This window comes from Lytechinus pictus, chromosome 11, assembly GCF_037042905.1.
Source record: "Lytechinus pictus isolate F3 Inbred chromosome 11, Lp3.0, whole genome shotgun sequence".
Classification (NCBI taxonomy): domain Eukaryota; kingdom Metazoa; phylum Echinodermata; class Echinoidea; order Temnopleuroida; family Toxopneustidae; genus Lytechinus; species Lytechinus pictus.
In genome coordinates this window covers 1,643,750-1,787,928 of record NC_087255.1, presented here as the reverse complement: position 1 = coordinate 1,787,928, position 144,179 = coordinate 1,643,750, and the positions used below count along the sequence as shown (strand labels likewise).

Below are 144,179 nucleotides of genomic sequence, written 5' to 3'. Positions count from 1 at the left end.
GGAGTCTTGGGGATGGTGACATCCCCCCTTCCTGTACACCAGTATTAAATATTAAATAACAAGTGGGTCATTTGAATGAATAAAAGAAAACAAACATAACACAAAGATATCTTTAATAAATTATATCAGATAAATAGGCAAACAAGAGAACAGATGTTACATTCTTTGTACATTTATTTCCTTTTTATTTTTGTAGGAAATATCAAGTATTTCATCTCAAGTTTTTTTTTTCCATAAAGCTCTTGATTGATTCATAGTAAGGAATTTCAACTGTTCTAAAGTCGAGTCTAATGCATTATTCCATTTCATTACTAAATATGCTTAATCCCCAAAACAGTTGTGATGTGATGGATATTTCAATGTGCTTTATTTGGTTAAATTTCTTTTTTTATAATTTATTGATTTTACATCAGAATTTAATTTAATCGGGTGCCCAATCAAAATAGAATATCTGAATATTTTTATCTTGTTTAAATAAAATGCCTTCTTAATCATGGAATGGGCTGAAAAAGTCTGGATATAATTCTTGTCAGCAGCTTTCTAATATCCATTCGCAAAATAAGCAAAGCTAATCTTAAACGGCTATTTGAATAAAAATAATCACATTATGGAGAGAGGTTGCAAGATTATTTTCAATTAAGATCTTAACACCCCGAAAAATGCCATACATAATTTCTAATGGGTAAAAAATACATTTTAATGACTACTATGCATTTGGAATATTGCATTGTTCCATGATTCTTGAGGTAAGCTCACATTACAGACCTTTTAGCTTTAGACAGGCTTTTATATCTTTAATAGGAATTATACCATGTAAGTTATATCAGGAGTGTAAGAATAATTAGTACCAGCAATTAGTACCAGCAAATGCCACTGTGTATTTGAATTTGAAATGGAAAATGATGATATAAATAATAATATAATCAGTTTGTCAATTAAAACTTTTTTCTCTTGATTTTCAATTTCAATTTCAATCATGGTTTATTTCGTATAAAAACAATACATGTTACACAGCCAGAAGGCAGAAGTTAGCATGTTTACAATAAAATGTTCACAAGTCATGGATAAAAGCAACAATTACAATTTAAACATGTAATGTACATAGATAATAAATAATTTTTAAAGAGCAAGTGTACATAAAAATTCATGAAATATAATAAAAGAGAATGGAAAAGAAACTGTAAATACAATACTAAAAGTGATGAATATTAGACAATTAAAAATTCAAATATCAATTGGATTGAAATGGAGACTAAAACAATGGCAAAAATTTGAGTTGACTTCAAGGGTATGAAAGTAGAAATTTATTTAGAATTTAGTAAATCAATGAAATAAGGTATTGCACTTTTTCTAAAACGATCTGTTTTGCATTTTATCTGAGCAAAGTTTGGAACATTATGAATAAATGTTACATACATTAAAAAAAATCTTTGAGACATAAAAGTTCATGTTGAAAGGTTGAATTGTTAATAAAGGTCAATTCATCCCCAGAAAAATGTTGATTTGAATCAATAGAGAAAAATCAAACAAGCGTAATGCTGAAAAATTCATCAAAATCGGATGTTAAATTAGAAAGTTATGACATTTTAAAGATTTGCTTATTTTTCACAAAACTCAGTGACATGGAAATGAGAGAGTTGATGTCTCTCATTCGTCGTCTGTTATATTTTTTATTGTTTGAATTATTTGATACTAGGACCAACTTGACTGAAGTTACTGAACCATAAAATGTTAAAACAATGATAATAATGCATGTTCAGAGAGGATTAAAACTTTGTTTCATATGACAAGGAGAACATTAAAATATTTCAGATTTCATATAATGAAATACACATGAAATAGTGAGTGGGTGATGTCATCAGTCCCCTTATTTGCAATTGGACCAGGATGTTTTCCTTTTAACTGTTTTGTGAAATGAAACTTTAAAATGTCATTACTTTCTTATTGTACACCCAATTTTGATGAAATTTTCATTGTTATGCTTGTTGGATTTTTTTCCTTCTTATTCAAAATAACTTTTTGTGAGAATGGACCTGTCCTTTAACAAGGAGATTAGATATTTTAAAAAATTATAAGACAAAATATATGTATATTGATTTTTTTTTTTTTTTAGTATGAAATAATGTGTTAATATATTCATTTTAATTTTTTATTGAATTTTTAATTCAGGAAATTAAACATTCTAGAGAATATACTCATGCCTGAAGCATTAGAGCAAATATTATAGTCAATGGTCAAGCTGTTTCAAGATCAATAGGCCTATGTTTTATTGTCCAGCCTTGTTTGGTAAATTACTTCATGTACATGTCAAAGAACATGTAAATTTTAAGTCTATATATTGTCTTCTAAAGATAGTGAAACCTTCGTGTCTGTTTAACTTTGAGTTTGAAGTCTAGATGTTTTTTGTTACTTGTGTGTAAAGTGCCATGTAATGGATAAAATAGATAATATAATGGGTGTTTCACAGATTTGACTAAGAGTCGCACTTAAATGCCGACGCGTATATGATATGCAACGTGCAATCTTATTGAATAATACCCAGTAGTTTGCGTCCTCTTGGCATGGTCTGACCAATGCGGTTGTGCCATTTATAATGCACGCAACTACGGTAAGCAAGTGCGACTTTAAGTCATATACATGTATGTAAGTCTTTTTGAAACACCACCCTGGAATAGTATTCTTTATCATTATTTTATGTTTCATTGCCATGCAATTTGTGAATGCTTAATCTTGCATAAATTTATCTCACTTATCAAAACCTTGTATCAGTTAGTGTATTTTGAAAGTTGTCTTGTGATTAAAAAAACTGTTGTAAAAGTTTACAATAGTTCATAATATACATGTATATTACCATGCACAATTTCCTGTGATCTCTCTGTCCATTGTAAATTGCATAAAGTTATTTATGCCTTAGTTCATACTTCAAACCAGAATAGGAGATGCCATTGTTCTCAAATAGCGTCTCCAGTATTACAAATTGTTACAAAGTTCAAAACATACCGTAATAATTTCTCCATCAAAATATTGATTGTAAGTTTATCTGTAATCGTCTAATATGTTAATCATGTGCCACTTTTAAATCCATGATTTAGACTTTAGATCAGAAATTAATTTTTAAAAAGCAACATATTTTTTACATGTATGTAGGTATGAGTGTTGGCATTGTGTAATTATTATCCCATATTTGATGGGATTATCAGTCTTCCTAATTTGATTGATGGAATTTCTTCAATGAAAAAAAAGAAGGTAGAAGGAATGAAAGTACAGAAAGAGTTGAAGTGATATGAGAAGAGGATGAATAGAAGGATAAAACGGAGAATGAAAAATGGAGGATATCAACCGCTGACTGAGTGATAAAATGACCTCACATATCCCCCTGGAAAATATGAATTTATCTTATATGTATAAATGATGATAATTATTATGATAATCACAATAATCCTAATAATAATAATTGTAATTTATTATTATTATTATGAATCATTTATATATTGCTTAATACAATGTTTCTGAGCACTGCATACTATTTCCCCAGCTAGCTTTAAGCACAGCTACCCCGATCAGTCGCTCGAGCATTCAAGAAATTTCTTCCTCCCGGGTATACCCATTTACTACACATGGGTGGAGAGTGACAAATTCAGAGTAATGCCCTGTGTTGAGATTCGAACCCCAGACCTTTTTTAAAAGATGAACTTTTTAAAAATATTGTATTTTTCTTTGAGAGAGAAAGAGGGAAAGAAAGAGTGACGAGGATAAGAGAGGAGGGTGTTGAAGACAAATAGGGGGTATAGAAAGAAAGAATGATAGGAGAATAGCAGGAAGGTAAGAAAAGCGGATGATGAAAGATTTCGATGAAACCTTATTCATTTCAACGTGGTTAACTTTCTTTCAGCCTTTTGATTACAGCTGTTCTTCACTCTGGCCAGTAATTCTGTGTGGGTAGAAAATATTAGTTTGTGAATTAAAAAAAATGAAAGGAAATTGTATTTTGATTATTGTACTCAACATAGGAGACAAATTAATTATTGTAAGTATTATGAGACAGCTAAAACTGTATATAACTATTTTATTTTTGAAAAAAGTGGTTAGAATAATACAGGAGATTGTAGCAGTTTAAGGCAATGAAGCAATCGGACATTGTGATGCTTACCATATTCTATATTAATTATTATGTAGATCAATCATCAACTGGTATACTCTTGTTAAAGCATATAGTAGATAAAGATGATGAACAAATGATACATATTTCACAAATAAAGGTCTTAGTGGCGTAATTACCCCCCCTCAAAAAAAAAATATAAAAATGAGATAGCACCGGGGGGGGGGGGGCACTTCCATTGACAAGTGAATACCGTGACCATGTGTCAGGATAGAAATTTAATTACAGATTTTAAACATGTGTTTAAAATAGTTATTTGGTCCAAGCATGTTGATATGTTTTGGATACTTTGAAAGCAAGCATTGGAAACGCTTGATACCCCCCCCCCCCTTTAGAGTACAAGTGTACCAGGTTTATGTCATATTTTATACAGGTGTTCGAAATATTTCTTATTAGAAGTATTTTCATACAGGTGGCGTAAATAACCTAAAGTGATCTAGCATTGATGAGTGTAGATGTATAGATACACAGGAAGTGTCTTTTATTAATAAGAATGTGTTTTATGCACTCATCTGTTATCGAAATTCTTTGGATTACTTTTTAGAAATCTTACAGTTAGTCCTAGTAACGGTAGGGTATATTAGGAGGTTAATTTCGGTAATTCAGGGAGAACCACCTAAGCTAGAATAGACTACAGATGTTCGTATAGGCAGTCTAAGTTATAACTGAGGGACTACGCCGGTGACGAGATAACGACCCCAGCTGCCGCCGGTTCTCCACCGACATGATTGGTAAAAATTCATGTCATCTTTGGGGGCTCGATCTCGTCCAATAATTCGTTGAAGCCACATCTCTGATCTGAGGGCTACTCATCAGGGGGTAACTGTCTGCGGAGGCCGAGGCCGAGTGGAAGAGACATCGCAAGCTGCGGAGGCCAGGAACTGGACCGACTACCAGGGCCGAGTGGGGCATGTCAAGCCAGAACAGATGACCGGGGCTCTATTCAACTATTGTTTAAGTTAAGTTATATTTTGTTATAACCATGTATATTTCCATGTAAATCATTGTAAAAGATATCAAAGGAAACCACATAATGATTTAAGAGCTTTGATTAAATCTTTTACTAACTGTATTTATCAGTTTTACGTATTCTTTATTTGGCGTCAAGCAGCAGTAGATAAATAATAAAAAAAAGTCACTTCCCACGTGACAATTTGGAGGTCCCACCGAGACACTGCTGCTTGAAATAATTCAAAATTATTTAGGAAAGAAATAAATCTGTGGTCATCTTTCCGAATGGATACTTTAATGATGGTCTATTGGTAATAGCTCTTAAAGTATTTCTCCCCAAGGTGTGCATTGAAGCCTTGGTTGTTGTGATATATCCAAGATCTATATTGTTACTACGCGCAAGATGTGATGCGGCGCGAACGAATAACATAAGAGCAATAAACATCATGGCTACTAGTTCCTAAGACTGATTGTACTCTGACTATTTATTATGTCTTCGAGCTCTTAATGAGTCTGGATCATCCCTACAATATGAGGACATATTACTTCATGGTGGCAGCGGTGGTGCTATCGATGTTTTGATCTATCCTTGGAACGGGAAAGTGAGCAATGTGTAAGTTTTATGGACGCTAAGGAGCATACATTGCCACGGTCGTTTGCTCTCGACGCTAATTTTGGTTGAACGATCGACGCTCGGAACCTGCGATGCAGACGATAGGAGTACGGTACCGGTACCGCAATATGTGTGAGTTATATGAACGCTCGAGCGGCACACATTAATTGCTGGGTCGTTTTTATTTTGCTACTGAATGGGTGAATATGTGTGAGTTTTATGGACGCTTACGGGCACACATTAGATCACCACTGTCATTGATAATGTTGTCGAGTGTCGACTGGACCAGGACCGGGACCAGGAGTTCAGAACTGTTACTTAGCTGGGACAAAACAGAACTGTTGCGTTGCTGGCCGGAAGGATCAGAACGGGTGACAGCGCCGATCAACGATCGATCATCGTCATCGCGATAGTGCAAGGTTGTCAACGTGATCGTGATGAATGATTTATAGTTATACACTGAACTCGAACTTGATGTTGAAATGAATGCAGAACCTATCGTCAGAGAGAGAAAGAGATGAGAACTTAGATCAATCAAACGACATTGACGAACAGATCAGATGGAAAATCATTTGAATTTTAAATACTGAACTCAGTTCTACATTGGACTCAATCACATTTTCATGTCATTTTATGTATCAATATCGTTGACTTTGTATTGTTCAATCGATACCAATTCTTGATACTATTACTAGCTGTTAGTGTTGACATTTTTGTTGTGATTGATGTGTGTCAATATCCAATTTGTGATATGTTTATTCAATTATTGTCAATCAGTCTGATCTAACCAGATTTCTAGATAGGCCTATATCTAAATGACCTAGATTAGAATCTAGTCTAACGTTACTAATACTAGAACTTAATTAGAACCCTTGATAAAAGGATGATAAGGTCCAAAATTGAACAGGACCAGGACCAGTTCTAGACTAGAACGTTAAGTATGTTATAGCTGTTCAGCGCTTTATCTAAGCGTGACCACTAGGTTAGAATTTTAAGAGTGAGACTGCAGAACCAGTCAAAGTTGATTCTAAGCCTAGAATGTATAGATCTAGTCTAGATAATGGGTCTATAAACCAGGACCGATTTAATGTTTCAATGTTTTGAAGCATGTTTCTTGGCAAGAACTAGGCCAAGTGTTGTCAGCTAGGAAGAAACTAGACCTAGCCTAGATTAAATCTAGACTAGTCCAAGCCAGAATAGGGCTAAGTAATAGGACCAATCTGCAGGTCCAAGAGGCAGTTAGTCTAGATCTACGGTAGTGTTTATAGGATTCCAGGACCAAACAGGCCCAAAGCAAGGTAAAGCTACTGATCCAGGACCAAGTCTAAATAGGTCCAAAGAGTAATTCGGATTTATTAGGTCTAAATAGTCTAGACCAGTCCAGGACCAAATGTAAACAGGTCCAGATATTGATTCAGTTTAATCTGATACTGAATCTAGTTGATAGTCCAGGACCACTGGCAAATAGGTCTAAGGTATATGTTGATAAGACCAGGTCCAGCAAGGCGAATCTAAAGCCAAATCCTAGTTGATGTGTAGTCCAGGACCGGATGAGGTCTAAAGTGTGAATCCATATATCCAGGTCAATATTCATGCAAACTAGTTGATGATTTTGATTCATCTTACAAGTGTACGTTGTCTAAAAGCACATGTTGTATTTGTTCCCTGAGTATATTTCGGTTCCAGGACCAGAGAGTTGGGTCCAAGTCAAGTCATATTGTATATGATGTGTTATTGTGATATTTTTGCAACTACATGATCGTTTTAATTGTACATTCAATTGATTATGTGCAAATGTGAATTTTGAGTGAGTTTATATTGATGTAAAGCATTCTTACAGATCACATTACATTGCATTTTGCCAGTGTTAACAGTCAAACTACACAACACATCTTCATATTTTGTTGGCCTTGATACAAAGCAATCATGGCCAGATTTCCAGAAATGAACTGGAGTGTCAGCAATGTAGCTGAAGAGTTTAAACTGTTTAAACAGAGAACCGAGCTGTGTTTGTTAGATAATAACATAGAAGATCCTAGGAAACAAGCAACTAAAATTAAGATAGCTCTAGGTAACGAAGGCCTCAGAAAGATAAATGCCTCAGGTCTATCTCCAGAGGAGCAAGATAAGCCTGATAAGTTGTGGAGCTTATTTGAGGATCAGCTGAAGGTCAAGGTGAACTTCAGAATACATCGCTTGGAACTTATGAGATACAAGCAGAGGTCAGATGAAAGCATAGATGATTTTGTGAACAGGTGTCGCACCAAGGCCAGGGAATGTGAATTCGGCTCGGAAGAGTTATGCGAACGCCTCGTAGAACTTGTCATAGCCTCTACACCTATTGAAGCATTTCAGAAGGACTTGTTAGACAGACCAAAAGGCTTCAAGGTCGAGGATCTAGTCGATACAGGACGCAAGTACGAAGCGATCTTGGCAGGCAAGCAGTGCTTACAGACATTACAGAGCACCCAGGTTGATGCCATCCGGAAGGATTATGGGCATTGCAGAAATTGTGGACTCAGCCACCCCCCAAGACAATGTCCAGCCTACAGAGATACATGTCATGCTTGTGGGAAACTAGGACACTGGTCAAAGATGTGTTCAAAGACAAAGGCGAGGAGTACAAAGCCTCAACAGAGGAAGCCTGAACAGGGACGACCACCACCAGACAGACAGGATAATTTCCGGGGTCGTCAAGAAAGGCAGTCCAGATATCCACAGTCAAAGCCGAAGGGTCATTTTCAAGACTGGCAAGGAAAGTCCAAGTTTCAGCACTCAAGGCACACTCCGCCGAACAAGACAAGCAGACAGCGAGTTGATGAACTGGACTTAGAGATCGCACAAGAAAACACTGAGGAAAAAGAGTTGCACACGATAGAGATTCTGATCAACTCGATAGACTCCAAGCAGACAGAAGCATTTGCTAGCCTAAAGGTTGAATGTCCACGTCGCAGAGGACAAGCACGTCTTCGAGCAAAGATTGACACAGGATCCGGCGGGAACATACTCCCACTGAGGACATTGAAGGAGCTTTATGGAAGCCGATGGAAAGAAATGCTCTCTCCCACTCATGCGCAGTTGACAGCGTACGGCGAAACTCAACTTCCTTGTCTGGGTACCATAGTCATCTCAAGTCAATTCAAAGACTCACGTTGGGAAAAGCAGACTTGGTATGTCGTAGACGCGAATGGACCAATCATTGTTGGACTCCCAACATGCACAAAGCTTGGTATTGTCACCATCAATGAGATACGAGAATCTGTGAAGGAGAAGACTGAACGACACCGTATACAGTCAGTGCGGGACTTACAGGAAGCGTTCCCTGAGCAGTTTGACAAGATTGGAAATTTCAAGGGGACAGCAACGCTTCACCTTAAGGATGATGCTACTCCATCAATCGACCCGCCGAGAAAGTGCAGTGTGCACATGCAAGAGAAACTCAAACAAGAGTTGGATCAGATGGAAAGCAACGGCATTATCAGAAGAGTGGATCACCACACAGATTGGTGTAGCTCACTCACCACCGCCTTAAAGAAAGATGGTTCACTTAGAATTTGCTTGGATCCCCGAAAGCTGAACCAAAGTCTGAAGCGGTGCCCTCACAAAGTGCCGACACTTGAGGAACTCAATCCTGCGTTTTCTGAAGCCAAGTATTTCTCAAAGCTCGACGCCAAGGCAGGATATTGGTCCGTGCATCTGGATGAAGCATCTCAAGAGCTTACAACATTCAGATCACCTTTCGGGAGACACTGTTTTCGCAGACTGCCATTCGGACTTTCAGTGAGTCAAGACATCTTTCAGCAGAGGATGGACTCAATCATCGCACAGGTGCCAGGCTGTGTTGGAATTGCAGACGATGTTGCAGTCTTTGGCAAAACAGAACAAGAGCACGATGCCAATCTATGGAAACTACTAGAGGTTGCACAGAAAGAAGGCCTTGTGTTCAACAGTGCAAAGTGTGTAATAAAGACACAGAGCATCAACTTCTTCGGATCGTTGTACACAAACCAAGGTATTCTACCTGATCCGAGTAAGCTGGAAGACGTCAAGGACATGCCTTCTCCACGAAGCAAGGATGAGCTGCAGAGGGTCCTTGGCATGATGACGTATCTTTCACCGTACATACCCAACTACTCGGAGAAAGCAGCAATCCTCCGAGAACTTCTCAAGAAAGATGTGCCATTCCTGTGGCAAGATGACCACGAAGAGGTGTTCCAGTCCCTCAAGGCTGAGATATCAAAGGGAGCTTGTCTCCAGTACTACAAACCTAATGCCCCGACAGTATTGGAGGTGGATGCATCAGGCAAGGGACTTGGAGCATGCCTACTTCAAGATGGGAAGCCTGTAGCTTTTGCATCTAAGAGCCTCTCTGAAGCACAATCAAACTACTCAAACATTGAACGGGAGACGCTCGCTCTGGTATTTGGCATCACACGTTTCCACACTTACTTGTTCGGCAGCAGTTTCACTGTCCACACAGATCATAAACCGTTGGAAATCATTTGCCGCAAGCCCCTGAGGAGTGCCCCACCGAGGCTCCAGAGACTATTAGTCAAGATCCAAGGATATGACTGTAACGTGTTGTATCGTCCAGGTAGTCAGTTAGTCCTCCCAGATACGCTTAGCAGACTTCCCAACCCAAAGAAGACAGGAGACGTACAAATCAATCTACATGTCGATGAAATGCTAACAATCCCTGATAGCGAAGATGATTTGTCTGTGTTCTCCCAGGACAAGCGAACACAGTTACTAATAGAAACTGCAGTTGATCCAGTCATGATCATGTTGGCCCGGATCATCAGGGACGGATGGCCAGATGAATTTGGACAGGTACCAAACTGCTTGAGAACATTTTGGTCATACAGAGACGAACTAGGCACCGTCAACGGTATAGTCTTCAAGGGTAGACAAGTAGTCGTACCCAAGGCACTCCGAGAAGACATCTTGAGACAACTACATACCAGCCACATGGGCATTGAGAAGACCAGGCGGCTCGCTAGGGACTGTGTGTATTGGCCAGGAATAAACAAGGACATAGAAAACATTGTCAAAACCTGCCAAGCATGTCAAGAGAATCAGGATCAACAGCAGAAAGAGCCACTCGAACCGCATGAGGTTCCTCCAACTCCATGGACAAAGCTTGCTGCAGATCTGTTTCACCTAGATGGTACAGACTTTCTCCTCATCACTGACTACCACTCCAAATTCCCAGTCATCAGGAGGATGCACAGTACGACTAGCACTGCAGTCACTACAGTGATGAAAGAAGCGTTCAGCATGTTTGGAGTACCTGCAGAGGTTGTCTCGGACAATGGCCCTCAGTTCAGTGGCAAACCATTCCAAGAGATGTGTGCAAAATGGAACATTAAGCATACAACTTCATCGCCACGATATCCTCGCTCGAATGGTCTTGCGGAGAGAATGGTACGCACGGTGAAATCAATGATCAAGAAATGCAGACAAACAGGACAGGATCTCTTGGAAGCACTCTTGCATCTTCGTGCAACACCACAAGCAGACTTGCCATCTCCTGCTGAACTAATGTACGGACGAAAAGTAAAAACAACGCTCCCAGGTCGCAGCTACGGATATCCACACAACGATATGCACGACCAAATCCAACTAAGAAGGGAGAAAATGAAGCATGACCATGACAAACATGCTGGTAAAGAACTACCCAAGTTAACCGTTGGTCAGAGAGTAAGGATGCTGGATACAGATGATAACACATGGATTCCAGCCAAAGTGTCTCGAGTGTGTGAAGCACCAAGATCATACGAAGTCACCACTCCTAATGGAAGGACACTAAGACGAAACCGGTCACACCTCAGAGAGATGTTCACAAGCCAGCCAAAAAGTGACACCTCGTCAGCTAGTCTTGATCCACGGAGACTAGACCTTGAGGATGAAGAGGCAAAAGAGACCGATAACCAACCACCACACATGCACACTTCAGACAGAACTCCAAACTCTCAATCTGATAGACATACATACACCACACGGTATGGTCGCCAAATCCATCGACCAGTTCGCTACAGAAATCACACACATTAAAATAAATAAATGATTAAAAGCAAGGATCAAAATCAAATAAAACAAAACACACATATGCATAGTTAAAAAATAATTAGATATAGAGTAGAATCACATTTTGATATGTATATATGTTGAATTCCACCTTTTAAGGAAACATACTCTTATTGGTTTTGAGAAAAGTGTTAACTCCCAATAAGGAGAGATGTATCATACAATTTGTTAAGTATGTGTTTAAACCAACCTTAATTCAAAGCAGAGGAAGTTTACCTAGAAAAGTCAGTAAATTTTATGAAAGTCTTTGATGGAAGTTAATTTAGATCAAATCATTTCTCTAAGAATTGATTAAGTTTGTGATGAGAAAGCTGAAGGTTGAAAAGCTAAGTGCATAGTTTTAATGTTTTTTTTTAAAAAATACATGCAGTTGAAGTTAATATTCGATACTTGATTAGCATTTGAGAGAAATGGACAAATGTACAAGGAAAACAAAAGTCATTTTTGATAATTTATTTTAATTTCAACATAGCAAAGACATTTGCAATAGCATGGAACTCAAAATTATTACTGCACACTACAATCATCATAGTATGTTTACATAGATGCATTTTAATAATGTGTAAAGTGTTATTCAAAACTTTCAATTTTATATTGGATAAATAGTTCAATCTTAGAAATTAATATGTAATATATAAATGATACTATATGTTCAAACTTTACATAGATGCATTTTAATAATGTACAAAGTGTTATTCAAAACTTTCAATTTTATATTGGATAGATCAATCTTAGAAATTAATATGTAATATATAGATGATACTATATGTTCAAACTTGTTACAAACCAACAGCAAAAGTTGTCAGGAAATACTTTGCATTGTTAATGTTTATCAAAACTGTTCAATGGTTTTAGGCATCATTATTGATACAGGAGTTTCATTTTGAGGATGCACCTTGTTAGTGTTATAGAAATAACTTTGGTCATACTTGTGTTAAAAGGAGGGGGATGTTGTGATATATCCAAGATCTATATTGTTACTACGCGCAAGATGTGATGCGGCGCGAACGAATAACATAAGAGCAATAAACATCATGGCTACTAGTTCCTAAGACTGATTGTACTCTGACTATTTATTATGTCTTCGAGCTCTTAATGAGTCTGGATCATCCCTACAATATGAGGACATATTACTTCATTGGTACTATAATCATACTTGCTATGCTTGAATTTACATTTGGATAGTACAGTGAATTATTGTGGGAAATTTTCGCTAGGAAAATATATTTCATACCTTTTTCGGCCGGGTAAACAGCATTTAGGGAAAGCAGACCCTGTTTTAATTCTATGGTATATAGTGGGCTGTTGGTCGTTAGGATAAAGGATATGTCGGGAAGAACCGTTTGTTCTTAATTCACATAATTACTGTCTATTCTTACGGGTAACTCGTTGGCATGGTAGCAAGCATTGAATGTTCAAGTTTACGTGCTTGAATAGATTCCAGTGTTGAATTTGACTAGGCTTTGAATCCTCTTGTGTGAAGTGGATTGGTGTGGTTCCGCATGGTTAAATTGTATGCTCATTGGGAGATACATTCTAGTGTGCTTGATAAAAGGCACTAGGGGTTTGGCATTTGTTGCCAGGTGTTAAAGCTTTTGCTTTGTTTATGCGGATGGTTAAAGCCTGTTAGGATATTTGAATTTGTTGGAATCTATTGTTAATAGTCGCTATGGCTAGCATTGAACAAATGAAAGAATTTTCCACGTTAGGTAGGGAAATGGGCCTTAGTGGTGGCGAGTTGAGTAGATTTGTGTCTGAGCGTTGCCAGGCGATAGAACGTGAGAAAGAAATTAAGGCTGAGCGTGAAGCTCGGGAAAAGGAGCTCAAAGCTCAAGAAAAGGAAGCTTACGAACGTGCCCAGGTAACAATACAGCGTTGGACCAACGTTGGATCAACATTGGGAAATTTTTTCCCAACGTTGCCTCAACGTTGGCAGGCCAACGTTGCATCATCGATAGAAGTGCACGCGCATACATCGTCAGACCAACAACATTTCCAACGTTAGTTCAACGTTGTCCAGCAACAATGTTTCAACGTTGTCTGGCAACGTTGATCCAATGTTGGCTAAATAGTCAAATACAACATTGCTACAACGTTGGTAAGCAACGTTGTATCATCGATAGAAGTGCACGTCCATACATCGTCAGACCAACAACATTTCCAACGTCAGTTCAACGTTGTCCACCATCAATGCTCCAACGTTGGTATAATGTCGGCTGAGTCATCAATAACAGCGTTGCTGCAACGTTGATGGGCAACGTTGAAGCAGCGATGGACGTGCACTTGCATACATCGTCAGTCCAACTATGTTTACAACGTTGGTTCAACGCTGTCCAGCAACAATGCTCCAACGTTGTCTGGCAACATTGCTCCAACATTGTTACAACGTTGCTCCAACATTGCTCCAACGTTATTCCAACGTATGGCAGTAATTAACAAAACATTAATTGGTTTCAAGGTGAAGTCCACCATTACAACTCTACACTCAAATCTTTATCATCATATGTCTTATCCTATCCTAAAATCCTACATCCTAATCCTATATCCTATTCCTATCATCCTACACCTATCCACTGTATCCTGTCATTGACTCCTATATATAGAGCAACTTTGCTATACTTGGCAGAATACAGTTAATATCATTTTCCACACTTAACCTTGAATATTTCACTTAGAATAATATGTTTTGATTATATATGATATGGTAATGGAGCCACATACTTTTCTGAAACTTTTCATGGTGGAAATATTGAATAAACATAAATACTCTAATTATTATAGCAATATTACCTAAAATTTTGGTCATTTACTGATGTAATGAATATTCATGAGTGCATAATCATTGTCCAGATGAGGCAGGTATGGCAGCGTTGGTCCAATGTTGGTCCAACGTTGGGTGACGTTGATCCAACGTTGGTATAATGTTGGTCCAATGTTGATGGAAAGTTGATTCAACTTTAGTCCAATGTTAGTCCAACGTTGGCGTAAACGTTGATTCAATGTTTGTCTAATATCGGTTAAATGTTGTTGTAACGTTGATTCTTTGTTGGTCTAATTCTAAACAAATCCAACGATGCGCCATCTCCATCAAACAGTTTTCAACACTGTGCCATCATCATCTGTAATCTGTTCATGATTCTATCAAAAAACATTACAACTATTATTACAGCTATTCATTTCTTTTCATTCTTTCTGTTACAAGTCTCTTCACATAATTAAGAGAAATCAAGATAATTACGTGTGATATTTATTGAGGCCTTTGTAGCATTCAAACTTTTTTGACATCCTCTTTTTCTCAAACAAGACTAATACCAAAAAAACATATGCATATGTAATAAAAATTAAGATGTATTACATTTTCTTGCGAGTTGCAATCTCTGTTTCTGTCTACAATTGTTTAATGACTCGGTATGCAATGCCAATTGCAACGTCAGTAATCATCACAAAAACTCACATGTGTAATTGCAGTCTCTCAGTATTTACAAAATCAAAAAAGGAGGTCGCGTAACTTGGCCTCACTCAGAGTAACGTAGCTACTGCCTAGTGTAACTAAAGAGTGCCTCTTTTTGATTAAGATAGAAGTCAACTGATATCTCAATATGCATGGCCATGGCCTAGTCTCGCTCGTGCCATAACTATTAAATGATATTTCAGCGTCAAGTGTAGCATGCCTCACATAGCAACTACAGGTTTGACTGCAGTTGGAAAACACTCGGTCCAGGCTAGGCCAGGCAGGACCGACCAAGTCAATTCAAGGCAGCGTATAATAAATAAGGCAGGAATGCCAGGTAGCAAGTCATTTGGGTGATTTCAAGTACGGTGTACGGTGTTGAGAGCGTGAAAGGGCTGCTGAACTGAGCTCCAACACCAAGCGTAATATTATTTTTCATTGAAATGTATTAAAACTCTAATGATTTGCTCTCATCTTAAATGTAAGAGATAATTTTACGGAGATGGTTCGTCGTGTTCGCCCCCTGTTCGTAATTAAGCTACAGTTCATCAACACCAACACTGAACTTTAAATCACGATTCTCCCAATCCCTGGGGTACGTCGGTGTTGCTGAATGGGGAAATTGCTTGTAGATCATCAACACCATGCAGCCACAGTGCAGTGTTGGGTTCAGCAGATGAAAATCAACACCAGCCTTCAACACAAACTGCCGGAAATACACCATATTTTCCGAGGTCAATCTTAACACCAGCCTGATTCAAGTACGGTGTTGTCACAACACCAACACTAACCCAGGGAGCTCCGGCCCGCTGAGGAGCCCAGGGGCTTACCGTGTAATTCACCATACCCACGGTAGTAGCGTGAAGTATGGTCTAAATAATTATCCGAATAAATAGTTAAAACAGAAATTAAGCACTTACCACGATTATACCCTTACGAAAATGTCGTGTGGTATATCTGTGTGGTACCCGGCTTTACCACACGAATTACCACATGAATGTAGGTTACCACATGAACATCTGTGGTAATTTTCCATATCCTTGTGTGGTAACGTCAGCTGGTGGCTGTGGTAATTTGTTGTCTATGTGGTACTTCTGTGGTAAATCAAAATTACCACATGAATGCATGTTACCTCATATGCCATTGTGTGGTAATGTAAATTCAAATATGTGGTATTTGTGTGGTATTGTTATATTTCTGTGGTAAATCAAAATTACCACATGAATGCATGTTACCTCATGATGCCATTGTGTGGTAATGTAAATTCAAATATGTGGTATTTGTGTGGTATTGTTATATTTCTGTGGTAAATCAAAATTACCACATGAATGCATGTTACCTCATGATGCCATTGTGTGGTAATGTAAATTCAAATATGTGGTATGTGTGGTATTGTTATATTTCTGTGGTAAATCAAAATTACCACAGGAATGCATGTTACCTCATGATGCCATTGTGTGGTAATGTAAATTCAAATATGTGGTATTTGTGTATTGTATACTTCTGTGGTAAAACAAAATTACCACATGAATGCTTTACCTCATGATGCCATTGTGTGCATGGTAACGTGTGGTATTTGTGTGGTATTTTTATACTGCTGTGGTAAATCAAAATTACCACATATGAAAGCATGTTTCCACATTAGCCCATTGTGTGGTAATGTAAATTCAAATATGTGGTATTTTTGTGGTGTTATGCTCTGCGGTAAATCAAACTTACCGCATGAATGCAATACCACATGATGCCATTGTGTGTCAATTCAAATATGTGGTATTTGTGTGGAATTATACTGCTGTGGTAAATCAAAATTACCACATGAAAGCATGTTACGTCATAGCCCATTGTGTAGTACTGTCAATTCAAATATGTGGTATTTGTGTGTTATTGCCCTTCTGTTGAAAATCAGAAATACCACACAAAAAAAGTTTTCACACCCATAACTTAGACCCCCCTCAGCTCACCCCCTATCAAAATTAAAAATTGATTCGCCGGAGGGGGGGGGGGGCAGGGTGACCAGACGTCCCGTATTTCCCGGGATTGTCCCGTATTTTGCTTCTTTGTCCCGGCGTCCCGACAAACCCTTCCCGGGACGCCTATTTGTCCCGTATTTCAGAATATTGAACAAAATATATTTAAAAGTGACGAATTTTCATTAAAATAACCAACAGATGACGAAGCAGAGACAACAATAAAATCGATAAATAAACTTTTGCAAGGTGATTTTCTTGCTAACCCAATCGAACTGGCCTCCTGCCTTTGTGTGACAGGCTAGTACTAGCAAGGCATGTAGGATCGGAGCAGATTCTCTACACCAAACACAATGAAACATGCCAAAATAATCACAAAATCGGCGGGAAATTTGTATAATTATATTATGGGTTCTCAGATTACTGATTTGGGGATGTAATCGGAGGAACAAGTTATTGAGTTTTCATAACTAGATCTAGTTGTTTCAACTTTCGTTTTGAGTCTTGTTCTATATAATGCCGCGATGTTTCATCTAATTTTTAAGTAAAAAAAGAATCACTTTGAAATTTTATTCATTTCTAAAACATTTTTTTAAAATATATTTTAAAAACACCAAATATCATTATGATTTTTGTTAGATGATTGGAATTTTTTGCTTGAAGTTTGAACTTTTCTATCCTTCTTTCGTCATCCTTCTATCCTTCCTGCTTGCCCGTTTTTGTTCCATCTATCTCGATCTATTTCCTATTTGCCTTTCCTGATCCTTTCTCTCTCTCTGTGTTCATTTTTTTTCCTCCCTTTTTCTTACCCGTCTTCTTTATCAAATTTCCTTTTTTTATTTCCTCCATTCTTTCTTTCAACTTTTTTCTTCCCCTCCCTTCCTCTCCTTTTTATTTTATTTCCTCCATTCTTTCTTTCAACTTTTTTCTTCCCCTCCCTTCCTCTCCTTTTTATTTTAATTCTTTCTCTTCTTCCATTATGTTTTCACTCCTTCCTCACTTCATTCTTCCTCCCTCTCTTTCTTTCATTCTTTATTTTATTTTTCCTTATAATTCTTCCCCTTATTATTTCTCTCCCTCCCTTAATTCCTTCCTTCCCTCCTCCCTTACTGTTTCCTTCTTTCTTTGTTTCTTTCTTTCAAAGAATGAAGAAAACATTTTTCTTTCCTTCATTCTTTCTTTCCTCCTCCTTTTTCTTACTTTTTTTCTTTCTCTCCTTTATTTTGTCTTTCACACATGTATTCTTCTTCCATTTCTTTCTTTTTCTCTCTTTCTGTATTCAATTCAAAGAATGGCGGAAACTTTTTTTCTCTTTTTTATTCTAACTTTCTTTTATTCTTTTTTTATTTTTTCCTTCATTTTCCCCTTAATTTTTTTTCTTCTCTAAATTTTCATCTCTTTTCTTTCGCCTTTTCTTTCTTTCCTTCATTCTTTCGTTCACCCTCCCTTCCAATTTTTTTAAGTTTTTTACAGGTGTAACACTGTGTAGCCTTCTTTGTTGATCTTTTTTTGATTGTCCCTTATTTCATTTTGTGAAATCTGGTCACCCTGGGGGGGGGGGGCGGCGACAGGCTTGCGCATGCGCACTTACCGCCAACATTTGAAAAGAATACCGTTTGCGTTGCGTTGCAGTTTGTTGAGCTCGATCGAGAAGTGGGACGAAGAAGGCCGTTAATAATTCAACTACTTAAAGAATGCGGGTTAGATGTGGACGACTTCGAAGACATTTGCAGTAGGCTAAACAGTAAGTTAGATAACCATTTTCTATGATTTTCTTTTCGTAGTTTGTTAAATGCCCCGGCTTGCAACTAGCTAAAGATTTCGTCAATGAAAATGACATGACACTGGCAATCCCATCCTGTCTAACCGGGCGCTCGCCCGGCCCCGAGCGCCTGCTCGCTGCTGTGATGTGGACCACTGGCTGGTGGTCTCAAGTCTGCACACAGTCACAGCACACCTAAACGATTTGAGTTTAGATTTAACGTGAATTTCCTGTTATTTTACAAAATCTTTCAATTGATGATGTTCCTTGTATTCTTATGAGTAAGTGTGCAAAAAGTCTCATTGAAAATTAAGAGAAATAATTGATTTTCTTGGGAAAATATCTCGGCCAGTCATGGTCATTTACTTGCATTTTGATTGAACAAAATTATTAAGTTAGTGGTACTGGTACGGTAGCCCGACAGCAGATCAGAATGACATGAGAAATTGAGAATGAACGTTAAGAATATTACTTAGAAATTAGCGGGACAATTATGTGGAACAATTCATTTTATGATAAAAATTTCTTGATAACTATCGGGAAACGGTATCATGTAAAAATGAAAGGCTACGTCGGACCCGGGTCGCACCGCGGACAATTCAGTTTAACATGCATTGTAGCGTATAGCATGCATGTCCAGCTCAGCTAGGCGCGCTGGCAACGCGGGCTAGTGTGGCTGCTCAGCTCAGGCTTGGCTGGCTGGCTAGCCGGCTGGAAGTGGAAATGCGCCAGTTTCTATGCATGGATATTTTTCCGGTCATCAATAAGAAGATCGTAGTTTGTTTGTTGCCGAAATGATTCTGAAACATCCTTTACTTTTGAGGATTGATGATGAATGATGCAACAATTATTTCCGATGACTTTTCCCCACTTTTTATGATTTTTTTTTGCCCGTGACGCATATAGACTTTCTAAAATTGATCGTCCAGACACACAACCTGTCTGGACACACAACAACTGGGTAATACTAATAGTGGCCGATGTCTGCGCACTTATTCACATGATGCGAAGATTTCGATAAGAAAGCACAGTCACAGAGGCTGCATTTTGAGGACGTCACATGGAAAGAATTCCATATGCAATTCAAATGTACCCCCCACCAACATGATAAAAAATAAGATTGTTGAGACTTAATTCCATTCCAGTTCGTTCACTTCAGATTTTTCTATAATTTTTTTACCCTTGTTTTGGCACCTTAGTTGGGACTTGAGATCACCTCGTTTTATTTGCAGTCAAGACCTGTTCCTGCTATGCTAGCAAGAAGTGCTGATGCCGGAAGGGGTATTTTAACGATTATCAGCCAATAGTTCGCCTAGACTTGACTCACAGACCCTTGAGTAAATAAACCGATGTCTATGGACAATTACACACACTAGATACATCCATAGTACATGCTCGAAATTTGACGGAATAAAGCCATATTTTAGTATGTATTTCCACTCCTAGTACTATCCACTACCCCATCATATATGTTCTATATTGTGCTAGATATATTATTCTGAACCTTCTTCATGTTTTTATTTTCAATTTTAGTGGGGTTGCATATGGAACTCTTGCCAATGCCCTAAATTCATTATTTTCCAACCATTTTAAGTCAGATTTTTTATGAATAGATCTGTTTATGACATTCCAGGAGAAAGAGAGGGAGACCCAAAACTACTTGTCCTGGCATCACATTTGAGGAGGAGATGGAGTCGGTGAATATGACCTAGCCCGGGGGAGTTTCCAGAAGACGGCCCAGAACCACTGGCCGCCAGGAGTGGAGGTCCTTTGTTGTTGCTCTACATGTCAGGAGGCATCGGGCAGTAGGTAAGACTAAGTACAGTAGGCTCTTTCAGGTGTAAAGTTTATTTTTTGTTTGGAGTCGTTGCGTATCTTCCATTATCAGAATCGCGCAGATTCGGATGTGCGCAATCTTAGGGCACCTTATCTGTCAATGGTCCTAACTGTACTTAGAGGACTCTGTGATGATATTTTTATCATTTTTACATTGTACAAGGGGTATTTTCATTCACGGAGCTAGACAAGTCTCTGTTGCCTGTAGAACTTGGTACACAAAGATGGATTTCCCTTAAAAAATCCACCTTTCCCACAATAATTTTGGGCAAACATTTGATTTTTCCAATTTGTAAGCCTTTTGTTATCTAAATATACAAAATTAAGGCTTAAGAAATGTTACTTTTAAGCAGGTAAACATTTCGAAGGATCACTTGCTTGCAATTCCCAAGCTATATAACACAATGACATGACCTTTAAGTCGAGAGACGTCCATATGCAAGAAAATACAGAGGGAATTGGTGCAAATGCATAGCTGATTGTGCTAGTACTAGATTCCTGGCTGACGTGTATCGGTTTGGACGTTCTAATGACAAGTTTAGAGTGTAATTTGGCGCTAATAGAGTTTCACAACGGTTGGCATGATTTCTTGGCATGATTGAGGTTAACATTTTTTTTTTTTTCTCTCTTTTGCAGCCCTGGTAGAAGCACCATCTTGATACCATCATTCAAACTCTCATCAGCTGTATCATTATAGGTGGACTAAAAGAACAATATTCATGCAGATATAATGGTGTGTACAAATTTATCCTTTGTGGAAGGTATTTTTTATAATTATTGTGTTATTTTGATTATTTACATGTGCATGAACATGAGATGCAGTTAAATAATTTTGATTTTGTAACCACTCTGATACAAAGCTTGTCTAATAATTAATGCCCTTACAAGGTTCATGCTGTTGTCAATTCAAACGTATTAGATAGGCATAAGTGAAACATCAACATCTGACATGCATTTATTATCACATCAGAATTGATCTTCGTTATGTGAAATTGGCAACTTGTAATTTCTTATTCAAACTGATGGAATTATCCCATAACCATTTAAAACACATTTAAAAAAAGCATGAATTAAAATCATGTTTAATTAAAATAAATATTTTTTTTTTTACTTTAAAATGTCCTTCCCTATACAGAGATGGTTTGGAGGTGCAGCAGATCTTGAGGGCATCAAGCCCCCCTCCCCCGACCTGACTTTACATGTTAATATTTGAAGTATAAATATGGAACAAACCCCACATTGTTTTTTAATCATTTTTTAAAAAGTTTGGAAATTGATATTGAAACCATGTAGTTTTTAATGAATATTAAATAGTTAATGCAGGAAAGGCTTTTATGTTTATCTTCTTCTGTTATTTATTGCAGATGCCTTAAGTTGAAATGGAAGGTGTCCTGAATCTGCACCCATTCATCTGGTTTCGTAACTCCTTTCATAGTGCTATTGGAACCTGCTCCCTACCAGTATAACATCAAACAGATTGGAAGAATAAAGGCCAATGGGAAGTGCCTTTTATATTTCTACTTGCCACAAAGCAGTCCATGGTTTAGCGCAATCTAAACTGGACTATTGTAATGCTCTTCGTGCTTGAATTAGGGCGATCTGGACTGACTGCAGATAGTACAGAATGCTGCATCTATTGTGCCATTTGCCATACGCCAACTTCGCTGGCTGCAAGTCAAGGAAAGGATATACATGAACATCAGTGTCCGTCTCCTGATTTTCAAAGTCAATGACAGAGATCCAGATTACATGTATTATAAGGAATCCCTTGTGCGTCATTTTCATTCTAGGCGCACTTGCCTTTTTATTTTTGTGATCATTACGCACCTACAAATTAGCTACTGGTGATGCAACTTTCTCCACTACTGCTCCAAGGCCATGGAATTAGCTCCTTCCTCTCCTCCAGTTGTCAACAACCTTGGATCAATCCAAATACAATTTGAGAAGACCTACTATATTCCTGATCTTTGCTCTGTACCTACAACAATACTGTCACTGCCTGGTAATTTGAATTTTTTTAAATCTCATGTGCTGACTACAGTAGGATGGCGTCTCAATTCATCCAAATTAGACAAGGGATAATAAAGTAATGTATGACATTCTAACCTCTGCATTATTTTGGTGAAAGAGCTCTAAGCATATATGCAAGTAGCAAGCTGATGATGTCATACTGACGTACATTGTACATGTACACGTATCCCCAACTTATTATTTTGTATATAAAATTGTGCATTTAATTTTGTTTACCAAGAATGAAACAAATCGGATTGTAAACTGTATTGATGTGACTTACCTGTATTGATTATTGCTGGAAGTTCTTTTGCTACATGGGATTGGAAGACATACTTATTACACACATGAAGTAAATTATTATTTTATCTGGTAACATGAGAACAATAAAAATGTGGGCATGATATCATAAACTTACATGTATCTACTTGCATGTGTTGATGACCAATATTTTTGTAATTATTTTTTTTAAAATTTTATCTGATTTTGATAAAATTTTCACTATTTTGCATGGTAAAAATTACTTTATTTTAGATTATGTTGAGCCCGTATCATATACAAGTACAACTTTAAAGATAAATTACCAGTTGTAGTAACAATCTTAAAATGAGTTCGAACAGAATCCAATAGAATTACCAGCAAAATATAAAAGACATGTGCCATAATTAATTATAGCTCGGGAAGAAAATGTGTAATTGCTGAGAAATGAGCAAAATAAGCATGTAATTCTATCCAATGTCAGGTATTTTTCAAATCAATCATAATACACTGTCCTGTCCCACATGTTCTTTTCTGTGTTAGTGATCATCAAAATAATTAATTTTAGGTTCAAAATTAGTGATTTTACAAAAATACAAGCTTACATTAATGTACCAGATCTAGAGATTATGTACAATATTTTGACAATTTCTCATGAAATAATTGTTTGCTGCAACTGCTGTCTTTTTAATACGTTTAAGTGATAGTGTAATACAACCACAAACTTTTCTTAAAGGGGATTCCAGCCTTGGCCAAAAAATGTTGTGTTGGGAAGGAGAAAAATAAATTAAACAGAATGGTGAAAGTTTGAAAGAAATCGGATAAGCAATAAGAAAGTTATAGCTGCTTTAAAATTAAGATCACTAATAGTATGTAGATTTCAAATTGGCAACTGGGTAAGTAAATTATGACAAGGGGCAAGGACAACTTTCCCATAGGCCATGTACTTTATTATCAGGGATTTGTGGTTTTCTCCTAAGTACCCATTCCCCTGGGGCAGTAATCTAAATATAACCCAGGTAGTATATTGTTTAATGTCCTCATGAATGAAAAATATAATTTGAAATAAATTTTTTTGGAAAAATGATATTTTAGCCATAATATGTATTGGAGTACATGGAAGAGTAGTCCTTGCCTTACATCACTATGACATCCCATATGCGGCCAATTTGAAGTCTCCATGGGTATAGTGATTACCAATGTTTACAACTTTTAAAAATTCCGAACTTTCTTGTTGTTTGTCCAATATTGTTCAAACTTTCACCTATCAACTTTTCTGATTTTTCTTTTCCTTATAAACATAAGTTTTTATTTGGGTTGGATTCCCCTTTAAGAATTAATGTACATGTATGATTCTTTCACCCAAATTTACATGCATTGATACTGTTGACTACTTGCCAAAAGTTCCTGCCAAAAGCCTTTTTTAACGATGTACATGCTTTTATAGACGACCTGCCAAAACATTGTATTGTATTATATTCAAGGTCCAACCAAAAAGAGATGAATAAAATGTTTGAAGGAAATTGAAATTAACTTTTAAAATGATAGAGCTCTGTCAATGCAGTATTATTACAGGGTTCCCACAGTCATGGAAAATCCTGGAAAAAAATTGGTAATGGAAAGTCAGGGATATGTGAAAAGTCATGGAATTGCATTTACCTCTTGGCTATGACAGCTTTCTAGTTTTTTATGTCTCACAACTCTCATACTCTGTGATTGTACTCTACTTTTATAATTGGTGTTCATGATCATAACATGTCTGATTTTGTAAACTGTGCCAGAAAGGAATTAAGTCATGGAAAGCAGCAATTTAGTCATGGAGAGGTCATGGAATTCTGTTTTCAAATTTCTGTGGGAACCATGAATAGATTTGTGCACTTGACACAGTGTGCACTACAGATGAACTTTGTAATGCCATGATATAAACCAGTACAATATCTTAAAGGAAAATAAAACCCAAAATATAATACCACATGATACCATTGATAAATACAGGACAATGAAAATGAATCCACTCATATACCCCCAATCCGATGTCCCAGTATGGAGTACCACCTTTTCAAAGTTGGCATCTTCTGGTACAAAGTCTATGGATGGGGATTATTCCGTCAGCGATGAACTACATCTCTAAACGTTTGGGCATTATATATTCTATTTCATCGATAATAAATCAAATGTACAGATAAAACTCATAAAATATTAATTAAAATTTGTTTAATATTATATGATAGGTTCAAATTACGACTTGATGAGTTTTAATGATAAAAATTACACCCTAATCTACGATTTACAAATTGGCAGCGGAAATTGGGGTGTAAATCTTATCATTAAAACTCATCAAATTGTATTTTGAACCTACCATATATTGAACAAATTTTAACTAATATTTTTATGAGTTTTATCTGTACATTTGATTTGTTATTGATAAAATAGAATATATAATGCCTGAACGTTTAGAGATGTAGTTCGTCGCTGATGTAATAATTTCCTAACTAACCCCGCGAAAATGGCGACCTCCATCCAGAAACTTCGAACCATACTGTAAGAGGCCAACTTTGAAAAGGTGGTACTCCGTAATTGGATTAGGGTATGAGTGGATTCATGTTGATTGTCCTGTATTTATCAATAATATCATGTGGTATTATGTTTTGGGTGTTATTTTCCTTTAATTCAGATATTACATGCCAGGGTATTGTCCTAGTTTTCATTTTCTCCAAATACATATTATCATCTCTCGTCTATTTCTACTTGCCCTTCAGCCTTGAAGTAAACTTGGGATAATTATGCATTTTGTTATACGCAATTTTGAGTACAGTGCACTTTGCCGCAGCTACTTATATGATATTACCTATTGTAGACACATCCTTATGTTTTGTTCATTTTCTTAAAAACGATTAAGAGTTTAATCATTTTTGTCTTTAAGCATAAAACAAAGAGTAAATCAGTCCATTCTGTATGTGTGACCTGCAAAAAAACTACAATGGTCGTTAATTTGGTTTGCTGAAAAGCCAGATAACCTTTGAGGTAACTTTTTAAAGTATTTAGAAGAAATGTATCTTTTTTTAAAGTATTTATATGCACTGTAACTAATTTCTTTGATAGTTACTATTATGTTACACTGTTTGTACAGTAAAGCAGCTGTTACACAATTTTTGTCAATAGCAAATCTAAACCAGTATTGTAAATTGATGACTCTATGAGCTAAATATCAGTACTTTCTATATCACTTGTAAAATCATTTGTTGTCTGTTCATTGAAGGTGTTGTATTTTCTTAATCTTATAAAAGTACATAGGGTCATGAACACATTCTACTGCTACCAAAATCATACCCATGATCTGTGATGTATCTAACCAGTTACCACACACATTGCAACACACCAGTTGCAACATACATTATCATGCATCAGTTATCACACATCTAGTTACCACACACATTTTGGGTAATGACTCTGATGCATGGTATTATGTGTATTATGTACAATATGTGTGGTAACTGGTTAGTGTTTACCACACACCATTTACCACACGAATTACCTCATATTTTACCACACACCAGTTACCACATGCATTACCACACACCAGTTACGTAACTGGTGTGTGGTAGTGTATGTGGTAACGTGTGTGGTAAATCGTGTGTAGTAATGCATGTGGTAACCGGTGTGTGGTAAAATGTGACGTAATTTGTGTGGTAAGGCATGTGGTAAAATATGAGGTAATTTGTGTGGTAAATTATGTGTGGTAACCGGTGTGTGGTAAAATGTGAGGTAATTTGTGTGGTAAGGCGTGTGGTAAAATATGAGGTAATTCGTGTAGTAAATGATGTGTGGTAACGCGTGTGGTAACTGGTGTGTGGTAAAATGTGAGGTAATTTGTGTGGTAAATGGTGTGTGGTAATGCATGTCGTAACTGGTGTGTGGTAAATGGTGTGGTAAATGTCGTGTGGTAAATGGTATGTGGTAAAAATTGTTACCATAAATTAATCCCTTGTGTGGTAAATGTTACCATATATTAATCCATTCATGTGGTATTCCTGTGGTAATGTTGTGTGGTAAATGTTCCAATTTACCACAGGACAATACCACACGACATTACCACACATTACCACACAATACCACAGGACATAAAGACATAGCATTACCACACAACAATATATGTGGTAATCGTGTGGTACAGTCCTATGGTAATTATATGGTATTACCACAGGACATTTTTGTAAGGGTATGGATGAAGGTCTAACGATTGGCAGCTTCCTGACATCGAGGCACAGACTGGAACCTCAAAAAACGAAAAAGTTATGTCGCGGTAGCTCTCCTTCTTTCAGAATTCATAGCAAAATGGCCGTTCGAGACCGGTACCGAGGGTGTAGGGCGCATGCGCGAATTTGACAAAGTCTATATCATAGAGATGTATACTAATGCACTAGTGCTATTAGTCTCGGTCTCAATCGGCCATTTTGTTTTGAATTCTGAAAGAGGAGAGCTATCGCGACAGAACTTTTCGTTTTTTAGGTTCCAGTCTGTGCCTCGATGTCAGGAAGCTGCCACTCGTTAGACCTTCATCCATATAATCGTGGTAAGTGCTTAATTTCTGTTTTAACTATTTATTCGGATAATTATTTAGACCATACTTCACGCTACTACCGTGGGTATGGTGAATTACACTCACACGTATTGCCAGGTTAGTATTAGTATACTAACCTCGCACCACGAACCGCGTTTGGCAGTGGATTTCTTACTAGTGGGTCGCACGTGCTGGGATCTCACTTCTTGGGTCCACAACACACGACTTCTATGGCTTGATTTTTCTGTGCGCGGCGGCATGTAATGAACCCTTGCCTTGGTGCCTGGTTACACCAACACCAGATTTCAACACTGTACTTGAATTTTGAAAATCATCCAATGACTGTTGCCTTGCCATTGGTATCGCATACTCGTTCCCACTCACACGTATTGCGAGGTTAGTATTAGTCACTCACACAAGCTAATTACGAGGTTAGTTAGTATGTTATACTGTGCAGTGACTGGTGTTAAGTACTACTTTACTACTACTTACGGTACACGAATATACTAGCGTCGGACTGTACGCACACAGAAGCTGACTCCGTGATCTTTCGGAGGGGATCAATGGTTGCAGTTACCGATTATCTGCAAGTGCAAAGAAAATTCAACTGTAGATTGTAGGTCCTAAATATACAGCTTATAAGTACTGTTCCAGATCACTAGATATTCTGGAATTTACTTATCTATATCCACTATCCAGTCCAAATTCTGCCAGATTCTTCAAGTTCAAAATTGAAGGAAGCAGACTACACAGACATGACAGAAGGAGTCCGACGTCGCGACTAATTCTGCGCATCAGAATAGTATGGTATTTTTAAATAGGCACATTTGATGCTTGTATTTCCTTCTTCAATTTCTTCTAGTTATGTGACGGTAGGCCTATGACATATCTCGTACTTACTGTGAAAGGCCTTGCCAGCTGCAAAGGATCGACGAGGGCGTTTCTGGAAATTCTGGTCTTGAACTACATTTTTTTTCTTGTTTTTCTTCTTTATTTTCTATATTAATCGACACATTTGCATCCCCAGGTGCATGCAGCCTCTCTATTCTACCCCATCTTTATTTTTGTTTTCCCCTTAGACTTAGTTTTAGTTCCTCTTTCCCTTCCCATTATTTTCCTTCTCTCTCGATTTCTTTTCCCCTTATTGCTGGGGGATACCAAGGGTGACATGGATAGACAAGCAAACTTACTTGATCGACCCCCCCCCCCCCCTTGGCCCCATTGGAAATTATGCCAGTAGTCTTGTCTTGTCTTGGGTTAAGTCGGCATATGCAGACTTGCTGTACTCCGCCAACTTTATCAATTATCAATTCTCCAATGAACCAGTTTCTAACGTTCTCAACACTGTGTATATTATGCCGGGATATTATGTTGACTGTCAAACAAATATCCAACAAACTATAGTTTCCAACATTGTGTCAATGTTAACTGTCCAATAAACTATTCCAATTACGCTGTCCACGTTGTGCCATTGTCCGTTGTTCAACAACTCTCCATCAAACTAGTTTCCAACTTTGTCAACGTTGTGCCATTGTCGACTGTCCAACAAATCTCCAAGAAAATAGTTTCCAACGTTGTTCCTTTGTCGGTTGTTCAGCAACTCTCCATCGAACTAGTTTCCGACGTAGTCAACGCTGTGCCTTTGTTGGCTGTTCAACACCTATCCAATCAAACACGCGTTTCCAACGTTGTGACGTTGTTGGCTGTCCAACAAATCTCCAACACACTAGTTTCCAATGTTGTGCCATTGTCTGTTGTTCAACAACTTTCCAACGTTGCCAACGTTGTGTCATCGTCGACTATCCTACTGATCTCCAATCTACCAGTTTCCAACGTTGTGCCAGTGTCAGTTGTTCAACAACTTTCCATCTAACTAGTTTCCAGCTTTATCAACGTTGTGTCATTGTATACTATCTAACTAATCTCCAATCTACCAGTTTCCAACGTTGTGCCATCGTCGACTATCCAACAAATCTCCATCGAACTAGTTTCTAGCTTTGACAACGTTGTGCCATAGCTGGTTGTTCAACAACTTTCCATCGAACTAGTTTCCAACGTTGCCAACCTTGTGTCATCGTTGACTATCCAACTAATCTCCAACCTACTAATTTCCATCGTTGTGCCATTGTCGACTGTCCAACAACTCTCCAACTAACAAGTTTCCAACGTTGCCAACGTCGTGTCATTGTTGATTGTTCAACAACTTTCCAGCGAACTAGTTTCCAACGTTGCCAACGTTGTGTCTTTGCTGGCTGTCAACAACTATCCAATCAAACGTGTCTCCAACGTTGTGACATTGTCGACTGTCCAACAACTCTCCAACTTACTAGTCTCCAACGTTGTGCCATTGTCGACCGTCCAACAAATCTCCAACAAACTAGTTTCCAACTTTGTCAACGTTGTGCCATTGTCGGTTGTTCAACAACTTTCCAGCGAACTAGTTTCCAACGTTGCCAACGTTGTGCCTTTGCTGGCTGTTCAACAACTATCCAATCAAACGTGTTTCCAACGTTGTGACATTGTCGACTGTCCAACAACTCTCCGACTAACAAGTTTCCAACGTTGCCAACGTCGTGTCATTGTTGATTGTCCATCATCTTTCCATCAAACTAGTTTCCAACGTCGATTCAACGTTAATCCATCAAGTTTTCCCAACGTCCAACGACTTTCAAGTTTCCAACGTGGAGCCAACGTTGGCTTGTTACCTGGGTGAGCGTGAACGAGAAAAGGAACGTGAGCATGAACTGAAGTTAGCGCATATGCGTAAGGAAGAGGTGAATAATGTACCTCAGTTAGGTGGGATAAAGCTTGAAGTAGGTCGTTTTGACGATGCCCACGATAAGTTCGATGCTTACATAACCAAATTTGAGATGTTAATGAAAAGCCAAAAAGTTTCTGATGACTTATGGGTAATATATCTAATCTCTAATCTAACAGGGAAAGCTTTAGATGTAGTGAATAGGATGAATGTAGATGATCGCCAGAAATATACCGCGGTAAAAGATGAGCTGATGCAATACTATCATCTCACTGAGGAAGGGTATAGGCGAAATTTCAGATTAAGTAGGCCGTTAAACTCTGAACGTCCCAAACAGTTTGCTACTAGAATGAAGGCTCATTTTGATAAGTGGGTAGAGGCGGCTAAGATAGATAGTAGTAGAGGGGCTCTTGAGGATCTGATATTGCGAGAGCAATTTTTGACTGATTGTCCGAAAGAGGTTGCTAGGTTCATTAGGGAACGAAAATGCATGAATTTTGATGAAGCCGTTAATTGTGCGGAAGTTTATGTTAGTGCGCATGGGCCTCACGTGTTCTCTAGTGTGCAGAAATCCGAAAGGTTCCGATCAGATCCGAAGTCGGGTAGTAAGAATCCTATGTCAAAACCATTTGGAAAGACTAATCAGAAATCAAATGAAATTCAGTCTAGAATAAGGAAGAATGAAGGTAATAAGCCTTTTCAAACGAGAGGGTGCTACATGTGTGGGAATCCTAATCACATAAGGAGGGAGTGTCCCATGTTTTCCCGGCCTGCGGCCCCTTACAAAAAATTCCTGCAGTACTTTAGTGGTACTCTGTTGTACCTGTGTGATACTTCTGTCATACACGACGGTACCTCAGAATTACCACAGGACTTCTGTGGTATCACTCTGTGATAGTTCTGTCATACTTCTGTGGTACAGGAAAATATGAAAATTTCCTGCAATACCTTAATGGTACTCTGTCGTACCTGTGTGATACTTCTGTTGTACAAAACTGTATATAGAATTACAACAGGACTTCTGTGGTATCACTCTGTGATAGTTCTGTCATACTTCTGTGGTACAGGAAAATATGAAAATTTCATGCAATACCTTAATGGTACTCTGTCGTACCTGTGTGATACTGCTGTTGTACAAAACTGTATATAGAATTACAACAGGACTTCTGTGGTATCACTCTGTGATAGTTCTGTCATACTTCTGTGGTACATAAAAATATGAAAATTTCATGCAATACCTTAATGGTACTCTGTCGTACCTGTGTGATACTTCTGTTGTACAAAACTGTATAAGGAATTACTACAGGACTCCTGTGGTATCACTCTGTGATAGTTCTACTTCTGTGGTACATAAAAATATGAAAATTTCATGCAATACCTTAATGGTACTCTGTCGTACCTGTGTAATACTTCTGTTGTACATAACTGTATACAATATCACTCTGTGATAGTTATGTCGTACTTCTGTTGTACATGAAAATTCTAAAATATCCTGCAGTACTCCTATGACAACCCTGCGATACTTCTGTTGTATATGAACATTTTTTAAATTTCCTGCAGTACTCCTATTACTAAGCACTTCTATGGAAACCCTGTGATACTTCTGTGGTACATGAACATTTTGAAATTTCCTGCAGTACTCGATCCTATTAAAGACACTTCTATGAAAACCCTGTGATACTTCTGTGGTAAATGAAAATTTTGAAATTTCCTGCAGGACTCAATATAGGCACTTCTAAAATTCTATGGCAACCCCAGTGCTATACTTTCAAAATTTCCTGCGGTACTTCTCATGCAGCCACCCCAGAAATATGACTGAAACTGTATCACAGACGCTACTGGTGTATTTTCTGTGGTACAGTACATGAAAAAATTAGTTTCCTTCAGTACTTGTATGGAAGCCCTGTTTGTACCACAGACTAATTTTTTTATTTCCAGTGAGGGATTTATCTTTTTTTTCAGTTTCGGGAGAGGTCAGTAGCGTATTGAGTCTTATATTTTTAGAAGGCCATATGGCTTAAAAGGGCACCATTCATTTTAAAAAGTACAATTTTTTATATGAAAATTTAATTTTGTGATAGCTAGATTGTGACATATAGGCCCTATTTCAAAATTATATTCACCCTGTCCCATTGTGTAGGTCTATATCAGCGAGGGGGGGGGGGGTTATGCCTACTGAGACTCAGAGGTTTTAAGTTTGATAGCTTCTATTTCTACGAGAAAGGGTATACGTACTAGATCAAAACTAGGAGCAAAGCGCGAACTGAAAAATGCGAAAAATTATTGACCCCAAAATGGGCAACTTATATTTTGAGGACTATTGTTCGTTTTCAGGGTTATTTCTTTTTCATGCGCTCTTTTAAATTTCAATTATCATTTTTGTTTTGTTTGTTCGCCACTTATTTTTCATAAAAAACAGGATGAATAATAAAAAAATGACTATATTTAAAAGGGTACGTGTTGAAATATACAGGACACACCTAACACTCTTAGAGCTTAATGGTTGTGAGGAAGCCGGGTTGAATTTCAAAGAGATATTGTAATGAATAAAAATATAAGCATGAACGTATTATTCTACTTCATCCATCTCTTTCTAACAATACAAGAAAATAATTGAAGGGGAGGTCAACGCTAGAGATAATCAATAAATAGAGTAAAATTCACAAAACAAAATGCTTAAAATTTATTCAAAATCGGATGACAAATAACGAAGTTAAGTTGAATTTTAAGGATTTGCAATATTCCCATGAAACAGTTTTATTTAGGCATGTCTCATGAATATTCATTAGGTGGGCTGATGATGTCATATCCCATGTTCTTTTGTACAATATATGAAATTAGATTTATTCAACATATTTCTACCAAGAACTTAAATAATTGGAATGACGACTAATTAACCGCATTAGTTATTTAATGCAGCAACTTTACAATGGGGACACATTATTTACACATGTATTGAAAAAATAGATAATCATAATTTCATATCTAACATTAAAAAAGAAAAATGGGAATGTCACATCATCAGCCCACCAAATGAATATTCATGACGATGTGCACACTATCTGTTTTCACAAAATATTGATAAACAATTAACATAAGAAAGTTCAGCGTTGAATGTTGATTAAAAAATAAATCTCAGTTAAAATGCTATCTAAGATTTTGTTTTACACGTTTCATAACCAAGTTTTAATGCGATTCTGGCCCCTTAAAGTTTTTATTGCGAGAAAATACATTTTTCCAAGTTTCCCATCTATTTTTTTATTTATTTTTTTTTAGTAAAAAGGACCTATTTTCTTACAAATATATTATTATAAATAAAATTACTTCAATATTTGTTCTCCTATTCACAATATTTTTTACAGGTGGAATAGGATAAACTAAAAATAGGATATTTAATTTCCATTTTAAGGCCTATTTTTTGCTTTATATCCCCGGTTTATATCTTTGCCACCTCGCAATATGTTAGCCAGGCTGGTTTATATCTATTTCTTTTTAAATCAAATAAAATTGGATATTTTCAATCTATTTTTATGATGCGAAGCTATATATAGTTTGTAAATATGTTTTTTAATTGCAAGAACAATCTTGTATCTCTGTTCACATATGATGGCAGTTTATTTTGCTTCTTTTTTTCTAATTTGTATGAAGTTTGTATCTATATATTTTCAAACTATTTTCCATCCTTAAAGTGTCACAACCGATATCATATTATTTTTTACCTCGTTGGCAAAGTTATTATCTTTTCTTATGTTTCGCTTCAAAATGGTATCTTTATATTTGCTTGTCTTGCTCCTCCACCCCTTATCAAAATACCCTGCCGGCACTTGATCTAAGATTATTTTCTTTTACTACTTGAACCTTATAAAGGGATCTTTCCTTCGATCGCAAGAAAGGATAAAATGTGTGTTTTTGAAAAGAAATAAAATTAAAAATACATAGGATTGGAGCTGTGATTTTCCTCATTGCTTTCTTTGTCATCCTACTTGCATACTAGTAGGCCTATATAACATATTTTCAGTAAAATTGTGAGACATGTTTTTAAATCCTATCCTTATATTAAAAAAAAGAATAAAGAGAAAGAAAAAAATTAAAAGACATAGAAAAGAAAAAGAAAGGAAGAAGAAATAAATATTTGAATTTTACTTTATTCAATTCCTTTACGTTAATAATATGATATATAAATGATGGCGAAAATAGTCAAATTGTCTGGTTGCCAAGTAAAAAGTAAGACCCCCCCCCCCCCCCCTCCGAGCTCCCCGTACAATTACAAACGCACGGACTGTACCCGTATACGTGTTTCCGGTTCCGCCATTTGAAAAAAAACCTTCGTAACTGCTCAGCTGAACCCGAAGCTTGATGAAGAAGGCCGTCAATATTTCAACAAAAACTAACAGAATATGGATCAGATTCGGACAACGACTTCTTAAGACATTCACACAACAGGCTAAACAGTAAGTTAGATCCATTTTTCGTAGTTTGGCGCGGCATGCACTTAAATTTCTTCGACTTTTTAATCATTACCGTACGGCCACTGCACTGCCGTTGTTCCCGATCGCTTATCGGGTGGGGGCTGATCTGCGGTGTGCGCGGCCGGGGACGGCCAACGGCTGGCTAAGTTAGTAGTATATTGATGGCGGCGGTGAGGATGTTTGTATTGTCATGATTGTAGCCAGGTCAGGGGTGGGCGCTAATGCAGTTTCGCACCGGCCGATTAATACCAGCATACCTCATCACCAATATTTGTTCCCAAATGTCATGACAAGTCTCTCAGACTCAGTCACATTTGAAGTCAATATATCCACCACTTTTCAAAATATCGTGATCGGGAATGGCTGTAGGCCTAGCCAGGCGGCTTCTAGAGAGTGAAAATCATTTACTAACGTAACTTCGTAAGGTCACTCTCATATGAAGCCAGGGATCCTTTCTCATATACCCACACAGAGGAAGCCAAAACTTGAAACTTTCACCCCCGGCCCCGAGATTTCTACTTTCCTTCTAAAAGATCTAGCCTAACGTTAGACCTAAATCATGTACATGGGATAAAACTTAATTTCCAACATTTCTACGCTCTCGTCGTTATTTTTGAAGAAGAAATTCATTCCAAAAAATGCGAAAAATATCATGATTAGACGGAAGAGACTTGCCCGATGTTTACGCCGCCATCTTGTTTTCTATTGTTCTTCGCCAACGTTACAGACGCGAACTTCGAGACCATGAACTCGATCTGATATTCTGAGTGACAGAGGTGGGATTTTATGGGGGTGGGGAATATAAAATTCATGCAACATCTTGATTTTTAAAAAGAATTAAAACTAATATTCTTACTTTACACAAAGTTTCATTTAGTTCCATGCTTTTATCAGTCTCAAAATTGGTGATTTAGAGCCAACATGAAGTTCCTCACACATATTTATAATTCGCTGCCGATTTCAAAACATTGCATGCGGATGCAATATTCGCGAGATACCGGGCCTGGTCTGACCCGACCGACCTCACACGCATGCGATGTATTGAATATTGATACGTGTGAGAAACTTCATGTTGGCTCTAAATCATCAATTTTGAGACGGATAGAGGCATGGAGAAGAACTGAAACTTTGTGTGCAGGAAGAATATTAGTTTTAATTTTTTTAAAGAGCGTGATGTTGCATGAATTTGATATCCCCCCCCATAAGATCCCACTTTTTGTCACTCGGAATAAGACAGATCCAGTTCACGGTCTCAAAGTTTGGGTAGGTGGAGCGTAGTGTAGCAATAGTGAAGTGGAGTGGAGCCTGCACAAACTTCACTCGAGGTAGGCAATCCCACAAATTTAAAAGAGGTTTCTATAAAATCAAGTCCGGCCTTCTATGAACATGACAAACTTACGAAAAGATGTGAAGTCAATTCACCCTAAATATCATCAATATCCCTCAAATAGCTTCATTTAAGCACTAATTTCTCTTCCGGTTGATAAAATATGGATCCGTCTTTAATTTCCAAAATTGTTCGTCTAACTAGCTAAAGGACGCATGTTTTATCTACATATTAAAGACACTACATAGAAAAGACTAGGCACAAAGACTATTATACATGTAAATCGATGCAAAGCATTACGCGATGTCGGCAAAGTGCCCAATCTTCTTATTGTAAAGACTTTAGCGACAATAACAGACTGTGAGTAAGGTTAAAATGCTCCTCTACTTTTAATGTTTTCATTAGCGCTGTTGTCGGGAACAAAAATCCATGTCGACATGTCGCTTAAAAATTAATCCCGACATCGACAATGTCGACATGAAAAAGGGACCGTAATTTAGCCTGGGCTCCCTAACATAAAAAAAAAGCATTCGATCGTGGAACAACACTCTCAATCAAATATATTCACCTTGACACGAGTGATATCCCCACACTAGATCTATATAATACAGGCTCAGTTCAAGAATTGAGCTTCCAAAATCACCGATTTAATCCACATTTTTTTTCTGGAGAATCAAGTTTTTGTACCAGGATCCGGTTTCGAAAGCATTGCTCAATAACACTCGTAGCCAATTTGAGAATCACCAATTACAACAGTGATCATTGCTGCAAACGCAAGCTCCTCAATTTGACAATGAAAAGTAATGAAAATCGACCGATAATTTCAGTATCACTTCCGCGGCGATCCGTGCAACGATCTCCAAACGAATGAAGGGAAGTTTTCTGTGACTTCGTGATATGAAGTAAGCGCTCAATTGCGGCAGTCACAACTTTGACAAAAACACGTGTTCGCTGCTGCTCACGTTTATGTGAAAAGTAATGCATTGAGGAGCAACGTATTATCAAGCACGGTGAATAGCGCGCGATGGGTACATATTTCCGTGGATGGGTACGGTGAATGCTACTCTCGCTATAACGGGATATCGAGGGCGGCTCGATCGGGCAGGCCGGCCCTGCACTGACGTATTTCTACTGCCGCACAGCTCGCAGATATTCTTTAAGCTGAATAAACCTTTTAATCGCGCCAATTACTGTGGATAAATGCTTCTAACTTTTCAGCTAATCTTTACACTCGTGATTGTAGGCTAGACCCCTTTTTATTTTATGTTTACATGTCGATGTGGGTGCGTGCATGTCGACATGTCGGAATTTTGAAAATCCTTCGTATGTCGACATCAATGTCGATATGAGGCCTATCGACAACAGCACTAGTTTTCATTGATTTTATGTTGAATATTATTAAAGAATATGACTCTTTGCACCTGAATTGTAACACTGAAATATGGAAATGAAGAAGTTTTATCATGTATTTTTATTACATCATGTATTTGTATTAACCTGCAAATAAAATTTTACTATGTCACTCAAATTCATTTCATTTCATTAAAGATTCAAAGAGGGATCTCTGGATGATCGAGCAGCAAGTCCAGCATTATGTGGGAAAGATACTACAGGTGTACACAGAAAAGGCCATGTTCTTGTACAAGACACGGTTGGAGTTCATAAAAGGTGATTATATAGGCATTCACTTCAGTAGATATTATAATTACAAAATTAAGCAGATTGTATTCATGCAGTGGCATACAGTGTAATCCTTGTTAGAAGATGTAGATTTATTCTTCATTGTTTTATTAAAGAGTTTCAATATGTGCTTATGACAATTTGTTTGCATTATAAATTGTTTGTCACTCTTCGGCTTAGTTTGCTTTTATAAGCAAGAATATGCTAAGAGAGATAGCCGCAAGGACCTCATTATCCGATAGATGTGTACTTGTGAAAAGAGATCTAGATGGGGGCAAAACACTTTATTTCTTGTATTTTTATGTTGTTCATGTTATCGTAATGGTATGTGTTTTTTTTTCTACAGATTAAGCTGCCTCGTGCTATACAGACTTGGATAAAAACAAGCTGTCCAATGAATGGTGACTACTCAAGAGGAGCCAGAAAGTCAACTAAAGCCAGGGTATTTTGGGAGTTGATATGGCCGGGGAAGGGGGGAGGGGGGGTTTCCAGGGCCCCCCCCTTCCTTGAGATCTTGACCGCACAATCGCGTCTAACATTGGCACATGGGTTGTCTAGGGCATAATTTACAAAATTAAATTGTAAATTATTTCACGCAAATTGTTAGTAAGTGATAATACTAATTTATGCGTAATTAGAATACAATATCATACTTTTTCCTCTATTGCATTGACTTTGTACACAAAATCACGTTTTTGAGCAATTTTTGGTATGACATGTACTTACATAATGTCACGTTATTACAGAACCACGTACCGGGTGACACAAGATTGGTCTCAAAAGATGCACAAGACTAGAAAGAGGCATGTTTTAAAAAAATTGTGCGACAGCATGGTCGCAAAATTTTTGGAAGGGGGGGGGGGTCAAATTGGTCCAATTTAACTAAGGGTTAATAACTGGGAGGCTGTTAGCTGCCTTTTTACTTTCAAGTCTTGCACATCTTTTGAGACCAAATTTGTGATGCCTGGGTACGCTGTTCCGAAATTTCGCAACATTTTTATGTATTAATCCAACACAAATACTGTTTCTTGCTAAAAATTCACAATTAGTATACCAGTAATATACATTTATCAAGTCAAATTATTTAATTACATTTATAATCATAAAAGCTTTGATAAAGTATAAAAAAAAACAAAGAGTTGTATGTAGGCCTGGGACTTTCGGGTTTTTTCTCTTCGGGTACCCGTGGTAATTTTCGGGTGGGTACCTGAAAATCATGTCACTTGAAATATGACTGGTGGAAAAACCCCATAGGTGACGTCATCAAGCCAATGCGATGCAAGCCAATTTATGAATGAAAATATAGTAAGCATGCGCATTGCAAGCCTCCCGTGCCCCACGCAGTATTCCATCGAAACAAGTTTCAATACTCTGTCACCTCGTACCAAAATCGACCTAGAATTCCACTTTCCTATATATCATATGAATTATAAAAGGTTTTCTCACCGATACTGCACAGGTAAGCAAATTTTTATTCTTGCTTTTCCGTCAAAATCTTACGAAGTAGCATCGATATTACATCGTGTTCGTGAGTTTGTATCGCTACGTGAACAAAGTCAATTGATTTCCGGGTTTCGGAGCGTCAAATGCGCCAGCCAATCACGATCGTGTTCCCATTTTCGGTTTATGATGAACTAAAAATGGTAACAAGAACGTGATTGGCTGGTGCTTCGTAGGTCGATTTTGGTATGAGGTGACAGAGTATTGCAGACTTGTTTTGACGTAATACTGCGTGGGGCTGAGGCTTGCAATGCGCATGCTTACTATATTTTCATTCATAAATTGGTTTGCGTCGCAGTGGCTGGATGACGTCACTGCGCTGCAAAAGAAACATGGCGATGATTGAACGATCTCGGTCACATCATCATCACTTGAAAACTTGTATATTTATGGATATTTAGAGGGTAATTGGTGAAATTCAAAATGAGGCTTGTGTACTTTTGTAATGAGTTACAATCATGTCTTACACTACGCAATACAAATCAAATACATGTACATTATACTGGTGAGCAATTTTCGGGTATCGGGTATTGATTTTTCTACTCGGGTACCCGGGTTTTAGTCCCAGCCCTAGTTGTATGAAAATTTTCAAAAATAATGAAAGGTAAAAGAAAACAAGATTACAATGTCCATTGCAAGGGGGCTAGTCTAGCTATTCAGGATAATTGGGATTTTATTCAGTTTTTAATTGACATAACATTATGACAAGATCCCTCCATTTAGTGTATAAACAGCACATGGCCATGATTGAAATTCATATAACATTAAAGTATGCAAACCAGGCAGCTACATGTACATGTAGGACTCACTGCTTGTCAATTCTATTGTCTGCCAGGGTCAAGTGATATACAGTGCACATGTATAAGATGTGTGAAAGTACATAAGAAAATCAGCTTTTTATTTTTGTACTGTAACATTGGGTGAACTGGTGATCACTTTGGATATGATGCTCTTCATATTGGTTTATTTTATGTATATGAATTTTTGGATAATCATTAAGAATTAAAGCCATTTACTTAATATATGGAAGCATAAGCCCATCAAAGAACAGAATTATGTCATGTACAGCTAATTCATTTTGCGTGATATTACAATTGTAATTGTTTACTTGAGCAAGTAATTTGAATTGCTGCATGACCTAAACAATGACATGTTCCAATTCGAATAGTAACATGACCTAAAGAAGAGTTACTCCACCTCGATTGAGAGTGCTTATGTTAAATAATTGATGTTGCTACTTCAAATAATTGAGGTCAATCAAATTGGTCATAATTATTCAAGTCAATTTTGAGCTATATGTCATAATTAATTAGGTCATATACTAATTGAAATTACTAAATGACTCGAGTAGGTATGAATTCACATTGCCACATGACCTTAATTATTTTATGTAGCAACATCAAGTATTGAACGTCATTTAGTTATCAATTATGACATGTAGCAAATCAAATTACATGCCGCAATTTCGTGTTTATGATGGGCTCATGCTTACATTCATATATAACCCTTCAATACGTAGTTGGAGCAATTCTTAGACAAGAAGACTGTGTAAAATGATATGCCTATTCAATGTCAAAAAGGTTAATGTCTCAATAGATTTGATCTACGTTTTGGCAAAGTAATCTTATGTTCATATTTTTTCTAACCTATGGTGAACGTTCTAAATCATGTGAAATTCATTCAAAAATATCTTTCAGTATTTATGGACTTAAGTGAATTCTGAGCAAAATGAAGTGATTATGATTACGTTCATGTACTTTAAGTTTATACTGGTGATCAACACATCATAATTTCATCCCTTACTGTATGTGCACCATGCATTATCTGTACATGCAGAAGTGGTTATCCATTGTTTCATAACATGGTTGAGTAAAGGATGTTCTGCTTTTAGTATTAAGCCAATCGGGTGTTGACAAGAAGGGGAAAATGCAATTGCTCAGCTATTACAGTTTTTTTTGCAACCATAATACTGGTTAAGCCTTGGTTACATTCGCCGGCTCGTGGCCTTACGTCGAGTCAAAATTAACAGTCTTAATCATCCTTGTACCAGCTACTACCAGCTACACGTGGGTGGTTTGTACAGGAATACCTAAAACTGCTGATTTTGTCTCGCCGTAAGGCAACCGGTCAAGGAATGTGACCAAGGTATTAATAATAATCGCTTATTGTTGTGTTAGAGGGAAGGATTCTGGGTCGAATCTAGCTTTCTTTATGTGATCTCAAAATGGCAGCACTGTATGAATAGTGAAAGTAGTTCATGTGGCATCTCAATGTTCATGGATATAAATCTTTGTACATGTCTTATCCTAAAGATGAAATGTTACTGCATTATTCTAGCAGTCATTTATGATATCAAAGATGTTCTATACCAGCCATTCTCAATTACTTTTTTTGAAGCGCCACATTTCATGTTGAGAATCTGTAATGCTCCACTGTCCATTGCGCAAACCAGCAATGTATCAGCGGAGGGGGTTCAGAGGCCCCTGGTGGGGGTCGAGGGGGCAGAGCCCCCAGACGTTTTGGAATATGAGGCCTTTTAAATTGCCCAGAGGGGCTCTAATTAATATCAACAGAAGAAATACAAATGCCAACAAACTACACAATATCAATATTAAAAGAAAAATGACCAGTGACTTTTTCACAACATACCAATGATACCACTAGTTCAGACTGTTCTGCCCCAGATATATTGGCTGAAGCAAGTGGCGTAATGAGTAAAAAAAAAATGAGGGGGCTAGATATGGCAGCTGAAGCAAAAATATTGAACTTTGCAATACAAATATCTATATTTTGACATAATATTAAGAAAATAATACAATATTCCACTCTTTCCCTTTCCTTTTCTTTCCCTTTCTCCTTTTTTTTCTTGGCCATGAAACACTTGGGCCCCCAATCGCCACCCCCATCTGTACGCCAGTGGTTGAAACTACGTTCTCCGATTTCGCAAGGGCTGAAAATTAGGCGTTGCACTGCACTAACGCCCCAACTGCCCCTCTCTCTCTATAACTCACGTGCAGTATCATTCATTCAGTTCATGTTAAGCAAGAGTGCATGCAGGCAATCACGGCAGACAATGCATCTGAGCATACATTTATTTCACTTTTACAACATCGGATTTTAATCGGCTTCAGAAACAAAGTTTCTGCTTGTTATGTCCCAAATTCATAATCTTTTATGATCAGGATGTTCTTTGAATATCATATCATTTGATGTTTAACTCTTAACCAAAACGTATACTCTGGAAATGCAAAATTTCTCGCCGTTGAAATAGAAATCCTACAAACGGGGTTTTCAAATCACTTGTGCGGCACAAAAACTTTGTACAGCGTAGAATAAATAAAAAGGAGAACACCATCGATCCTCCATAATAGGAGTTATCGAGTGCTAAATTGGACAAAATTTGAGGAAATCAATTAGCAATTAAGTGTCAAGTAAAGAGTTTTTGTTTTCTCTTTGTATTAAAATGATCACCAAAACCTTATTGCCAGGTTACTGGTAGATACATTTTTTCTCCCTTATTTTTCCTTTATTTTTATACCGGCTCCCAAGCGCCACTCCGCAAGGCTCGGTGCGCCACAAGTGGCGCGCGCGCCACCTATTGAGAACCCCTGTTCTATACTGTGCATAATACAGCTCATACATAATAAAGGTATGTGAATATGCTTTTAACGTCTTTGCAAATTTGTGGGTTTTTTCACGCCTCTTTTCATTAGTCAAGATGTCAAAGTTGTTGTGCTGGATCACAGGAAATTCTTACAAACTACTACGCCTAACAAACCAGTGCAGGACGGTGTCGTGAGAAAATCGCACAGACTACTACAGGACAATACCATAGGATTGTCACAGGAAATCAACAAGAATACCCCTGCAGGATTACCACAGTAAAGTATCACAAGAAGGCTGCAGGATGAGACCAATAATGCCACAGAAGATATCAAAGATCAGTATCACAGGAATACCACAGGACAGTACTGCAGGAATTGTCCTGCGGTAAGGTCTCTTGGTATTCCTGCAGTACTGTCCTGTAGTACTGTTCTGTAGTACTTTCCTGTGATACTGGTCTGCGGAATTCCTAAAGTACTGTCCTGTCATACTGTCCTGTGATACTATTTATCACCACAGGATAGTATCACAGGACAGTACTACAGGAATACCAGACCAGTATCACAGGACAGTACTACAGGAATACCAGACCAGTATCACAGGACAGTACTACAGGAATACCAGACCAGTATCACAGGACAGTACTACAGGAATACCAGACCAGTATCACAGGACAGTACTACAGGAATACCAGTCCAGTATCACAGGACAGTACTACAGGACACAGTACCAGAAGCCTGCGGTACTCCTGTAGTACTGTCCTGCGATACTGTTCTGTAGTACTTCCCTGTGATACTGGTCTGCGGTATTCCTGTAGTACTGTCCTGTCATACTGTCCTGTCATACTATCCTGTCATACTGTCCTGTCATACTATCATGTGATACTATCCTGTGATACTATCCTGTGATACTGTCCTGTAGTACTAATAGTAGTGTGGTAGTGGTTGTAGCGGTTGTAGCGGTTGTGGTGATCGTGTCCTGTCATACTTCCTGCCATACTTATGCGGTTATTACCACAGGAAGTATCACAGGACACGGACCTGTTGTACTCCTGTTGTACATTTCTGTAGTACCGTCCCAAATTACGTGCACGTAATTCCTGCAGTACTTTCCTGCGATACTTCCTGCAGTACATATCACAGAGTACTACAGGAATTTTTTGTAAGGGGCGGCTCAGGGTATGATGTTTGTAGGGGGAGCAGGCCCTAAGTCAGACATTGGTGAGGGGAGTCCTCAGGTAAATGAAATAGATTCTGAAGTTGTAGACATGACGGCTTGTTGTGTGTCTGTCGAGTCTGTGGTCGATGATTTCAGTGGTGAAGACGAAGTCGTTGAAAAGGTTGGAATGGCTTATGATGATATCGATTCAATGGTCGATGATTTGCCTGTCGTGTCTGGGAGGTTGATGCCTGGGAATGTTCCCGTATCAGTGTTGCGTGATACAGGTTGCACTACCTGTGTAGTGAAACAGGCATTAGTTAGGGAAGATCAGTTTTTAGGTCGATGTCGAGCAGTCAGATTAATAGATACTACAATCAGGCGTTTTCCATTGGCTAAGATAGTTGTAGATTCGCCGTATTTCGAAGGAGAGATTGTGGCTGTGTGTCTGCCCGATTGTTTGTATGATCTAGTTATTGGTAATGTAAAAGGGGCTCGTAAAGCGAGTGACCCCAATTTACATTGGGTCCCGAAGAATGATGTTGAGGTCGTTGGTGTGGTAGAACAGAAGGAAGGAATAGATAGGGAGTGTTCAAGTGACTTGAAGTCTGACGCTGAAGGCGTGATTTCGGAGGAAGTTGATGTTGAATTGCAGGCGGTTCAGACTCGTTTGCAAAAATTGAGAGACTCTAAGCCCATTAAAGGCTTGACTTTGGTTGACCCTTTAGTTAAGTATCCAATGAGTTTTTGACAGAACAAAAAGATGAGGTAACGCTAGGCCCTCTATGGCAGAGAATCGATATGCTTAACAATTCACAGTACAAGTATTTGTGTGAACGTGAGCTTCTGTTCCGACAGAAAAAGGATGGAAATGATCGAGGTATAGGTCCTAAATTCCTTGTAGCTCCCCAGTCTCGAAGAGAAGAGATAATGCAAGTTGCGCATGAGTCATTACTAAATGGACATTTAGGTATCAATGATACACTGTCTAAGACCAAGGCGCAGTTCTTCTGGCCTGGGATGTCAGAATATGTTGCAAATTTCTGTAGGTCATGTGTAATATCTCGGAAAAATGTGGTGGAGGCTCATGTTTGTAACAGAGTCGATATTCCCTCAGTCAATATGTGTAACTTAGGTACTCGAGTCGTTTCGGATCTGATGTTTGAAGCATCTAATTTGTTGCCAGTCAAGCGACTGACCAGTTCTCGGTACTATCCTGCGAAATTATGTAACTGGTTGCTCAAGCGTTGCAACGTTGTGAAGTCTGTTTTGAAACGATTGTGCACCAAAGAAACGTCAGAGTCGGATAAATATCCGCCTTGAAAATAAACGAGCGAATTGTAAGACAGATTTTGTGCCTACAATGTTTTAAGTTTCGCATGATCTCAATAAAAGGGTCAGAAAACAAAGCTGCTGATTTAATGAGCAGATTACTGTAAATATTGTAATTAAGTCATTTAACTCTTAAAGTTTCATTTGCAAAGGTATTTAATGTAAAATGAATCGTTTCATATTATATTTATATGATTATTACATGACAGATACTTCATGAAGGTTTTCTCATTTCTTTCAGGAACCCTGGAACCAGCACACAACGTTCACGCTTCAACAGGCTCTTCAGTATTCTGTAATTTTTAGGTTTAGGAAACTGTGTGTGGTAGGGCTTAGTTATACATAGTATAGGTTAGTTTAGGGCCGATAGATTTTAGTTAAGTTGATTTAAGATTGTAATTGTAGTTTTAAGAAAAAAGAATCTTGTTTATTTTGTAAAATTGAAATAATGAGCCATTTGTTAATTGCTCTAAAAGGAAAAACTCAGTCATTTTAATGACACTATTCAATTGTGAAATGTTTCGACTATATATAAATCACTTAAAAAAAAGGAAATACGTCTCATTCATTCATTCATCGAAATAATGTTGAATATAAAGTTAAAATTTGAATTGACAGTTTGCGAAATTATACGCTGCTTTCTTGCAGATTCAGAAGTGTTCTAAATTATACACTGCATTTTAACATTACATTAAAAAAAAAAAAAATTGTACTTTAACTAGTCAGGATTTGAATGAAAAGTAAAACTCATATCTTGCATGTCATATATATACATACCTGTGTCAAAGATATTGTCTCTCAGATATGAGACATCTTGTTTTTATATATGAAATGTCATTTTTGAATTTTCAAATCTAAAAAAAAAAAAAGTGATTTACTTATTTTGGAAAAAGACTGATTTTGATTTAGCAAAGCAATGTTTAAAAGTTGTAAAAGATGTAAAATTTCTGTGATGTAGAATTTTAAACCACAATATAAAAATCATTTCACTTTGTTAAGAAAATACAATTTTAAGACAGTTTAATGATTTTGGTTTAAAAGCATGCAGTTTTTAAGCACTGTACTTAAAAAAAAAAAATCAAGAAGTTTACTGAATTTGATAATTCTCTTTATTTTATCTTAAACAAGTTTTTAATTGATTGTAGAAATTAATTCAAAACAGCTTTTGCAAAACACATTGACATTTGGACTGTTATCTTTAAAAGACGATATGTTTTAAAACTTTAATACAGATGGCTTATTTGGAATAAGCTCTTGACATGTATATTTGGATGTTTATATATCTTTATATGTATCACTGAATGTAGATAATGAACTATTCGTAATAATATGGATAGTTAACTTTTTCATTATGATAGAGATTTGAGTAATACCTTGTTAAAGGAGACTCTGTTATAAATTTCTTTAATGGATATAATTCAGGTTCCCTTAATTTTATCTTAAGGTGGGGGATATTGTCAGGATAGAAATTTAATTACAGATTTTAAACATGTGTTTAAAATAGTTATTTGGTCCAAGCATGTTGATATGTTTTGGATACTTTGAAAGCAAGCATTGGAAACGCTTGATACCCCCCCCCCCTTTAGAGTACAAGTGTACCAGGTTTATGTCATATTTTATACAGGTGTTCGAAATATTTCTTATTAGAAGTATTTTCATACAGGTGGCGTAAATAACCTAAAGTGATCTAGCATTGATGAGTGTAGATGTATAGATACACAGGAAGTGTCTTTTATTAATAAGAATGTGTTTTATGCACTCATCTGTTATCGAAATTCTTTGGATTACTTTTTAGAAATCTTACAGTTAGTCCTAGTAACGGTAGGGTATATTAGGAGGTTAATTTCGGTAATTCAGGGAGAACCACCTAAGCTAGAATAGACTACAGATGTTCGTATAGGCAGTCTAAGTTATAACTGAGGGACTACGCCGGTGACGAGATAACGACCCCAGCTGCCGCCGGTTCTCCACCGACATGATTGGTAAAAATTCATGTCATCTTTGGGGGCTCGATCTCGTCCAATAATTCGTTGAAGCCACATCTCTGATCTGAGGGCTACTCATCAGGGGGTAACTGTCTGCGGAGGCCGAGGCCGAGTGGAAGAGACATCGCAAGCTGCGGAGGCCAGGAACTGGACCGACTACCAGGGCCGAGTGGGGCATGTCAAGCCAGAACAGATGACCGGGGCTCTATTCAACTATTGTTTAAGTTAAGTTATATTTTGTTATAACCATGTATATTTCCATGTAAATCATTGTAAAAGATATCAAAGGAAACCACATAATGATTTAAGAGCTTTGATTAAATCTTTTACTAACTGTATTTATCAGTTTTACGTATTCTTTATTTGGCGTCAAGCAGCAGTAGATAAATAATAAAAAAAAGTCACTTCCCACGTGACACCATGCGACCATGGGGTCTCGAAAAGTACCCTTAACAAGTATTTTCCATATTCTGAAAATGCAAGTATATACCCTTAACAAGTATTGGCATGAAACCCTATACCCTTAAATGATTAATTGGAAATTAACAAAACGATACCCTTGTCAAGTATTCCCTGAATTAACCCCTAAACAAGTACAGCGATTTTACCTACGGTACATCATTGGGTAGTATACGGGCCCATGCACCTCCAACACCTCGCTCAAATAGATAGATAGATAGATAGATAGATATATAGATAGATTAGATAGATAGATAAATAGAAAGAAAGATATATAGGTATGGATAGATAGATAGATAAATGGTATTTATTGTGATAAAAATTCAATTAGCAGCCAATTAATTTGTACAGAGTAAAATTTCAGTAAACAAACAAACAAAACAGTAAAAAAAAAAGTATACCAATTAATGTATAATATAAGGGGGATACAGACACAAATGTATACTGAGGAAAAAGTAATGTCAAAAGGAGGAATGGGGATAGATTAGGAGTAAACTACAGTATAACATAATGGACATTTTAACATAAATATATATTTATAATATTTAACCATGCAGCTCTGTGTTATAGCTCCATGATTTTACCAATGTTGAATGAATAACAATAGATTAAAGAGTGGATTGTATGAAATAATACTTTTTTTTTCTTTTAGAAAACAAACAAACGAAAGCTATTAATTAGGGTCAAATTGAAGGAGGAAAACATGTATTCCACAAAAGATTAGTTTCTAAATGAAACAGTAATCTGGGTTGGGATCGTTCTCGATAATATGATTCTAAAGAAACACTGTGTTGATGATATACATTAATAGTTGTAGGAAACGGAGTCATGGATGATAATCATAAAGAATTATCTCAAAAGGAATTAAAAACAAAAAATAACAGGACGTTGAAGTATCTGTACAAAAAATATAAATGTAACGTACGGGGGTTATAACATTATGAGCCAGTGACTTTTCGGAGAAGAAAGTTAGAAATTGGCAAAAATACTTCAAAAGTCAGTTACAGTTCAAGAGAGGCGACAAATAAATCAACAAACTAAGGTATATAAAAAATGAATAGTTCTTACACGGACTCTAAACACGTTGTGTTGACTGTTGAGGCAATAAGTACCACATTTTAGTTTTTATATCGCAAATTTGACCCTAAACACGTAGCTTTTCTAGCAAAATATCCTTTTTTTATTATTGTTTTTGACATCCTTATTACGTTACGCGCCCTATCTTTAAAAAATCACCTTTTACGTGTTTTTTTTTGGTCGCGCATGGAGCACACTCGTCAATGTAAGCGCCCCGGCCCCCCCCCCCCCCGGCCCCGGATGGCACAACATGGCGTCGGTGACAATTAATAGCCTCAAGCGAGAGAGTGCATGACGTCGAATTGTTGAAAGTTATGAAATAGTTATTACTGAGTTTGTGATGAATAATAAAATGATTTCAGAAATAACTTCAGTTTTAAACATTGTTCCTGTTCTTTAATTTCTTTCCTTATCACTTTTGTTTTCCCTTGGTTGGCGATCCTTTCCCTCTCTCTCTCTTTTTTTTTTTTTTTTTTTTTTTTGGGGGGGGGGGCATAGCTATACCTTGGCTTGGCTCCATGCATATGCTCACCCCCCCTCCCCATCTGTACACCAGTCGGGGTCTAAATAAATATATTGCTGATAGTTTTCTATAAAAAAATACGCCCAGTTGAAGGCAAATGCAGAACATTCATTAATTGTTTCAGACATACTTGTTCATGTGAATTCGTTTTAAAAATGTACAGGATTATTATTTTATCTCAGTTGCAAATTAGAAGTAGGCCTACCCCCGGTCGTCAAATTAAAAGCATAATTTGGTTTGTCTATTAGAGACACTAAAAAAATAACAGTGTAGGCTGCAAAAACTTAACTGAGTGTATTCTAATTCTCCTAGAGCTAAAAGGAAGTGAAATACAATATTGTTACATTTTCAATAATATAATTGCAGAAAAAGAAGTCGAAGAAAGTTTAGAAGGAAATAAAGAAATAGCATTGTATATAGAACACCCATTGTCACTATATCTGAAAAATAGCCCAATTTGATTTTAAATTGGCAGGGTCCACATCGTCCCCTTTTCTCTCTCCTCTAAAAAAGATAATGATATGAAATGTTGCAAAAATAATAAAGGGGGGAAATAGAGGAAAAGAGTTTCTGTTCGTGTTTGCTCTGTCATTGGTAATCTTCAGAATATCACTTTTAACAAAAAAAATCTATATATCAATTGGAATCATTAAAAGAACTTTCAATAAATTGATATATAACAAGCTGTATAGGCAAAGTTTTTTGTAATTCCTGATCAGGGGTATGCTGTGGGCCCGTGGTTGGGAGGGAATTTGTGGAGGAGACTTGGCCAGGTGAGTGAGGCGGAAGGGTTGGGGAGCAGTCAAAGGTTTCAATTCTGTGTTGGCCGGGATGTTCGGGTGTGTCTGTTTTTTTTTTCATTATTATTTATGGTTTCAATGACTCTTAATTTTTCTTTCAATTTTCTTTTTTATTTATCGTTCCTTTTCCTTCATTAAGTTCTTTTAGAAAGCCATTTCTCTTTCATGTATCATGGTTATTCTTTGAATTTGCTGGTACCTTGAATTTTTGATGAAGTTATTTGTCAGTTTATAATCGTTGATTGCCATAGGATATTGTTTGTATTAAAATTTTGACAATGTCGGCCCCGTCGGCTGGCTGATTTTTTTTCTCAACAAATTTGTTTATTTGGAGCCGCAGTAGTTAGACGTCTACCAACGAAACCGCGGAATTCAACTGTAATATTTGTTTGTTTTTGCGTGTCAACTCCGTACAACTCTACCTATTTTACCTTTTTCGGGGATCCTGCGATGCCAAATGGAGAGTTAAGTTGTTCGCCATCGAATTCGATGTAATTTTTAGTCTGTCTGCAGGGTAAGTGTAGTGTTGGACATATTTTGTTAGTTTTTGAATGAAAAAGTTCTAAATTCAGTTTGCCGTCGCGTTGCTTGCTCTGCCTCTGGGCCACTTGCACTGCACTACGAATGCTTTGCGCCGCCCAGGCTCGGCCCAGATGGATCGATGACGATGGCCGGTGACCCGGCGGGCGGGCGGCCGGCGGCGCGGCATTGTCTGATTGTGGTTGTCGCGGCCCGCCGTGTAGGTCATGGAAATGCCAAAAAACATGACCTTAATATGCCTAGCCTGAACCAGATTTCACAAAATGAAATACGGGACAATCTACAAAGGTCAAAGCACACTACACGCGCATATCGACCAAGCCAATTAAAAAAAAAATCAATAAACATGATAAAGTCAAACTCATCATATTCATAATAATAGAGTTACCAAAAGGTCGGCCGATCCACTGAGCAAAATTGCTATGGGCAAATGAAAAGCCAATTGCAAGTGCGTAAACAGTGTGCATTGCCACCATCGTCTGTTCTCGACGGCAAAAATGAGCATTGAAATGCTTTTCCTCAGCAAATTAGTTCATCTTACTCTTAGTGAAAAAAATTAGGCCCTGTGTTTTCTTTATGTAAATTGACTAATGTGGGATGAAGTGTCTTACCTTCATGTGGTATCGAAAGTGACGTTTGGAGGTTAAATCCACGAGAAATCCACAGAGTTTCGTCGCGTGTATTCGCTATGGAGAAAAATGCGTGCGATCGCATGCGTTATTGCAAGCTCGAGACGGCGCTGTTGAACTTGGTCTGGAAATTCATAAAAAATAAACAAAAATCCTTGAGTAGGCTCACAATAAAATCATAAAAAATATGCTTTATGGCTAAAACGGTAGTTCTCTTGCCCACACATATCATACTTGTTGTTGCGTAAGAAATCCTTTTTTCATGATAAAAATATAGCAATAAATGTTTAAAAAATTATGTTTTCCACATGGAATATGTTTGAAACATCTATATTAGAAGAAAAATGTGTTTTTTTAATGAATTCAAACTAAAATGAAGTTTATACATGCCTGTACTTTTTCATACTACTCAAAAAACTAAATGGGCCGTCAATCAACGTTGGTTACCTCGGCAAGTAGGCGTGGTCTATCGTGAAGTTCGCTGGTGACGTACCTTTCTCGCTAGACTTTACTCAGCCGCCGAATTTAATTCATTCTCCGCGCACGTGCAACTGCAACTTATTATCGTCACTGCACTGCTGGTGTTTGCCGCATTGAGGACAGATGAAACAATTCAGATAGAGTTGCGCGTGTACAATGAGTGAAACAGCGCGATCGTTTCATGATCGAATGAAACAGTGTGCCTGTCGAGATAAAATTCATCTGTCATGTTATTTTCTATCGTGTTTTATGCAACTGCAATTGATTTGTTATATAATTTTTTCTTTGATATTTCCTGTATATGTATGTATGAATTTTATTTGAAGTGAATGAATCATGCTGATGTCCTTGCCATTGAGGACAGATGAAGATGAAACAACACTGATAGAGTTGTGCGTGTACAAGGAGTGAAACAGCGCGATTGTTTTATGATCGAATGAACAGTGTGCCTGTCGAGATAAAATTTATCTGTCATGTTATTTTCTATGATGTTTTATACAACTGCAATTAATTTTTTTAAATTATTTTCTGTGATATTTTCCTGTAAATGTATGAATTTTATTTGAAGTGAATTATTATAAAGATTAATCCAAAACAAACCTAAATAATTGTCGGCTTCATTGTAATTCGTGATGAACAAGTTAAGGTATCAAAAAATTATGCTTATTTTTTTATTTGAATGACTTTAAGTAAATTGGAATTGAAAAGGACGTTTAGTGTTTCCTGTTCAGTGCAATTTTTGTTTTCTTTTTTTCATTTCACATTCTCGGGATGCGAACCTCCACTATAATTATAATTAATGAATACCATTATAAACAAAAATATTTGAAAAAAAAAGACTCGCAAAAATTTTAATACTAGTGCAACGGTGATTTTTTTTATTTTGTTGTTTCATTTACTGGAAGGTACGACAGACAAATACCCGGGGTAGATCAAAATTTTGCTAATGGGGGGGGGACTACAATTTTTCTCCCCGATCTGCGCCGTAAAAATAAAAAAAAATAAAAAAATCGCACCGCCAGTAGGAGGGGTTGCCGCCGCCCATAATTGGGTCCGGCACCTGGATCTGCCTATGGAATGGATGAGGAATAAGGAAAGGGGAGACAAATAAAGGTGCCCCCTCCCGTAATATATCAAATATTTGTTAGTGGATTTTGTCGTTCATTCTCAAGTGAGGACTTATTTTTCAACTTTTCCCAGGAATTTTGTGTATGGAATGATTTTTTCCTAGCATACTAGGTCTTGAATGCCCCCACTTTGGAAAATCCTGGATCAGCCCCTGTCAAGGTGTATATAGATGAAACTAAACTTGAATAGGGCTCCACATTAATGATTTTCAAAATTTAGCCATTTCCTATTTTCCCCGTTTAACACTGTGAGGTGAATAATTCAAATGCTTTCACCATCGCTACCATAGAAGGATCCAGGGGGCGGTCACCCCCCCCCCCCCCCCCTGTTGGCGGATGAAAGACCAAAAATGGAGAAAGGAAGAAGAAACAGAAGGAAAAGAGAGTGGAAAAGGAAGAGGGGAAAAGGGAGGGAGAAAAGGGAATAAAATTAGGGAGGGGAGACTTTGATGATTTAAAAGAACATGCAAAATTGAAATTTTCGCTCGCGCTTCGCACTCGCATTGCTCATTTTCGATGAGTACATAATTATTGCTCAATAGGCTGATATATATGAGCTTGACATTCAAGCTTTGCAGTCAAAATACAAAACATATACTGTACGGTCAGCTAGGACATTGAACTTTCATTATTCTTTTTTATTTTTACCTCGGTCACATTTGCTCTGCGGCGGCCGTACGGAGAGTCGAAACAGCCGTTTTATTCATTTTTATTCAAACCACCTATATTTAGCTGGCACAAAAAAATGTTTAAACGACTGTTTTCTACTCGCCGTATAGAAAAAGTGTGACCGAGGTATAACGAATCAATAAAAAAGTGCTTTGTAAAATATTCGTTTTATGATCTGAGTATCAACATTTTTAGCTCACGCTGTGCCCTAGCATTATTTCATTTGTGGAGTACCTATTCTCTTCATGTAGGCCCTATTCCATAAATTTATCAAAATATAACTTTTTAAGGTCTGATTGTCAAATCTTATCAGCTAGCATTGCACGCACGTGCTTAAATTGGTGAGTTATGTATACCTCAAATATATATAAATCAAAGTACTTAAAATCGCCTTTTCATGACAGTTTTTTTAGTTAATAATAAGTTTATTAAATTAAAAATTTGCTCGCAATTGCCGTTCGCATTAATTTCTAAAAGTACGTTACCGGTAATTAATGCATCATATTCATAATTACAAAAGTGCTTATAATGTCCAGGGTTAACACTTTAATATCAACAAATTTAGAGCTCTCATTAGGCTTATTAGATTAGTAAATAAGATATTAATAACATTTCATTAATTCCTAATACCGTAATTAAGTTGTCACTTTTTCAAAATGGAAGATCGACATGTTTCTTTTTGCGCTTGGGAAGAGGAATCGGAAGACATTCATAATTATGATGAAAAAATGTCCTTAGAATGTCCCGGTCCTAGGCCAGAATAACTTCAGCTCATGCTTTGCATTCGCCTCATTTTTTAAGAGCAATCCATGTCCACTTTACGATTATTTTCCTGCACAGTGCAGTGCTTAATTTGACCTTTTTACATCGGAATATCCAATATTATCAGTTCGCGCTTCGCGCTCGCATTATTGATTTTCCGTGATAAAAAGTGTATTAAGAATGCACAAATTCTAGAACACGCATGTTTATTGAGACGGGCTGCTTATCCTTTATTGAAAACAGCATGCTTAAATTATCTCGCTTCGGATTAGAATATAAAAAAATTTCTTCTCGCTCTTGCATTATAAAATAATGTAAGACGGTAACCAATTACCCACCCTTTTCACGATTTAGAAAACATAAATATAAAATAGTGTTCCTTTTTAGGTCTATATATCTCAATTGTTATCCGCTCACGCTTCGTGCTCCCACTGTGTTCTGTTCATACACAAAGTGCTTGGAAAATCTATTTTTATGGTCAGAATTTCAAACATTTTAGCTCGAGCTTTGCGCTCGCATTATTTTGATTGAAATATGCATCGTCTTCTTGGCTAACTGTAAACCGCCATTAGCAAGTCCCTTTTCGATCAGGCCAGAACGTATATTTCTCTCTTTTCTTACTTACTTTTTTTTTTGCTCCTTCGCGCTCGCAGCAATTTTAGTAAAATACGCATCTTGTTCAATTTAACAAACATTGCCCAGAATGTTCAATTTTGAGGATAAAAAACATGAAATTTCAAAAATATTTTAGCTCGCGCTTCGCACTTGCACTATAGGGGCTATGAGATTATTGTATATTGTGTTTTGTGTATGCTGTTTAATGAGAATAAAGAAGTGACTGTTTGGACTACCCCTATTAACTTTGAGCGGCTGATTGTGGAAAATACGGGTGCAAATATTTTTCGGCCCCTTCCCCGGTTTATTTCCAATTTGTCTAATTGCCAACTCGTCTACTATCGTTTGGTCCATCAGTTCGTCAACTCACCACTTTTTTTTTCATTTAGTCTAATGCCATTCCGTCTAATGACCAGTGGACCCAAAAGCCATTTGGTCCATATACCATTTCATCTAATTGGACTATAAGTGTATTATTGTGCAAAATGAATGAAAATAAAATGGGTATTAGACCAACCGGTTATGAGACTAAATGGTCATAGACGAGATGGTTATTAGACGAAGTGATGATTGGACCAAATGGTTAATGGACCAATGGCTGTTAGACGAAATGTTGATGGACAGATTGGCATTAGACTAAATGAAAGTAGACCATGTAATGAGTGGACAAGTTGGCCGCAGACGAATTGGCACCCCCCCCCCCCCTATTGGCGATAGATCCGCCCATGCACTACTACTTCTTTCTTATCTCATTATGATCTCTCAGTTCCATATCCCCCCTCTCTCTCACTTTTTCTACGAGGACTCTTTTATCGTATGCATATCTTCCTTCGATTTCCTCCCCCCTCTCTCTTTCCCTCTCCTGACTGCTGTTCCTTTATAGTTAATTCCCCTCTTTTCTCTCAAACCCCCTTTCTGTCTCAACATCTTTGCCCCCCCCCCCCTCGGCATCTCTCCCATTCGTGAATTTCATTCAATTATTCTACCCCTTTCAATATCTCCAACATGCTTCTATACTCCTCAATGTGCCATACACACCTTGAGAGAGAAAAAAAAAACCCTCAAGAGATTTATGGGCAGAAATAGCATGGGTCAAAGAAAGAAGCATTAATGGTTCAAGATTATGGGATTCACAGAATTTAATGCATATGTAGAGTAAATACATGGTTATAATGTAGTAACATATTGATAATGGCAGTTAAAAGGAGGGTAATCCTTGTGACTTGGCCTTATAAAAATTTTGGCTCGCGACTTGCGCTCGCATAAACGGTTAAAAATATTACCTGATACATCATATTCATAATTACAAAAGTGCTTGAAATTTCCAGTTTTCATACCATGTTATCATCAGATTTCGCGCCTCATTAGGCATTTATAGATCAGATATTAATTTTAATGGTTAAATTGTCCTTTCTGTTTCATCTCGCTCTTAGCAAGAGGAATAGGAAGATATTCATCACTCTCATGTCCCGGTCCTTTGTCAAATCTATCAGCTCTTTATTAAGTGCGATCCAAATCCACCTCACAAAGTACTTGAGCTGAAATTGACCCCTTTTTCAGATCAGAATGTCAAATATTTTAAGGTCGCGCTTCGCGCTCGCTTTGATTTTCAATTTCATGTTAAAATATATATTCAGAATGCCTAGATTGTAGGCCTAAATCGGAAACACGCGAGCGCATGTCTATCTAGATACTCAACTTGTTAGTATTTCAACCATTATCCAGTTTCTGAAAAACAAAATTCTGCTAGCGCTTTGTGCTCGCATTTTTTATGTAGGAAGAACCCCTATTACTCATCCTTATTATACAAAACAGGAGTAGAGTGTCCCATTTTTTAGGTCTAAATGTCGATTTTTTTCCGCTCGCGCTTCGCGCTCGCATTAATTGTTTTATAACGACGATCCTGTTCATGGTCACAATAATTGATTAAAATTTTCCATTCTTTATGTAGAAGTGTAAAAAAAAAATCGGCTCGCGCTTGCATTATTTTATTGTTGAAATATGTAACGTCTCCATGGCTAAGTGAAATAAGCAGTCCTCAACAGGTACCTTTTTGATCGGTTCAAAACGTATACAAAAATCTTATGCTCGCGCTAATTTGCGCGAGCATTATTAAAGTAACAAAGATCGGCAATTTGACATCCTTTCCATGATGATTTAAAAGACATGACTAGACATGTCTTGTTTTTAGGTCTAAATCTTCCAATTTTGTGCTCGCGCTTCGCATCAATTGCTAAGTTATATACCTATCCTGTTTAAGTTACAAAAAGTGCCTATGATTTCAATTCTGTTCGCACTTCGCGTTCTTAGTAATTATTTAGTTGCATACACATCTTTTTCATGATAAACATTGCCCAGAAATTTCAAACTTTGGGGAAAAACATTTTTTTTTAAATAAATTAGCTCGCACTATATAAAAAGGGTTATGATATTATATATTTATGTTGATTTATAAGACAAAAGCTAAGAAGTGACATTTCTTCAAAGAAACAAATATAAATCATATTCGCGCGGCCGATTGGGGAAAAATAATGGTGAAAAAAAATTTGCCCCCCCCCCCTTTGGCGAAAGCTGGATCCACCCCTTCATCCTATTTATTTCTCTCCTTCCGTCCATCTCTCCATTCTTCCAGGAGCCGCGGAATAGTTTTGAAAAATGTTTTTTCAAAACTTTTTTTTTTGTATTTCTACCAATAAATTAATGAAAATAATGCGGTACAAAAATCAATGTCATTCTTCTTCCTGTTTTAAACTATATACGTGTACAAAAAACGCACCACCAGCTAAAAAAAAAAAAAAAAAAAACTTGGGGGTCACAACCCGAGCACCCCACTTCCCAGGGCCATATACAAGGATTCTAATTTATTAATTTTAACGAAAGCATGAGACATCATTTGTTGAAAAAAAATTAAAGAGAGCTATTAATGACTGCATGTGGTCCTACCGGTACGCTAGATCTGCGCACAAAACTGCTTTCATATGACACGCAAAAGGGATAAATCTTAGTGGAAAAGTGGGATAAAGCAAACAGGATTTAGAAACTGCCTTCGTTGGCGTTCAATAATATGGGTGGTATGATACAAATTCTGCTAGCTTATTCGTACTATTATTTCTGGCCATTGTACTTAGATCTATATTTTAATGTGGAAACATTTTTAATTTTTTTTTATGATACAAATCGAGCGAGGCAAGTACAATGGCTTATTATATTCACTCGCGTTCGTAATCACTCGCGTCGGGTTGGTAATCACACGCGTTTTTTATTTTTGGCGTTTTTTTTTTTTTCGGTGCGATTTTTTTTCTAACGGTGTCTTCAATGGGACAAACGTACTGGAAAAATAAAATGAAATTGAAATTCGAGTTTCGTTTTATTTTAAGCTGGTAAGTGCCTTAAATAAAACGTTCTCGACCACTGTTTTAAGATAACAAGCAAATTTTGACTACTGTTTTAACATAATCACATTCCACATCTTAAATCTTAGAGCCATAGGCGGCGGAAGCGGGGGGGGGCTCCCCCTAAAAAAAGAGAGAGGGGGGAGAAAGGAAGGGAAAGAGGGAGAAAAGAGAAAGAAAAAAAAAGACAGACAGAAAGAAAGAAGCAAGGAAAAAAGGAGAAAGAAAGGAGAAAAGGAATAAAGAAGAAAAAGGAGGAAAGGCTACTCTCGATTTAGCTTTGCCTTTGGAGGATTTTCCTGAAGTCTGTGGTATTCTTTATAAAGCATAGCGAGGTGCTACAATTTCATAATATCACTTTTTATTTGCTTCTCCCTTTCTTTGTGAATTATTTTACACTAACGTAAAAATCAGGGAGGAAAAAAGTGCTGAAGAAGAAAAGCAAGAAGGAAGGAGGAGGAGAAGTAGAAGAAGAAAAAAGAAGATGGAGGACATAAGGGGGTAAAAATGAAACTAAAAAGAGAAAATTGAGGGGAGGATGTAGAAGAAGAGAAAGAGAAGATAAAATAAGGGGAAGACTGAGAAGAGAAAAGGAAGAAGTGAGAAGGGAGATGAACACTAAGGAGAAAGGGAAGAAATTGAGAAGTAGAAGAACAGGGAGAAGAATAAGATGACATAATAATGGGAATAAAAAGAAGACTGAGAAGAAATAGAAGTAGGAGGGGGAGTAAAGTGCACTCTGGTTATAAAGAAGTCCGAGGGACCAACAAAATTGTTCCTTTATACAAATAATTGTGTGTGTGTGTGATATAAGTTTTTTTTATATAATGATGGTGCACTGAACAAAATTTAAAAATGGTAAAATGGATTTTCATTAATCTTGCAGGACGTTGCAGGGTGAAAAATATGAAAAAATTTGGGGGTTATCAAGGACAAGAAATCTACACTGTATTGTAATTTGTATTGTAAGTGTATATTTGTTGATCACAATGTTTTATTTATGTTTATGTATCCAGCCTACTGTGACTCCCTGAAGCCATGTCTTCTGTTTTCCAATCCATTATTTCTGACTCAATCTGAGTTACCTCGTGCTTGGAGTTGTTTAAGGGGCCTGGATAAATGACGTAGCCGACAACTTCTGTTTTCAGGAAGGCACCGGGACGGTACGGTACCTTGGCTTTGATCGTCGCGCGAATTTTTACCGTGAGAGCGCGCACAGCTACAGGGGCGGATCTTGACCAAAAGCTTCGGTCTTTGTGTCTATTAATTATTATGTTGGTTGTTCCGCTGAACTCCGTTGGCTCCACTCACCAAATACAGAGAAATTAAAAAAAAATTTAAAAATGTTTGAAAAAAAAATCCTCGAAACAGACTGCTGCCAGCTGTCTGGGGCGGATCAAGCTTGTTTTCTATTCTTTAATTGCCGGCTTAAAACGAAACTCAAATTTCCCTGCATGTCTGTCCCATTGAAGACACCGTTAAAAAAAAATCGCACCGAAATAAAAAAAATCGCCAAAAATTCAAAACGCGAGTGATTACGAACCAGAACGCGACGCGAGTGATTATAAACTGCCAGTACAATGATATGGGGCAGAGTTCCAAGTCTTCATGCCCCAGACTGAATATATTTTGACATCAACTTACTCCAAAAACAAGTGTTATGTTTTATTTTGTATTATTCATTTTTTAAGTATAAGGTAAAATTATAAGTCTCGGAGTGTCAGTTAATGCTGCAAAAGATGTATAAGGCCTACTCTTTTGCAGCACTATCCAGCTACCGCGGCGAGGACGCCCTCCGAGAAGGTAGCCATATCAAAACTCAAAACAAAAAATTCCACTTAGATTACTGGTGGATCCAAGGGGCATAATTATCGAGAGCCAAATTTGTAATTTGTAACATAAACATGCCCTTTTTACCCAAGCATGCCCCTTGAAAGTGAGGATATATATATATATGTATATTTATATATATATTATATAGGCCCTATTTTTTTTGCTTGTCAATTTTTAGGGACGAAATGACTTTGAATTTTTGGTAAAAACATTTTGTAATGCTTATCAAATTTGCATCGGGAAAATGTGCCCTCCATAGGCCCTGTCCCCCCTAAATCTGAGGTTGGGACCATTGGCAACGGAAAGCAAAAATTTAGGGGAGGGGGACCACCAAAATTTTGTGACAAGCCCCCCCCCCAAAAAAAAAGGTTTATCAACCAAATTTTAGGGGAGACCCCATGAAATTTTTAGGGGGGTCCACTGAAATTTAGGGGGCACGCAGGAAAAAAAATTGACAAGCAAAAAAAAAAGGTTATCGACAAAAAAATTAGGAGGGGGGGGGGGCGATTGTCCCCCACCTCAAATTTAGGGGAGACACGACCCCCCCCCGCTGCCTATGGGGGGACGTTGTTACCTTTTTTGGGGGGCTAAATTTTTTTTTTTCGGTCCCCCCTTTGATAACCTTTTTTTGTCAAAAATTTTGGTGCCCCCCCCCCTAAATTTTTTTGATTGCCGCCGCTAATAGTGCCCTCCCCCCTTTGGAAAATCCTGGACCCTCCCTTGCCTAGATATAGATGTTTAAAGAATTTATTATTTTGAAAGTCAGTGCCCCCGCCCCCCATGCTTTAGTTATCATGGCATAAAACTTATGTCATATCTAATCCTTATATCAGCAAGAGGTCAGAGCATACTATCCGTCACCAAACGACTGCATTTGAGCCATTTTTTTTTCTCTTTTCTCTTCTTTCTATTTTTTGTTGTTATTTAATCATTGTTTATTTGGATAAGCTCGGATCCGAGACTAACTGGGACGGTGAACGCACTTTCGTTCGAGTTGTGTATTTGGGTAACAATAGGCCGAGGCGAGAAAGGACACGCCCACAATCCCTCGTTCAGTGCCGAGCTCTGTGCGTACGTGTCGACGAAATTTCAAAATGAAATTTGTACACAAATCTGTCACAATTCGGACCCACTTTAGCCTCAGATTAACAGATATTTAGATCTCTTTGGAACACTAAAAGTCATTCACTTGGGGTTTTTTAATATGCTGATTCAGGTGAGGTACTTTTCAATGCTTTTAAACATAGATTTAAAAAATTAGATTTTCGTTTTGGGATCCCTAATAATAACATACTCGACATAGTAGCCTACTACTTTTTTAGTAGTAGACTTGTAAAAAAAAATTAAAGAAAAGAAAGGGAGGGTGAATGAAAGAATTAAGGATCAAGAGAAAGAAAAGAGATGAATTGAGAGCTGAGTCTGAGAGGACAGAAAGAAAAAATGAAGGATGAAAGAAAGATTACAAGAAAGATTAAAGGTTTCCGTCATTCTTTGAAATGAATAAAGAAAGAAAGAAAAAGAATGGAAGGGAAAATGAATAAATGTGTGAAAGAAATATGAAGGAGAGATAGCAAAAAAGTAAAATAAGTTAAAAGCATGAGGAAGAAAGAAAGAATGAAGGAAAGAAAATGTTTCCTTCATTCTTTGAAACAAAGAAGAAAAACAGGAAGGAAGGGGAAGAAAGAATAAGGGAAAAGAATTAGAAGGAAAAAAAAAGAATGAAAGGAAGGATGATAGAGAGGGAGGAAAAAATGTCCCATATGTAACATGTCATTAATTTGCTTAATTAGAGCATGGATCCTACTAGAAGGATCCATGATTAGAGTCTGTAATAAGAGGGTTTTGGCTTATGAAACTTGCCTTAGATATACTAGAGTGCAGGGGCCGCGGAAGTGGCCATATGATGATTGTGATTTTTTGCATGGTCCCCCGACTCCCCCCCCCACTTTGAAAACCGTTCCGCGGCCCCTGGAGTGTTCTATTCCACTAAGTTATAGGTTGTCAAATGAAATACTCAGAGAATTCTCAAAATGAACAAAATGTTTAAAAATTGTATTTTTTTGCGTCCTACAGTATACGTAACAGCACACTATTCTCTCTTCAAGGTCATATGTCACCTTTTTTTTGCATGATTATTCTTCTCCGAGATGTCTACCATCATGAGGGTATTCAATCTAATCAGAGTCATTTAACACTATTTTTCAGGTCATTAAAGCCTGTAATTTCAAACTAACAAACGATATTGTTTTCAATTTATTACTGAAATAATGTCATCCATCAATGATTCAAACCTGTGCCATTGCAAATTTGTGACATGGCGGCGTAGAGCTTCGATCTGTTGCTTTAAGCACTAGACCATGTGCATTTGAAGACAAAATGATACACTCATTCAACTAAAAAACATTACAAAAACCAATCAAACATATGTTTTTAATCAAGTAAGGAGTAAGTATGAATGGACTGCTATCTGAATTTATTTTCTTTCTCAAACTTTCTTTATTTTCCAAGATAAAATGAATGATGATGGAGAGTGTCCAGGGTCCTCATCCGCGCTCTTCATATTTTCCGCCTCCTCCGTCTAAACATCCAAGCAGCAACAAGCAGAAACCTGCAATTAAACAAAATGTCTTCAAATTTCCTTTGACCAAGAATATTCTCTGGTGAGTCAAATCTTCTAAATATGTGTGAAACAGTTGGGCAATTCCATAAAATATGTACATCCAACCCCCTAATGTGGGACCTTCATGAAATTTTGTGTCTCTGATTTTTTATTTTTTTGACAGTCTAATGTTCTCAAAGGACCATGTCCTGGTCAGTTTATGAAGTGAAGTAAAACTTGAGAAAAATGGGGTCAGTTGTACAAAAAGGTTGATTATTTTATGGCATTTCCCAGTTTTCTTTTGGGGAGAGAAAAGATGTTTGTTGCTACAAAATCTAAAGAACAGACGAAGCAAGTCAAAAAATGATTTAGAAAATTTTAGCATGTACTTCTAAAAAATGAACAAATGAACAGAAGACAAAACTAAACAAAGAGAAACAAGTGTTGTAAAAATTCTTAAGATTTGGCAGTTAACACAAACTCTTTCTTCTGACCTGAAGGCACATATTACATGTAACTGATTTGAAAACATCTATAGTTTATGATAGCAAATTATTGATAGCTCTTTTAATGATACCAATTGTTATGTACAATTTAAAACGCCACTATCAGATTTGTTTGTAGTGATTCATTGGTATTTCTATCATTCATGCAGGGACCAAACCCCAATAGGTTCTTCAATCAATCTACATCCAATGCACAGGAGGTATGTGTTTGCTGTATCATCTATCTATCTATCTATCTATCTATCTATCTATCTATCTATCTATCTATCTATCTATCTATCTATCTATCTATCTATCTATCTATCTATCTATCTATCTATCTATCTATCTATCTATCTATCTATCTATCTATCTATCTATCTATCTATCTATCTATCTATCTATCTATCTATCTATCTATCTATCTATCTATCTATCTATCTATCTATCTATCTATCTATCTATCTATCTATCTATCTATCTATCTATCTATCTATCTATCTATCTATCTATCTATCTATCTATCTATCTATCTATCTATCTATCTATCTATCTATCTATCTATCTATCTATCTATCTATCTATCTATCTATCTATCTATCTATCTATCTATCTATCTATCTATCTATCTATCTATCTATCTATCTATCTATCTATCTATCTATCTATCTATCTATCTATCTATCTATCTATCTATCTATCTATCTATCTATCTATCTATCTATCTATCTATCTATCTATCTATCTATCTATCTATCTATCTATCTATCTATCTATCTATCTATCTATCTATCTATCTATCTATCTATCTATCTATCTATCCTCCATGTCATTTTCCTCCCTTCTCCTCTCCATTCCCCCTCTCCCTTTCCTTCTTTTACTTTTTTCACTGGTAAGAAACCCTTTTTCTCTAATAATCCACTTTTTTTTTTTTGGGGGGGGGGATATTGAATAAATGATGCTTAAAAATTTGAAAAATTATCTGTTTCTAATGTTTAATGTCTTTGATCTCTGGCATTGTACTATATGTCTCCTGGTACCAAATCTATGAAATTAAAGTGAATCGTTGACTTGCCAATCATCCTGAAGTTAAAGGAAAGAATCTCAATTTCGACCATCTACAGTGCGACTGTTCTGATACGATTCCAACGGGGCACTCTCTTCATACTTTCTAGTTGCTACTATAAGCGAGATATGTCAATTTTTCAAAAGATACAGAGGTCCGACCCTTATATGGCATCTCACTTTAATATGTTTATCATTATTATTTCAGGAATATATCTCTATGCGTATCTGAAGCAGCAGTACGGCTAGCTCACAGGCATGCCCTTCAAGCTACTAGTCAACCATATCATGGATTCTTGGTTGGAACAATCACGGTAGATCCAGGTAAAAAAGGGAGAGCATTTCATGAAGAGATTTGTCAGTGATTTTCTCTGATAACTGCTACAAGCTATTAACACCCTTGCATCTGATTGACTGATAACAAGTTACAGAGAAAAAAATCACTGACAAGACTTTTCATGAAACCGCTCCCCTGATATATTACAGTGATAAATGATTCGAGGGAGAGTGCAAGTTTGACTACCATAATGGGCAAAACAAGTCCTTCATCTACCGATGTGAATGCAGTTGAAGTCTGTTTCATGATTTTAAACAATTTATAGGGTTTTGGGGGTGTTTCACAAAGAGTAAAGTGTGACTTAGACCCCGTTCTCATTACGCTTTCTAAAACTAGTTTATTGGAAACCGGTTCAGGAAACCAGCTTGGAAGATCGCTTTGCTAGCATTCCCATTTAATCACATGATAGTGTTTTTCAAAATCACTTCAAGCAAAGTGATCTTGTTGCTGTGGGAATGCTCTCAGTGGGCTGACACATTTCGCACAAAATTTGAAACCGCTGTGTAGGCATTCTACACCTGTTGTGCGGAGTAGCGTGCTCAAAATGTGCGAAGATCGCTTCTTGAAGAACGATTGTGTTTTCACGCTAAAACACGTTTAACAAGGCAAAGCGATCTTCAAAACTACATCGCGAGGCGGTTTCATGAACCGGTTTGGAAGATCGCTTCTAAGATCGTTTCGACTGTTCTCATTACACGTTAAACTAGTGTCCACTAAACTAGTTTTAGGAAGGTAGTGAGAACGGTGTCTTAGAGTTAAGCTGAAATGTTAACATTCATGTATTTGGTTTTGGCCGGTGGAGAAGCTCTCTCTACTTTAAAGTTAAAGTCCACCCCAGCAAAAGTTGATTTGAATGAACAGAAAAAAATCAAGAAAGTATAATGCTGAAAACTTAATCAACATCAAATGTGACATAGAAATTGCGACATTCTATATTTCTAATAATGAAATATTAAGAGAAATATTGAGTTGGTGATGCCATCGGTTCTTTCATTTTCATACTGACTAGGGCCCAGTAACACAAAAGTTAGTGTTTAATCGCTAATTTGAAAGATCAATTTTGATTGGTTCCTAGTCGGGGGCATTTCATTTACCGATTAATCGCTAACCTGTGTATTACGGGGCCTAGGATGTGCTATAAACATTTTATAAATCTAAGTGAAACTTCAAACTTTGCTATTTACATCTGAATTTGATGACATTTTCAGTGCCCTTCAGTTAGGCTTGTTTGAATTTTCTATATCTAATAAAATCCATTTTTTTTGCTGGGGTGACCTTGAAAGCGAACAGTGCTGACAAGCTTCATGAACGGATGCACAGGTCATAGCCTGACTTGGTTATTGAGAGAAAACTGCCCTCTAAAATATACATGCATAACCCAGGAAGGCATTTAGTTCTCTCACCATTGTCCTTGTTTCATAGATGAAGAAGGCTTGACCATGTCTTTAGATCGTTTTGATCCTGGACGTGATGTTCCTGGTCGTAACACCCGTCTCCCAACCGCTAAGCTACCAGCTGATTTTGTTGTTCCTCTGACAACCTTCCTAGGAGATGCTGACATATCAGCTACGCACACATCAGATGATTTCATTGCTGCATTCAAGGTAGTTAGTAATCAGAGTAGGGGGGGGGGGTGAGGAGGGGGGGGGGTGAGGAGGGGGAGGCTAAGGGGGGTGGAGGGGGTGATTTCATCGTTCCTTTTTCTAGGAGATGCTGATATATCAGCTATGCATCTATCAGATGATTTCATTGCTGCATTCAAGATAATTAGTGATGGGGGGGGGGGGGTGGAAAGGAAGGATAGATGGAGGGGAGGGGGAGTGGTAATCTCATTGTTCCTCATAAATCATCCCCGGAGATGCTGATGTATTAGCTACACACACTTTAGATGATTTCATTGTTGCATTCAAGACAATTAGTAATCAGAGTGGGGGGGGGGGGGGTAGTGGGGAGGTGTGTGGGTCTGGATTAATATAAAGTTTATAAACAGCTAAAGTATGGAAAGTCAATGCTGGTCTTTCTTATATACGTGAGAATATAAAACTGTTAATCTATTTGTAATAATTTGATGAACCAATTACATGTACTTCTTATCAACACCATCGTCATCAGAAGTAAAAAGAATGTTGTTTTTCAAGCTAAACCCATGTATACATTTCTTCATTCTTTCAGCTTCTTGAAAGCAGTCTAACCATTCATGGATCGGTTGACCCTGCCAAATATTTGACCCTTCGTGCCCTATGTCGTTGCCATAGCAATACAGATGACATCACACTCGGTCTTCATTTTGGAGCTGTGTCAGTGTCGACTTCCTTTACCGGCTGTCCAGTGAAGTCCATTCCTATCATTCCAACTGCTTTAGCCAGAAATCTTATGGGTCCCTTGTCTTTGAGTGATGTCCAAGGCTCGTACAAAACAGGGTAAAACAGCTCATTCATGTATATTTCTTATTTATGTTTGTGTCATTGATTTAATGGAGTTGTCTTTGAGCACTGTTCAAGGCTCACATAATACTGGCTGAAATAGTGTGATTTGACAGTGCTTTATATTTGAAGTATTTTTCTCTTTCTATTTGTCTCATTAATTGGAATATTACTATTTATACTGTACCTGAATAGCAGTTAACTAATGTAAGCTCATATTTTAAACTTATATATTTCCTTTGACTTTTAATACTTAAATGTATATTGAGCAAGATTGTTTTCATGTTTGGATATATACATCTTTAACAAGACCATGGTCCACCTTTATGATTTTTGTTAAAAAAAAAAGAAAAAAAAGCTTTTTACAACTATGTCCGAAATGATTTTTTAAATTTTGACTGTACTTCCTAAAGTGACCAATCCATGGAACTTTGAGAGCATTAGAAATTTTAATTGATTTTGTTCCTCTGATTGTAGATTTCTAAGCATGGATGAGACAAGGAAACTGCTGCTTCTTCTTGAAAGTGATCCTAAGGCCAGTACGATACCTCTTGTTGGCATGTAAGTTTTAGCTTTCAATTCGTAATTTATTTTAGAAATTATCTCTTAGTCTGTAGCTTTGCAATCTTGCTTGGTTTTTTGACATTTTGTTTGGACAATAACTTGGATGGATGAGCTATGCACTGTGTCTGTGCTTGAACATCCATCTACAACACAATTGATAGTGATCTGTTTTTATATTCTTGACTTGGACTTGCTGACCTGTGATTTTAAATGTAATGTGCATTGTGTCTGTTGTGTGTTCAGTCTTGCGTAAATGAGGGGATCCAGTTTGAAAGATGGTTGAGTTATGATTTTCATGAAATTTAATGTTTTATATTGACCTATGAGTAGTTATAGATGAGGTATTTAGCTGGATTAATTTCTCAAATTTCTTAGCCATATGTAAGCATTATATTAATCTTGCATATTATTATTAATATTATTGGATTCATTTTCAAATAGAAAAGAAAAACTTGCATTTTCCCATTGATTTTAAGTTGTCAAAAAGACACCCTAAATTTTTTTGTTAAAATGGAGACAAGAGATAGAATTATTTGAAAATTTATTGAATATTTATCATTTAGTTATAGGTAGACCAGTTTTGATTTTTCAAATATTTGTGTCTTGATTGTGCCTCTTAAAACTAAACCAATTGTTCCTATTTTAATGTTATATTATTATTTTTTTTTTCAGATGGTTGAGTGGTATAACTCAGATGTCTAATCCAGTTGTGTGGTCAGCCTGTTTACGTTATCTCCATAGTAATGGCATACACGAAAGGTAAGTTGCAGATATCCAGATAAAGAGATGTGGAAGCATCGTAGTTTGGACTCTTGCCTTGTAATCAGAGGGTCGTGTGTTCGAATCCCACCTTTGATAAGGTGTCAATCCACACTTTGCCACTCCCCACCCAGGTGTTAAATAGGTACCCGGTAGAATATGAAAGCCTATGTAATATGCCTAGCAATTGAGACTCAGAACTCTTGTTGGAATGCTCCCCAGGGAGTAGAGAGGGTGTATACATTGTGTGCAGAAATGACAGGATCTGATGACCAAGGTAATAATAATTGCAATGTTAAGTGCTTAGAAACAGAATATATAAGTGCTATACAGTGCGTCCCACAAAAAACGAAACCGAGATTTATCGATGATTTATCATAACTTAATCACAAATACAATAGACAAATGACCTACCATTGTAAAGCTTAGAATCTCCTCTTTGATCTGAAATTACTTAGATTATTTCTCATTCACGCATGAGTGAGCAAAAACAATTTGAAGAGGGGATACCAAAAAGTCATTTGGCGGGCTGTATCTGGGTTTCAAAAAGAAAACCACATTTCTAAAAAGTTCAATATCTGCTCTTTAATTTGATACCTCAATTAAAGAAAATGGTCAAGAAATAAGAAAGTTCTGGTTATTTGAAATAAGGCTTGAATTTCAATAATTTCATAAAATGAAGAGGTTTTACAGGCTAGCGTTCAAACTCATGACACTCCGTTTTGTTGACGATCAGCCATGCATAAAGTCTTTTGTTAACCATGCGATAGCTTCTGTGGGAAACCGGTGAAAACACGTTTATTTAATGAAATTATGGAAATACAAGCATTGTTTCGAGGGAACGTTACTTTTTTACTTCTTGACCATTTTTAGTGATTAAGGTATCAATTTAAAGAGCAGATATTGAACTTTTTAGGCATGTGATTTTCTTTTTAAAATTCAGATACCCCCCGCCAAATGAGTTTTTGGTATCCTTTCTTCAAATTGTTTTTGCTCACTCATGCATGAATGAGGAATAATCTAAGTAATATCAGATGAAAGAGGAGATTCTAAGCTTTACATTGGTAGGTCATTTGTCTATTGTATTTGTGATTCAGTTATGATAAATCATCGCTAAATCTCGGTTTCGTTTTTTCTGGGACGCACTGTATAAATTGTTAGTTCTATACAGGTGATATATAAACTGTAAGAATTATTATTATCTTAAATGGATCATAGAAATCACTTTAAACTAATTATCATAAGTTCAGAATACATGTGGAGCATTGGGAATGTTAATTATTCAGTTGTGACAGCTACCCAAACGCCATCTTTATTCTTGATAAGAATTTTTAAACATTATCAAATAGTACAGAATCTGGTTGGGGGGGGGGGGAGATTTCATGATGACAAATGTATTTGTTATACATCATAAAATTGTAAACTCAATTGAACTTTAATAAGCTAATGATTTGCTACCCTTAGTAATTTTCCTGTATCCGTATGAATAGAAACATGAGTGTGCAAACTATAGAACCTTTTCAAACTTATTTCTCAACGACCCAAAACTCTAATTTTTTTTTTGCAGAGTTTCTTCTCCGAATGGTGGATTTCTTGTGGTTATGTTTACTTGTACATCCCGTCATCCTCTCTTCTATGAATGCATGGTGAAGTCAGATCAGGAACCAAGGTTTATGCTTGTGGGCTGTCGGGAAAACCTTCATGTGTTCAAGGTATAGCCTCCTGTAACCCTAGACTGAAATCTTCAGTCTCTGTTTCATTTTGTTGATGATTGTTCTGCTTTATACTACGTCTTGGTTCATTACATCTCCATTGACTGAAGGCATTCTTCCACTCAGTATAGGAAACTTGTACCCAGCCCCCCCCCCTTACGATCTCAGCCGCCGACTGTGCAATAGTGACGAAATTTGGTACGCGTGTTATCCATGGCGTAATGTACAGAACTGTGCAAACTAATCATTCGAAAAATCTCATTACTAATTAACTTTGCTAATTTATGCATATAATCAAAAGTTTGATCTACTAAGTAAACAAGGCCCCCCAGAGTTCTATTTCTTATTCACATATTGTTTGTAGAATTCTGATCAAATATGCTTATAAAAATTCCATATCACAATTTTTTTCTTTTATTTTAGTTTTTTTAATAATTTCTGATGCATTTCTTTGTTTTTCAATGTTTTGTTTTTTCACTAGAAATCATCTGTGGCTTTATTCTGACTATAAACGAGTTGAAATTGTGTTTAATCAGTAAAAGGAAAAATAATGATACATCTATGAATTTTGATACATTACAATTTGCATTGGATTTGTACACAAATTCACATTTTTAAAAAGCAATTTTGGGTCGAAATGCACTTGCATGATTTTGGAACCACACAAATTTGGTCTAAATTTTTTTTCTCCAAGATTTGAAAGAAAAAATTGCAGCATGGTGGGGCGCCAGCTTTTTTGAATTGCAGATTCACCACTAAAAAATGTAGGGGTGCTGAATTGCGCCACCCATCTTATTAGGGTTAAGTGTATATTTTTTTTCTTATGTTTTGGTATTTATATATGTGTTATGTTACATCATATTCCACTTCTCACCTGACATGTTGATTTCCCAACTCTCCACACAGCATGCTCGTGCTAAGGGGAAACCCCCAGTAGAGATGGAGCTTACACCAGCCCGTAGTGGACCCAGTAAGTCCCTCTTCATGCAGTCTCTATCACGGCTGACTCACAAACATCGTAGGTCAAGTAATAGTAGAAGAAGGAGCACTGCTGCTGATAGCATGTCAACAGAAGAATCTCATCTGATGCCCAGACCAAGTCCAAAGCCTATATTAGATAAGGTACTGTATTTGGGTTTTCAGTCAGTGCCGTTTGCTCGTAGTACAAATTCATGAACTAGTACAATATAATCCATATTTTTAGCTTTTCCTTTTTGTCATTGGAAGTGTGATGCTAATATAGTCATTCTGACACTTGTCTTGTAATCAAAGAGTTGTGTGTTTGGATATCACTGCAGTCTAGTTTCCTTTAGCAAGGTGTCAGTTCAAATTTTGCTACTCTTTACCCAGGTGTCAAAATGGGTACCTAACATGATAAGAGAGCCAATGTAGTATGCAAAGCAATTTGAGTTGAAATTCTTGTTGGATTGCTTCCCAGGGAGTGGGGAAAGTGCATTAATAATAATAATAATTGGCATTTATAGAGCGCTTTATCAATCTACGACTGTTCAAAGCGCTTCACAATTATTATTACCCGGTCACTGGATTCATAGCATTTCAAGCAGCCTGTTAGGCGCAAACTTGCTAAACCAACCACAATGACGGTTGTTTCCTACCGGTACCCAATTAGCACGTGGGTGAGAGTGGCAAAGTGTGGATTGACGCCTTGCCAAAGGACGCTAGACCATGGTGGGATTCGAACACACGACCCTCTGATTACAAGGTGAGAGTCAGAACCGCTACACCGCATTCATTGTGTTAGGGCCAGCCTGGATCCAGTGAGCTGGGGAAATTAGTATACTGTATGTAAAGTGCTTAGAGACATACTGATGTATTGAACGTGATAGAAAGTGGAGTATTATTCATAAGTAGTATTAATTATTTGATTGGAGTGAGGGGGCTGGTCTACCTCCAAAGTCACTTTAATTGCCAAAACTGAGGAAGAGGCTAAACATGAAAAGGAAAGAGTAAGAAAGATAAGGAAGGAATCATGCACTTTCAGAAGAAGATTAAATTTTAAATTTTGTTTATTTAAGATATGTGTATTAAAGCTTTATCTCTCTTATTGTAGTTGTATCCATGTTGGTCAAAATTCAAGTGTGGATAATTCATTTGATGACGAACTTGATATTTTTGCAGGTTGGTGTTTGTTTATTCCTCGATCTCAAATCAATCTTATGTTCATTTACAATTTCAGAGCCCTTCGGTAATGCCATCAGTTCCCGAGCTCTCTTTCATATCTGACAGTTTCTGTGACCCGACCGACCATACGACCACTAACCAAGTCTCTGCTAATGTCCATCCTAAACAACAACCTGACCACCATCCTGTTCAGAGGCAACGTCTTGGTGGTCAGAGTGAGGATTCTCGCATGACAAGACTTCATGGTACCTCAAAGACTCCTCTCTCAGGACAACATCCTCCAGGAATGAAAGGAACTGATCAGACCAAAAGGCAGAATCGACCTGGTCCACTTCGACCTCTGAATGGCCAAGAATTGGAAAATGCCCGAAACAAAGCGGGTCATAGCGCTGAAACACAAAATGCAGTTAAAAGAACAAATCAAATGAAGAGCAAAGTTCAGTCTTCAGGCTATGGCCTTCATCAAAGACATACTAATAGACCTAACAAAGGAAGACCTTCTGTATCTCATGGTGGTCAAGACAGATCATCAGTACGTAGCCTGCAGCAACAGTCAAGTAAGAAGCCAGTACAGCAGCCAAAATCTTCTGAAGATGAAGTCGAAAGGAATGTCCAACCATCTTCCAATCAGCCTCTGCAACAATCAGGTGATGTTCACTTGGTTGGTACCGACATTGTCCTCCAAACCCATCAGCCCGACACTCATAACAGGTATCACCACTCGCCAGTCAATGTCCAGCATGCAGAAGCACATGGATATTCTAACATACCCTCTGAAGGCTATAATACTCTGCCAGAATATATTCCATCTGAAGGAGAGTTCTATGCTGATGCTTCTAATCACCAACAAGGTGGTGTAACAACTGGTTTTCCTTCTGAATGTTCACCAAAGACCACCTCCATCCAAGGCCACCCACACCCAATGGCCACAGCCGATGAAGGACTTGTACAATCTCCATCGCATGATCAGACTCGGCACATTGAAGGTGTGACTGCTGGGAATGTGAAGGACAATAAAGCCAGAAGTGATGCTGGTACAATGGGAGGTACGTCAAAAGAACTGTCTGGTATGGACATCCGGACAATGGAACAACTAAAGAGACAAGAGGAGATGATTCAACAGCTTCAGGAACAGGTATTCATATTCAGTGATTTAAGGTTGAATGAATTGGATGTAAGGACATACCGTTATTTTCAGTAACTGATATTCACATGAAAAGAATAATCTTCAAGAAACTTTTGATTGTTTAGATGAAGTCATTCTAGAGAGATGTACATGGATACCCAATAAGGTTGTAAGTAAAGGACTATCTTTGATAAATTTGATAATCTGAAAGATGCAGTAGTCAAATTCGTTGATACTAAATATAATTATGACCAACCAACCTCTTATTTCGTTTGCAGATTAAATTGCTTCTTCAAGCACACATACCCCAGCCTCCCACACCTTCACCACTGGGACTGTTGGCACCTCCTGCTACTTCTCAAGGGGCTCATAACCTTTATATGCAGGAATCACCTGGTCACAACGTTCCTCCTGGTACAGGTCCACTCCATTCCAATCCTGGAATCAACCCACAATCTCCATCTTTGGGTTTGTCCTCTCCCAAAGGACTTCATGTGAGAGGTACTGCGTGTGCAGCTCCTGCCAGTCCTGTATCTACCAGAACTGCTACAACATCCACAGGGTTCCCCTTGCCAAGCCCTGTAATGTGTAGCATGGCTGTGAACACTGGTCAGAGCTTGTTCTGCTCTGCACCTTTGGTCTCTGAATTCCCTGGTTCACCTCCTGTGGAATCTGACCCTAAGGATACCAGACATCCATCCATACCTACTCCTGGATCTGCAGCTATGCCTGCTCCCGAGTCTACCTCCACCCCTGTAGGTACCCAATCTGATGATGTCAAGGGGCTTCACTCTAATACCCTTCACCAGACTGAGAGAGTGGTGGAGATGGTCGATAGTATCAGCATTAGCAGTTGCCCAGAACCTTCTCAGACGTCATCACGTTCACCTCGATCAAGGTTAGTCATTTATTTCAAGCATTGGAAATAATGTGACAGTGACTTAAAAGGACTAATGTTTTACTCTGTGTGTTTTTCGTAGAGCGAGCCTTGAAAATGATTTGTGTGTCGACATGCTGATATTATTCTGTCATATATTTCTTTTGCTTGCATTTTACAAAGCTGGATGAAATGCTTAGGAAGTGGAAAACAATGTATCTTTTCAGATGATTTTAGAAGAAAAGGATGATTGAAATTATTATCTCGGTGACTTCTCACTTTTATACTCGTGCCATTTTAGGCTATTTGTTATGCAATCAAAGTTCCTTTACTGAAGGAGTCAGTATTAGTGATTTTGTCACTCATTACCAAGTTTCTGATTCCCAAGGGCATAATTCATGTTGGTTTTCTTTCACAATGATATTTGAACCTAGTGTATGTTCATGTTTTACTGCAGTGAGCCACACACCCCAAGACAGAGCCCAGATAGGAGCCAGGATGAATCAGCCCACATCTACGGAGCCAACCTTAGCAGCCCCACCCTAGGGGAGAGCGCTAGTACCTATGCTCCACCCCGCCCTCAAGTGTCAGATGAAGAGAGCAGCGATTCTGATGAAGAAGAAGATGAAAAGAGAGATACAGAGGAAGAAAAGGGAGTCAACATGGCAAGTCCAAGCTTACTGTATCGGGATGAGAAAAGATTCTATGATAATCTACTGGTAAGTGAGACAGTTTGTTGCTCTATGTTCTAGCCTGTTAAGGAGATTAATTTTTTTTTTCTATTTTTGCAGCCTGTGAATAAGTTTAGAAACAAGATGTTTCCATCTGAAAGTTCATTAATTCTGTTTTGGACTTCTTGGTTATAATTATATGATATTGGATGGCTCAATGGAATACCAGAAATTTTCCAAGAATATTCCATGAATCACAGAGGAGTGGAATATTGGCCACAACGAATGGAATATTTCTGGTATTCTATGAAATATAAAGCCATCCAAAGTTAACTATCACCTTGCAAATCCCATTTAATTTACCCATGCTTTCTATTTGATCAGGGTCAGGTTCAAGAATTGTTGCATTCTGATAGCACTGACCAACCTCCCACACCAGACCCTGTGCCTTCAGATGAACCTGATCTGCCTAGGGCCTTGCCTGACATATCAATGGCTACCTTAGATGAACTGCAGAAGCTTGGTATCAACCTTCATAGCACTGATATCACCATTACGGACAGGTCACTATATAGGTAAGAATATCCACTGTCAGAATAGGGAATTAGTTGATTACAAAATAATAAAAACCTGTTGTCCCGTATTCTGAAGTCTAGTTTAAAGATAAATTCCAGTTTTGGTAACGATCTCAAAATGACTTTTTACAGAATCTCATATAATGACTACCCAAGTGTCTGTTTGTATGAATAAAAAATATGTGCCAAAGGATTCTGGAAGAAATTGTGTAATTGCTGAGAAATAAGCAAAATAAGCGCGGATTCGGTCACTTCCGTCGGGTCTTTATTCCAGCAATAATAATACACTGTCCCACGTGTGCCTATCTGTGTTGGTGATCTTCAGTGTGAACATTTTTCAGCGTAGATTTCAGGATTTCACAAAGTTCAGTTTATGTAACTGTACCAGATCTAGATCCTCGATGATATACTGCCAATTAAGCCTTGTTTTACAGACTTTCTCATGAAATCAGTGTTTACTGCAACTACTGGAATTTCTCTTTAACTTAGACCATGGTCGAAGTCATTGCTGAACTGATGGGAAGCTGGAAATGTCAAAAGTTTTTTTACATTATATTTTTTTAATGTGAATTTGCTCTTTCCTCATGCTTTAAGGGTGAAGAATACAATTTAAGTCATTATTTATTGACAATTATGAATGATTTGAGTGTCAAATGAGCAGATAAATTGATTTTGAACTGTGGGAGATTTTTGTTACAATTGACTATCCATAGTTAAACTGCAACTTCAGACCAGAGTTTAAATCAAACCCAAGTTCAGAATGCAGGCCGTTTTCTTTAGATAAGAATGGTAAGAAAGCCTCTCAATGTTTGGAACCGAACATTCGGTTCAAGTTCATATTGTTTCCTTTTAAAACATTTTGACATTTAAGAGTTTGTTTGTTTATACATATGAATTACATGCCATTTTTTGGATGTAATTTAATGAGTTATTTTTACAGTCCGACCTCTCTTATTTGGACACTTTGGGACCAGCACCAATCCGGAAAAGGGATTTATCCGGAAGACCTGGGACTGGGAAGATCCGGATAAGGGGAGGCCGGATAAGAGAGGTCGGACTGTATTCAGATCCATATGCTATTGTTTATTTCTCTTGTAGAAAGTGTTTCACCCACTATTGTTCTTGTGTCATTTCAGATCGCTGTACAATGTGAGTCCTGATCTTCATCCTCAAATCAACTATGTCTCGCTGGCAGATTTCACCTTTGACCCCTCAGATCTGAGCATGGAGGCCAATGCCATCGCCATGAAGTATCTCAGTGATGGTGAACTAGCCAAGATGTCTGCTGGTTTCCAAGGTGACAGGACACCGGGAAAGCGAGGTGGAGTGAATCCACTTCTAAGATCGGTTCTTACTGGTATCAGAGAAGATGGTGGTGCTAGCGGCAGAGGGGGCGATGTGGATTCGAGCATCGGCGTCAATATGTCATTAGCGAGTCGTAAATACATGGAGAAGTATGGGTTGATGAGTGGATGTGAGGCTGCAGTGTCCTGTGCTGATTCTTCATCGCCAAGAGGGGTTGGACACTTAGCGAAGCCATCGCCAGTACGCTTTATGAAGTCGCCTGCTGTTGCCAGAACTTACTCACCTAAAGAAGGAACAATTGAAATCAAGCGTGGCTTGCAATCTAAACCAACCAAACTATCGTACAATCCGACACCTCCGAAAGACATCATTACCGATCAGTCAGAAGGGATTAATACCCCAAGAACTGGAAAGGTCACTTCAGACAGTAAGCCTACAAATGTTCTAGGACAACTGAGGAAGGGAGATAAGGAGCCTTGTATGCCTTTAACAGGGGATGAAAAAGACAAGGGAAACATTCTGGATATCAGCAAACTGAAACAGCTTCCAAAGCTCTTATAGCTTGCAATGTTGTAACTGGGTGTATGAATAGAGAACGACCTAAGTCCATCTCTAGGCCAAAATGAGTTAAATGTGGGGACTTTTTCCATATACATAACCCCATCTTGTGAGTAATTCACATCCTGGAATTCCAGCCCTGAATGACTGAAACACTGATGACCACAAAAATCATTTTGTTGTTCTTTATTCTCTTGAAATGACCTTTGAATGGACTTGTGTCGTTCTTTTATTTGTAATCTTGTCAACTACTTTTTTCTTAAAATTGGGTGTAATCTGTGTTTATCTACAAGCACAAATTTCTAAGTCAATAATGTTATTATTGAATGTATGCTTTACATGTTCATGATTACGTACTTGCACAGAAATTATTATATGCCATATCTATTTATGTACATTCTGTCAGTTGTGGTTTATACATGTATGTGACTATTGTGTTGTTAGTGTTTAGAAATGATCTATACTGTATAGAGAAATAGAGAGAGATTAAAGTGATAGTAAAGTGATACTATCAAATCTAAACTACTACTACTAGTAGTACTTCCCAAGACTAGGATGTAGTTGTGGTTGAGGGTTTGACAGTACACCAGTGACAAAAGACTGAACATGTGACGAGGTGAATATGTAACTCAAATGAAATTGTAATAAAAAACGTGTAACTTTTGAATAAAATGGTTTTGAGGAAAATAACTTGTCATAATTTAATGTCTAATTGACTAAAATAAAAAAAATGAAATGATAGATGTAATTTATCCCTCGAGTCATCTTTGAGTGAGCACACATTAAACACATCGAGTGTAAGATTGTTTTCAAAATTCACAGAAGACTGTTTTCATCTTCTTACGAGTAAAATTTGGCATTTATTGCTGTTAATTTCAACGTGTGCACACTCAATCATGATATTGAATATATCTGTTATTTTTTTTTACAATTGACATCACTTGTTAGTGTGCTTTTTTCAATAATCTGGATGAATGTAGCAATTTCAAATTTAGGAGTTCTAAACATAGGAAATACCTCCTAAAACAATTATCTTCATCCCAAGGTCATTGTAAAAAAAAACTATATGTGATTCTAATGTGTAGTAAAAGTTTTGCTTATCAAAAGTGTTAATAAAATATATTGATATCTACTTTATAAATACTATCATAATTCTTTTAGGTCGTTTAGAAAGTTTATACAACCCCACTATTGGCATTGACAAGCCTAAGGGTAATTGGCAAGAAGGTAAGGGGAAAAGAAGAGAAGGGGATTGAAAGAGAGAGGGACAAGAATGAAGAGAGAGAGGGTGCACAAGCTCTGGAAGCGGGGGTGGTGAAGCACTACCAAGGTTTTTTGCTTGTCAAATACTTCTTGACCAAAATCACCTTCAGTTTGGAGTGAAAACCCTTCTTTTGCCTGTCCAAAAAAAAAACAATGTCACAGATAGCACCCCCTCTTAGATAATCGTCCCATACCCCTGCTGGAGATTGAGGGAGAGAGAGGTATTGAGACAGAAATTCCCATGCAGTAACCATGTCAGATTCAAGCCATGATGTTAATAGAAGTGTTTCAGAGAAGTAAATTGTTGAGTTACATATTTCCACTATTTTGGAAGGTTTAAAAGAAAAAAAAAAGTATATTCAAAATTGGACATGTGAGGACGGTGCTTTGTTACATTGGGGTGGGGAAAATGATTCTCATCACCTAATTGTATCTTCCTGTAGGGCCTATACATTCCACTGATGTAGCATGGGCTTCTCACTGATTACCTGAACCGTAACACCGCTCACTGACTTTTTACTTTGAAGTCTTGCGCATCTTTTATAACAAAATTTATGATGCCCGGGTATGCGGTTTGAAAATACGCAACATTACGTGAGTGCATGTCAGATTCAAAATTGCTCCAAAACGTGATTTTGTGTACAAAGTCAATGTAAATTGAGTAATTTTCTCATCTAATTCATAAAGATATGATTATTTTTACTTGCATCAGCTGAAAACAAAAGTTTGAATAACAAAGAAATACATAGGAAATTCATAACACACTAAACTACAAAAATTCATTTTCAAACCAGGATTTTTTTCATTTATAATTGTTAGCATGGTATAAAGAATTTTTACACCACAAATTAGCATTCTAAGAGCTTTTTACAGTGAATTAGAGCAAAAGTATTTAAGATTTACACATAAATTAGCATAATTCACATTAAAAAAAATCTGATGACTGATCTCGGAAATATTGACCATATAGCCTTGTAGATTACATCCAACACTATGATCATGCCAATTTTCATGGCGTTCGCGCGATCAGCGGCTGAGCCGCTGAGATGGTTAATTTCCAATTCGTTTAATACCATTTCGTCCAATTGCCAACTCGTCTACTATCATTTGGTCTACCATCAGTTCGTCCACTTACCACATGGTCTACTTTCATTTAGTCTCATATGCCATTCCGTCTCATAACCAGTTGGTCCAATAGCCATTTAGTCCATATACCATGTGGTCTATAATTAAACTAAAGTGTTAATTGTGCAAAATGAAAAGAAGATGGGTATTAGACCAACTGGTAATTAGATGAAATGGTAATAGATGAATGGGGATTAGACGAAGCAATATTGGACCAAATGGCTGGTAGACAAAATGTTGGATGGACTGGCATTAGACTAAACTGAAGCCAGAAGGTAGACCATGTGGAGAGTGGACAGTGGACGAATTGGCAATTTACCGACGCTGAGATCTCAATTAAGGCGGGGGGGGGGGGGGTGATTCAACCCACACTCCCCTGGTCATATAACATCCAAAAAAGGTAAAAACTCGGTCTGGTTCAGGTTAATTTTGTACAGCGTACCGTACACTTTTTGCTTAATTGTAAAAAAAATTCTCGTTACGAAAAACGACCTTTTTTTGCTTGTCCAATTTCTCGATCAAAACCCCCAGAGACCGTCATTTTAAGCTCAGACCTAAGTAGCCCCCTATTTTTGTTTTGGTGCGGCACATAGGGGCCATCTCCTTGGAAAAAAGCTATTACCCCCTCCCCCGGCCCCCCCCGGCCCCCCCCCCCCCCGAAAAATAAAAGTATATCATAAATAATAAATCAGTTTGTAACGATACCAATTTCAACATCATTTGTTCAGCAAATATCGACGAAAACAATTATTCCAAGAAAATCAGCTCCCCTTTTTCAAGTATTTGCCTCAAGTACACCCCCGGGGGGGGCACTCAGTATATAATGCATAGTGGGTATGTGCCGCGGAGGGGACCCCCATTTTTACACTCAAATTTCCGTTCCAAGGCATAGCATTTTTGTCTTTTTGAGAAAAAGAACAAAGAAAGCCGCTCCAAGGCATAGCATTTCCTTCTTATCGAGAAAAAAAGAAGAAAGAAATCCGTTCCAAAGCTTTGCATATTTTTCGTTACGCCGTTCCGGTCGCATTGATTTGTTACAAGGAGCTGCAATTTGGTGAAAAGCGGCCGCCGTAGAGCGCTTTTCGACCATCGCCTAAGCGAGAGCGCACCCGGCGGAGGCCGCGCTAGCTGCGTCATGCACGATTGCCCGTTCCATAGGGATGCATACGCACTCACAGAGATACGGAGATCCGTTCCGAGGACCCCCGTTTTCACAAACATTTGTAGTTCCGAAGCCCGTTCCGAGGACCCTCCTTTTTACAATAAGCCCGCTCCAAGGCCCCCGTTTTTTGCCTCACCCGCGGCACACCCCTACCACTTTTTTGGTCGAGTGCCCCCCCCGGGAGTACACCCAACAAAATTACAAAAATGATTCTCAATCAGATCAAGCTCGATGCCCACAATCCGGATATCCGGATCAACGTACGGCCGGTATATTATACGTGCAAAATACCAGCCAGCAGCCGATGACTCGACTGTCGATGTCAGGTCGATTTAGACTCTTAGTTTTAGAGATCTATTTACAGTTGAGCACGGTGAATTGGTAAGTCCACTGAGTTTCCTTTTGTTTTGGATCACTCTTCCGTACTTTCTCCCTCCAAAAAAATATGTTTAAATCTATCTGGTGATATGAATTTAGATTATCTGGATCTGGTTGCTAGGACAAACCAACGCCAACGGCAAGCCACGGTTTAGGAGCAGCTTCTGGCTGTCGCGGCCGGGCTGCGTCGGGCTGCCGCTGGGTCGAGCCGCTTGGTCCGTTCTAGACAGCTGGCAGCCGTCTGTTTTGAGGAGTTTTTTAACATTTTTTTTTTAAAGTTCTCCTCATACACAGACGGCTCGCTAGCGTGCAGCCACCATTAGGGGACTTGCAATGCAAAATCCCCCCGTCGGGGCTCTTCAATTTTTGTCTTTAGGCTAGGCCCCTAATCAATAAAAATTTTGAAAATTAATGCGACCAAAATGCAAATTGATATTCCCTCTTCAGGCTCTTGGCATTAATTGCCAAGAAACGGAGAAAAATCGAGTTAAAAGGAACAAAAACAGTGACTTACCTCGGCTATCGCGCAAATTCACTTCCCCGTTTTATCCGATCTTAAGTACATAAACATATGGCCATTGAGTCCCCTGTACAGATCGCGCTAGAACTTCGGTCTCTGTATTTGGTGAGTGAAGCCAACGGAGTTCAGCTGAACAACCAACATAACAGAAACCGAAGCTTTTGGTCTAGGTCCGTTCCGAAGTGTTTCGCTAGTAGTAGGATGGCTCGCTTCATCAAAAGCACCAATGCCAACTTCTAGCACGAGTATCTAAGCAAATATTTCATCAACCTTGTGACAAACACACTGAGAGTATACCGAGGAGATCATTTGGGTGTGGAAACGACCCACAACGAACAACAACAACAACGTAGGATGGGGGGTCGGTTGTCCGCCGTCCGGACAGTTTTATCTTTTTGAAGCCTTCTTTTTTGTCTTTGGATTACACTACAAATATGAAATTCAATACTTGTAATCATCTTCTATTTTGTTCTTTATAATATCGAATAATGTAGGATGGGGGGTGGGGTGTCCGGACACTTAATATTTTTGAAGCCTTCTTTTTTGTCTTTGCCTTTGGATTACACTAAAAATACGAATTCAATAGTTGTAATCATCTTCTGTTTTGTTCTCTATAATATTACCTAACATTTCGTACTAAACATTTTATGAAACTTTGCTTGTAAATTTTTCCAAATGACTTTCTAAAACTGATCGTCCGGACACACAACCTGTCCGGACACACAACAACTGGGTATACACTTGCACGCTGCACTTCACCAGTACGACAATACACCAGACGGTGGACTGTACTGTTTCCAGAAGAAGAAGAAGAAGATTTCCTAACATTTTGTACTAAAAATTGATGAAACTTCGCTTGTAATTTTTTCAAAATGACTTTCTAAAATTGATCGTCCGGACACACAACCTGTCCGGACACACAACAACTGGGTATACTAGTAATACTAATATCGCTCCTGTACGATCGACGCGACGCAACAAATAAGTTAAGATCTCCATAACGTTAGTTATTCTTTAGACTTAGTCTTTTTACGCTTGCCCTTTGCACGAAAACGTCATAACTTAGAATCTATATTATTATTATCAGATTAGCTTAGGATAGGATTTTTAACTAAGGATATGAAAATTGTCACATCTCTTCTCACAATATCAATATGTGATTTCAAGTTATTTAATTTAGTGTTGCGAGCGTAAAAAGGTCGCTGAACCGAGCTGGGTTCAGAGGAACGATATCGATTGCGTTATCAATAATAGCACATGTTGTTGTTGTTGTTCGTTGTGGGTCGTTTCCACACCCAAATGATCTCCTCGGTACAATAGCACATGACGTCACACACCTCTGCGCTGCAGTGCTAGATCATCTCAACTTCAGTGAGAAGGCTCGACAACAAAAATGAAATCAGAGTGCAGAGAGAAATGCATATGCTCATCGTACAGAATACAAATGCTTTATTTCAAAAATTTGAAAGAATAAACATCTATATAGAGCGTTTAAGCCATACATTAGAAACACATATTTTGATCTGAATCAATTGCCTGTGCAGTATCAGAGCATATCTCTAAAAAGGACCGAAATCTGACGAATATCCCAAAGGCTCCTGTACAAAATTTGCCGTTGAGTATGAGAGCACATTCAACAGTATAGTGCGCATGCGCGAATGCGTGAAATGTACAACGCGTACAACAATGAAAGCAATGCTGTGTGCAGAATAAGATCACAACACTCAATGATGTCATAATGAACTATGTGCAAGTCGCATGTCAACGACCAAATTTGATCTTATGAAGCTGTGATGATGCCATTGTGACTTTGTGATATGACTTGTTTAATCAAAATTTCTCCCTCTTTTTTATTGCTAGGGGTGGGATAGATGATAATAATTATATTGGATGGCTTTCTTTCATGGTATACCAGAAATATTCCTCTCGTTAGGGCCAATATTCCACTCATCTGCGATTTGTGGAATATTTGCCCAAACTCTTAATATTTCTGGTATTCCATTCTGAGCCATCCAATATAATATAATTATTCTATAAATAACATGAAAAAAGGGATATTGAAGGAAAGGAGGAAGAATAAGAGAGCAAGAAAGAAAAAAAGAAAAAACAGAAAAAAGAAAGAATGAATGAAAGAAAGAAAGAAAGAAAGAAAGAAAGAAAGAAAGAAAGAAAGAAAGAAAGAAAGAAAGAAAGAAAGAAAGAAAGAAAGAAAGAAAGAAAGAAAGAAAGAAAGAAAGAAAGAAAGAAAGAAAGAAAGAAAGAAAGAAAGAAAGAAAGAAAGAAAGGAAGAAAGAGGAAAGGAAATCTAAAGGAAAGAAAGAAAAGAATAAAGGAAGGAAGATAGAAAGAGGGAGGATAAGATGAAAAGAAAGGAAAGAGAAAGAAAGGAAAAAAGAAACTGAGGAAAAGAAAGAAAGAAAGATGAAAAGAAAAAAAATCAAAGAAGAAGGAGAGAAAGAATTAAAGAAGAAAAAGAGGAAAAGAAAGAAAGGAAGGAAGAAGACAAACAAAGTTTATTTCATGTTAATACTTATAAAAGACTTAATTACGTGTACTGGTGGGGGGGGGGGTGATCAGGATAGCTTCTTTCCATTCATATTGGTATGAGTTCCACACACTTTCTTTTCTGCTATACAGTGTGTCCCACAAAAAATGTTAATGGCACTTCAGATGGATATAATATTAAAAATACAGCATATATTATTGATACCTTTACACCTGTAAACTACAATTCATTTTACCTTTGTTATATAGGCTACATATTTTTTTAGGATGAGCTGGGGTGTCCCTTCATTATTTTCATTAAATTTTGCATGATTTCAACTTGATATGCAATGATCAAACATCTCAGGACTAAAAAAATGAAATATTCTTTTAGTCAAGTTTCATTCATTTTTTGTCTCACCTGCATAGCAGGTGAGACTATAGGCGCCGCTTTTCCGACGGCGGCGGCGGCGTCAACACCAAATCTTTACCTAAGGTTAAGTTTTTGAAATGACAGCATAACTTAGAAAGTATATGGACCTAGTTCATGAAACTTGGCCATAAGGTTAATCAAGTATTACTGAACATCCTGCCTGAGTTTCAGGTCACATGACTAAGGTCAAAGGTCATGTAGGGTCAATGAACTTAGACCATGCTGGGGAATCAACATCAAAATCTTAACCTAAGGTCAAGTTTTTGAAATGTCATCATAACTTAGAAAATATATGGACCTAGTTCATGAAACTTGGACATAAGAGTAATCAAGTATCTTTGAACATTTCGTTAGAGTTTCAGGTCACATGACCAAAGTCAAAGGTCATTTAAGGTCATTGAACTTTGGCCATTTTAGAGGTAATTATTAGATTGCTGTCATAACTTTCTAAGTTTATAGATATGGGTAATCAAGTATCACTGACAAGGTTTCAGGTCACATGATCAAGGTCAAATGTCAATGAACGTAGTATTGTATCATTATATGAATGGTGTTTTTTGTGAATAAATATTTGATGGTAGTTTTCAAAGTCAGCCCTGCTGCTAAATTGAATCGCGGGATGCAGGTGAGACCGCTAGAGGCATTCCACTTGTTTTATGATAGTCTTTCAAGTAACCTTCCCACCCACTTTGTCTCTGTCACCCTCTCTCTTTGATTTCTTTCACCTCTCTCTTTGATTTTCCTGTCTCTATACCACTTTCTCCTTTATATATCTTTGTAAATCTTTGGCAAAAAAAATCTAACTGCACAAGGAACAAATGCAAGAGAGACTTGTTTCTAAACTTGTAAAAAATAGCATCTTACAAAACTATGAGTTGAAAATAAGAGAGAGAATTAGACTTAAAGTTTGTGCTGGGAGTTTGCAAAGTAAATCTACAGTCCATCCGCTTCATAACCCCTTTTCTCCTTTCTTTGTATTTACATGTAGGGTTTGAATAATAATTTCTCTGTTTAAGGGATCTGAAGATGGGATCAACCAGTCTGGTGGTGGCAGATTCCATCAAAGTCTTAACCCAGAATGGAGAATGTCAGATTGATATGTGTCTAGGAGATATTACCAAACTCAAGAGGAAGGATAAAGTTGATGTCATTTGTGTTTCTGCCTTCGCTAGTAAGTATCATTAAAAGAGGATTTCATGCATATGTATTGCTATTTGAACCAACTGGGATTACCACACCTATGAGGCAAGCTATTTTACCATTTAATCCTAATTCTTGATACAAACAAAAAATGATTTTTTTCAAGAAATCAAGAAATTAATTTGTGGAATTCTTGATATCAAGTTGTTGGCATAAAATGAACACTTGTATGTAGGTGTATTGCCTACTAACCCTTGCACTGTATGATGATGATTTTTTTTCCTTCTATTTTTACATTGTTGAAACTTTGTCAGGTACTACCATACTCTATGTATATTCATTGCAGGTAGTGTTTTTTAAATACAGTGCCAGTGTGTGTTTTGCAAGCCTGATAATAAATTGATATCAAAAGAATCAATCCTAATTGTAATATTCCCATTTACTTTCAATCTTAGATGACTATGCCGCTACACCTACTTCGGTGATTGGAGCCTTGAAGCGGACATTAGATATCAGCGTTAGAAACCTAGCCAGGGATAAAGAGGAAGATCTTCGTAAACTCTACTCCTGCTGGTGGTCTAAATCCCTCCCCGATAAGCTTCCCTATAAGAGACTTCTCTGCTTTGAAACTAGGAGGTACCCTTAGACCTTTATACCAGGGGACTGTTTCATGAAGCACCTTGCCTGTGATTTCCAATGATGAGCTTTTTAGCTACTGAAATTCTGATTGGTTGACAGAAAGTCTGACCGTGAATATCGTGTCACTGAAAAGGTGGTTCGTGAAACAATCCCTCATAATACTGAAATCCATGCATCTGATTTGATGACAACTAATCTGACAGTGATCACTGACATGGTGGTTCATGAAACCTTCCCTTATACAATAATCTGTTCATCCGATTGATTGAGAGCAATTTGATAATGAAGATTACTGACAAGATGGTTTATGAAACCAACCCTTTGTACTTAATCATTGCGTCTGACTGGTTGAGAGCATTTTTGACAAAGAAATTCACTGGCAAGCTACATGTAGTTCATCAAATTATTAAATTCTTGATGGTGATGGGAGAAAACTCAAGTGTAGTCAAATAATTGATGCTAAATAATGGTTCTAAAATTCTAAATGTAAATGTACTTTAGATATTGACAGTGTCAAAATTTTTGTTAAAATTTGCTTGAACTTTGATAAAGTCAACTAGTATGTTTTTTTAAGGGTATAAGGGTTAAAGGGTGACCTTAATATTGAATTTGCAGCTAGCTACTGAAATTTGAGTGAAACAATTCATAAAGATAAAGGTTGCAATGATGCATAAAATAACAGGGAGTATTGTTGCTTTAATTCCAAACTTTATCGTCAGTTTTGGTCACAAGAGATAAACTCTCAACTATGTTCTATACATTCTCATGTAAATATATAATTTACAAAATTTTTTGTGTAAGCAGTGCTTCCTTATAAAATGTTCCAAATTGCGATACAATACCAGAAACAAAATTCCTGCTTAAGGATGAAACTACACTGTAAATAGTATGAAAATAAGCTCTTAAAATATATGTATAGGAATAGCTTTGATGTGATGAAATCGTTGGTTACCATGTATCTATATTGAAAGCTATGGGCGGTCAGAAAAGCACTTTACCCTTTCATATCTGGATAGGAAATGATCTAGGAAGTAGACATCAACAGGAAGCCAGTAATATCAGCTAGCCTACATTCTATGCAACTAGTCTATAGGCCTATTTACATGTATCTCTTTGATATATTACATGTAGGTACATGGGGAAATCATTCTTGTAACTAAACTGTAATTGAATGCTTTGGTTATTTGTATTTGTACAGGGTTGTACATGTACTAATACTAAACAAATACTTCATTTTACAAAGCACAGAATATAAAGTGCCCTGGTCAAGTGGTCTATTGAAGACCCCTGACTTCATTAAAGTTTGGGTCTGGAAACCAGACATGGCACTCTTACAGTGCCCCTGAGAAAGGCATTTTATCTTCATTAGTCTTTCAAATTTTTTTTTTTAGGTGACAATAAAGGTCAGTCTAATATCAAATTGATACGTGCCTATAAAAAGATAAACACTTGATCTATTAACCTGTTACCTCCTTGAACGGGATGGTCGATGAACAGAGTCTATGGGAATTAAAGATTTCAGTAGTCAACAGGTTAATAATACCCATAATATGTGACAATTGGGCATGATCGTTGCATGTGAACACTTTGGCAAATTTGAACAACAGCTGTAGTGAAGTACGTGTAGTGTATGTCAGGGCATTGCCATTTCAGTGTCAACTGTGTCATTCATTTGTCATATTCAAGAAATTGACTTTAGTATATAGGACACAAAGAAAAGTAGGCTAGCTGGGCTCATCCAGGGATAGTGATATGTGATATCATTGGAGGCCCTGCGTGGTTTCAGTAACAGTGACGACCCTTCATACTTGTGCAAAACACTGACTACTGCATATGATAATTATTGTGACACTGAGACTATTCAACTTACAAATCAGTTGGTCATTGTAATGAAGTTATTCATTATCATGAAAAAAAATATAAAAATCATTGTAAAATATATCAAGCTATCTTTTGTAGACTGTAAACTGAGAATACGATACCTGCATCTTTCATGAGTTATGAACTGTTTTTTCAAACAAAATGAAAATTTGAGTTGTCAGATAACACAGCAGGATTAAAAAAATTATACTTGCTGGTCGTATATCTTATATGACTGAAAATAAATCTTGAGATAATCTAAAGATATGTAAGATATTTTCTCTAATTTTCTTGATTCATGATGATTTTTACAACAATGTAATCATTATTCTCCCTAGCTTTGGAGCAGCAGGGCGCCCTCAAGAGTTGGTAGCTAATGTGTTTCGTTGCCTGGTTCCTATTCTCAATAATGAAGATGGTAGCGTTATCACTCCTCTGCTTAATACTGGCGATCAGGTTAGTATACAGGCCTTTACAGTGTGTCAATAAAATAGATAAATATGAAGTATTGAGTATGCTACAGGGTGGTCCATAAAATTACTTGATATATACTATGTACAAGAGAGTGAAAATTAAGGCTTATGGCTTATGGATGCAGAGAGGATGAAAAATGGAAAAGAGTCTTGCCATCCTTTGGAAAACGTTATGTATCTGTTGTGTACTCTTTGCATACGTGTTTTATATGTTCTATATATCCATCGAGCATCTATCATCTGTGATTTCAGCACCCATTATGTCCATCGTCTGGAGTGGATGAAAACGGATGAAGTCACCCCAAAATTTTGCTTGTCCTCTGTATCCGTTATGAGTATGTTTTGTGTCCGTCGACCAGTGGGACCAGGCCTTTACAAGGTGGCCCAATAAATACATGTAGATTAATAAGAAGTATTGATTATGCTATTATACAGGGTGGTCCATAAAAATACTTGATACTGTATACATGTACATGTACAAGAGAGTGACAATTTACAAGGTGGCCCATGAAATATTAATGTAAATTACTGAGTATGCTTATATACAGGATGGTCCATACAACTATTTAAGGTGGTCCATTAAATAGATTAATATGAAGCATTGAGTTATTCTTAAGTATATACATGTATATAAAGGTTGTTCCGTACTGGAGATCATGAGAGTATACAATGTACATGGTGACTAAAAAATGCTATGAAGCATGTTGGCTAACTGGGTGACCTATAAAACTGCATATTGATTATGACATTATCTTTGGTCACAGGTTTATGAATGGCTGTAATAAGTAGACTGTTATTTGTAGGGTGGCCCATAAAAATGCTTTGTAATTATCTGAGCATCCATTCAATAATCCTAATGTTTATGATCATGCTGTTTAGTAAGGTAAAATTCTCATTGCTTCATACAGAAGATGATGATGATGATGATGATGGGTTCTTGTATAGCGCCGGTATCCGCCTCAGCTGGGCGCTCATGGCGCTTGCTCAAAAATAGGAAATATCTCACAAATTTCAATGTCTTCAAACAGTGCTTAGGATCAGAAGATCAGTTGTTTCAGTAATATTGTTTGGAACACGTTTTTTTATAGACCCTTGCGATGCACTGTCTGACAAAAATAAATGGATTATGCTATGATGTGGGTTAATAACTATGTGATGAGAAAGGTTAAGAAATCTTTGTCTGGATTTATTTTTTAGCACTAATCCATAATGTTTTGGTGAACCTGTTGCATCATCTACTTGGAGGCACAGCTTTAGACTACTACATATTCTTTGACTGGATGATTGTAAAAATGTGCTGTTCAAAATTTACCACACTAATCTTGAGCTCAATTTGTTTTGACATTCTGTAGGGGTATGGTGAGGTCAGCATGATGAAAGGTATGGTTGAAGCTGCTGTAAAGTGGATGAAAGCAGGACTACCTCTCAGGATTCTTAAACTGGTTCTCTACGCCAAGGTGATTGATGGTGATCTTCAGAGCCATTCACTTAGAAGATTCAGCGAGGTCCGTAAGAAGTTTACTGAGCTCAAGGAACGCTATGAGATGCAACTCCTCTTACCTAAGGTACAATTCCTCATTTTTTCTCGATGATAATGTGAGTATGTGATTAGTTTGTTTACAGAATTTTATATTTTCTTTTGTATATGGTGCCTCTAAAGCGGCCATAAAGCCAAAGAAAATGAAATAAACTCTCTCTTCGAGCCAAGACCTAATTTCTAGCTGGCCATTGTCATTTTTCCTATCTTAACAAAAGTCAAGTCCAAGGTTTCACCAATTTTGGGATATCCCAGCAACTTTCCTGTTCTGCAAATGTCACAATCAAACATGACTCAGATCTCTGTTATGGTGCCTCAAGATTAAGGATGGTAATTTTGGTGAGGAAAGCTGAGAGCGTAATGAAAACACACTTGGGTACGCCACCATCGCAACCAGCAATCTTTAAACGTGTACCAGACAAACATTTTTTTGGGGTGGTCACTTTTCACAACCTACTGCTTGTATTGCAACATTAGATATGCTTTAACATTGCAGTGAATGGGGATTCTCCAGGGGACCGTTTCATGAAGTTGTCAGCACTGACAACTTGTCTTTCTCCGACAGTTACCATGGTAACAGTCAGAGGTTATTGCCTCTCAGCCAATCAAAACCAAGGATTTCACTGAAATTATCAGCTCTGACAATTTAGTCAGCGCTGATAACTTTCATGAAATGCCCTCCGAGGCTCATTTCAGGGACCAAATTACCCTGAGCCCCATGTAATTTTTTTCCCTGCCGTGTACACATAATGGGACTATTTCCTCCACATGAGGTACACTTGGATTTTTTTATAAGGCAATTACTTTATTCTTCTCACACTCACATAGGAAACTAACTAGGTCTTGATAATGTCATGAAAACCAGACAGTCAGGTGTGGTAGCACTTCTGCATTGTGATTGTAGTTTTGATGATAACTTGGAGCATAACAAAGATACTCAAAGATTCAGTTAACTTTTTGTTACAACGGATGCTGAAGAATTTTTTTCAAAATCAATTAAATTCAAATCAGCGATGAGAGATTTTGTTATATCACATATTTATTTTGAACCCTTTTTGCTTGATGTTTCAGGCTGTGCCGTTGGAGTTTGATGTTTATCTGTCATTCAGTGAGGAAGATGAAGGGGTTGCTAAGGTAATCCGAGAGAAGTTGACTGGAGCAAAGGAAGGTGTTCGGATCTATGATAGTTCACAGCAGGATATCAATAAAGATAGTGTCTTTCAAGAAGATATGTATACTATCATGATGAAGAGTGCAAGGGTAGTTACAGGTAGGTTAACATTCTATTTTGATGATGATAATTATAGCATCTTTTAGATATTTTATAATACAGAGGATCTCCACTAAATGCATAAATTATGACAAGGATATTATATTTTTTCTTGATGAATCAAACCAAATTGTATGTTAATGGTCTCGGAGGACAGTATTTGAATATTTTGTCTGATAAAATATGTCCAAAAGAAAAAGTGCAGGTGTGACATCTGTAACCACATTTTAATCCCTCCAGTGATATGCATATCACTGTTTTGTGCAATAAACAAAACTTACAGATGGCATTTTTTACATCCAATTTTGATTGATTTTTCAGTTTTAAGTTGTTGGATTTTTTTTAACTCTTTTATTCAAATTGATTTTTTCTTGGCATGGACTAGACCTTGAAGATATGTATACCTGTGATTATTGATATGCAATCACCAAATACTCTTTACACACCATTTCTAATTTTGTGTTTTTGAGTGTACTATTCAAAAGTCCGGGAATTGACATGAGCTTACATTTATTTCTCCTGTTTTCTTTTTACAGTGTTGAGCCCAAATTACCTGAAGAACAAGGCTTGTATAGAGCAGTATAACATTGCTCTTTGCTGCAATCGTAGAGCACTCCGTGACATGCTTGCCCCTATCTATGTAGACTCGGTTGAGATGATGCCAACATACATGGGTCTTGTTCAGTACGTTGACTGCAGGTATGTACTTCATCAACCATTCCCTTTTCTATCCATCTATTCATCCGTTTGTGAAGGTGATGGGCAAACTATCACTTCCTCGGCAAGCTGGATGTAGCCATCTTTCCGAAACGAAGCTGAGGAAAGATAGCGAGTACATTCAGCTTGCTGAAGAAGTGATGATTTGTCCATCCCTTTCACCAACGTTGGTTATATGCTTTATATGTCACATCTGGAACCACTATAAAATGAAGAAAGGAAATTTGATAAAAAAAAATCAAGGTTCACTTTGAAAATATTCTTTATCTCACATTTAAACTGCGGCTAAGCATGTAGATTTTGCTCAGGTAAGATAATTGTGACCTCACAAAGGAATTTTACCATCACAACAAAACAATGTATTGGCAATGAACTTTTATTTTGCGTTAAGTAAAGTGTGTATGTACATTGCGTGCGCGCATCTAGATCTTGTGCGATCGTCACTGGATGTGATGAAGAATAATTTGGAATGATGGAACGAAAAACTCAAGGGGTAATGACCTCTATATTTCACTTGTAATCAAAATATTTTAAGATCTAACGCGTTATGACCCTATTGGCTGAAGGGATTAGCGAAACAAAAAAGTTCCATCACAGAAAGTGATGATTGATTGTGAAAGTGAAACTAACATTTGACCAATCGGATCTTATAGGAAGATTCTTAATACGGAATATTATGAAGTATATTATACAAATATACCATTCTTTGAGTAATTATAGCGGGAATTATTTGTTTGAGCTTGGACTGGCATTAATATTTTTTCTGAGGGGCGAAGCCCTGAGAGAAAAATAGTATAGTTTTGCCAGTACAACCAAGGATAAATAATTCCCTTTATACTTTCAAAATAAAGGCCTGGTATATTTGTTTTATATCCTACGTTTAATAAGTTAGAACAACAGATCTTGATAATCTAGTTTTTGTACACGTAGTTCATCTTTAAAAAAGTCTGAACCAAAACCAGTGCGCTGACTGAACTACTTTTCCTGAAGCTGTGTGCTCAGCGGAATGTGCATTTGTGCCTGCACCCGAGATATTGTGTCAATGATCTGTGACGTCAATGATGGAATAGTGCACTATTCCATCATTGACGTCACGGAATAGCAACTTTTCTTCAGTTGGCGTTTCATTTTCAACATCATCACAAAATAGTGAGAATATATTTGGTCACATGATGCTATTTAAAGCAATCAGCATACATTATTTGATTTATGTAGGATATAAACTTCAATATACATGTGTAGGTAAAATGAACATTATAAGGTATGACAAATTACCTGCATATCGATGAGAACACAAAAACAAAAAACCTTCAATATGGTGATGGTAATTGTAATGCATGTGTTGACATTCAATAGAGAAATCTATACATCATGCTGAAAGTCGAGAAAGAATAGGATACAAAAATGAAGGTTCTATTGAATAATATAATATGTGAACATGTTTAAATGAATAGAAATGTTAATTTTTGTGTTCATTTTATGTATATATTTTATACATTATCATAATTATACTATTTTTTAGATGAGTGATAACGTTCCAAGTTTTTAGAAATGTGACATGTGGACGAAAGGATTGGAACAAACAATTTATGTTCTAACCCCTCTCTATCACTAGTAAATACCATTACTGTGATATTTCTCATTAAATTTTTCAAATGAGTGATATAAATCCAAGTTTTGAGAAATGTGATATGTAGAAGAAATTTCTCATTTTTCCTCTAGACCTCATGATCCTTCAAAGATAGGAGAAGCGTGCACTCAGCTTTCAGTTTCTCTATCTGTTACCTTCCATACTGAGCTGAGAGTAGCCGAGTTTGATCCACTCCGATATGATATCTTCCTCTCATACTCGCATCGTGATACAGAGAAGGCCAATCGCTTTGTGGCATTGCTCCAAAAACTAGCCCCGGACCTGAAGCTTTTCTTTGATGTCCAAGAATTGAAAACAGGTAATTGTCTCCAGTCTAGTGTAGTGGCTTTACGGTACACCATGCACTGTATTTTTTCTACAGTCTATTATCTTTTCCTCAGTCACTTTTATAGTTTTATTCAGTTTCATGTCTTTGTGCAGGTTTGTTATGTTTGTGTGCGTTATTTAAAGTTATCATGATGTTTATTCATGCACAGAATACGATGCATGCAGTCAAGGTAATGATGTAGAGTGCAAGAAGAGTAAGAATTTAGATGAAACCAATTGTTCAATGTGTCTCTTTTGTTGGCCATACCCACAGACATAACATGCCTGCTCCAATACCATGTTACCCCGGAAATGCATGATGCACCCCATTTCCCCTTGAAATCAAGTTTTATAGAATGATGGTGATGAAATTGTAGTCAATGAAGTGAAGTCGATGAAAGTATACTTGTCATTGATTCATATAATTGTTTTTTTTTAATCAGGTAAATCCTGGCAGCGTACCCTCTATCACTCTATCGATGGCTCTCGATGTATGCTAGCTCTCATATCAAAACCTTATCTCAAATCAGCTGTGTGTCAAGAGGAGTTTGCTCTTGCTCAGGCCAAACATTATTCAAAGGTAATAAATCAAAATGAATGTTATTATATTTTAACCAGTGGATGTACATGTATGCTGAATAGTTAAGGAGTGCTTTTATCAGCAATTTTCCAATACCTTCAAAAAGTTACAATGAACTTTTGTTATTTGTGTGTAAAATTTTACCTGTTCTTAAGAGTAGAAAAGTGAATTGTCCACTGTAGATCCCAGGGGCCAATCTTATACAAAGATTTGCAATAGATTCAGCAAAATATAAATTTGTGAAGTTAGAGATAGGAATTTTAAGTCAATTGCAGTTTGATTTTTGATTAAAATCAATTTTTTGTAAGATTGGCCCAAGTCTTTTACTGCACTCTTACTGATTGAGATTCCACCGATTTTTTTTATGACCGACGAATAACTGTTTAAACTAAACATTTAAAGGAAATTTTCTTTCAAATGCAGCAACGTTATATTTCAACTAAGTATTTGTTTAGACATTTTTCTGACTGAGACAACTCATCTCAATCTAAATTAACTTATGTGATATCTTCTCTTTTATATCAAGCTTATTCAATGATCGTATATTGTATCACAGCATTTTACTTCATGTAATTCATTTTTCTTTTTACGAGTTGAAATAAACTTGGACATAAACTTAAACTTAATTTTTGATTTATTTTCAGGGTAAGCAGCACCTTCAACTCATCCCAATCTGCCTTGAAGACCTAGACACCATCCAGACTGAATTCACTCATATACCAATGGTCAAGGGGACACCTGATGTCTTTGATGATATGGTCAAGACTGTGTGTCCAGCGGTCATTCAGTGGCTTAAAGGAAAGAGAGTGGACCAGACAGAAACAATCAAGACCTTGTTTGATGATAAGAGTGTAAGTGTTTCCACTGAAAGTTTTCACTCCAAGTAAGGCATCTTGTCAAAAGTCAAAGAGTTGCAGCTTTCCCTGAGGGAACCTTCAAGCTGCTCTTAATGGTTTATTTTCATTTGGTCCAATGCCAATTTGTCCGCTATCATTTGGTCTACCATCAGTTCGTCCAATATCCACATGGTCTAGTTGCCATTTCTTCCACTCACCATTTCGTCTAATAACCAGTTGGTCCAATAGCAATTTAGTCCATATATCATTTGTTCTTATTAGACTAAGTGTTAATTGGGCAAAATGAATGAAAATAAAACAAATATTAGACCAACTGGTTATGAGATGAAATGGTCATAGATGACCTGGTGATTAGATGAAGTGCTGATTGGACCAGTCATTTTCACAACATCGCACATCTGTCAAAGTTTCCTGTTCCTTTAAGCTTTAATAGTATTTATATCATTTATTTATGTGGTTTGTCTAGAGATGTATGTTAACTTTGATGTTTGTTTGTTTTGAATATTTCTTACTGGATTTGTTATTAGCTCATTTAGTATTCATATGTGTTATGTATGTTTTCAATGGTTGTTGAATATCTCTCATCCATCACAGATCCCAACCTTGTCTGCTGATGAAGAGATGGAGAAGTTTCGCCATACTAGTTTCCAGAAGGAGTTTGGAAGCAAAGACAGTGTGATATCAGCCAAGAGAGCTTTCCCGCCTATCCTGAGTAAAATTCTACCCGATAAAGAGGATAAGAAAGATGAACGTCCTATGTCTGCCTCAGACTGCGATCTTATCTTCAGCTACCATAGCGACGATGAGAAGTACGTATCCTTCATGGCTAGACTCCTTGCCATGAAAGCCCCGTCTTTGAAAGTGAAAGCCGTTTCCAGCGATGAACATAACAAAGTCAATTCCCTGGAAAGATCCAAATGCATCGTTCCTGTGCTCTCTCCCAACTACCTTGAAAGCCCAGAATGCGTTGAAGAGTTCCACATCGCCATCTGGAGACAGAGGATATCCAACCCAGAGGCCGGGTTGCTGCTTCCGATATCCGTCCATACTCTCCCTCAGAAGCCGACCTACTTCCATCTGGTTCAGACTGCAGTTAGTTTGACAGATGGATTATGGGCCCAGCTGTCTGGTGAACATAAGTGTGGTTTATCTCGAGATGTTGTTGATATGAGTAGTTCAATGGGTAAAATGCAACTCTCTCAGGTTGACATGTTGGCTCTCTATATGGCCGTCTATCACATCCTCAGAAGATTTGAAAAAGGGAGGTGAGTACTAACATTCTAATTCCGCATGTAGCTTAAACTCTATGGCCCGTATTCTGAAGTGTTTAACTTAGGTTATGGTCTGACTGTGTACTAAAATCGTGGGATGCTAAAAATGTTTAAATCTTGTTTACAATGTACATTTGCATTTCCTAGTGCTTGAATAGCGAAGAAAACCATGATTCTCGATTATCGTTCATAGGCAGGTTTGATTGTCAAATAAGCTGGTAAGTGGAGTCTCTACTGTTTGAGACAAGTGTTACATTTGATTGTCTATAATACTTAAGCAGTAACTTAAGATTAAACTGAAGATCGGAATATGGGCCCATCAATCAAGACTGTCAGTTCATTTACCACTAAAAAGTGTCCAATTTAATCTCAAATGAAATTATCTGGCATTCTATTTGTGCAATTTTATGTTAATTTCCTTTGCAAAGCCAGTGGAAGAAATGTTTCTATATATCATAAACTAATAAAGTGAAATTGAATTGAATGGAATTAAACGATGATGAATATCACTATGATTATAACTTCCAGGAAATGTAAAGAAGAGGACTTTCCTACCAAGCCAGCTCTGATTAATGTCATGAAACTCAAAGAACAAACCAAACAGATTACTGAACCAGATTACACAGATCAGCTGTGCAAGGTAAGTTTTATTGTATGAGAGAAAAGAGGGATTACTCATATATTATAAGGTTGTGAATGCAGGAATATGAGCAAATAAACGGTTGATCTTTACCCCAAATCTTGGAAAATAGGTACATTTTTTTCCATAAATGAGTGAAATGTGGTGCGGTTTTGGTTTGTGACATCACATGCAAGCGTCTTCTCTATATGTCATGTGATATGAATTCCATCTAATTTTTAATGTTTTTTATAATATATTGAATATTACAGAGCTTCCAAGTCTCCCGGATCCTGCGGGAGAATACTGGATTTCGATCCAATCTCCCGTTCTCCCGACCCCATGCCAAAATCTCCCGGATAATTGTGATTTTTTGCTGTTAAATTGTTAAATTCATACAAACGACTGTTTTACGAGTCTAGCATGTTCAACTCCCTTTACACCCACGTGGAAACTCCTTATCACATTTTCATTTTACCCAGTTACTTTTACCAGTTTTTGTATAATCGTACATTGATTTCCAATGTAAATGAAGATAATTTTACCGAACGACTGGTGAATTAGTCTAACAAGCAATTTTTTTTTTCTGGTTCTGCAATGTGCATGTGCGTGATGGAAACACTTTAGCGGCACTCCATGCCTATGCCCCCCGACGCGCCCCGGCGCGGCACTGCCTGGTCTCCGGCAGACTGCGCCGCGGCAGGAGGCTATGCGAGAAGGGAAGTCCAATGTATTTTTCGGAAGCTTGTGTGCGCTTTATTCGAGCTGAAACTGTGGATCAACGATGGGTTACTATTATAATTACACCCTGACTTTTAGGAATAATTTTATTGACAATTCTGAAGAACAGAAGAAAAGTGGAGATTTTTTTGGCCTACTTTTACTTGGGTTGATCGGATTCGAACATTTTCTCTTTCGTGAGTGAGCTAGCCTGGCGCTGGCTGGCTGTGCGTGCTTGCTACAAAAAGGCAATTTTCACAGGAATCCCTCGGCCCTCAGACTTTAAACAGGCCACATATAATAAGTCTTTACAGGGCCAGGCAAGCTCATCTTCCACTACTGCAGCCCTTTCCCCCTCTGGACAATAAAGGTATTTTCTTGTTGAATGCATTCTTTTGTGAATCATTTTATGTTCAAGTACTGTATTGCCTGAAATCAGGCTTGAACTTATTTTTTTAGTCAGTGACAGACAATTCATCATTTCATGAAATCTCTCTAATCATGCATTTAATCTATGTGCCAAAAGTTTTGATGGTTTAGACAGCTGTCGGATACTATCAAATGTTGTTTCTTAATGAGTTTTGCTACCCAAAACTCCTGTCCGTGGGACATTTCGCTGCGCGCTCCCTCACAAAATCATACCTCCGCGAAATCTTCTGGATTCTATCATCCCAATGTTGGCAGCTCTGATATTAAGGTAAAATCACTTTCATTTTTTTTTTAGAAAACGGTTTTAATGAATAGCTACCACATGACATATGAGGCATAGCTGCTTGCATTTGACGTCAACAAATCATGTTCATTTTTAAATCTTCGCATATAGATGAGCTATTGGCTATATCATTGAACCTGTTTTGTAATATATACCATTTGATAAATGCTTCAATGGTAAACTAAAGCTAGGAGTCCACTGCGCCTGTTGGTGATGAAAATGTCAAAATATTTTGAAATTTTCGTCATGTCAAATTCAATATTTGGCGCCACCATGCGTCAGTTGGGAAGCATTTTGAGCCACTGCACGCTACTAGGCGACACTAGGCGCCACAGCTGCTTTGGATTGGCGCTAACTGGCACTGGCCAAGTGGACTCCTAACATAATTTGTGAATAAACAAGTGAGTCTTTTTAACCAATGTCAAAAGGATTCTTCTTTGATTCATAATTCCTTGTAAGCTTGAATAAACACAATAAAACCATTTAATCTGTCTTTAAACAATATCAATGTTCGTATTGGGAAATGAATCTAGGGAATTGCAATTTTTAATGTTAATTCAAAACTTAAAATAATTGATATTTATTATTCAGTATATCTGGCATCTAATTGATATCCTTAACAATTAAAAGCTGTCAACAAATCATTTTCTTGCCTGCTGACCTAAGTCAGAAATTTGCATGTTAAAAAGCAGGCAATAAAATGGTGTATCTAGCTTTTCAAGCAATTTGCTAATTGTCTTTCTTTGTTCATGAATTTAAACTATAGATGTCTGATTATGTTTAATTTATGAACCATGACATAGATTTACATTTATCTACTATTAGGAGACACAGCATTTATTGCACAAAGTCTAGTTTATATTGACTAATGTCTTTGACTCGAGGTATTATGCTTTACTCTGGCCAATATAGTTGTGTCTCCCTAAAGGTTAGGCCATATTACAGTATTCAATATGTATTTTCTATACTGTGAAATCTCTTCTTTTCTTAATAGTATGTATTATGTGTTTTTATTGTGTACATGTTGTTTTCATTTCCTTTCTGTCTTTCAGACTGTATTGGACCTTACAATCAAGTCTTAAGATCTCTCTTAGCTAGTAAGATGTTTGCCAAAGTCACTCAATCTTTCCTGCATATAAATGCATGGCAATTCTGTACATGTATATGTGCATGGGCATTTATCCAGATGAAATTTTGATTTTTTTTTTCCCCCCTCTGCCCCTCATTAATTTTGAAGATCCATTTCATCAAACATTTTCTTTTGGTGATTAATTGCTTTAAAGGGGACCATTTCATGAAAGTCATCATTATCTGACAGTTACATGTACATGTACCTTAGTAACAGTCATACTGCTGAGCTTCTCAGCCGATCAGAATCAAGGAAAGTTGTCTGATCTGACAACATCTCAGATGTTCATGAAATGTCCCTGTTTGTTATTGTTTTTTAAAGCTTGTTTATTGGAAGCATGAATGAAAAATAGTGCATGCATGTGGAAAATTTGGCATATGAGTTGCAGGTAATTGCTTCATTCTATAAAACACTTTTAGTTATTCAGTTTATACCAGGTATTATGGAGAGAGGTCATTTGCATGGATTGGTGTAGCCTGTTAAAAACTTTCCCCAAAATATGAAAGAAAACATTGTGTATGAAGAGAATATCAAGACAGTAAGACCCTTTAGATTTTCATGTACTGATCTTCCAATGGAGCTTTTTATTTGTTAAAGCTATAAATGCCAACTCTTACTATAAACCAGGGGGCCGTTTCATAAAGCTGTTCGTAAGTTAAGAGCGACTTTAAGAACGATTGGTGATCCTTTCTTACGCGCTAAACCATCGCCAATGAATCTATCGTTTACCACAAGAAAGGATCACCAGTCGTTCTTAAAGTCGCTCTTAACTTACGAAGAGCTTTATGAAACACCCACCTGAACTAATGTACTCCCTTCCTTGTGTTTGGACGTGACACAACATTTGTTACCGCGACAATTGCTCCAGGCTTTATTTTGTCTTACTAGGGTAAGGGTAAGGGTTAGGGTAAGGGTTAGGGTTGTGACTTGTGATCGTGTTTTATGTTAGGTTTAGGGTTAGATTTAGGGTATAGTGTTAAATCCAAGGGTCAGATTAGTTATTCAATTAGTGTTTGCAATTTATAGGGGAGCAATTATCGCCAGATAAAATGTCTTGGAACTGTTTGGACAGTATTGTGGAAACTCTGTTAATAAAAAGGCTTCTACATAGAAACTGCAAGACAAAATGTAGTTGTTATCGGACACTCTTCTCGTACCAGATTCTAAGATTTCCTTTCATTTCATTGATGGTCCCAATTATTTTTCCACTGTGCTTGATAGGTACATGTAGTAATGCATGTGACATTGATTTATATTCATTAAATAATATCCCACCAACCATACACACAACACATTCTGCGTTCTGCAGTCACTAATATAAGATCATGTTTTCGACCTCTTATTTTTTTTACCTCTTTTTTTTTTTGCCCTCACGTTGATGCATATCATATTAACATGCAAGATGTTATGCATAGATAATTAAAATTGGAAGTAAGAGTGCACATAAAGGCCACCGCACACCTTACGACCCGACTGGTCGGCGACTGGCTTGCGACTGAGAGAGGGGAGATGAATCGCAAGGCAGTCATAAGCCTCGACACCGCACACCTTGCGATCCGATCTGTGACTCACGCATGCGCTTTTTGCTTTTTGGCATATCATCTGAGAAATTGCGCTTACTACTGCGTATGCGCGTTGTTTATCATAATACGCGTTATGCAACTCTGCTGTCTGATTGGCTAGAGGTTGGATTGAGCTTGCGATCCAGTCATAAGGATTCGACATGTCAAATCCTTCCGATTTTCCTTGCGACTTGTCTCTGACCGGTCTGCGACGCTCAAGCTGACAAGAGCTGTGACGTCACATCTCCCCTCACTCAGTCGCAAGCCAGTCGGCGACCAGTCGGGTCGTAAGGTGTGCGGTGGCCTTAAAACATCTATTTCTACTAACTTGTAGTATTATGCCTTATATTTGTTTTACCCTCACATGCCATTTAAAATCAAGCAACATTCTCCTGTTTTTGATGACTTTTATCGATTTTCCTCCCTATGTTGGAAGATTTCCATATTAGGAATAAAAGCTGAAATTGATTCTCTCCGTCAAATAAATTAAAAAAAATGTTGGTACTACAAATCCCAAGACATGTTTGCACTCATATCAAGAGCAAACATAATCTCATTTTATCTTTTGTTTGCTCTGTTTGAGTTTGCTGCTGTATCTAACTCTTGGTAAGTTAAAAAAAACATGTTTTTAATATCATACCTTTCCTCTGTATCATTTTGAAATGAAATTATCTCCATATTTTCTGGAATTTCTAGGAGAGTCAAATAAATTAATTTCTTTTTAAATTCAATTTAATGCTTTGAATTGAAGTGCTACATGTATATAGATTTTGCATATTACAATTGTCATTCATTGATTATATGGCTTGATATGGTTTCTTTTTCAGACCCTCCTGGAGCTTCATATTAATGACATACCAGAGAGTTGGAGAGAAGGCAGCCACTACCTAAGACTCAAAGAAAACAACATGGCCGCCACAGAGGGGGGCAACAACAACTCTCAAACACATAACACTGTGAATGAGACAACCAAAGATTCCTCAGGTAGATACCACAGTGATGCCCAAGAAAAGAAAGCAGAACAAAAATCATCGATAGAGGTTCCCAAAGATATTGCCCAACTGGTGGAAGCTGATGGACAAGACAAGACGCAAGGCTCGGCAGAACAAGATAAACAGGCAGAAAGACAACAGTCTAAAGAACCTTTAGCAGTAGCAAAAGCAGAAGGCACGTTAGCAGAGAAACCAGACTCGTCAGAGGAAGAGACAGGTGCTGATGGGGATGAAATTATTGGTAACCATGGTGATGGAAGGGGGGATGGGTTGATGGAAGAAGGCGAAAAACAAAAAGAAGAAACGGAGGATGAAGATAAAGAGTATGGAAGGGTGTACATGTCCGCTCCTCGTTCATCTACATGTGTATGTTTGTGAATGGTAATTACATTTATGCATAGATTTGATATATGCAATGGATCCTGTCCGTAACAATAAGTTTTCATAATACATTAACCATTTGAAAATTCTAATCACCCATAGAATTTTTCATGGTATTCTTGTCCATCATTTTTAGTAAATATACATGCATCTCAAATTGAATTATTTCTGCCAAAACATATCAGGAATTGGACAAGAGCCATGTTACACAAAACTGATTGATTGATTGATATTGATTTTAGGGATTGATTGTAAATAGTGAACACTTACAGTGCAATTAATTGTGAAAATTCCAATGATCACTCAATAGACTTTGTGTTACAGGGTTCAGGGCAATGAGATAATCTGTATACTATGGAAGGAGCATTTCTGGTATGGATGCCTTAGTAAGCACATCACATTCCTTGCAATAGCATTTTCTTTGAAAAAACAACATGTATTTCAAATGGTGTCTCAGTCTAAACCATTTGAACCCTAAATTATGTGGGACGGCCCTGACCTATACCCTGAATTATTTGCACATATCGACCACATTCACAAACTCCCATGGTTCAAGCCGGAACGGCATCTTCCCCCTGCTGGTACCCGGCCCGGCTTGGCTGAAGTTGTTTAGCTTCTTGTAGACATAGACTACCGACAGAAATATTATCTTTAGGGTCCATTTTAGTCTCAAAATCACTGCTTTGACTACAGTCAGATTTATCAATACATATAGCTTCCACACAGTCCGCAGGTGACTTGCCGTGTATTACACCGTGTATTACCAAACATGCCTCACGAGCCTCCACAGTAGAGTAGCATATTCTGGCAATTTTGGATGCTAAAACCTTCCAAAGTTAATACCAATCGTGACTGAAATTATCAACTAAATATCCCTACGTGAACTAGAAAGATCAGTCATTTTCAAAAGATCACCCGACATTAAAACCCATGTTTTTCAAGTCAAATGGCTTCAGACCAACCTGTCTGTTATTTGCAAGTTCACTGTGAGGCCCGGTATTCTGGCCTACCGGGTTCAAAGAGTTATGGTAAGTGTTACGGGTACAACACGCCCAAAGTGGACAATGCTGCACAAGATATGCTAGAAAGTTGCGTTGAATTACATGTAGTGCATGAGCACATGACTTGAAAACACTCTCACCATTGGCTACAGTGATTTCTTAAACCTGGAATATCTAATATTTACATAAATCAAGGATATGAGACGAAATCTATGGTTGCACAATGAAATATATTTTTTTTAAATGAAGAGATATAAAGCATATTAATGAACATTCCTGCCAGGGCTTTAGTTTTAGCATACAGATTATAAGTATAATATTGCAGTTTTTCATGAAGATTAAATGCCTATTTATTTTTTGTTCTCACAGTATATTGATATCTCTTATCGTGTTTTTAGTGATTACAGTATATATATGGAATAACCTGTGCTAATACTATATTTGACATTATTGTCTATTTCTCTCTTATATATGGTAGGCCTTATTGGGTAAACTGTAGCTGCTTGTTGCAATATTTAGTCTTTCACATTTAAATCTTTCAGAAATCTTGTTTATTTTTGTACGTAACATGCAATTGATATCATCTTTACATATGTGTACATATATATATCCAAATATTTGTAGGTTATGCTTTTCAGATGTTATAGAGATTATTTTTACTATTGCATCCCTTTTCAAGTTGTCATAGATAATCATATTGGTCATTTAGAAAGTATGCGTATTGTAAATGTATAGAGGCTCTATATTTTGCTATTGATCAAAGCATGGGAAGAGGTGGTATAATATAATCTGTCCTGAAAATAATGCATGCCATTAAAACTAATTTTGAAAATAAGATCGAGATGACAACTTAAGATTTCCAAGTCAGTTTGTTTTATGACTCTCAGCTTGTTGTAATAAGAATATACTCAACACATTGATTCTGTCCTTTTTTCTATTCATTCCATATGATTGAAATTTCCATGTGAATTTCTAAAGGTTCGTGTAACTTTCCAAACAACTTTTATTAAATATTTTTCTATCGATATTTTTTATAATTATCAAAAATCTCTTTTCTCTTTGTAATTCCACATGTATATGAGTATCTAATGACATCTTGAATTTTATCAACTCAATTTATTCACTTGCATCCAAGTTTGAATATTTTATTGCATTATTCCACAGAAAATATTCTTCTGATGAAAAACTGGAGTTTTTATAGTTTTGTTCTTAAAATTCCTTTCAGAATTTCGATTTTCATTCCGTGTGCGAAAATTTGAAATGATCTTAAAATATACAAACTGTTAATTAAGAAATTTAAAGGAATGTATTTCTCCCATGATTAATGTAATATTTGCATTGAAGAAAAAAAAAATCATGAGCAATACTAAAGCCAGCTTTAAAGAAAATGCATTTTAAGTTTGCCTTGAAAATAAGAGTTGTTTAAAGTGTTTTAAACTGTTACCTTGTCCTTCTTTTCGCAATCATTGACTGATTGTTCTTAGAATTGACATGCCTTCTGTATGAACAAAGTGTACTTGAACTGAAAATTTGCTGATTCTACCTTGATGATTCTGCGTCAGAGGAAATTGTTATATACCGGTATGCATACATGTACATGCAAGTATTTTGTTACTCCATGTGGATTTTATAAGCACTTCAGTGCCTTGCAAACTATTAGTGAAAACTTACACTTTTCTCAATGTAATCAATTTGTCCATGTACTTCATCCAGACCTGCCAACCAGTACGTTTTAGCCGTATTTAGTATGTTTTTGCAACCAAAATACACTGAGCAGTACGTTTTTTCTTTTAAAAAAATGTTTTTTTCTTACAAAATCGTAATTTATTGAGAAAAATCATCTCTATATGTCTCTATTTCATAAAACGTACACAAATATTAGATCAATGTAATTTCAGGTAACTTGTTTTTTTTTTTCAATCATTTTGTTAAAACCAGGGTGAAGAAATACACATGTTTTAATGGTTTTTTTTTTCATCTGCAAGAGCAGTGCGCATTTTAGCTTGCATGCAGCTTGAGCGCCGCGATGGGCGAGTGCGCCAAGCATTTTATTATGAAATACACTTTTTTTTAGAAAAATGCAGATTTTTTTATCACATACAGTTTTTATTCCCAGAGGTTGGCAGGTCTGCATATTTATCTCACACGGTAAAAAGACTGATTTTTTTTGTCAAAATACTGATTTTGGGGGATAAGAATACTGAAAATGCAAAATACAACTTGGCAGCTCTGCATGTGTGCAGTAGTAAGAATGCTCCTGTCAAAAAGACATTTAGTGTAAAATTTTGGTAGTTATTTCAGATAATCCTCAGAAGCTAAGACATACTTGAAGCGATCTGTTTATTGTATTTAGAAAAATTGAAATTAAATTGTCATTTGGATTTAAAATATGATATGTGAATATGAGTGAAAGAGAAATTATAGCAAACTGATCTCTTGAAATTAATCAAATGGCAAATTCCCTTGTGATTTTAGTAGTGGCTAACAATGATCTGTAATAAAGGTTGAAAATATTGAAAATCATCATGACTATTAATGTAGGCCTATTTTATCACTGAATAACGGAAACCGTAAGTTCTATTTTACTTACATGAATGATATACAGTGGACCTTATATAAGGTTGAAATCTCACATAATAAGTATAATTGTTGCCAAGTCAGATATATAAGTATTAAAGAGAGTTTTCTTTGGTATCATATATATTTTTTACTATTTAGGCTACAAGAAAATCTTGGAATATTTGACTTTATGCCAGGATTTCAGTACATTGGATGATATTTGCATTACATATATGCTCTCTTTCTATATCTTTTTTGTGCAATAATGTGCTATAAATTTGATTGATTTGAAATTATTTTTTATTTTTAGTTATTAATTTTTTAAAAATTATGTTTTTCATCTTAACAATAATTAAATTTTCTACTGAGCTGTATAGACACTTTGGGTTTACAGTGGCGTATCTAGAGAAAACTGTGTCCCCTGGCAAGTGTTAACATTTCACCCCTTTGAGGATCTGACATTGGTGGTTTAGCATTGAAATTGTGCCCCTTCCATAATCTGACATTGTTTTCTTTTGAAAGATTTTTTTATTTGGCTTTTGTCATCACATCGGTTTCTCGCGTTCAGTAGAGAAATTGCGTAACTCGACCATTTGAGGATAGGGCCCCCTGAAAGGTCGGGTCCAGTTTACCCAACACTTCGTGAAAAATTTCAGTAAAAGTATATGAATGCTCAGGTACAATTTACTCACTGTTATGTAAATGTCGTAAGCAAAATATCAGAGGGTAGGGTAAACTGGACCTGGCTTGTCGAGAATTTAAGGGGACCTTTTCTCGAATGGTCGGGTTACGCGATTGCCCGATCGGACGCGATAACCCGACATGTCACAATCCTTTAAGTTCTCAACTCATTTGATACATAAGTAGCATAAGCACAGAGACATTGTAGTTGAAAATAACATACAGAAACAAATACATAAATGTATATGTTTTTTATACAAAATATGTTTTCTTTTTACTTTTTCGTATGTATGTTCATGTACTAAAAAAATCTGACATATGGGGTTTATCATTAGGATCATAGTATTCCTTCAAACTTTTGATGACATTAGCCTCTTTTGTTGTTTGTGAAATAAATCTTTTAAGTTTTCTTTTTTTTTCTGCTCTTCCTTTTCATTTTCTCCTATTCTCTCACTTTTGTGGGTTTTCTTTTGGGGTCCCCCTGAAAGTGGCGCCCCTTGCCTCCTTGCCCTCTATATACATCACTTGGTACATGTATTGTATATTAGAAATATTGTTTTTACATTCCATCCTGCAGTTAAGTTTTATAGTCATATGTTCATACCTGTTATCCATATTTTTTGCTTAAATATATAAAGTAAGTGATGTTATAGTCAAAAGTAATTTGAAAACTGAAATGTTTACATTGCATGTGTACTTATTAGGAGATACATGTACCCTCCGTAATACATAGCATCTGAAGTGAACTTTCACTGATTTTTATATTTCTTGAAGCAAGTTGTGTACAGTATTCATGGGTAAGCAGTTGGTCTTTTTCTCAAAAATTGAACTCCATTCACCACTTTCTCCCTCTTTTCTACTAGACAGTGCATGCAATAGTTATGTTTTATGATAATATGCAAAATCCAATTATATATTTTTAAAAATTTTTGATATGAATCAAACACCATAAATTTATAAATAATATGGATTTGGGTATCATTTATTATTAAATAATTTTACATTAAATGAAGACAAGTGATAGTTTACATGATTACCCATTTACATTCTGGCAAATTTTAGAAAAATTACAAAAATTTTGTATATTAATATTTGTGTAGCTTATAAATATATAAATCAGTGTGATGAAATGTTGAAAGCAATCATTAAATACTGTGTCTAAAAACAGAAAGATTGGTCAAAATCTTGTGTTAATTTTGAATTACAGTAGTGTCTGTATAACTGTATAAGTCAATGAATTGCCTTTTTGTTGAATCTCTTTTTCAGACTAGAATATGCAAAACGTGTTAGCTTTATGTTTTGAGTCATATTTCCCTTATGGTCGAACAGAATTTTGTGGTCCCAAGAGAGTTTACTTTAAATTAATTATACTGTACATCTATCTTTGACCGAAGGTACGCACCTATTGCAAATCGGAAGAAGCTTTCAGTGCCAAAGAATTATTTGCAATTAGCCAGTGGATAGTGTCAGGTTTCACTTTCATGCATGACATTGCCTTAAGCATGGCTGAAAACAGTCAGGGGGGGGGGGGAGGAGCACTTGTCCCTCCCAGAAATTTTGAATACTTAACAATTTTGTGCACATACTTTTTCAATATCACTTCAGGATATGAAAAAGCGCTCCCATGACAAGCTCGTTTGCAATGCTCCCTCACTATTGGGTTTCTTTAAAAAAAATTGAGGCATGGCATCATGCCCCCACCCCCGAAAAAAATCTGCGTACAGCCATGGCCTTAAGGCATTAAATTGTGATCCGAAAAAAAAAGAAATTAAAAGATTACAAAATAACTTTGAAAGCATGGAAAAATATAATTAGAATAAGCAGGGCTGGGAATGACCATAAAATAAAATGAGTGTCGCTAAGGTGAGCACATAATACACCCGCCTGTGACACACAAAATAGATTTCTTGACCAAGCAAGATAAGTGGAAGGTGGCGACTTCACTTTTGACCTTCTGACCTCAAAACCAACAGAATTCCTGGGATCGACGCTAGTATCATACACACCAAATTATGAGCCTTGGTTAAAGTTAAACAAGTTATCGCGTTTACAAGGACTTCAGAAGGGTGAGATATAAACATGTCTGTGACCTTGACCTTTGGACCTCAAAATCAATAGGCTTCCTGGGATCTATGCTAGTATCATACACACCAAATTATATGAGCCTAAGTTAAGTTAAACTGAAGTTATCACGTTGAAAAGGACTGCCCAAGGGTAAGATGAAAACATGCCAGTGTGACCTTGACCTTTTGACCTCAAAATCAATAGGCTTCCTGGGATCTATGCTAGTATCATACACACCAAATTATATGAGCCTAAGTTAAGTTAAACTGAAGTTATCACGTTTACAAGGAAAAGTTAACGGACGGACACCGTGCGTGATACCATAATACTTCCCGTAGGACGGGCGTATAAAAAATACAAGAATGAGACAAAAGAACATGTAGCTAGTTTGCTGATATTGCTCTATTTCATAAATTCAATCCACATAAAAATACATGATTACACAAACACTATTGGCAATGAAAGACACTTTTATGTTAACCACATGAACTCCATCTTTGGTAAGGAAAATTGATCCAGATAGACTTAATTGGTTATAATAAGAATATATTAAAGGTAACATCTTGCCCCTTCCTCCAAACCATACTAATCTGTATGATTGCTGGTTTTCAAATCTTGAACTAATTGCGGTTTCACAAATTCCCTGTTGTCACTTTTTAAGTGCTCTATACATTTTTAAAAAACACATTTTTACTGGTATTGAAATAATTCCTTTTCATTTACTAACTCTTCAGTTGAATTATCTTAACATTGTTTAAATCCACCACAGACAACCTGAAAATCAGATCTCTGTCTGTGATAGCTTGGTACATGTACATCTATATTTAAAAAAAAAAATCGACTTTTGCATACATGAACGATTCTTATTGAAGTGTTTTGAGTATTATCTGAAATGAATCAAAGAGATAAAAAAAAAATCGACTTTTGCATACATGAACGATTCTTATTGAAGTGTTTTGAGTATTATCTGAAATGAATCAAAGAGAATACAGTGACATCTAAAATACATTTTCAACAAATGCAATTCAATAGAACATTGATAATAATCCAAATACACGGATCAAAATATAATTTCAGTAAATATTTCAGTACTGATAATTCATGACTAGGATACAAAAAAAATAAATCCTAGAGCTCTCTCTACCTGACTCTTGTAATATAGAAATACAATAAATTTTATCAATTTTGCAATCAAGACTAAACTAAGTGTATGTCAATGACAAACCATATATACATAGAGTTACGATTTGTTAACACATTTGAGACTATACTGAAATCTTTAGTAATCTGTATTTATAAAACAGCTATGGTATTTTTTTAACACGGAATGACTTTAAACATATCAACTGAAGTTAACTATGTGTAATTGTTTACTACTACTTTCAATTTCTGATATGCTGAATGTCGCATACAACGCATGATGATCAATCTGAAATACATTTCTTCACAAAAACACATTCACCTGAATTCCTTGTAATCTAAATGTCTGTCACATCTACTTTCACAACCTGAAACTAGGCACAACAATATTCAAATTACATTCATCTGTTCTAGATAAAAATCACACTTTAAAGAATGAATGAGTTTGGTAGGTACAAAAATGGCAGCAATCAAGTTCTTGAAATTCATCTAGATCTACATGTATCTATTATAGCAGAAAAATGATCTGTTCAGTATAAATATAGTCTTACATGTTGGATGTTAAATAGCCATGTCCAAACGCATGTATTGGGTAATTAGATAATTATTCTGTATCAAGAATAATAACTTATGATTTCATATAAAAAAAGTTCAGGGAATAATTTTGCTTTACAAATTTGAATACGGTAGCATTTTTGGTCATAAGAGAAAAGCTCTCAACTAAGTAATGTACAGTCCTATGTAAAAATATGCTACTAAAAAAGTCTTTATACATAGCAGTCTTTCAAAATGTGGAGGAAATTGCGATGCGATACCAGGAAAATTATTCCCTGAAGTTAAAAATTTTGGCAAGGTAAGTTCTCTAATAATGGCTTAATTGTAAGTTATCTTACAATGGCTTAAGTTGACAATATATTTTTTTTACATGATATTACACATTTACAGACGATGTAAATTCTTGAAATACAGCTTTATAATGTCTATACCACTTCCAGAATGCAAAAGGTACTGATTTATAAAGATTTGATATCACCAAGATGACCATTCATACTTTCAATAGCTTTCAATTAAAACAACTACAATATGTGATATATATCAAGGTCAATGTGTTGTTATAAAATATAAAAACAGAAAGACATATGGCAGTTTTTGTTAATATCTCATTATCCATTTTTTTTTTGCTGTGTTATCAAGGCACAGATACAAACTCTCATAGGCTTTGTGTACATATGGTTTCCACACGATTGGTGGTTAATTTCATCTTTACTCATGAATTCAATGTACTGTATTAAGCTAAAATAAAGTTGAAATTCAGCTGAACAGATAGTACAAGCCTCTTGATGGGCCATTTTTAACTCATAAGGTTGTGTACTCCACTATAAAGGTCTTGAATTACTGTGTGAAGTGATTTTTTTTTTTTTTTTTTTTTTTTTTGGGGGGGGTATTTTCTCACCATAGCTAGGGCTAGTTCAAAATAACTCATTTTAAATAAATTAAAAAATCATGACAATATCTGTATGCTAGAATATTGATTTATTCTGTACCTGAAGCAAATAATGTAAATGATTGCACAGCTTGTAGAAAAGATACATATATAAAAACAAGAAGGTAGTGTACTAGAAAGACTATGCGGTGGATAGCTCATTATAATTATCTTTTTTTTTCATACATGTAGATCTAACACCTTTGCATGAAAGTTCTCAGAGAACAAGAGGGTACATTAACACAAAGGTCAGCAATTGATTTTTCATGATTGATAGTACATTAATTGTAGTCAATGCAATCAACTGTAAAATATGCTCTACGATGAGTGCTAAGCTTTATGTTACGAGTCTTAACTCATGTCTGTTTTCTGCAGAAACAGATCCCGATCCTTATCGCTGTTGAATCTTGGTTCAAACTGAATCTTCTCAATGGTCTTAAAGCCCTCATCTAGGGTAGGAGCCATGTAGTTCTTCTTGTAAATGTTATAAGCCACCTGTGGGATGCGACGAACACCGCCCTCTGTCAGTGACTGTCGGTACATGTTCATGTGAAAAGCCAGCTCTAAGGGAGTATCCATGATGAAACATCGTACAACATAGCCTTCAAAATAAGAGAGAGGGTGAATAAATGAATAATAATAAAGATTGAAGCCTGGGTATGAGAAAATTAGAGAAGATAGTGGGCAAAAATAGTTGTTTCTAGACTGGTTGCCAGCCAAAACCAACAAAGAAGATGAAGGACTAGCTTCTATACTTAAATGTCCACTATGTACATATGGGCTATTCCACGGTTACTCACGTTACATTTGGAGACACCTTGACTCATACTTGGAGCTGGAACGCCATTATTATTTCATTATGCTCCTGGCAAATCTTTGAAATGTGTCGGTTACTCACGTTACATGATTTGGACATGCATAAAATGAAAAGTGGACTTAAGTGAAAAGTGTCCTCATGCAAGGCTTTTATGAACGTTGATTATATCCATTTCAAAGAAGTATATTAGGGAGACAAATTTGTATATAATTAAAAAAATAAAGAACACATGGTTTTTACAAGGGGTGCAGATAAAGTGGTTACTCACGTTACGGTTTAGATGGGCTATATGTACAAAGACACATTGAGCTCATGTCCACCAACCTATGGAATTGCCCATATGTACAATACATTATTTTTGTTTTTTCAGTCTGAAATTTGACTGGATTATAGTAAACACATAAAAAAATCATTGAATTTCCAATAAAAACAAAACAAAAATTCTAGAGACTTTGATACCACTTTCTAAAATATTAGGTATAATCTTGACAAGCTTCCACTCCCCAGAACGATATAGTATCAGCAGGCATGGTCGACAGGAAAATGCTTTATCAAAATAATTGCATATCTCACAATGATCAGATCCATGTTTTAATAACTTCAGTTTATTTTTAACCCTGTAATCACTCTATTCTGAACGGATGTCTAATAGTCATTGCCCACCTTATGACTGGTCTAGGATCTGTTTTTGGAACAAATTTACTTTGCTTATTTTCTGAAAAAAATGAAAGAATACAATCTTTTTACTTGAGGATAAAATGAACTGTAATGCCAAGAAAATCATTTTTTCTATGACCGCAAGCCTTTATTTTTTAGTAAATGCAGAATGACTTTAGAATCATAGCCAATTGTATGCTTGCTATGATGTCATTATGACGAGATATTTTATCTCCATCTATTCGTATAAAAATTTGGGTCGCAGCCCTATCGTAAGTGCGGTGGCTTTTAGGAGCAAACATCCTGTCACCTGCCCCATCCTCAATACATACCTGCTTCTTTCGCCAAGTCGATGTAATCTGCCCTCGCAGACTTTGAAGGGTTGGTGTTGTCAATCACGACATTCTTGCCTGCACTGATTGCTGCCTCTGTAGCTTTGAAACACTTAGCAGGAGTGTTGAGGGTATCTCTGTTGATCCACTCGTATCCATTGCTGACTAGCATGGCCTTGGCAAAAGTACTTTTACCCGATGCTGGAGGTCCAACCATGATCACAAGGTCTTTCACCTGGTTTACAAATAAAACAGAAGGTACAGGATTACCCCATTACTCATTTTGGAATTGGTAAGCATATCTGCTTATTTTGCCAGGTTGATGTACATGTACATGTACTCTGCACTCACAGAATAAATAATTTTGTGTTATATCTGAATTATGTAAAGTCATAGTTTATGGTCAGTGCTTTACTGTCTGACAGCTGAATTCTTGAATATTGCTTAATATTCATTTTGTGTTTTAGAATATGACATGCATCAATTTCTCAAAATTTCCCTGGTTTATCTCATGACAGTACAAACTTTGTTTCTAAACCTGTAAGTAGATTATTATAAAGGATTCCACTTGTGTCTGGTTTTTATTTATTATTTTTTTTTGGGGGGGAGGGATATATATCGCTGTACACATACGCGTCCCCTAAAAAAACATGTAAAAAAGGGTAGATTTTGTCGTTCATGGCCTGTCACATACAAAATACAAAATACAAAATACTGGCAATTGCCAGTGAAGTTCTAATAAATTCAATTCAATTCAATTCAATTCACATACATGACATACTTAAGGTGTTATTGGCGCAGACACCAAAGAGGCCAAAATAAAGGAAAAAAGCTGTTAAAACACATATTAATATGCTCTAGGGTTATACTTGTTTATAGGGAAGCATGCAAAAATATTTGAATAGGGTATAAGTTTGACCAATGTATAAAACTTGTTTAGGGTGGCGTTTGTAAACCTGTGGTCACTCGTGTGTACAGCAATATAGTTGAATACCCCCACCCCCGGGTGATTGAGACAGCGCCCTCACCTTCTTGTCCTTTTGATGGTATTCTTTAACCGTTTTCCTTGCCTCTCCTTCTTCTAAAGCTTTGACAGGATCACATGAATGCCATTCAAATGGAGCAGCCTTCTCACCAAGAAAAAACTCTTCTGGTGTGTGAAACTGAATACCAATATTGTGAGCAAACATACGATCGGAGCAGGAGAAATCCCGAGGCTTCCCTGGGGCCCAGTTCTTGGCACGGCCTGCTGCATCACCTACGTACATGCACTTGGCGTAGTCGGCCTTGATGCCACCATTCTCCTCGCCGACTGCCAAGTCCCACATCATAGTTCCTGGTTTGCGATAGTGATTCTCACCAGTAGATGCAAAACACTGTGTATAGGAAAGGAAAAGAAACTGTCCTCATGAGTTGTTAATTGTTAATAGCCACAATGACGAGGGGCTGCGGAAACGGAGATGATTCAGCCTCCCTCCACTTTTTCCAAAACTGTACAAAGATGTAAAAATGACCATCTGATAGTGATATTTTGCATCATCAGCCTACCCCATTTTCAAAATCGTTCCCAGCCCATGTTGATGTCTTCACTGATTTGCTTGTGTTTTCTAGTTCTTATATAGGGCCTATATATCCATATGGGCAAGAACAAACTGAAAATGATGCTAATTGTGAATAATGTAGTTTCCTTTGATCATGAATTTAACACATGAGATGTCATGATATTTCTCGAAAATGAGAACCTACACCTGTCCTGATGTAATATACAAATTCTTCTTTTAGCTTCTACATGAATACCATGCAAGGTACTATTACCTTAAAAGTCATATATATATAGGTGATAAATAAATTAAAAAAAAAACTTTCCAGGCCTACTTTGAGCTTATCAGCCAAAATTTGCTCCAATAGAGTTTACTTTGGATCCTATATTTATATATAGGCCTATGTGATTTTTTAATAAGTTTACAAGGATCCTTGCAGATATTTCTGGGCCGAATTAATCCTGAGCCTACATGTATTTTCTGTCTGAGTCATTATTGGTAACCCTTTTATGAAACATTCTGATTCAATCTGATTAATTTAGTGGTCCATAAAAGAAATTATTTTGTTGGCATATATATGTATACAAATAAAAAACCTTCTTAATTTAATACATAATCCTACCCCCCCCCCACTCTTAACACCACCCTCTCCCTTCTCTAGCTCTTCTACAATTCATCACAATCCTACTGATACAAACTAGAACTGCAATCGTTATTGGGAACGATGTGTATGCATCAACGCCTTGATTATCTTGGGGCAAAGAAACCTGGAGAAAGAGAGAATTTACCTGAATGGGCAGCTGCAATGCATTGGCAATCTGATTGATCTTGAGCTGAAAATCGGTTGGTTTTGTGTGTCCCTTTTCTATACCCCTCTGATTAGATATGATGACGATCTTGTAGCCATCTTTGTGAAGTTCTTTCAGTTTCTTTTCCACCTTGTCATTCAACAGCATCCAATCTGATGGACCTATGGAAACAATTTGTTTTTAGAAAGATCAACGCCAAGATCGATCATTATCGATTGAGTTATAAAATGATGATCAATGTCACATTTTGCATTTCATTGTTTTTTAAGTTACATCTCAGAGGAGAGTGATGAAAACATACACAGACCAAATTTGTCAAGAATCGAAGCAACAGGGCTTGAGGTCAATATAACCCAGAGTATAACTGATGTTATACAAAGAGAGCACTATGTATAGCGTAGCCTACTTTACACTGTAGAATTAACATCAACTTGACAACACTAAATGGCTACATACGGATACGGTACATACTGGATACAAGTGAGTTTTCAACTGTTAATATTTAAATCTATCAAAATAGGTTTCAGAGTAATGGGAAGCATACTGAATGAAGGTTTTTCCATTCTCTAATTGCTCCAGTAACTGTAAATGTACGATAATCTGCCCTACTACAAGTTACTGGAATTTAATAATACGATAAAAATATTTACTTCAACAAATATTTTGTTTAGCATTGTGAACCTAGGTGCCCCCTAAATGATCATGGAATTATTTATACACATAGATCCACAAGAGAATCTTACATAATATTCTTTATAAAGTTAGCCCCATTGTCATTTTGAAGTCAATGTTAATCATCGCCTGGTTCGAAAATGTCAGATTTTGATTTTATCAGCATGAAAAGGGGAATAATCTATTTATATATGATATATCTACTTGCAGTTGTACTTAGCATCATTGACTAATAATGTGCAACAATCCACATTTGCAAGTTAATAGAGGAATTCCTAAGGATATCCATAAGGAATTGCCCCCCTCTAACTTTACCCTGTTACTGTTTAGATGGAATTATTAATATTGGTAAGATTTCTTTAAAAAAAAAGTTGCACATTGATTCAATGCATTTTTCCCAAATTTTGATGATATAATATGGCACATCTCACTCAGTCTTTATAATACAAACTGAAAAAGAAACTCGTGTTTACAATCTGAAGTTTAATTTTGGGTATGCAGACATACGGTATACCCTCTCCCACTCAACGACCCATGATTTACTAATAATATTGATCCCCCAAAACTTATTCTTTTATTGTCTAAATTGTCTTCTGATTTACCTGTGGGCCACTTTTTGCCACTTTTCGGTTTAATGAGGGTGTAATCGAGATCAAATCCAGCCACTTTACTGGATCCTTTAATCCCTGGTCCTGTTAGCTGTATAACAGGAGGGAAACCTTTTGAGCTTTCTTCACCAACTCCGCTCCAATCAGCATCGTAGAATACATGCTGGTTCGGGTCAGCAGTCTTGGACGCCGCTGCACGTTTGGCCTGCTTGGGTTTCGAAACCCCGGCATCACCGCGATCATCTACCTTCTTCGACGATGCAACTGTATCTGGAGCTCCTTTCCTCTTTCGAGCCATTTCGATTTGTTGACGAGATCGAAGTGTGTGTGCAGTTTGAATGTAAACGTTCAAAATAACACAATTTCAGCTTTCTGTACACTTTTATACACCGCAGTGTGGCGGACATAAAAGCCTATTTTTAGGTGACAGGTTTGAGCTTGTTGGCTCTATTTACGGTCCACAAACTACACACACTGACACGCCCATCCCATTCGGTGCAGATCACGTCACGATCATGGCCCTGGCCGGCGAGGCCGGCCTGGCTGCGCTCGCGCGCTGGCGCCAGGGCTAGCTAGGGCCGGCGGAATTAATTAGCAGGAATAGCAGCGCAGGTTGGAGTCTTGGAGAAAATTAACTTCGCTTTTCCGTCTTCGGTAAGATTAGCTCCAGCTTTTCCCTGCTTCTATTCTGCCATCACACAGTTTGAGTTTACTCACTTTATTTTTATGGGATCTTCGCATTTTTTGTTGAGTAAGATTAGGTCAACCACGGGGTATAGCTAAGTTAATAGTGGTAGGGCCTACTTCCACTTTTTTTTTCACCGCTTGGTCAGCTGGCCACATTACAATAGTCCCACCCATGTATTTTTAAGTAAGGCAGCCTCTAAAAAAAAATGAGTGCAATAAAAAAATTAAAAGCCTGGTTGTAGCCGGCCTAGATTTAGTATAATAAAGATGAATTATATGTTCATGACGGTATAAATTAATATTTTTAGCGTAGGACCCACTCACTCTTGAGGAGGCATGCCATGGCAGCCCATTGGGACCTAAAATAAATAATATTAGTTTTATTACAAATTCATACAATTACAAATAAGATTTAGAAAGTGTCCTTCAATTTCATTCTTTGTTTGAAACTGATGAGTGAAAGAACAAGAAGAAAAATGAAAGAAAATGGAAGAAAGTCTGAAAGAAAAGGATGAAGAAAGCCAAAACTGAATTGATGGTAAAGCTTAAAGATAAAAGGAAAGAAGTAAAAAAAGGGCCCTTATTAAGGGAAAGAAAACAAGAAAGAAAATGAGAGAAGGGCTCCAGCCTTGGCCAGGTTATAATGAAATAAAAAAGGAAAGAAAGAAAAAATTATGGAACATAAAAAAGAAGGGAAAGAAAAAAGTTTCCTTCGTTCTTTGAAAGGAAGAAAGAATATACAGAATGAAAGAAAATAAGGAAAGAAAGAAAAGGATGAAGAAAGTATAGTAAAACTAATGGAAAAGAAAGAAAGAGAAGAGAAAAAAAAGAAAAATGGAGAAGGAAGGAATGAAATAAAAACAAAGGAATGAAAGAAAGAATAATGGAAAGAAAAACAAGAAATAAGGAATAAAAAAGCAAGAATGAAAGGATGGGATCGAGGAAGACGGGATTGAAAGAATGAAGGAAAGAAGAAAGGAAATGGGACTAGAACAAACAACAAAAATCAATCATCTGTAATTCTACTGATATTTGCTTTAAAAAAAAATGAAACGAAAAAATTGACACCTTGTAGTAGTTTTAGTAGTTTCAGTGGAATTTGAATAAAATTTTATCAAAAATCGTAAGTACGGGCTTGTGATGACAGTCTACGCTCACAGAGCAGGGTTGGAGCGGGGTTGGATTTTCTCTTATAAAACAAAATGTTCTTGCGGGATCCAGCAGAGAATATTTCTTTTTGTACAATGCCTACTTAGCTTGTTATACGCGAGCAAATGGGAGTCTGAATGTGGAACATTTGTACTGTTGCACACGTACTGTCCAAAATATACCATCCATAATGTACCATTGCACGGTCAGGATCAAGGTAACGTCACTAAAAAGTAAGGATTCAATGCATCGCGCTTAGTAAATGCTTTTGCAATACACAATTTACTGGTTAAATGCGCATTGCTGCTGCTCGGCTACGCCTCATTGAATAGAGCATATTCCTTTCACCTCATGCAAAATCTTGCACCATCGCACTCATACCCATTTGGTATATATGTATGTATAGTTATAGATAAATGGTTTATTTGGAAAAATCATACATTATGGCGGCCAAGCCAAATTATGATGCATTTACATATAAATTAACATGAATCAATACATTAAAATGAAATACAGACAGATTAATTTGGCGCATTGCACTAAAAAGTGATAGGACCAATTTGGGGAGGGGTTTTCTTGCCACTTGGTGTTTGAGCCAAGAAGTTTAAAAAGGGCGTTTGCTAAGTCGGGCGGGGTTGTTCTTTTCGTTCACGATTTGTTTTACTGCCGTTGGCCATGTCGGTTTAGTTATACCCCATTGTCGGTCGTCCAGTCCAGAGATGTGATTATTATACTATACCAGCTTATTGATTTGACACTGATTTGAAGTAAACATAATGTACAACTTTACTTCATCTCTTCGGACTTGTCATTTCTTGACTCCCGCCTTTCTTTGTTCGTGGGCAGCGCAAGATGGCGGATGGCCACCGCCCGTCTTGCAAAGCTGTGCCGCTTGTGCCGATTGATTGAATTTATTTGATCATAATGGAAATTCAATTTTATTTTCATAACTTATCCTACAACTAAATTACAAAATGCAAATTAAATGAATATAATACACCTCACCTGTATAATATTAACGGATCATATATACAAATATCAATATTACAGGCAATGTCTTATTGGTGGTCACGATTCATTTTTAATTTCATAACTTTACCTACAACCAAATTACAAAATGCAAATTAAATGAATGTTAACATGTTTACGTATTGTGTCGAAAAAGAATGGTGTGGTTCACGGGGGCTTTCAAGCATTCCCTCTTTTTTTATATCAACTATAGTTCAAGGGGGTATATGGGTAGTACTGGGAAAATGGGGTACGGGGCGCCTCTCCCTCGATCAATCTCTCTCATCAATCCCTCTCTTGGTAGCGAGCGGTCAACAAAGCAACAGTGGGGCCGAGATCCACGTATTCTGTATGACATAGGTGCTAAACCAATGACGACACGGAGAGCATAATCTTGCAGTGCAACTATATTGGGGCTCTATAGCTCCTTTTTATTCGTACTAAATTCCAACCAATCACAATCATGTAGTGTATATACAGTGCAGGCCAATACCAGTGCATTATAAATGGCCGTGTAAAAAGTGAACATGATAGATATAATAAGAAAACAAGCCTATGAGAACTTGAAAATTGAACTTTGTGAAATCTGAGCTGAAAAGGGATCACACTGAAGGTTGCCAACACAAACTGACACAGGGGGAAGTATATTATTATTGATAATAAAAAGAGCCAACACCCCACTGGAAATTGAATATAGCCATATTTTTATTTTGCTATTTTTGCAGCAATTCCACAATTTCTTCCAGAATCTTTTAGCACATACAGTATTTTTTTTTTCATAAACAATCAGGTGGCAGTTTTGTTGGAGATTTTATGAAGTGATTTTGAAATTGTTATTAATACTGGCATATATTCTTTTATGTGCATGAACGTGAGTCAGCATTGCTCTGATAATGTGAGTAATGTATTGAATTATATTTTTTATCTTGTGTCTTTTACAGATGATGGCAAGATATATCACAGGAGTCTATCAGAGCGGAGGCTTCTCTTTCAGTAGAGTGCCTCATCATAGTCTCATTTCAAGGCTAAATCTTTGTCTCTCAACCTCACCTGGCAGGTCGGCTGTGCTTCAACCTTGTACATGCACATTAAATATCACTGACTTGAAAAAGGCTAGAACTATATCCACATGGAGGTCAAATACAGCTTTGGAATGTACAAGGAAACACGGATTTATCTGTGGGAGATTAATCCATACATCTGAGAAGAGACCAGCACCTCCTGTTGCTGTCTGGTTGGCTCTTAAAACATTAGCCAAGACTGCTGCCATTGTCACCGGAAGGTACACAGTATTATACAAGCAAATGATTTGGGCCCTGCAGTTGATGGTACCGGTATTATTGTTTGGTGCATAAATAATAACCAATGTAATCAATCTTACTTAAATCAATCACTTTATGCAAGACATATGTTGTATACCTCTTTTAAAAGTCAAACTGATTTCCATTGTCCCAAAGGCAAAGTAGCCTGTATGATTACTTTGTTTTTGCTTGCCTTTTTTTTTAAATTAATAAGTGTCCCTAAATCATGAGCCCTGAGTGTATAAAATATATTATCATTAAGTTCAAACTCTTTTGATATTATAAATTCTATTAGTCAATATGAAGTATAAATATCCAAGTGCTGTTGTTAACCTCTTTTTTTTTTTTAATTCCCATTTTACTTTGAATATATCACAGAACCCTTAGGAACAGATGGAGAGATCACCCGAAACACAAACATAAAACAACTAGTGAGAGGATACAAGAGAATAAAACGAAGATCATCGCTGGTATACTAGGAATGATTGGTTTTGGAATTGGTTATTATTACTATCATATAGACTATACACCATTAACCAATAGACCAAGGTTTATACTCTTCAACAAGACTCAGTTTGAGAAGATAGTCGATGAGGAATATAAAATGGTATGTATCTAGGAACTCCTCATTATTTAAAAAAAAAAGCGATAATGATATAGGGTAAAACACAGTTTCTAATAATAATAGAATATTAATACGTGTGGCTCAAAGCTCTGAATCCACTCTGTGAAGTGCTCAAGGAACAATATGGTTTCTTGAAAAATGGACCTGTGGCTGTAGTCTTGTTGAAATCAAACGAGTTCTAGTTCTTGAATTTTTACTCGTCAAAAATAAACTTGCTTTCGTATAGTTGCATCGCTTTACATAAATCATGACTGGCATGCTTTGTTTATTATACTGTTACTTGATAATGAATCATTTGCAGTACTGTTTGAAAAGCACACAGTGTTTTTTTTTCTCTCTCTTATTCTTTTAGTATTGTGAGACATATAAGGACAGTTTTGTACCAACAAACCATAAGATCTATGGCGTAATCTCTGGGATAATTATGCAGCTGATTAAAGGGAACCAAGACGTAGCTCAGATACGAAATCAGACCTGGACCATTCATGTCATTGACAAGAATATCAAGAATGCTTTTGTCCTCCCAGTGAGTATTTTGGTGTGATTACATGGACTGATTTAATCATTGGCCCATATTCCGAAGTCTGGTTTAATTTAGGCCATGGTCTAATTCTGTGCTAAAATCATGGGAAGCCATAATTTAAAAAATATCAACATTAAATCTATATTTTTAAAGTTCATTGCGCTTTTCTCATTATGTTATCATGGTGAAGAAACTAATTCAGTTATTATTCTCAGACAGTTATGGATATTCTGAGTGACAAATGAGCGGATAAAACGTTCAGTACAGTTTGTGTCTCACTTGGCTTTCCATATTTAAACCACAAATTAGGACTCGAGTATATATATAATATAATATATAATAAACTGGATATTATAATTGCACATGGAAACAAACACTCTTTATTATTAAGTTCTTTGTTTAATTAAGTAATGCATCTAAACATGTATTGCCATTTTATCTGATTTTATTTTGTATATTTGTAAACCCCGACTAGTGAGGAGAGCTTCATAACAGAAACTAGTTTTTCTTTTAGTCATCCTCAGGCACTAGTCGGTGGTAATTTATTCCTCTTGTATATATTCTTATTGTCTTTTGCCTGGAAATAAAATAAATAAATAAATAAATAAATAAAACCCAAGTTCAGAATATGGGCAATGTATCTTTCTTTTGTAAGGACAATGCCTTTTATTTATATTTTTTCTACTTTCAGGTAGGCTTATGCTCTGCTCAGGTATCATGAATTATATTATTTTCCTTACCCAACTTTATTTAATCCAACAATGCTTCTGAGGCTTTGCCTGTTGATTGATCAAATACAAATTATTGATCATTTGCTTTTAATTTTGCATTTTTGCAAGCAATTTCTCTTGGATTCCAGTGAAATTACAGATCTGTCACATTCATGCTTGTATATCAAATTCGCTTAAAATGTGTGACCCAACTTTTAGCTATGACATGTTTTTTTTTTTTTTGCAAACATAATAGTAAACTTCAATCAAGTCATCATTTCCATTTCAAATATTTATTAATAGCATTCTCTTTTTTTTTCACAGAATGGTCATATATTTGTATTTACTGGGATACTACAAGCTACTGATAACATAGAGCAACTAGGGACAGTGCTGGCTCATGAAATGGCACATGTTGTTCTTAATCATTCAGTAAGTATAAATTATTATTTATCACTGGCGTATAAATAGGGGGGGGGGCAGGCTTTGGGAGCCATGCTCCCCCCAAAAAACATCCTTAACCAAGAAAGAAGAGGAGATGAAGAAAGGAAAAGAAAAAATATGAAATATGATATGAAAAACCAATCTTTAAGTTTTTGTATATCCCAACAAAAGTGCATGTCACTTTTCCATTTCATTACTAGATCATATGAATACATGTGCCCCAAAATGGTTGTGGTGTGAAGTATAAAAACTGAAATGTATTTTATTGCATAAATTTACAGATTTTACATCAAAATTTAATCGGGTGTCTGACCAAAATAGAATGTCTGTGTCTTTTTGTCTTGTTCATATAAAAAGCTTTCTTAAGCCAGGAATAGACTAAATATTTCAGGATATAATCTTTGTAGATTTCTAATATCAAATTACTAAATATTTAAAGTGCTCAAAAAGCTATTTAAATGAAATTAAAACATTACTGAATATAGAGAGAGAGCGCTCAATTTAAATGTAAGTCCTAATGGCTTGAAAAATGTCATTTAAATTCTAATTGAAAATATGCATTCAATGACTACTACATTTTTGTAATATTTTAATGTTCGATAAAACCGTGAGTATAGTTCACATTGTTGACACATTACCCAAACTTATGACAGGCTTTAATAGAGAAAATATTTTGTCGAAATCTATCACAGAATTATTAGATTCCCATCCTAAAAAAGGTCAAATTTTGCTTGCTTGCTTGCTTCACTTATGACTTCTTAGAACTTTTTGCCCCATAGGCATATTTGATATTTATGCCTCTCTTTGATTCTATTTATTAATTATTCTTGAATTATTACTGACTCCATGCTTCATAGTCATAAAGGTCTAAAATGGTATATTTTACAGTAGTGACTCTCCACAAAGAAGCTACATGTACATGTAGTACACACCATAATTATTGTGGATTTTTTCTCTACACAGACAGTAAGATGAAGTAAGCCCTGTTTTCTTTTTATTTTGGGCCATTCAATTTGCTCACTCATCTCTCAAATTGAAAAGTTATATGTATTAGACTTTTCCTTCATCATGTCTGAAACATGGTTTTTGTTGATTTCATAAGGAGTAAATAAATTGAAAATATTTCATGCTAATAATATTGCTCATGCACTACTTTCATGTCTACACCTTTACTATTTGTTCTTAGCTATTAGAATAAATGGAACATTCTTAGAAAGAAAATAAATTTCTACAATACTGTATCTCTACCTCAATTGATATATATCCTGTATGTTCCCACCCCCTATTTGATTCAACTACATTTGTTGTACATTACAAATTAATTTCAACTATACAAATACCGGTATAATGATTTTTCAAATTATAGACATTATCGGTGAAATTGTTGCAGGATTATTAATGAAATGATTAAAATTGTGATATTTCAGGCAGAGATGGCAAGTTTCTTTGAGTTCTTTGATCTCTTCATGATTGTTGTATTGACGGTTCTCTGGGCTTTCCTTCCGAATGATGGTATTGCATTGGTGGCTACGTGGTTTAAACAGAAGGTGGTGGAGGTAAGTAGGAGATGTCATGATGTTGATAATGGTGATGATGGTGATGATGATGATGATGATGGTGATGGTGATGATGATGATGATGGTGGTGGTGGATGTGACAGTAATGATGATGATGGTGGTGGTGACGATGATGATGGTGATGGTGGTGGTGACGATGATGATGATGATAATGGTGGTAGTGGTGGTGATGATAATGATGATGGTGGTTGTGGTGGTAACGATGATGATGGTGATGGTGGTAGTGACGATGATGATGGTGGTGGTAATGGTGACGATAATGATGGTGGTGGTGACGATGATGGTGGTGGTGGTGGTGACGATGATGATGGTGGTGGTGACGATGATGATGGTGGTGGTGGTGGTGACGATAATGATGATGATGGTGGTAGTGGTGGTGGTGGTGACGATGATGATGGTGGTGGTGACGATAATGATGGTGGTGGTGGTGACGGCAATGATGATGATGATGGTGGTGGTGACGATGATTGTGATGGTGGTGGTGGTGACGATAAAGATGATGATGGTGGTGGTGGTGATGACGATGATAATGGTGGTGACGATGATGATGATGGTGGTGGTGGTGGTGACGGTAATGATAATGACAAGATGATGATCATGATCACGATGATGATAGAGAAAATAGTGGTGGTGACAGTGATGACGATGAGATGATGATGATGATGATGATGATGATGGTGATGGTGATGGTGGTTGTGACGGTAATGATGATGAGATGATGATCATGATGATGGAGATGATGGTGGTGGTAATGAAGATATCATGATGATGATGATGATGGTGATGATGATGAAAATGATGACAGTGATTATGATGATAATAAATGATGATGGGACTATGATAATTATGATGATGATGATTTTAATGATGATTTTGCTGGTGATTCCCAGTCTTTAGGCCCTAGTTCTAAAGTAACACATGTTAATTCTATACATTATGTGTCCTCTTTCAGTTGTTACTGCATATGCCTTACAATAGAAGTCTTGAGATTGAGGCTGATGAAGTTGGCTTGATGCTTGCAGCCAAGGTAAAGTATTGCACAGATCTATTTACACTTGGTTTCAGATAGGGAGATAGAATTTTCCTACAGTATTAGCCTTGTGGCAGATTGAACATTTGCAGAAGGGTATCCAACGTTTTTAAATGTATCACATTTGAAATTGGATCTAACGTGTGATTTTTGGTAGTATTCACATCATTAAATAAGTAAATTTTGGTTTTGGCATGAGTATAATCACCCACAAGTGACTTTGGCTATTGCCCTGGGCATGTTAACAACTAGTATGGCACCTTATATAGGTCATTCTTGATGATAGCCTTTGTTGATATCCTGTAAGCAATTTGAGAATGGTGATAAAAGACTTTGTAGCCTCATAAGAATTCCCTTTTTCTTCCCTAGAGCTGTATTGATGTACGAGAGTGCAAAGCATTCTGGGAAGCAATGGATGTAGCTCAGATCTCAACTGGAGAACCTGAACCTCTAGAGTTCCTCAGTACGCATCCATCCCATCAAAGAAGAGCTGACTATATAGAATCATTATTACCAAAGGTAAGTCCTAGAGTTCCTCAGGACGCATCCATCCCATCAAAAAAGAGCTGACTATATAGAATCATTACCAAAGGTAAGCCCTAGAGTCCCTCAGTACGCATCCATTCCATCAAAGAAGCGCTGACTATATAGAATCATTATTACCAAAGGTAAGTCCTAGAGTCCCTCAGTATGCATCCATACCATCAAAGAAGCACTGACTATATAGAATCATTATTACCAAAGGTAAGTCCTAGAGTTACTCAGTTCGCATCCATCCCATCAAAGAAGAGCCGACTATATCGAATCATTATTACCAAAGGTAAGTCCTAGAGTCCCTCAGTATGCATCCATCCCATCAAAGAAGCACTGACTATATAGAATCATTATTACCAAAGGTAATTCCTAGAGTTCCTCAGTACGCATCCATGCCATCAAAGAAGAGCTTACTATATAGAATCATCATTACCAAAGGTAAGTCCTAGAGTTCCTCAGTAGGCATCCATCCCATCAAAGAAGAGCTGACTATATAGAATCATTATTACCAAAGGTAAGTCCTAGAGTTCCTCAGTACGCATCCATCCCATCAAAGAAGAGCTGACTATATAGAATCATTATTACCAAAGGTAAGTCCAGAGTTCCTCAGTACGCATCCATCCCATCAAAGAAGAGCTGACTATATAGAATCATTACCAAAGGTAAGCCCTAGAGTCCCTCAGTACGCATCTATCCTATTAAAGAAGCATGTATGCTTCCGATTGCTCTAAATGTTTCCTGGAGTGGTTTGTAATATCGATTTATACGTTGTTAACCCAAAAGCATCTGTTAAAAGTGCAAGGTTGGCAGAGCATTGTCTGCAAATCCTCTTACTCTTCTCGGGAGCCTGAACAGGGTACAACAAGGAGAGGGAGAAGTCAGGCCACTTACTTCAGTTTTCTGAAGAAAGAATATTTTTTCTACAACACTAATGATACTAATGACACCTTTGGCAAGACTTTGTTCTATCTCTGCCACACTTGACCCAAGTGTGGTAGATGGGTACCTGGTAGGAATTATTCCTTTAGTTTAAATGCAAAAGTGCATAACAGGCAGCGATGCCAAACCTGGGGGTAGTAATTCTTGAGCACTATGCACATTGTATGTGACAGACTGAGCATTTTGTACGAACCAGCTATTAATATTACACTTGTCTATCAGAGAGGATCCAAAGTCATAGGTTCTCTGGTTTTGACTAAGAAACATGGTTTCTCATGAGTCAGGTTATGTATTATTGCCATTAAACAAAAAAGTGTTAAATTTGACGTAGCTGTATGTTCTGCTGAAAGCTTGCTACCACGTATATCTTCAGACATTATTCAAAAACTGCCAAACATGGACTTCATTTATACGTTTTACTCATAATTTCAGCAGTTCACATCCTGTGGTTCATGAAATCATACATGGCAGCATTTTGAAAATCCCCTGATTCTCTTTTCTTCATCTATTTACATATTAAAGTTGGTCTTATTGTCACCTTGTTGCTACAGGCCATCAAAGTTAGACAGTACTGCAACTGCCCTGAACTGCCTCAAAGAATCCCTACCCAAAGAGCTGTCATCCAAAAGTCAATTCCTGCGCTTCCTGCAGCATGAAGTAGGTGTGTCTTTGGAGAGTACTCTCACTGTAGTGGAGCTACATGTAGACAACAGAGTGAAGAGGAAAGAAAAACTCAAACCATCTGACATCTTAGATGCCTTCCATTGTGGCTGATAGTGCTTCCTGCTTCAGGACAATTACCCCAGGAGGACGTCTTGTCATTTTACATTCATATGGTTCCTCTATCAAAAATCCCCTGGAGGGATTGCTCTAGGATAAGAGCTCTAAGATGGACCTGGAAGACATTTGAAAACTTTCCAGAGGACAGAGCTAGTTGCTAGAAGAGTTAACCTCAAAGTGATTATTGATACTGCTGGGCACATTTGGAGTTTTGAGTTACAGTATTGCAAGGACATTAGGACAAGGCCCATGTCAATGTCGGAAATACTCAGCTTTAACCCAAGTTTGCTTATGAAATGTTCCTGTATGTATTGTACATGTATATTAGGTAAGTGATAACTTTCATTCTTCAAAATCTTATAGAACTAACTTCCTGTTTTCATTACAAAAGAGGCAGAGGGAAATAAGCTGAGGGTATTTCCTTCCAGAATATTTATTTATTTTCAGTTGTATTTAATCAGGGTGGCCTCATCAGTTAACAAGCTGCTGTCCTTGAGGGCTCAGAGATAAAAAATCAATATGTACAATAATTACAAAGAATGAATACATAAATCAAAACGGCATACACTAAAACAACAGGTATATAAGAAACATTAAAAATACAATCCAATAAAAGATCAAAATTGAATTTCAAGAAAAGGTAACTTCAATGTTAAGAAAGGAAAAAGAAAATGGAATTGGAAACTGCTGAATACGATTTAACGGGAAAAGGAAGGATGACTGGCAACAGAGTAATGTTCAATTGATTGGTAATAATTTGAGTACAGATTATAATGTTTGCCAAATTAGAATATAAATCAATAGCTCAATGTTACTCTTGCATTGCAAGGCCTATCAATGTTTTATTTGTTAAACAAGGCACGGAATGAGTTGAGGGACATAGCCTGGCGTTGATCTTTCCTAAGATTATTCCATTATTCCATTCTGAGGTCCCTATGTACTGAAATATAATTAGATACATGTAGTCCCTGTAACAGCCTCCATTAATTGCTGTTTGCCTCAATGTAATTTGAAATTTGGAATTTGTATTTATCAAGAACAACATCAACACAAAGTTATAAATCATGTACAGTTATTTTCAAATGCATACATGTGCATACAGACATATTCAGACGTTAGTTACAAAGTACTTTTACAAGAAAAATAAATTACAAAACCCTGACAACTGTACGTACATGTACAGTATTCGTATTGACATTGAACGATAAACAGAATTTGGTTGACTCCTTTTTAATGATGTGCACAAAAACATTGCATTGAAATTGAAATTACATGGAGCAGATTTTGATAGTGATAAGGGATGTAAACTGTACAAAAAAAAATGAAATTTGCGCAATTTAAAAGGATTAAAAACAGAATAGCCCCGTACAGAAACCATCCTCTCCCCCTGCCCCTTGCTGTCCGGTTGTGTTTGAATGAGTAGGTCTCATTACATTGCAAACTCAATGTGACAATTGTAATTGAGAGAAGAAACGCCCTCTATAGTTTTAAAGATGTTAGTTTTTCAAACCAATTTGAAAGGGACATCAAGGGAAGGGGGAGAGATGTTTCATGAAGTTGTTTGTAAAGTTACACATGACTTTATGAATTGATTGCATAAAAGTCATGTGTACATGTAACTTTACAAACAACTTCATGAAACATCTTTTATTTAATGATAAGGCTTTTCTTTTCTCAGCACATAAATTTACTCTTTTTAGAATCTTATGAAAATATCTTTCCTAGAGTGAAGATACAGGATGACTTTTAAGTGCTTAAATAATTATATAGAAAGGTTTCAAAATTGAAGTGAAACTATAAATTTCAGGTACATTGTAATAATTGATTAAAACTCAATGAACTTCTTCAAGTAACAATTTTTCTTAACCAAACAAGAAATATGAATTTTTATATGATTGGCAATATACATGTAGATACCATCTTGTCTTGCTTCAATATCTCCCAGGGAGTGGGAAAAAGTGCAACCTTATAATAATTGATAATTGATGTAAAATATTAAAAGGTAACTGATGTTGAATTAATATCTATGCAGAATTATGAGACTTTGTGATCACAATGCTTAAATTAATTGACTGATATCATATTTTATATTTAAAAAAATCTACTTTTTACTGTTTACATGTACCTTTTTTAATTGTAAATTGTAAAGATTTTTTACTTTTGATGTGCTCTAGAATCTTTATTAACATGTAGTCATGTTGAAATCTGTGATCAAGTAATTATATTGTTTCTGAAAATTTTACTCTATAGATGAGTAATGTTTTTGGACACATTACAATCATGGATGGTGTGAAATAAAAACAGAAAATGCAACCGTATCAAGCCATGTTAGTTGATATCAAATGTATTCTCAATGAGAGATGAAAATTCAGTCTTACCGTGTGTCTAAACTCATACTGACTACATTTGCAAGCCAGGAGTGGAGAATGTGCATTAGTAGTACATTAATTAAATTGAAATGAATCAAGACATTTATCTGCAGACCACGAAGGAGACATTTGGTGTAACAGTAAATGGTTGATGTCATCACTGAAATGACATAAAAATCTAGGCTTTGGTTATAGAGATGTTTGTCTACACTCTAAAAAACAAAGAGCGTGTATAGTGACTGCACTTCAGAGTGCTGATTTGTCTAGTTCAAATTAGAACGAGAAAAGTCAGCACTCCGAAGTGCAGTCACTACATGTATACACGCTCTTTAAGAGCTAAATTAGCTCTTCATTTTTTAGAGTGTATGTAGGATTATTTTATTCCAAGAGATGTTCTTTTTCATGTTTTAATGTTTTTTTAATGCATGAATCTATGTTGTATGCCACCCGTGGGGGGGGCACTCATATATATATTGGTGGTACGGTGACGTGCTGCTTTGATGACCCCCTATTTCAGACCTAATTTTCAGTTTTCTAGATACTCGAAATGACAAAAATTAAGTTTAGAAGCCGCCCAGCCCCGCTCGCAAGACCCACGTTCTGAGACATCTCAGATCCGCAGCCCTGCCAAATATTGTCAAGCGTGAGCACCGCATGCGAGAGATGCAAGTACGGCTTCGCAACTCCCACTATATAACTAGTACATGTAGCCGCTCCATGCATGGCTAGCACATGCACAGCGCTAGCGGGCAATGTACCTACAGTGCCATGATCCTGTTCTGTAGACCCTGTTTTTCACACCGCCCGGTATACATTTAGTTCCGAAGACCCCGTACTTTACCCTTGTAGTCAGTTCCTTAGACCCCCATTTCAGAGTTTTGTGAGGCACACCCCATTTCGGGTAACATATTAAGGTTACAAATCATTTGACGTTACTTTTTATGACATAAACAAAAACTTAATCATAGGAAATTAGATGTTTACTGTTTCACAAAACTTCTGGGCTTAATGAATAAAGTATCAAAACAACTTATTTTTCTATTCCTTGAAGCTTGTTTTCTTCAATAAAGAGTATAATTTAAATAAACTTAAGGGATTAAAAAAAAATGAAACCAGAAGAATCTGTGGCAAGTTTTTTTTCTCACTAAATTATTTATAGAAAATGTTTGACATTTTATTATCACTTTGTGACACTGCTGCTTTATTGAATCTTTGCAATGAAGGCAAGGCTGTAATTGATGTTCAATTTGTTTTGTTAATATTAAAGGGCAAGTCCAAGAAAATGTCACACTAGAAGGCAAAATTTCATCTTTAATTTAAAAAGTTATCTTTGGTGGGGTTTGAAAGCCCAAATGTTGAATTTTAAAATTTCATTAAGAAAAATTTGATAATATGCATATTTATGCTAATTTGGGGCACCTAATTTGCATAATTGGTAAAATGGGCATTACGTATGGGACAATTATAAAAACTCATAGAAAATAAAAACAAAACTTGTGAGATTTAGTCATAGGTGGGACATGGACCCCCTAACATCTTATTACTTTTGGGGGAAAAAGTGGTGTCATCTAATTAATTATGCAAATTAGGTCTTGTCCAAGGATGGAATGTCCCATACATAACATTTTGAGGATGTTCTTTTAAGTTATTTCTTATAAATATAATACTTGTATTGTTGCATCTCTGGGAAGTTCTAATTTATTAAGTATGAAAATGTTATACCACAAAAAGTTTCAAAAATAGAGTTTACCTTTTAATTGAAAGTTAATTAAAAAATTGTTACGTATGGGGACAACATGTTACATACGGGACATTACACACAATGTCAATGGGGAGATTTGTGTACAAAGTGAATGGAGGAAAAAAAAATTTCAAGAGTGCTCTAAAAAGTGATTGTTTACCTTTTCTTTGGTTTTTAAAGACTGATTTGATATGAATACTGATTAATGAAAACAATCGAAGCGAAAAAATTGTGAAAATTGAAAAATATGAAAAAATAAAAAAAACAATAGAAATTTATGAAACCGTGAAAAACAAGAAATAAAAAATGTTAAAATGGCTAATTTCCTTTTCAGTCATATCAAATAAGTCTCAATAGAACATCTTAAAAGAAAGAAACTCTTTTATTTCCATATTTTAAATTATTTAAATTTTTTTGAATTATGGGGAAAATTGTGTACGTTCTCTATTGGGACAAAATGTCCCATACGTAACTGTCTCATACGTAACATGCCATTAATTTGTTTAATTATAGTCTGTAATTAGAGGGATTTGGCTTATGACATGAAACTTGCCTTAGATATACTAGATTATTGTGACTTCTATCACACTAAGTTACAAGTTGTCAAATGAAATACTTTAAGAGAATTCTCAACTTGAAAAAAATGTTACATAACGGCACATCTTTTCTCTCTAAAAGGTCACGGTCAAGGTCATGTGTCACCATTTTTTGCATGATTATTCTTCTCCTAGATGTCTACCATCATGAGGGTATTCAATCTAATCAAAGTCATTTAACACTATTTTTCAGGTCATTAAAGCCTCTGAAATGTCCCATTCATAACGCACGCGAATTCTTGGACTTGCCCTAAAGCAAACAGTGGATAGTATTTTTTTCTCTGATGGACTAGTGCTCTGTTGTATAAAAGTTTATGGTAACTTTGCCATCCAATCGTGATATTTATTATTTTGACTGGCTGTCGAGTACTGTTGCCATGGTTTCTTTACAATCGAATGGGAAAGAAAACTTGTGCATAACAGTAGGCATACATGTACATGTAGGGGGGGGGGGGGGGCTTCATTGTCAGCACCGGCTAAATTGTCAGCCTTGACAATTTAAGTTAAATTTTTGGTTTAGCTGAGAAGCTCTGTAGCAAATGTTAGACAATGACAACTTATCAGTTTTGACAAGCTTCATAAAATTGTGCCAAGTATAATAAAACTGTTTCCGGGTGATTATAGTTTTTGCCTTTAACTTAGTTCTAAACTTGGATCATACGTATGTAGATCATGAAACCATTGTTGTATGTACCAAATGACCCATCATACTTTTATGATTATTTACAAGTAACAATGATATTCTGTCTCCTAAAAATACTACCGGTAATACAGCAAATTGTTTTAAATCATTTAAGTGTAATCCATGCTCATAAGAAAAAGGAAAAATTATGTAAAAGTACCTGGTCCAGTAATCATAAAAAATTTCAGTCCTACATATTTTTTTTTAAATTTGCAGTTTGCAATTATTATTCTAATAATATGCTGCCTTTATTGTTTATAGTCCCTGCTGCTTTTCCCTAAATGATAAGATATTTGATTTCATAGTTTCATATTTTTAATTCTGGGCTTCGATTGTAGAGGTCTTTTGAATATAGAGGTTAACCTCATAAAGGATTATGGAATACGAAACTAAATCTATGTTAAACAAACGCTGCAATCGAGAGGGCACTGAACCATTATGCATTAGAACGGAAGGAAACCCCATTTAGCAAAACCACAACTTTATTGTATTGAGTAATGATTCATCAAATCTAAAATCCATGTACTTGTATAGATCTAGATTCTTTTTGAGTACATGTAGTTAATGTTGCAATCAATCATTTCAAGTGCCTGTTGAAATAGAATGGATTATGTGATTAAATTCATGATATGCAATCTGACACCTTGTTTTTCCTTTGCTCATTGCTTGTGTCATTTGAGAAGTTGTTTTTTCAGTAAAAAAAATTAATTGATATTACCCATAGAATCAATGACAAGTATAATCATGGTCATGGGCCCTTTAAGATGAATTGTAATGCATGCATTTAATTTTAGTAATTCAATTCAATTCATTTATTCTCTCTTTCAATCTTTTTACATTTACAATGATAGTTCAATATACATATTTACAAAATATAACATTTAAATCATTTTATAATACAATAATACCATGAAATCGAAAGAGAAGGAGACCAACTAAAAAGCAGAGCTTGTAGGGTGAAGGCCCCCTTTTATAAGTACATTTTATGAATAAAAAATAAGATAAAATAAAGAAATAAACAATATAATGAATATATATTCAGGGCAGCCCAGTTTTCTATAGTGTATATTTCAGCACAAATAGGGGAAACAAACAAAGGGGGCATATCAAATCTCCATTACCAATGTGATGGGCAATGAGGCCAATCAAATGGGACATCTGAATTCATGGCCTTTGATGGCAGTGGATTAATTCAAGCTACAGGTATACCATGTGCTGCACTCGACCCAGGTGAGGTGAATGGGTATACCCGGTATGAAAAAGTTCCTGGAATGCTTGAGCGCCTGGGGTAATGATAATAGCAGGGTCCGCCGGGAGAACAGTTTCAGAACTGAAGTGGCTACCCTGGGTAAATATACCGTTATTATTATTTATTATAATGACATAGGACTATTCACAAAGGTGTGCTTATTAAAAATACATGTAGGGTTTGAATTAGTAGCAGGGGCTGCAGAACGGATTTGAAAGGGGGGGGGGGGTGAGGGTGACCATGCCCCAAACCCCCGCAGTCACTTCCGCGGCCCCTGAGTAGCAGAGGCAATCAAACGCATTTCAATTCATTTACAGCCTCTAATACAAATTTAGCAAGTTGATTACAAATTTGAGAGAAAGGTAGCTATGAACGATTCTGAAATTATGACTAATGATAAGGTCACCAAGCAGCATCTTCGAAAATTGCAAATCGTTTTTTCAATGCAAATTTCCTCAATAATACATGCACGAGACTTCTTTACTTTACAACTTCTAAATCAACATGTTCATGGAACCCCCAAATGCCTCCATGTTACGCTTGATCGCTTCACTCCTGCGCTTTCTGCGATTTCCTCATATTTTTGAAAAGTTTACAAATTCTTGCTCCCAACCCGGATAATGATTTCTGCGTATAACCTTGGATTTAATAGTCTAAAATAATAGTATGCCTGGGCCCCGTCTTACAAAGAATTACGATTGATCCAATCAATTGTAACTCTATGGAAATCCATCAGTGTCATAGTTTTTTTTATAGGAAATTTGCAAAATGTCCTCTGTAAACAAAGAAGAACACACCAAATTGTCAAGAAATCAATGAATTTATGGATATACATTCAAATCTAGAAACTTTTTTGAACAAACATACATTTTATATGTTGACTTTGCTGGCTTTCCATAGTTGCGATTGATCAGATCAATCGCAACTCTTTGTAAGACGGGGCTCTGGTATTACAGCAAACATATAACGAATAAATTCACAGTAGTAAGGATTCGCATTTAAAGGCCAAGTTAATTGATAAAATAAAAACAAGCTCAACATTGTCCATTTCATCTAAAATCAGATGTAAAATAATACTATGCAACTTTTGTATATATAGCCCTCAATACAAAGTTTCTAACTAAACGCCTTGCCGAAGTACGCGAGTGCTGTGGTGGGATTCGAACCCCAGACCTTGCGTTTCAAAGTCAGGAGACTTTTCCACTAGCCACAAGTGATAACACCTGTAGGAAGGCGATCATATTTCAATAATGTAAAACAAAGTTTTATAACAATGATTCATGAAATGTGAAATCGCCATCTTTTTAAAGGACAAGTCCACCCCCAGCAAAAAATTGATTTGAATAAAAAGAGAATAATCCAACAAGCATAACACTGAAAATTTCATCAAAATCGGATGTAAAATAAGAAAGTTATGACATTTTAAAGTTTCGCTTAATTTCACAAAACAGTTGTATGCACATCCTGGCTGGTATGCAAATGAGGAGACTGTGACGTCATCCATTCACTATTTATTTTGTATTTTATCATATGAAATATTCTAGTTTTCTTATTGTCAAGTGATACAACGATTAATTCCTCCCTGAACACGTGGAATTAGCATTGTTTAATACTATATGGTTCAGTCAAGTTGGTCCTTATTGTCAAATCTATAAAAAATGAAATATTGTATAATTCAAACAATAAAAAACAAAAGAAATAGTGAGTGATGGACATCATCAACTGACTCACCTAGTTGTGCATATCACTGTTGTGTGATATGCGAAACTTTAAAATGTCATAACTTTCTTATTTTACATCCGATTTTTATGAAATTTTCAGCACTATGCTAACCTTTTTGGTTTTTCTCTATTTATTCAAGTCAGCATTTTCCTGGGGTGGACTTGACCTTTAACTTTAAATTCAATCAAGAGGTTCTATACATTGAAAATTTACCGAAAAAAGGTATTGAATAATTTCAACCACAAGAGAAAAGATTTAATTTGACTTCCTTAATGCATATCTCCCATGTTGTTTTGTGAAATTTAGCCAAATGTGCATGCGTGAGTATTTTCGTATTTTGCATCAGATTTTGATGGTTTTAAATAAAACTTGTGCGAATGGACTTTGCTTTGCGCGACTGTGCAATAATTTTAAACTATAAGGAAATCTTTGCAGGGTAGAATTGGCATTTAATGATGCGAATACTATCATGGCTGAATATCAGTTTCATGGATGCAATCAGTATACCGGTATACCATATCCTTCCTCCTTCTCGTCCTCTTTCTCATTATTTTCCTCCTCCATCTCATCTGTCTCTGCTTCGTGCTTCCTCTTTTGTGATTAATCTTCTTCAGTCTTTTCTTATTCTTCGCTTTCATCTTCCCCTTCTTCTTCTTCTTTTTTTCTCTTCTTCTTCTTCTTTTTCATCTCCTCTTTTCTCCTTATTTTTCTTCCTCTCTTTTATCTCCCTTTTCTTCTTCGATTTCTTCTTCTTTTTATTTTTCTATCATGATGCCACTCATCCAAAGTAAATTCAGAAACGTAGTGAAAATTGATTATTTTTCACGATTTCATTTAGGGTCTATGTGTTTTTTCCATCCTGGCTTTTAATATGAAATACAATTGTTTTAATCAAAAGTATAGCTGAACAAATCCAGTGCCTGCATTCATCTGTAATAAATGAAATACTTGAAACGCAATGGTTTATATTTACTGTCATGGAAACAAAAGATGGACAAATTGATTGGCAATTCAGTAATTCGAGTCACCGATTTAAAAAGGAACAACTATTGTTAACCGCAAGAGTAGAAATCTAGTTCTTCTATATAGTACTATTTACATATTGAAGGTTATTAATATTTGTGGTTAAACAGCTGACGGACTAATGCTACACGGATGGTCAGGCAATGTATTTGTATATAGCTCCCTGAATCACAATAAATTATCCATTGTCAAGGTTAAAATTTGTGAAAGAAATAGAAATGAGAAATAAAATACACGTCGACAGGGACAACATATTTTGGTATGGATTATTTGTATGGAAATGGTTTGTTTGTCCGGAAGTTATTTCTCTCTATGCAGAAAACCACAATGTTGTCATGAAATATTGAAACTTGATTATTTTTTCTTTTACGATTATCTGACTTTGGTATGTCGGCCTACACATTGCAACTTATCTGGTTTCCCTCAAATTTATTTTGTTAAGTATCTAAAAATATTTTCTCTTGTTTGTTGCCAAACGTATCACTTTTATTTTGTTTTCATGCCAAGCAACCATCAAACAATATAGGTCTATGATGGCCAATATATAACTCCTGTAAAAAAAGAAAAAAAGATACAAGTACAAGAAAAAAAGAGACAAGATATAGGAATTACAGTGCTTAAGAGTTAATCGTTATTCTAAATGATATTTGACTAAATTTTTGTTTTAAAGATGTAATTTCTACAAACCTTTATCAAAATTAAAGTAGGGGAAGGCGGTGTAAGTTGAGCCACCACCCCAGGGCCGATAATGAACGAGTCAGACATTGTGCTGGTGCCATAATTTTATATTGATGACCCATTGCGTAACCCCTAACCCCACCACATTGATTTCAACTTTGAAACAAAAAAATTATTTTCAGAGGGAAAAATAAAAATTTTCAATCAAAAAGTAAAAACAAAATAGGTGTGAAATAGATAAGCGCTTTTACCCACATGCATCTTTAAATGTAATAAAGGCATAAGAACAATATGTCATTCTCCACCTTCGTGCAAATTTTAATCGCAATCCGCGGCCGAGATTAGTCTGAAGAGGGGGGGGGGGGGGGATACGTAATTTACTAAATTTAAAATAACCCAGGTTTGTACTGGGTCAATGTTATAGTTACCCGTGTCTGAAAGAGGAGGATATGAGGAGAAAAGAGAACAGCACGGAGGGGTTGAAAGAGGAGGAAGAAAAGAAGATAAAGGAAGATCAGTAATTTATGAATTTGAAATAAGTCTTATTTATTTTTCGATCTCTCAGGGTGACGGAAAACAAGGGGTTTTATTTTCATCTGTTAATTTAGCAACTAACTCTAAGTATTTTTAGTTTTAACCATCATTATGCATAGCTGGTTAAAGGTCAAGTACACCAGAAAGTGTTAATTTAAATCAAGAATTAAGTCAAGCATTTATGCACATAACGCTGAAAATTTCATCAAAATCGGATGTAAAAATAAGAAAGTTATGATATTTTAAAGTTTCTCTTATTTTTCACAAAACGGTATCATGCTCAAATCAGTGTAATGCAAATGAAATAGTTGATGCTGTCCTCACTCATTTCTTTGGTGTTTTTAGTGTTTGAATTGTACAATATTTCATTTTTTTTAACCGATTTGGCAATAATAACACGGCCGGGGGAGGGGGGCACTTTCATTGACGAATGGACACCAGGCGCGACCATGGGGTTTCGAAAACTTCGAAAAGCACCCTCAAGTATCTTCCACATTTTGAAAATGCACCCCTTATCAAGTATTGGCGCGTGAGTATTGGAAATACAAAACAGTATCCTTGTCAAGTATTCCCTGAATTGGCCCCCGTACAGCGATATTTTACTTGATATGTCACGGACGTCGGCTCTACCTTTATACATTTGGTTTAGTACCGCACCACCTCCCACACCTCGCTCAAAGTTAAATCGGACTCTAAACACGTAATGTTAGGGCAAATAGTAGGTCATTTATCATGCTTATTATGCATATTTTACACAATTTGTTAGTCTTTTTTATACCCTCGCAAATTGACTGTAAACACGTAGCTCTCCTATAGCGAAATATATACCCTTTTTCAATATTTTAGTGTTTTTGACACCCTTATTTCGTTACGTACGTAACTTGCCCAATCTTGAAAAAGATATCCTTTTTCATGTTTCTTTGGTCGCGCCTGCATGGTATCCACTAGTCAATGGAAGTGCCCCCCCCCCCCCGTGGCCCCCTCCCCGGGAATATTAACACTTGACCGAATCACAAAATGAATTCCCTACGTTCAGGGAGGAATAAAATTTTGTTTCACATGACAATGAGGAGATATTTGAAACATTTCACATAATGAAATACAAACGAAATAGTGAGTGGTGATGTCACCAGTCCCCTCATTTGCATACCGATCACGATAATGTGCATAATATTTAGGGAATATTGGATGGCCTTGAGTGGGAGGCGTTGAAATATTGTTCTCCAGCGAGTAACAATATTTCTACGCATCCCACGAAAATTTGTCATAATTTTATTATTATTTAGATACCCCCACAAAGCTCAACATAAATTAATAAAGAAATGTTCATTTAGTCATGTTAGTAGTAGGCCTAGTGTATATACGGTACCGGTACGTAACCAACGAATTCACACATAATTATATTGCTGTACACACGCGTGACCAATGAATTTCCAAACACCGGGCCCCCTAAACGAGTTTTTCTCTGTGTGCAAAATAACGGGCTTTATTTACACATTTTGGCCCCTAAACAAGTTGTCGCCAAAATATGACCTCGAAGAAAAAGCTTGGGGGAAAAACATACCCTAAACACGATTGGCTAGTCTTAAAAAAAAGCTTTGGGGAAAAAACATACCCTAAATACGTTTGACCCCGCGATTGACCATTGACCAGTCTTTCAAAACCACCCCGATTGAGAACAGTATTCCAATCACTGAACAAGCTATATACCCTGGGTAAATAAGACAAATAAATAAATAGATACATTTTGTGAAATTTAAGCGAAACTTAAATGTATCAAAACTTTCATTATTTAAGATCCGATTTTCATGAAATTTTCAGTGTATGCTTGTTGGATTTTCTCTTTTTATTCGAATTGACCTTTTCTTAGGGTTGACTTGTACGTCCTTTAGAATTTGTAATACAACGTAGAACTGGCATGCTGCGATTGAGTGCAAAAACATCCCAAACCCAGAAACTGAAGAGGAAAAAGGAAGTGGGTTTGTGGTTGATATGACCTGACCAGATATACAGGAAATAAAAAGCGATTTACTTTTGGTAACAACCGACAAAAAATTATCTGAATGCATTTCCGGTTTAGAATTGTATGCAGATCTACATCGCGTAACTGGGTATATTTTTCGTTGACTGAGAGAGGGAATTCTCTGATTTGTTCATATCATTATCAGTAACGTATCTGCAAAGTTCGACTCTCTTTTTTTCTTCCCGGCCGTCATTTTCTTCAAAATGCATGAGAGTAATAACAAGCATCATCGTAACATCATCGACCAACACCAAAATTCATATCACCATCATCACTATAGTATTCACTACCATATCTCTATGGCAACCACCACTATCGTAAATCGCGACCCTTTGACATTTTGATATCGCATTCATTATCGCCACCATCACCATAAACAGCGCCACCATAATCACCACTCCGACCATCGTCACAACTTCCACAACTGCCTACCACCAACACCGTCATCGTTCCACTGACGTCACCACCACCATCATCATGACCATTACCATACATCATAATCACCGCAACCACTATACCATCACCACGATGATCACCACCACCATTACCTCCATAATCAACATGTCATTTATTATGTTTTAAAGTATATAGCAACGCCGTTTTGGAAGTAGATCCAACAGGCTAGAATTATAATTTCATTGTTTACATGGATATGAAGAGCTCAGTTGCAAAAGGGTCCATTTTTCGGTTACACTTCGTAATTCCGAAGGTTCTTTATTCCGAAGGTTCGTAATTCCGAAACACGCAAATTGCCTATACCTCGATGTTCGTTAATCCGAAAACGTAAAAGGGTTCGTTAATCCGAACATTTGTGGCGTTATTCCGAAGGTTCGTTATTCCGAAGGTTCGATAATCCGAAAACGAAATAAGGTTCGATGTTCCGAAGGTTCGTTAATCCGAAAACGAAATAAGGTTCATTGTTCCGAAGGTTCGTTTATCCGAAAACGAAATAAGGTTCATTGTTCCGAAAGTTCGTTAGTCCGAAAACAAAATAAGGTTAGTTAATCATTTAGTTTTCGGACAAACGAACCTTCGGAATTACGAACCTCATTTCTTTTTCGGACTAACGAACCTTCGGAATTACGAACCTCACTTTGTTTTCGGACTAACGAACCTTCGGAATTACGAACCTCATTTCGTTTTCGGACTAACGAACCTTCGGAATTACGAACCTCACTTTGTTTTCGGACTAACGAACCTTCGGAATTACGAACCTAATTTCGTTTTCGGACTAACGAACCTTCGGAATTACGAACCTTCGGAAATACGAACCTTCGGAATAACGAACCTTCGGAATATCCGAACCTTCGGAATAACGAAGCTTCGGAATTACGAATGTATGCGCATTTTTCATCAAATTTGATTTTTTTTTTGTCTCAATACCAAAGAAAAGTTGAAATTCCCATTTAAAAAGTGAACAAATATGGCAAAGAAAAATCAGTTTTTTTTCAAAAGGGGTTGGGTCCATTTCAGGTTGGTTGCGAAAGGGGTTAGGTCCACAATTTTTTTTTTTTGGGAAAAGAACATTAAAACAAATATGAAGACAGGAAGATTTCTTTTATACTCAATTTTATGTTCACATCGTACGGGGTATCATGAAAATTAAGTTTCGCATAAGAATATTGCAATATGGGAGAATAAAAAAAAATGATTTTCTAGGAGTGGACGTAACCCCTTTTGCAACCAAACTCTTCTGGAGAGCTCATTTGTCATAAATTTTTATTATTTTCTGTCTCAAAACCTATAGATTTTTAGTCACTCTGAAGATACCAATGAAAATTTGAAGTTCACATTAAAACGTGAATAAAAGTGGCAAAGAAAAATCACTTTTTTATTCAAAAGAGATTGGATTCATTTCAGTTTGCTTGCAAAAGGGGTTAGGTCCACAATGGTAATTTTTGAAAAATATATATATATGAATATTGGAGACAGGTAGATTTCTTTTTTACCCAAGTTTATGTTCACATGGTAGGGTAGTACATTATGACAATCATTTCCTCGAAAGAATATTGCAATAAGTGAGAATAAACAACATGATTTTTCTCGGAATGGTCAAAAGTGGTACTAACCCCCCTTTGCAATCAAACTCTTCATGTGTTGAAACTGTAATTGATTGAAGAATTCCTGTCATTGAATTTTCAAATCATTGTTCGGTTTATATATTTACCGTCACCCACTTACATTATGATTCATAATAACCACCTCTGTTATTTTGTTCCGCTGAGCTGATCAACCCATTTCTATTCTTTCTGCAAATTATTATTTTGAAGGGCGATTTAAAAAAATAACGGGACTAATTATTGATAGAATATACCGTAATATGTTTACACCAATCTCCCGCCGCGTCCGATTTAAATTGTTTAAACAGTGCTTTGTAAGAGGAATTGTTGAAATTGGCCTTGAATTCTTATTTTCTTTAATATCAAAGCTTCCAATGCTTTCTTGAAAACGGAACTATGAGTAATATCCAAAGAACGAGCTATTGGCGTTTAGCTTTCCCGGTTACATTGTAAAAAAATACTTTCATCATCATTATCAA

At 36.6% G+C, this 144,179-nt stretch overlaps 5 protein-coding genes and 2 long non-coding RNA genes across 9 annotated transcripts in view; 6 read left to right on the top strand and 1 right to left on the bottom strand.

Annotated features, from left to right (window-relative positions):
- The window catches only part of LOC129270697 (F-box/LRR-repeat protein 12-like), a 6,720-nt gene extending 3,875 nt beyond the window's left edge, over positions 1-2,845 (top strand). The window contains exon 3 of the mRNA XM_064106550.1: positions 1-2,845. This exon is cut by the window's left edge and continues 1,345 nt beyond it. The gene's annotated coding sequence lies outside the window, so the exon portion shown is untranslated.
- Positions 2,846-18,838: 15,993 nt separating this feature from the next.
- Positions 18,839-26,819, top strand: LOC135155944 (uncharacterized). The gene is made up of 4 exons (XR_010295090.1): positions 18,839-18,972; positions 20,624-20,799; positions 21,463-21,559; positions 22,191-26,819. It is a non-coding gene; the product is annotated as an uncharacterized LOC135155944 (long non-coding RNA).
- Positions 26,820-34,708: 7,889 nt separating this feature from the next.
- Positions 34,709-38,331, top strand: LOC135155934 (uncharacterized). The gene is made up of 3 exons (XR_010295078.1): positions 34,709-34,864; positions 37,758-37,877; positions 38,236-38,331. It is a non-coding gene; the product is annotated as an uncharacterized LOC135155934 (long non-coding RNA).
- Positions 38,332-62,870: 24,539 nt separating this feature from the next.
- On the top strand, positions 62,871-78,703 carry LOC129271272 (SCL-interrupting locus protein homolog). The gene is made up of 14 exons (XM_064106450.1): positions 62,871-63,033; positions 63,628-63,678; positions 64,731-64,846; positions 66,282-66,463; positions 67,032-67,279; positions 67,760-67,843; positions 68,519-68,605; positions 70,173-70,317; positions 71,224-71,439; positions 72,515-73,594; positions 73,864-74,483; positions 74,920-75,181; positions 75,518-75,708; positions 76,845-78,703. The coding sequence occupies exons 1-14, from the start codon at positions 62,891-62,893 to the stop codon at positions 77,572-77,574; spliced, it is 4,155 nt and encodes a 1,384-aa protein (XP_063962520.1). The 5' UTR covers positions 62,871-62,890; the 3' UTR covers positions 77,575-78,703.
- Positions 78,704-81,058: 2,355 nt separating this feature from the next.
- Positions 81,059-107,909, top strand: LOC129270699 (uncharacterized). 2 transcript variants are annotated; one of them, XM_064106335.1, is made up of 14 exons: positions 81,059-81,502; positions 85,925-86,107; positions 86,532-86,712; positions 88,914-89,031; positions 90,401-90,613; positions 91,657-91,855; positions 92,392-92,554; positions 94,295-94,521; positions 94,973-95,109; positions 95,754-95,960; positions 96,561-97,231; positions 97,766-97,877; positions 100,341-100,385; positions 102,807-105,694. In XM_064106335.1, the coding sequence occupies exons 2-13, from the start codon at positions 85,963-85,965 to the stop codon at positions 100,368-100,370; spliced, it is 2,403 nt and encodes an 800-aa protein (XP_063962405.1). In that variant the 5' UTR covers positions 81,059-81,502; positions 85,925-85,962; the 3' UTR covers positions 100,371-100,385; positions 102,807-105,694. The 2 variants fall into 2 exon arrangements, with proteins under 2 accessions (XP_063962405.1, XP_054763992.2); XM_054908017.2 differs by lacking the exon at positions 100,341-100,385 and having other exon boundaries at positions 81,128-81,502; positions 102,807-107,909.
- A 2,132-nt stretch (positions 107,910-110,041) lies between these two features.
- LOC129270702 (uncharacterized protein F21D5.5-like) lies at positions 110,042-118,565 on the bottom strand. Its single transcript, XM_054908021.2, has 5 exons — positions 117,711-118,565; positions 116,416-116,597; positions 115,115-115,462; positions 114,087-114,321; positions 110,042-112,882 (listed from the first exon to the last, which is right to left on the bottom strand). Exons 1-5 carry the CDS (start codon positions 118,012-118,014, stop codon positions 112,632-112,634), a joined length of 1,320 nt encoding a protein of 439 aa, XP_054763996.2. The 5' UTR covers positions 118,015-118,565; the 3' UTR covers positions 110,042-112,631.
- LOC129270703 (metalloendopeptidase OMA1, mitochondrial-like) lies at positions 117,949-133,077 on the top strand. Of its 2 annotated transcripts, XM_054908023.2 has the most exons (9): positions 117,949-118,370; positions 121,502-121,842; positions 122,240-122,468; positions 122,839-123,012; positions 124,044-124,151; positions 125,591-125,719; positions 126,693-126,767; positions 127,140-127,289; positions 128,795-133,077. In XM_054908023.2, exons 2-9 carry the CDS (start codon positions 121,502-121,504, stop codon positions 128,897-128,899), a joined length of 1,311 nt encoding a protein of 436 aa, XP_054763998.2. In that variant the 5' UTR covers positions 117,949-118,370; the 3' UTR covers positions 128,900-133,077. The 2 variants fall into 2 exon arrangements, with proteins under 2 accessions (XP_054763998.2, XP_063962406.1); XM_064106336.1 differs by lacking the exon at positions 122,839-123,012 and having other exon boundaries at positions 118,282-118,370; positions 128,795-131,341.
- The last annotated feature ends 11,102 nt before the right edge of the window (positions 133,078-144,179 follow it).

What these genes read in the sequence shown, in the direction of transcription:
- LOC129271272 (XM_064106450.1), top strand. Translation starts at nt 62,891, where the DNA reads ATGATGATGGAGAGTGTCCAGGGTCCTCATCCGCGCTCTTCATATTTT. An exon ending in CAAGGCTCGTACAAAACAGG is followed by an intron (nt 67,280 to 67,759) that starts GTAAAACAGCTC and finishes CTCTGATTGTAG; the next exon opens with ATTTCTAAGCATGGATGAGA. An exon ending in AAAACCTTCATGTGTTCAAG is followed by an intron (nt 70,318 to 71,223) that starts GTATAGCCTCCT and finishes CTCTCCACACAG; the next exon opens with CATGCTCGTGCTAAGGGGAA.
- LOC129270699 (XM_054908017.2), top strand. Translation starts at nt 85,963, where the DNA reads ATGGGATCAACCAGTCTGGTGGTGGCAGATTCCATCAAAGTCTTAACC. An exon ending in TGCAACTCCTCTTACCTAAG is followed by an intron (nt 90,614 to 91,656) that starts GTACAATTCCTC and finishes TTGATGTTTCAG; the next exon opens with GCTGTGCCGTTGGAGTTTGA. An exon ending in GAGTGCAAGGGTAGTTACAG is followed by an intron (nt 91,856 to 92,391) that starts GTAGGTTAACAT and finishes TTCTTTTTACAG; the next exon opens with TGTTGAGCCCAAATTACCTG.
- LOC129270702 (XM_054908021.2), bottom strand. Translation starts at nt 118,014, where the DNA reads ATGGCTCGAAAGAGGAAAGGAGCTCCAGATACAGTTGCATCGTCGAAG. An exon ending in TGGCAAAAAGTGGCCCACAG is followed by an intron (nt 116,598 to 117,710) that starts GTAAATCAGAAG and finishes TTGTTTCCATAG; the next exon opens with GTCCATCAGATTGGATGCTG. An exon ending in CATTGCAGCTGCCCATTCAG is followed by an intron (nt 115,463 to 116,415) that starts GTAAATTCTCTC and finishes TCCTATACACAG; the next exon opens with TGTTTTGCATCTACTGGTGA.
- LOC129270703 (XM_054908023.2), top strand. Translation starts at nt 121,502, where the DNA reads ATGATGGCAAGATATATCACAGGAGTCTATCAGAGCGGAGGCTTCTCT. An exon ending in AGAATGCTTTTGTCCTCCCA is followed by an intron (nt 123,013 to 124,043) that starts GTGAGTATTTTG and finishes TTTTTTTCACAG; the next exon opens with AATGGTCATATATTTGTATT. An exon ending in TAGAATCATTATTACCAAAG is followed by an intron (nt 127,290 to 128,794) that starts GTAAGTCCTAGA and finishes TTGTTGCTACAG; the next exon opens with GCCATCAAAGTTAGACAGTA.